The sequence below is a fragment of the Ranitomeya imitator genome, chromosome 1 (genome assembly GCF_032444005.1).
Source record: "Ranitomeya imitator isolate aRanImi1 chromosome 1, aRanImi1.pri, whole genome shotgun sequence".
Taxonomy (NCBI): Eukaryota; Metazoa; Chordata; class Amphibia; order Anura; family Dendrobatidae; genus Ranitomeya; species Ranitomeya imitator.
Genome location: NC_091282.1, coordinates 1,148,043,804 through 1,148,187,982, shown reverse-complemented (window position 1 = coordinate 1,148,187,982; position 144,179 = coordinate 1,148,043,804). Strand labels below are relative to the sequence as shown.

Below are 144,179 nucleotides of genomic sequence, written 5' to 3'. Positions count from 1 at the left end.
GGGTAGAGGACATGTGTCGCAGTGAGCTCAAAGACCTGAGACGAGAAATTACCGAGCTGCAAGCACGCGAGTCTGTCTACTCTGCTAATGAGTGGAAGCTACTTTTATTATCCTATGTGCCTGTAGTACAAAATATCCCGGCACATAGAAACCTTATGTTTCGACAAAGACTTAACGAGCTTGTAGAGGAATTTGTGGGCACCGAGGAACCCGCTCCATCGGGAAGAAGAAGACTGGACATGCCGCCCTACAACCCTCAATATAGAGGCCGGGGTGAAACGAGCGTGGAACCTCAAAGACAATGTAGCAGTCCATCATATAGTTGGGCAGACAATACTCCCGTGCAGTACCAAAGTCTTTAGTACAGTTCACTGTCCACAGCCAGGTGCAATTACCGCGTTGGAATTTTTTTTTGGGGGGGGGGGGTTTTGTTGTTAATTTCTATTTTCCTTTTTTTTTCATCCCTATGGGATATCATATGTTACACCTGTGTACCAACAGTTTGTTGGGAAAATACAAAAACATTTAGTAAACTGTTTCAAATTTCAGATTCTTGTATGACTTTAACTTTAACTTTTTACACGACATAAAGTAACTTTTTACACGACATCAGGTTAAACAACATAACTTTTTACACTACGTAACTTTTTACACGACATCAGGTTAAACAACATAACTTTTTACACTACGTAACTTTTTACACAACATCAGGTTAAACAACATAACTTTTTACACTATGTAACTTTTTACACGACATCAGGTTAAACAACATAACTTTTTACACTACGTAACTTTTTACACGACATCAGGAAGACTTTAAATTATTTTCACACGTGTCTGTCTTGCCATGGAACCTGGCCTTCATGTGTGACGTAGTGTGCAAATTGATCACGAATCCTCATTATTTGTGATACAGAACAAACTATAGTCGATTCAATGCTACTGAGGTTCGACTCACAATCATTGGGGTCTACCAACTGGGGTTCATGTCTCGCCACAAAATTGTGCAGACAGATGCATGCCTTCACAACACGGTCCACATTGTCTGGTTGCAGTTGCATGCAGGTTAGTAAAATCCGCCATTTTAATGTCAAAATCCCAAAGGCACACTCCACATAACGTCTAGCCCGGCTCAAGCGATAATTAAAAATGCGCCTGCTGGAGTCTAGACTACGGCTTGAGTAGGGCTTGAGGAGATTTTGTCCTAGTTGGAAGGCCTCATCACCAACTAAAACATAGGGCAAACTTGGGCCTTCGGTCCCCGGAAGAGGTCGTGATGAGGGTATGTTTAAACTTTGGTTGTACAAACATTGGCCCATGTTGGAGTCTCTGAATACTCTGGAATCGTTAGTCCGGCCATAAGCTCCAATATCCACAGCAACAAAACGGTACCTGGCATCCGCAATCGCCATCAATACTATAGAAAAGTATTTCTTATAGTTATAGTAGAGGGAACCACTATGTGCAGGTTTCTGAATCCGAATGTGCTTTCCGTCCACGGCACCAATACAATTGGGGAAATTAGCCACATCCTCGAACTGTTGGGAAATTGCTAGCCACATTTCTGATGTTGGTGTTGGTAGCACAAGTGGTTGCAAGTTGTTCCAAATGGCATCACAAGTTTCCCGAACCAGTTGACAAATTGTTGACTTCCCAAGTCGAAACTGGTAATGCAGTGACGCAAAAGTTTCTCCGGTAGCCAGATATCTGTTGACATTCAAAAACAAAAAAAAAAAATTAGGATTTTAATGATCATCTAAAGGCTAGTTTACAATATAATATACAATTGCAAAATGAACATTAGGCCACACGATACCGAGATCTAGTCTTTGTCAATAGAATGATAAAAAAAATGTATAATTACCTCACAGTCACTACTAAACGTTGCTCCGCACTGATGCTTTCACGAAAAGTGCTGCGATGATGATGTATCTCATCCTTCACATGTGAGAGCAGAACATCAAAGGTCTCAATGGACATCCGTAGATAGCGTTGGAATTTGAAGGGATGATCCCGAAGCTGCACATACAGGGTGTGAAAGGCACCATATGTACTCCGCAAGAAATTCACTTCGTGGATCCAATATCTCCTTTGCGAACTACGCTTTCTCTGCCGAAGTCGCAACCGCATCAAGCGAAATCTGACGAGCTCAGACACAAACATCTTGCTAGCAGAAGTTCACTCAATGCTTTCAAAATGGAGAATGAGTCTGTGCCCACACCCGACAATGACAAAAGGGAAAAAAAAAAAAAAAAGAACAACTTTATTGACAGTGACAAACGCAGACAAACGGATACTTCGTAAACGGACATCAAAATGAAAAAACGCGATCACATGCGTTAACGCTAGCGTTACCGTGACGATGAATTTCACATATTTTTGCTCCGTTTCTGTACATGCGTTTAACGCATCCGTTTAACGCCATGTACTTGACGCAATGTGAACCTAGCCTAAGAACACTGGAGTGATTGTTGTTGGAAATGAGCCTCTATGCACCTATGAAGATATTACATTACAAACCAGACATTTGCAGCTAGAATAGTCATTTACCACATTAACAATGTATAGAGTTATTTCTGAATCAGCTTCAGTGGAAAAAAACTGTGCTTTTCTTTAAAAAAATAGGGAAATTTCTAAGTGACCCTAAACTTTTGAACGGTAGTGTATATATATATATATATATATATATATATATATATACACATATACATACACACACACATATACACACACGTGAAATTAGACTATTCCACCCTGATGGTAAAAATGGACATATAGATGATTTGATACAGCACACTGATAAGGATGTTTAAATGAGGCCTTGCATTTTTGGCATGTTAGTGCCTCCGTCAGGGCTTCTATCTGAAATCCTGAGAAATTGTATTCTGGTAGAACACTTGACAGGGCCAATGACTTTAGTAAGAAAGGCGAAGTCACTTTGTGCCCCGTCTGGCCTCTCTTTGGCAATTTTTGCCTTTTTTTTGAGGCGGGAACAAAAGCACACTTGACCATGCCAAAATTAAGGCAAGATAGCATAATGTGGCTGTCTGCCTCATTAAAGTCAAAGACCACATCAGGGGTTCTGCCAGAATCTAGTATTTCAGAAATTCAGACGGAAGCCCCAATGGAGCCACTGATGTGTGGTCCAAAATGCAATGTGAACCCAGTCTTCGTAATTAACTTTCATAAAGCCTTGTGAAGTCCATACAATTAATACTTCAGAATGGGCTATAACAGAAGCTTATGTTATTGAATTTATTGACCTAAATATAACAAATTTTATCCTCTACTACGGTGTACAGTCACTTGTGGTATATCATATTCTGTCCTTGATGGTTCTACATACATTTTGAATCATAAAAACAAAAAGGACACTATATACCACTCTGAAGGATTATGACAGAATGACCACGTTAAGTGTCACCCATCTGAATCTGATAATTACTAGTGATAAGCGAAAGTGCTCAATTAACGTCTTATCCAAGCATGCTCGGGTGTTACGCAAGTATCTCGGTCGTGCTCGTATAATATTTTCGAGCCCCGAGACTGCATGTTTTGTGGCGGAAAAAAGCCGCAACACATACGGGGATTGCATGTTTGTTAGCCGCAACACGAGAGCATTGCCTGTCTACAGACGCAAAATATGCAGCTGCAGGAATGTGAAAATATCCGAGCACACCCGACATGCTTGGATAACATGCTATCCGAGCACTTTCGATCATCACTAATAATTACCCTTCAGGCCTTACTCCATTTCTTATTCTTGACAATTGGAATAATCTGGTAACATTTCACAGTCTGCAATTTACAGGTGTTAACCAGATATAAGCCATCATTTCTTTGACTTACAGACATAGCTGACATTTCTTTCCTTATTTTGACATGTCAGCAGGTGAAATGTACAGAAGTCAAATTTCTTAATTCCTTTGCTTCTTCCTTATTAGCTTAGTTGAGACAATGGGCTGGCAATGGAGGCAGTTGTATAAGGCATTAACCTTCGTCAGGCTGCATAATTTTATTTTACAACGTTAACAGGCTGCGGAGGTACAATTGTACCTTCATATATATTTTATTGAAAATTTGGCCAATATATTCTGGACCAAAACTGCAGAGATGTCAGGAAATTTCAGCCATCTACGGCTTTTTGAAAAAAAAAGTTATTGCAATTTTAAAACGGAATAGTTACAATTGTACCTACTCAGCTGGATGAAGGTTAATGAGAGGGGAGAATAATGCATACCGGTAGATTGGAAAAAAAAAAAAAGACTATTAATAGGACATTATTAATCCATTAATAACATGGCAACCTCAAGGTATTATAAGAGCTTTACTTTAGTGGAATTTCATCCATGATTTTTACCCAATTCCCCCATCTGACAGCTATCATGTTGAGGGTAAGGGAAACATTTGTAAACACATTTCTTGGGCTTCATGAAAAATTGTGGAGAAATAGCACAGCTCACTTTAAAACTTCATCGCTACACGTGTGGGCATTGTTGGTACCCTTCTGGCAAAGTGAGGAAAAGTCCAAATAGCCACTAATATAACTTGATACTGACAAAAGTAATTTTCAATTTAAATTTACAGAATATCAACTAATGAGAATCAGACATTGCTTTTCAATTGTGGTTCAACAGAAAAAAAAAAGAAAATTGCCAGGACAGAAATGATGGTCCCTTTATCTTAATATTTTGTTGTCCAACCTATTGCAAACAATTTCTGTAACTGTCAATGAAAGTTCTGCCCCCGTCGCCAGGTAGTTTGGCCCCCTCCTCATGAGCTATCTGCTTCTGCCGTCTCAGGTGTGAAGGTGCCTTCTCCAGACTGAAGGCTACAGTTACTTTAAAATAGCCTTTAGGTCAGAACTCATAGAAGCTACAGTCCCATAGACCTTAAGCCTCTGAATAATACGTGTAATTGCAGTAGCAGTAATATTAAACTGTGTGGAGATTGTCTTATAATCTTTACCTTTAATAACATGCTTGTCTATAATTTTCTTTCAAACCTCCTGACAACTTTTTCCTCAGCTTTCTGTGGTCCGTGTTCACACCATGATCCCAAACAGCAAAGTGACTACTTTTCTCCATACAAATAGTCAGACTGACTGATTACAAGACACCATGATGTTAATTACAGGGCACTGGAACATGTTCCTATGGTCAAATTGTTTTCAATCTTTCCTAGAGGTACAATCATTTTTGTCCAGGCCATTTTCATTATTTTTTTTTGTTGAACCATAATTCAAAAGCAATGTCTGATTTTCATAAGCTGATATTCAGTAAAATTAAATATTCATTAAATTTAAAAAATTACTTTTGTCAGTTTCACGCTATTTCATTGACCTTTGTGGGTTTTAGTTACTTTAATAGAAGGGTATAAACTATTTTGTCTACATGTGTATGTTTCGTGCTCACTGATCAAATGAGATGTAACTCTTATCCCCTTTCCGACGTTGGGCGTAATAGTACGTCCACATTGGAATCCTTCCCTTTAATGTGGGCTCTGGTGCTGCACCTATATCTTTCCCAACACATGTTAGCTGCGATCCACCCGTGGCTGTTAACCCGTTAAATGCCACTGTCAATCTCTGACAGCGGCATTTAACTTGCGCTTACCAGATGCGCGCCGGAAATCCTGCCCATCGGTGACCCCGTCACGTGATTGCGGGTCACCAATGGGTTGGCATGACAACCAGAGGTCTCCAGCAGTGGTGGGCACTCAAAGCAAGTGAGCATTTCTACTGCACACAGGCAATCTGATCATCACCTGTGTGTAGCACAGATAATCAGATAAGTACAGCTTTTATTCTCCCATGGAGACTATTGAAACATGCAAAAAGTAAAGAAAAAAAGTTTTTAAATATTAAAAAAAATAAAAAAACTATAATAGTTCAAAACACCCCCCTTTTGCCCCATTCAAAATAAAACAATGAAAAAAAAGTCAAATATACACATTTTGTATCACTGCATTCAGAATTGCCCAATCGATATAAAAAAAAACTAACCCAATCGCTAAACGGCATAACGAGAAAAAAGTTCAAAATGTCAGAATTACGTGTTTTTGGTCACTGTTACATTGCAATAATATGCAATAACGGGCAATCAAAAAAAACCTATCTACATCAAAATGGTAACAATAAAAATTATCAGCTCGGCGCACAAAAAATAAGCTCTCATCCAGCCCCATATCACGATAAATGGAGACGCTACAGGTCTTGGAAAACCAAGACCTTTTTTTTTTTTTACCAAAGTTTGGATTTTTTTTTCACCACTTAAATAAAAAAAAGAACCTAGACATGTTTGGTGTCTATGAATTCTAAGGCTATGTGTACACGTCCGGAATAGCTGTGGAAATTCGGCAATTCTGCAACTGTGCCGCAGGTTAAACGCATGCGGAATTGGCATGCATTTTCCCGCTAAACACTAGCGTTTTACAAGCGTAATTAGCTTGCAGAATGCTAACGTTTTACAAGCGATCTGTAGCATCGCTTGGAAAACTGATTGACAGGTTGGTCACACTTGTCAAACATAGTGCTTGACAAGTGTGACCAACTTTTTACTATTGATGCTGCCTATGCCGCATCAATAGTAAAAAAAAATATGTTAAAAATAATTTTAAAAAAAAATTGTGATATTCTCACCTTCCGGCGTCCCCCGCAGCGTTCCTGATGCTTGCGATGCTCTGCTCCCGTTCCCAATAATGCCTTGCGGCAATGACCCCAGATGACAGAGCGGTCTAACGTGATGCTACGTCATCACAGGTCATTGCTGCAAAGCATCACTGGGAACGGGAGCATTGCGATGAGCGGGAAGGCTGCAGGGGACGCCGGAAGGTGAGAATATCACGATTTTTTATTTTAATTCTTTTTTTTACAGGTATATGGTTCCCAGGGCCTGGAGGGGTGTCTCTTCTCCTCCACCCTGGGTACCAACCGCACATGATCCGCTTACTTCCCCCATGCGGGAAGTAAGCGGATCAATGCATTCCTATGTGTGCGGAATCCCTACAATTCCGCACAAAGAATGAACATGCTGCATTTTTTTCCGGAATGCGATTCTGCCGCGGAAAAAAACCACAACATGTGCACACAAATTGCGGATTACATTCTAATAATAGGATGCTTAATGTATGCGTTTTTTTGCGGTTTTATCGCTTTTTTATAGCGAAAAACCGCAAAAAATCCTGAATGTGTACACATAGCCTTAATGACCTAGAGAATCATAATGGCAGGTCAGTTTTAGTATTTAGTGAAAATGTTAAAAAAAAACAACCGTGGAATTGAATTTTTGTTTTGCAATTTCATCGCACTTGGAATTTTTTTCCCGTTTTCCAGTATACGATATGTTAAAACCAATGGTGTTGTTAAAAAGTACAACTTGTCCCGCCAAAAAACAAGCCACCATATGGCTATTATGACCTCCCCCCCCACCCCCCAAAAAAAAAAAAAAAATTAATGACTCTGGGAAGAAGGGGAGGAAAAAACGAAGACGCAAAAACGAAAATACCTCCTGTCATGAAGGGGTTAAAGCTTCTGGATCGTACAGAAAAAAAATGAAACTTTGTTCCCCACGATAAGTGCCATTTATAATACTGGTATTTCTGCCATGAAAAAAGGGCTGAGTTAAAGCAGTAACTTTATAGCATTCCTAACTGAAGTGATCACATACTGAGCCAAGTAGAATAATGAACCACTAATAATGATTGGAAGGTAAAAAAAGGCCAGAGGTGCCGGGAAATGGTCACTGTGATGCCTAATGATGGGATTTAGTGGCAGTCCAGCCACTGTGATTTAGCAATTACAATAACAGCATGAGAAATGTAATAGTGTTCCCTTCATTTCAAAGAACATGTGAGTAACTTTTCCGATAAGTTCTTACACGCAGCCTTTGTTATGATACTTATTCTAGGGTTTGCTTATTACTGCAAATAGGAAATATAATCTCTAGCCTGAATGAAGAAACGTCTGGATCACACAATACAGTGTTCTTCAACCAGCCATCAAGAATTCAGCCAACTCCGTATTTAGTATGGAATAGTACAGAGCTGAACAGAAGAAGTCACCAGTCTCATAATTGCCTAATAAGAGTACCATTAAAGATGAACGCATAACAACTCTCCATTCTTAAATGCTACAGCACTTTTCTTACTTGGGAAGTACTGGAACAAAATATCATGAACTGAACTAGTTGAAGAAAATATTCCCTTAAATTAAATTCAAAGAAACTAAGGTCATAGTTGTGTCTCACCTTTTAAGGGCCATCAAACTAGAGCACTAATGTTTTGGAAGTTTCCAACAATCTTCCAATAACCAACAAAATTGGAACACAAGGAGGAAGCAAGTAGAGTCCTACCTTAAAAATGCACATGAGAAAACGGTTTCTCAATTCTAGGAGGCTGACAGACAAGTCTGGTCAGATCCTCCTCCATTAGTGGTCATTTTGTATGCAGAAGTTGTGCAGTCTGTGAGGAAAGAAGCACTAACAAGTGTAGGAGGAGAACCTACTTACTGCATGCATAATTAAATTCACAATGCAACAATGGCCAAAGCCTTGGAGTTTGGACCAATTTGATGGTACTGCTAGAACAGAAATCATCCATCACAGTGCCATCAGCAATGTCAAGATGAGATAGGGCTCCTTTCCACTCGCGAGAAACACGTCCGTGTCTCGCATGTGAAAACCAAGCTCTGGCGCCAGCACTTGGGAGCGGAGCGTACGGCTGCATGTGATGCTATGCGGCCGCACACTCCACTCCAAAGTGCCGGCGCCAGAGCTTGGTTTTCACATGCGAGACACGGACGTGTTTCTCGCAAGTGGAAAGGAGCCCATATAGGGAGTTTTTAAGGCGAGTGTTCACACTACAGAGCAAATCGCCAGTGATTTTATTTTTCACTCAATGTGGGCCAGTTTCACGTTCACGGTCAGAGTACAGACCATAAGGTTTGGAATGCCTGCAGGTCTCTTGGATCAAACACAACAGTCTCATATACTGTACATGCCATTGAGGCTGTCGAGTTCTTGTCAAGAGGCCCATAGCCGGTCCAGACATTGCAGCCTGTGCTTGGATCACATAATGTCGGATGTTGGAAACCAGCCTTACAAAATAGCAGCTGTAAAGGGTTAATCCCAAAAATAAAAATACCTTTTGACCTAACCAAATCTGTCATTGTCTATAAAAATCCTGACTATGATATATACAAGGGAAATTCAGATCAATTGCATAGCTGAATTTTACGGTATAAATTCAGGAACCTATCAAACTTGGATAAAGACTGTCAGGATCGGATGAAGTTCTCCCAGTTCTCCCCCTATAGCAGAAGTTAGAACCAGTAAAAAGTATATAAACAATCTGGCACTCCTTTCAATGTAAAAATACTTGTTTATTGAGATAAGGCAATCCCAAAAATTCATGTTACGTTTCGGTCTTACAATCAGACCTTCATCAGACAGATTGCAGACTGTTACCAGGTGCCAAATGACAGCGCAGAGAAATAGGAGTACAGTAAATCCCCAAGGAAAGCGTCTGCAATTCATCTGATGAAGGTTTGATTGTAAGACCAAAACGTTACATTAATTTTTGGGATTGCCTTATCTGAATAAACAAGTATTTTTGCATTGAAAAGAGTGCCAGATTGTTTATATACTTTTGAGATATAGGAGTGGTATCCTTATCTTGGCACCTTCCCATACGGAGTGATGTGCATCCTACTTTTAGAATCAGTAAAGGTGGTCCTGTACATATCAGTAAGTACCATAAAATCTTGTCCTCAAAAAAGGATCTGTCACTTACCATAAATGTAATGTATAATTTGATGTAATTGCTGTTGTTCTCCTGAATCCGGCATCATATTTTTTCCTGCTCCTCTCTATTCCTGAGATACGACCCTCTCTTCCCTGTATATAAATCTAGTCTTGTTAGCCAACTGGACATAGCTCTCAAGAAAATACCTACAGAAAGGGCATAAGGACCACACCCACTGGTTAAAAATACCACCTTTATGTAGAGGGAAGAGGGGACCATGTCTCAGTAACGGAAAAGTACAGAAACAAAAGAAAAGCAATGGCGGATCCAGAAGAGCAGCACAATTTACACAAAGTTGAAAAAACAATAATAAGACCTACAGGTAATTGTGTTTCTAGGAATCCATCTTGACAGCATCTATGGAGGATGGCCTTCTTATCCTTACTGGGACAGGAAACAATTAGAGGTTAAAATGTCACACCCATCTCCACCCCTCAGTGTCTTTTCTAAGTACCACACCAGGATGGATGCAACATAATTTATTGATCATTTTTTATACAAACGTTATGTCACATAAGTATAGAATTTCTCAGAAGGGAGGAAACTAACCGTGCTGTTAGGATGGATTCCTGGAAACACAATTAATGGTAGGTCTAATTACTGCTTTCCAGGTCATCAATTCTGACAGCACCTATGGAGAATACCAAAGTATGGTGATCTAGGGTGGCACCACTGCGCAAAGAACTTTCCTACTGAAGGCCATTTGCCCTGAGACTACGTCAAGCTTGGAATGTCTCGAGAAGGTACTCAGACTGGACCATGCTGCAGCCCTACAGATCTGATCCACTGATGCTCCCCCCCTTTCTGCCCATGAGGTGGCTAAAGCTCTAGTTGAATTGGCTCTTAGTGTCTCAGGAGGTGGTTTTGCCTCATCCTCGTAAGCCAGACCAATCGTAGATCTGATCCACCTTGCTATTGTGGATTTTGCCACCTTTTTACCGCTATTTGATCCCCGATACTGCACAAATATGTCCTGTCTCCAGACCCTGGTTGCTTCCAGGTAGTGGAGAATCATCTGCCTAACGTCTAGAGAGTGAAAGGACTGTTCCTTGGAGTTTCTACGGTGCTGGCAAAAGGAGGATAGTACGACTTCCTGGTTAATATTCAGGACTAGTCAGTCCTCAAATATCCATAGATAAGGGCCTTTGATAGACAGGGCCTTTAATTCATATACCCTCTTAATTGCTACTAGGAAAGCTGTTTTAAACAAGTCTGCTAATGTCCATACTGCTAACTGGTTCATATGGATGCTTAAAAAGTGCATTGAGCACCAGGTTTAGATCCCAAGGTCGAACAGATTTCCTCACCGAAGGTCTCAGCCTTTGTACTGCTTTGGAAAATCTAACTATCCAGGTGGGCTGATAGGGCTGAAATTTGTACTCATAGGGTACTTGGTCTAAGGCCTTTTTTGAAGCCTGTCTGCAGGAAATCAGGGATCCTGGGAGGCAACGGAATTGGTATTGACAGACTGTCCCTTGGACCCCCAGAGTGAACCTTAGGTATTGTTGGAAGGAAGCATGGATGGGAACATGGTAGTACACATTTTTCAAGTCTAGTGTACACATTACCACATTTTTGTCTATTAGGCAGATTGTAGACCTGATGGACTTCATCTTCAATTTTTTGTAATTTATCCAGCAGTTTAGGGGTTTCATGTTTATTATTGTCCAGATCTCCCCCTCTTTACAGAAGAGACTGGAGTAGTGGCCCTCGCATTTTTCTTGCTCGGGCACCGGGACTATTGCTCCAATCTTTAGGAGATCCTGGACATCTGACCACATGGGGGAAACTGCCAACTGAAGGGAGTTTGTTATTAAGAACCTCGCTGGCGGCGACTGGGTAAACTATTTTGTAACCCAAAGAGATTATCCCCAACACCCACTAATTGTCCGAGATCTTCTGCCAACTTCCCAGGTACCGACCTAGCTGTCCCCCCACTCTGTGTCAATTTCTTCCTGAACCTGATGGAGTCCATACCCCTACCTCCCTTGGGATAGCTCCATCTACCTGACTTACCCTTCCCCTTATAGCCTGACCTCTGGTTAGGGTCTATGAAAGGGCTGATATCTCTTTGGTTACTCCTCGGGGAACCCTTTTTTTTGTCTGATGCCTTTTCTTGGATATCAACTAGTACAGTCCCAAACACTATTGGCAAACTATTGGATGGAACACAGCTTGTTTTTGGACTGTGTATCCCCCAACCTTTAACCAAATAGCTCTCTGGGCAGCATTAGATAAGGACCCATTCCTGGCTGCAAATCAAACTGATTCTGCCAATGCATCAGCCATGAATCTGGTCACTATTTTTAGGAGGGGAAGGGATTTCAGGATAGTGTCCCTGGGGGTTTGGACCTTAAGTGTTCCTCCAGGTCATCGACCCATAGATACCGGCAACGTCTCCCAGGTTCTCTTCAGGAGCCTATCTGCCTTCTGATCCATCGGCTCTTTGGTTCGAAGGGGATCAAGGTCCTCTTCGCCACCTTGGCTACAGGAACATCGATCTTGGGGATGTCTTCCCAGGCTATGATGTCCTACGGCTCAAAAGGAAGGCAATAAACAGCCTTTTTTCATCATCTTCCCACTCCTCCATGATCATTGAATGGATGTGGCTGTTGACCGGGAAGACTCTGGGACCTTAACCCACCAAACATCTTGTCCTGCAAGGAGAAGGGATTCTGGGTTTCCTGCACCTGCATAGTGCTGTTTACTGTTTGGAGATCATCTGTGTCTTCAAGGGAAAAAAAAGGTACCTCTTTCATCCCTCTGGAGGGTCAGCAGACATTTCCTCTTCTTCCTGGTCAGATTCACATGACCCTTTTGGGTGTTGCTGAAGTGGGTGTTCCCCCCTAGAATACACAGATTACATGCCATGTTTCTATGTGTGGGGTGAGAGCTTTAAGTGGGTATCTCACTAGTCTACTCACGTGCCCCTGGCTCTGTCATGGCTAGCCTCGGCTTTGGCAGATTCCTCCATGTCCAAGTATACAGTAGTAAATGTAAAGTATTGGTCTGCACTCAGCTAAAGACTAGGCGGGGGTGCTGGTGTAGTGGACAAAAGTCCCAACTATAGCAATTTAGAAAATACACCACACTCACTAGTGGGATATGATGCAGAAAAATTATTACAATTTATTGTGTACATATGCACAAGGATCAGAAATGAATACATAAAGTGAAAAAAGCGTTTCATAAATCATTAAAGCGTTTCATAAATCATTTTTGACGTTTCGAATCCACCGGATTCTTACTCATATAACGCTTTCACAAAGTATAGCCAGTAACGCTAAAAAGTCCCAAATGGGGGAATGCACACTGTATTCTGTTAATGTGCTAAGATAATGGCATGTGGCATCAGAGTGAACGCTGAACCTGCATGGAGTATAGGGAAGAGCGGCGCTCCCGCGCCCTGCTTGTGCTGTGTTGTCATGCAGGTTCAGCGTTCACTCTGATGCCACATGCCATTATCTTAGCACATTAACAGAATACAGTGTGCATTCCCCCATTTGGGACTTTTTAGCGTTACTGGCTATACTTTGTGAAAGCGTTATATGAGTAAGAATCCGGTGGATTCGAAACGTCAAAAATGATTTATGAAACGCTTTAATGATTTATGAAACGCTTTTTTCACTTTATGTATTCATTTCTGATCCTTGTGCATATGTACACAATAAATTGTAATAATTTTTCTGCATCATATCCCACTAGTGAGTGCGGTGTATTTTCTAAATTCCCAAGTGTACAGTAGGGCAGCCTACAGCCATCTAGGACCCTATTTATACGATACCCATAACCAAGGCACTGACCAGAACCTCGCTTCGCCGGATTTCTTCCTGTGTTCCACTGTGGAACACACGATGGCCATGACTCGGAAGTGCTCTGCCCGGCCTGCAGAGCTGATGTCGCCATAAGCGTGCCCACAGGGGATTCAGCATACTGGAGTCAGACATCGGAGCCGAGAGCCTCCGGCAGGAGGCGGCTTGCAACCTGGGAGCAGCACTCCCCAGGTAGGCTGAGGAACCCCCCCACTGGAGGGTGTTAGCCACAGACCGCTTGACAGCGGGAAGGAAGAGGCTGGACCCCCCGATCTGCACTGGGTCAGCCAGGTACAGTCAGGGATACGCCGGAGCTCTCTCTCGTCATTCCTATCCTTGGTGGGACAGGAAAAAACTGAGGGATGGAGATGGGAGGGTCCTTTAACCTCTCGCTGTTTCCTGTATCAATAAGGATAAGAAGGACATCCTCCATAGGTGCTGTCAGGATTGATGACCTGGAAATACAAGGGACAAGTCCTATTTACCACATCTGTTAGAATAAAGTGGGCAGCTCCCTTGACTTATACTACAAAATTCATCCAATATAAATTGTTCACAGCCTCAATAGCAACAACCCAACAAGGATTGTTTAATCTGCAATGCCATTTGCTTGACTGTGTTTGGTCTTAATATATAGTTGCCAGGGTCAGACTGGTCCACCAAAAAAACATTCACCCCTCTAAAGGGAGTGGGCTTTAAGTCCATTTACACTGCACGATTGTTGAGAACAGGTATTCCTAGGAATCCTCTTCTCCTGATCATCTTGCTGTCTAAACAGGCTGCCGATCACTGGGTGAACAAGCAAAACGCACTCTCGTCTGGGGAAATAATTGTCTGGTTTGTCGAAAGATCATCGTTCTCAGCAGAGTATCATTCTTTGTAAACAAGACTTGTGTTACCAAGAGCAATGGCAGCCTATGCGCACTGACTCTACTACAGATCGATCTCACATCTGGAGACCATCTAGCTGAATAAATAAGATATCAAACAACCGTAAAATGGCAAACATTTACCAATCAGTGGTCATTTAACACCCCATAATCATGTATTATAAATGCACCCAAAGCCCCAATCTAATTTGGAGCGGACTTTAAAAGCTTTGATACGAGTCACTTGCCACTAGTGCTTATTTCTCATGGGTTTAATCATGATTGTTGGGAGGGTAAAGGATTCTTAGTCTGCCATTACTTGTGAAAAGAAACTGGTTATTTGTATGAAAAGATATTAATTTATTCTATTTTCATTTCTTTGCTCTATCGGTCTCGTGGATTACTGTGATAAAGCACATGTAAGGCTTGGTGATGGGTATAAACTGCCTGAAATACTAACCACGATGGCTGATTTGCAATCCATACAAAAGCCTCTGGAACGTTTTCATTAAAGCAAACAATCACTCGTACACCTATAAAAAAAGTGCCTATATCAGGTCTTCATCCCGGATCCCTCCCAATGATTTATTGGACATCAAAGTGAAGATAAATCTCTAAGTGCTACACACCTCGCTATGTCAACAGTGATTCAATGCGAGTGATTCAAGGCTGTTAAACAATCCATAAAAAGGCCAAGATGGTGAATAGGTTTTATTAGGCATTGTACATGCTCATGCTATTATTTGGATGTGACATGAGTTTTATAAGGAGAATGAAGTAATATTCAGACCAAATTTCCACTATTTCATTTTTCAAACTCGTGGAATAAGTTTAATCCTATTATAGTACTATTTTTTCTTCACATTAGTCCAGGTTCTCACATCCAACATTCACATCCTGAGTATGGGCCACCTTGTAAGGAGCGTCTGCCAATCTCCTGACCTGAACTCAACTGGCTCAAAAAGGTATAGGTGAAGTTGGCGAGTTCAGACCCAGGGGCTCCCGACCAGTTGATCTTGGACCATAAATGTTGGATGTGGGGAGCTGGACTGAGTCTAATGTGAATATTGTACTTTTCAATCAGAGACTTATAACAGTAGGTTTGAGGCCATCTGTGTTGATAGTAACTTGGACAATGTCCCTAGTGCGTGGCCTAAAAGGATTATGTGATCTCATTGTCAATCAGCTCTTCAAATTGGTGGTAATGTTGCCAGTCAACCATAAAAATTTTTACATTTTTGGGGCCATCCTACAAAAGGGAATAATCACGGGAGTCAACCAATCTAGCCACCATTTTAAACAAAAAGGACATAGGCTCCAATTCATCAAAGCAATTTTTTTTGATTTTGATGTTTCACTTTTAACTTGTAATACAGACTTAGCATTGATGAACTGTTATCTGTTGGACTGAACAGACATTAGTCAAGAACATGGAAGTGGCACTAGGTAAGGAAAAGAGGATCATGGTACAAACCAGTAATTGTCCTGTTCTCGGGGAACACTGGCCCACCTCATAGCATTACTGAAATATTGAAAGTTGATTTTTTTTTTCAGTGATGAAAGATCCATTTTGGATGCGGCCACATGGGGCCGCCGATTACAGTCATGAATATGGGGCTCCACCTCCCATCCGGTGCATGTTTTTCTACCTCCCATAGGGGTGGAGCCGCATATTCATTACTGTAATAAGCGGCACGTGACCGCTCATACAGGAGAAGGTGCGGCGAGGACAGGACGCTGCGAGAGAGCCGGGTGAGTATTTTAGTAACAGCGGGGGGGGAAGGGGTGGCGCACAGGGGGTGGGAGGGGGTTGGCGACAGGGATCTTTATTTTAAACACGAGGACAAAAAAAAAGGATTTTTCATATCTTCTTTCCAGCGAACGCTGCTGGAGAGAAGATATGAATGGCCGCTTCAGCACCAGATGCAGGGGACAGCGCTTATCTCTAGCGCTGTCTCCTGCACGCTCTGTGTGGTACCCAGGCGGCACACGTGTGCCACACTGATGTACCACGGGAGCACACGGACACGGATAATTCCGGTACCGATTTTTCCGGTACCGGAATTATCTGGATGTGTGAGACTGGCCTTAATCTGTATTTAAATTGGGATTAATCCCTTATGAAACATCTGGGGATATGTAAATGCCTTCTACTTTTTGGAAGGCTGTGCTACACTAGCTAGAGCTATTGGTAGGCTTAGTAGAAAAATATTTTGTCTGTTGTCTAGTAGTCCTATACACTGTATGAACAATCTGAGGCTTGATGGTGGCAGAAGCAGCACCATATCTATCAGTCCAGACTGTTAGATTCCTGTTTTTTTACTCTTCCTGTCTTTAATCTGCTATATAATTGTCTATGGGTCACTTCCATCTGCCTGTCCTTCTGTCACGGTTATTCATTCGCTGATTGGTATCGGCAGCTGCCTGTCATGGTTGCCGCGACCAATCAGCGAAGGGCACAGTCCGGAAGAAAATGGCAGCTCCTTACTCCCCGCAGTCAGTGCCTGTCGCCCGCATACTCCCCTCCGGTCACCGCTAACACAGGGTTAATGCCGGCGGTAACGGACCGCGTTATGCCGCAGGTAACGCACTCCGTTACCGCCGCTATTAACCCTGTGTGTCCTCAACTTTTTACTATTGACGCTGCCTATGCGGCATCAATAGTAAAAAATGTAATGTTAAAAATAATTTAAAAAAAAAACCTGCTATACTCACCCTCCATTGCAGCTTGTGCCGGCCGCCATCTTCTGTTGCAGGTTCCGGTGGCAGAAGGACCTGCCATGACGTTACGGTCATGTGACCGCGACGTCATCACAGGTCCTGCGCTAATATCAACCCTGGGACCGGAACCTGCCGTGGACTACAAGGGCTCCCTCGGAAAAGTGAGTATATGTTTTTTTATTTTTTCACCTTTGACAAACCTGGCTGGGCAATATACTACGTGGCTCTGTGTTGTATACTACTTCGCTGCGCAATATACTACGTGGCTGGGCAATATACTACGTGGCTGGGCAATATACTACGTGGCTGCACAATATACTACGTCAGTAGGCAATATACTACGTGGCTGGGCAATATACTACGTGGCTGGGCAATATACTACGTGGCTGCGCAATATACTACGTCACTAGGCAATATACTACGTGGCTGGGCAATATACTACGTAACTGGGCAATATACTATGTGGCCTGTGCAATATACTACGTGGCTGGGCAATATACTACATAGCTCGGCAATATACTATGTGACTGGGCAATATACTACGTGGCTGTGCAATATACTACGCGACTGGGCAATATACTACGCGGCTGGGCAATATACTACGTCACTGGGCAATATACTACGTGGCTGGCCAATATATTACGTCACTGGGCAATATACTACGTGGCTGGGCAATATACTACGTGGCTGGGCAATATACTATGTGGGCTGTGCAATATACTACGTGGACGAGCATATTCTAGAATACCCGATGCGTTAGAATCGGGCCACCATATAGTACTTGTTATAATAACCAACGAAGGTTAGTATGCTTTAAAATCTCTCTACAGCACCGAGAAACACATTTAATGTGAATGAAAAATTGTGAAAAAAAAAATCAAACTATAACTGGCGGTACACATTATGCAAGTACAGTAGTGCTCAAAAGTTTACATACCCCAGCAGAAGTTTTGCTTTCTTGGCCTTTTTTCAGAGATTATGAATGATAACAAACTTTTTCTCCACTCGTGGTTGGGTAAAGCCATTTATTGTCAAACTACCGTGTTTTCTCTTTTTAAATCATGACAACCCAAAACCTCAAAATGACCCTGATCAAAAAAGTCTACATACCCCATTTCTTAATACCGTGTATTGCCCCCTCAGCTTGAAGTCTTTTGTGGTAGTTGTGGATGAGGTTTTTTAACTTTTTTAGCTGATAAAGCTGCCCTCTCTTCTTGGCAAAAAGCCACCAGTTCCTGTAAATTCCTGGGTCATCTAGCATGAACTGCGTGCTTGAGATCTCCACAGTGTGGCTCAATGATATTGAGGTCAGGAGACTGAGATGGCAACTCCAGAACATTCACTTTGTTCTGCTGTAACCAATGACAGGAAAAACACCAAAAAAGGACACATTCAAGAAAAAACACCAAAAAACAGGCAAAGATGCTTACCTGTCTAAATAGGCCTCAATACAAATGCACAAGCAGGGTGCAGCGGACCCAAACAAAATAAAGTAACCAATGACAGGTCGACTTGGCCTTGTGTTTTGATCGTTATCATGTTGGAATGTTCAAGTAAGTCCCATGCTCAGCTCCAGGCTGAGGAGTGCAAATTTGCTTCCAGAATTTGTTGATAACATGCTGCATTCAGGTTTCCTTCAACTGTGACCAAGTTTCCTGTGCCTTTGTAGCTCACATATCCCTAAAACATCATCGATCCACCTCCGTGCTTTACAGTAGGAATGGTGTTCCTTTCATCATAGGCTTTGTTGATCTCTCTACAAATGTAACATTTATGGCTGTGGCCGAAAAGTTACATTTTGTTCTCATCACTTCAAATTACTTTGTTCCAGAAGTTTTGGAGGCTTGTCTCTGTGCGGTTTTGCGTATTTTAGGCAAGATACTTTGTGGCATTTGTGCAGTAATGACTTTCTTCTGGCAACTCCACCATGCAGCCCATTTTTCTTTAAGTGCCTCCTTATTGTGCATCTTGAAACAGCCACACTGCTAGTTTTCAGAGAGTCCAGTATTTCAGCTGATGTTATTTGTGAGTTTTTCTTTGCATTCCAATTTTCTTGGTAGTTATGGATGAACTTTTTGTTGGTCTACCTGACCATGGTCTTGTTTTTACAGAGCCCCTGATTTTCCATTTGTTAATTACAGTTTGAACGCTGCTGACTGGCATTATCAATTCCATGGATATCTTTTCGTATCCCTTTCCTGTTTTATACCGTTCAACTACCTTTTCCCATAGATCCGTTGACAATTATTTTACTTTCCCCATGACTCACAATCCAGAAACGTCAGTGGCTGGATGAAAGATGCAAGAGTCTGACTGGATCCCAGAAACTCACTCAGCTTTTATGCACACACTGATTACAAGCAAACAGGTCACAGGTGAGGATGTTACCTTCAGTAGCCATTCTAACCCATTTGTGTCAACTTCTGTGTATGTTATCAGGCCAAAATCACCAGGGAATGGGAAGTTTTGATCAGGTTCATTTGGATGTTTTGGGATGTCATTATGATTTAAAAAGAGAAAACAGTTGTTTGACAATAAATGGCTTCACCCAACCACTAACCATGAGTGGAGAAAAAGTTTTAGTGTTATTCATATTCTATGAGAAAGGGCCAAGAAAGCAGAAATTCTGCCGGGGTGTGTAAACTTTTGACCACAACTGTAATGTCTACAGAAAAGCATGCAGTATTCTACTACATTATGCCGCAAAAAAAAGTGCCGCCAAATGGAACTCTATGATCACTTTTTGGAGTGTGCACCAACATGATTCTTCTTAATACTTTGCCACAATGTTGTAACAGAATAAAATACAATTTCTGAGCAAACAAGGAAGCAGCAGCTGTAATCCTGAAATAACCTACAGGCTACAAACAAAGGAGACCTGCGGTGAGAGCCTTTCAGGAGTAGGTAGAGATATTAATAACTCGCAGGTCTATAGTACACAGTACTGACGGCTCCGATCTGAGATAAGACCGTCGGGGCGCTCACAATCTTTTCGCTGCTCCTCGTGACCCTGGAAATGTTCAACCACTAAAACATCAATTGCATTATTTTTGCTGCCATTAGTGCAGGAATGTGGGAATGAGCAGTATAGGACCAATAAATCTATTAAAGGGAAAATGTCATCAGAAAATCACCTATTGTTTAAATCAGTTTTTTTTATTAAATGTATTTTTATTAAAATTAGCATTAACAATTCTTGCAATTTTCAGACTTCTCACTGGGGCTATTCTAGGCTTATGTTTCCTCCTTTAGGACATTCACCTGTTCTACCCTGTATGCACACATGGATTTTTCCTCTCTGAACCCTGTTCACACAGGTTATATACAGATGATCAGGTTTTTAAATACATCAGATAGGGATTGCATACATTAGTTAGGACTGCTCTGATAAGGGTATACCGTGAAGATTGGTAGAGCAGCTTAGTATACATTGTTTGAAAAAAACGTATCAACCAAATACCCTGTTTTTTACATCTTTTACTAGCACTTGCGGATTACTGCAACATTTTTTCAAACTGAGTGTTTTTGGTTTTACCATTCTCTTTTGCGTCTTCAGGTTTCTTGGTGGTGTGTGAACATGATCATACAGACTTGTTCACTGTGCAAGTAGCCCATGTGTTCCTGTTTCCATTCACCTGTACAGTAGCAGCAATAGACTGACTATCTGTTGTACTGAAACATCTAATGAGCATGTGTAAAGGTCATTGCTAAGGGAGGAGGAGCAGCGTCAGATGTGACATCACCTACTGTGATTGGTGGATTCTGTGTTATCGGCTGTATATAGAGATTTACCTGTCATCGTAATCCTGCCTCTGATGATAATGAAACTACTGAGAAGTCTTCTGGACAAAATAGAAAGCGAGTCTAAACTAGCCCCAGTGCCTAGTGATAAAATTGCAAGGTTTCTAATTAAGGTTTTGATTTTTCTTTTTAACCCCTTTCTGAAATCGGACGTAATATTCGGTCCAAGTGACCTGGGCCAATTTGACCATGAACAGAATATTAAATTATCGCCGGAGCTCACAGAGGTGCGCGGGCTATCACCGCCGGGTGTCAGCTGTCATAATCGGCTGACCCCTGGCGGCGATCTGTCTAGGATCAGTCACAGACCGCTCACAACACTTTAACCCCCGAAATACTGCAATCAAACACGATCAGTAGCATTCCGGAAGCCGACTGAGGGCTGACAGCCCCTCTGGCTTTGGATCAGAAACCCCGTGGCGTGAAGTGGGGTCCCGATCGGTGCCATGGTGACCCAATGTCATCATGACGACATCCGGGGCACCAGAGCTAGGAAACTTGTTGATCAATGTTGCGCAGTGCTTGATCAGCAAGTCTCTCTGTCAGTACAGTGCTGAGTTTCGCACTCCGTCCCTCCCGAGTCTCGCTGTGTGGCCAAGCAGTACTGAACAGCCACAAAAGGGGTATTTCCATGTTCTGCAGAAATTATATGAACATTTTTGGTGCCATTTTTACCCATTTACCCTTGTGAAAATGTAAAATCTGGGGCTGAAGTTAAATTTTTGTGATACAAATTTTATTTTTTATTCACTCCCCAATGGTATAATCTTCTGATATATCCGTGGTGTCCATGTGATCACTGCATCCTTAGATTAATTCAGTGAGAGGTGTAGATTGTAAAATGGGGGTCACTTATTGGGGGTTCTGCTGTTCTGGCCCTTCAAGAACTCTCCTAGTGAGTCATGGCACCCGCAAATCATAACAGTAAAATCTACACTATAATATGGCGCTCCTTTCCTTCTGAGCTTTGCACTGTGCCTTAAAAGTTGTTCCCGATTACCTGTAGGATATTGGCGCACTCAGGAGAAATTGCACAACAAACGAAGATCCAGTTTTTGCTATTACCCTATATAAAAATAAAAATCTTGGGGCTAAAAACATTTTAGTGGTAAAAATATAACCACTCATTCTTCACCGCCCAATGGTATACCTTTCTGTGAGGCACAGGTGGTGTCAATATGATCACTGCACCCCTAGATGAATTCATTGAGAGGATTAGGTTGTAAAATGATGTAATTTATGAAGGGTTGGTGCAGTTCTGGAACCTCAGGGACTCTGACCATGTGACATGGCACCCTCAAACCATTCTTGCAAAATCTTATCTCCTATATGGAACGTCTTCCCTACTGAGCTTCTCAAAAGTAGTTTTCGACCTCATAAGGGATATCGGTCTACAAAAATTGCACAACAGCTTGTATGCAAATTCTCCTGTTACCCTTATGAAAATTAAAAAAAAATTGGAGCTAAAAACATTTGTGAAAAAAAGTGATTTTTCATTTTCACAGCTCAATGTTATAAACGTATCTGAAGCACCTGGGGGGTTCAAGGTGCTCACCACATATCTAGATACATTTCTTGGGGTTCTATTTTCCACTCTTTAGGCACATCAGAGATGCTCCAAATGCAACATGGCATCGGCTAACAATTCCAGTCATTTTTGCATTAAAAAAAGTCAAACTGTGATCCTTCCCTTTTATGCCCCGCCGTGCGCACAAACAGTAGTTTTCCCCCATATGAGGTATCAGCATACTCAGGAGAAATTGCACAACATTTTTGGGGGTCTATTTTCTCCTGTTACTCTTGTGAAAATAAAAAAATTGGGTCAAACGTAAAACTTGTGAAAAAAAGTAAATTATTTTTTTTCCTTCAACAACATTCCAGTAATTCCTGTGAAGCACCTGAACGGTTAATAAACTTCTTGAATATGGCTTTGAACACTTTGAGGGGTGCAGTTTTTACAATGGTGTCACTTTTGGGTATTTTTTGTCATACAGACTCTTCAAAGTCACTTCAAATGTCATGTGGTCCCTAAAAAAATTGTTTTGTACATTTTGTTGGAAAAATGAGAAAACACTGGCCAACTTTTAACCCTTCTATCTTCCGAAAAAGAAAATTATATTAAAATAATTCTGCTGATATAAAAGTTGACAAGTGGGAATTGTTATTTATTATTATTGTTATTTATTTTGTGCAACATCTCTCTCTGGCTCAAGGGTGAAAAAAAAATTTAAAGCTTGAAAAATGCTAAATGTTCCAAATTTTTGCCAAATTTCCATTTTTTTCACAAATAAACACGTTTTATCAAACAAATTTTACCACTACCATGAAGTACACTATATCACTAAAAAAAATCTCAGAATCAGTGGGATCCACTGAAGCATATTAGTTATTAGTGACAGTGGTCAGAATTGTAAATTTTGGCACAGTCATGAATGTGAAAACAGGCTCGGGGTGTAAAGGGGTTGAAGTTCCGTTTCAATCTGGGTTGGAGGCTCCATTGGTAGGGATGGGACCCAAATGCCAAACAATCACATCATGCAAAGCTTTTTCACTGCCGGTGTGCTAGTGTGAAGAGACAGGGGTCACTCAAAGGTACCATCACATTTAGCGACGCTGCAGCGATCTAGACAACGATGCTGATCGCTGCGTCGCTGTGTGGTCGCTGGAGAGTTGTCACACAGACAGCTCTCCTGCGACCAACGATGCCGAAGTCCCCGGGTAACCAGGGTAAACATCGGGTTACTAAGCACAGGGCCGCGCTTAGTAACCCGATGTTTACCCAGGTTACCAGTGCAAATGTAAAAAAAAAAAGAAAACACTACATACTTACATTCCGGTGTCTGTCCTCTGGCGCTCAGCTTCCTGCACTGACTGTGAGCGCCGGCTGGCCGTTAAGCAGAGTGGTGATGTCACCGCTGTGCTTTACGGCCGGCCGGCGCTGACAGTGCAGGGAAGCAGAGCGCCGGGGGACAGACACCGGAATGTAAGTATGTTGTTTTTTTTTTTTTTACATTTACACTGGTAACCAGGGTAAACATCGGGTTACTAAGCGCGACCCTGTGCTTAGTAACCCGATGTTTACCCTGGTTACCAGTGAAGACATCGCTGAATCGGCGTCACACACGCCGGTTCAGCGATGTCAGCGGGAGATCCAGCGACAAAATAAAGTTCTGGCCTTTCTGCTCCGACCAACGATGTCACAGCAGGATCCAGATCGCTGCTGCGTGTCAAAAACAACGATATCGCTAGCCAGGACGCTGAAACGTCACGGATCGCTAGCGATATCATTGTTAAATTGTTCAGTGTGAAGGTACCTTTACATTTGAAGTGGTACGTATAGTCAAATTCCTACAGCTAGAGTACCCACCTTTTGGGGAATAGCAGAAATCTAAAGTATAGTATAAAGCAAGTCAAGAATGCTAGGAACCAGGACCAGCTACAGTAGCCCATTACATGCTGCTCGTAGTTGGGATACCAAATAGACAGAATTTTTGGCTGCCTCGATTATTTGTTACATAGAACCATCTACTCGTGTACAAAGAGCCTATTTGATTAGATATAGACTAACAAATATTAGATTATGCACAACACTTAACTTTTTCGTAAACACTCGTAGCCTGTTCTATCATTTGCACAACACAACATCACCGCTGTCATACTCCTCTCCCGACTGATCCACTCAAGCCAAAAACATGAAAGCTGCATAAACTTTGGGAAACGAAAATCTATATTAATAAAATTATAAGGAACATAAGAAATAGGCAATAAATTGGTGCAATTCGAAAATGTGCATTTTGCCACACAATGTGGCAAAAATAGAAAAGTACCCACACCGTGAAATGCATGTGGAGGTGCAGGAGGCGGAAGGAAAAGACAAAATGCACTAGGGGTCTGATTCATCAGGTTATTATTCATGATTTATTAAAGTCACTTTTGTTTTGTCTTGTGACATTCGATTACTTTTTTTTAACCAAATTCTTGAAAACTGTGCACTCCGGTCATGAATTTGATGCAAAATGCAAAAATGTTCTTTATTTTAAATCTATTTTTTTGTCACTTTTCAGCACCAAAAGTTGTAATCCCTTTAAAAAGTTGGTAAAAAAAATTGCCAAATGTACCTTACTCCAGGAAGGGACTGGAGTGAAATCTCTTTTTTTCATATTTGGTAAAAATGAGCATTTTATGGATCTGTCCAAAACATCTACATAAGTAAACTTAAGGAAAAAGACAAAAAAGGAAGACATCCACTGATATGCCATCGTAACCACTTTAATTAGGGATATAAGTGTGTGTATAATTTTTAGGCAATTTGTATTTTTGATGGCCATAAACTTTCCATCCATGGAGCCTGTCAATTCCTTAATCTGTCGATGATCAGGGTTTTTTTGGGCAGCACCAACCTCAGCCTCCCAAACACTGTTCAGAGGTGTACTGTTTTCTTCCATCGTAAATTTCCCATTTAATAAGGGCCCACAAGATCTCAATAAGATTTAAGTTAGGTGAGGAAGGAGTAGTGTCCTTATTCTCTCATCTTTGAGATCTTTACTGGCTGCCGAGCAGTGGAGACTTCGATGCACGAGATGGAACAAGGTTCCGAATAAAAATAATGATTTTCTTGAAAAATGCAGACATTTTCTAGTTCCACTGCTTGAAAAGTGTTTTCTAAAAACTAGCAGGTGGTTTGGGAGTTCATTTTGAGTCAATCTTCCACCCAAAAAGGTCCAACCAACTCAACTTTTTATACCAGCCCATAGCAGTATCCCACCTCCACCTTGCTGAAGTCCAACTGGGAGGTTTGTGCCCATTACTGATCCAGCCATGGGCCTATCCATCTGGTCAGTCCAAAAAAAAGTTTGAAAAATCTGTCTTCAGATATTCCTTGACCCAGTCTTGACGTTTCACCTTCTGTCTTGCACAGTGGTGGCCGGGTTTCAGCTTCTTTACCTTGGCCATGTCTCCGAGCACTGAACATCTTGTACTTCCAGTACTTGCAGTTCTGGAATATGGCAGCACTGGAGCATAATGGTCTCCTGGTCACTTCATAATTGATACTTTTTTGGCATTTAACCCCTTCAAGTCGCGGCCCTTTTCAGTTTTTGCGTTTTCATTTTTCACTTCCCTCCTTCCCAGAGCCATAACTTTTTTATTTTTCCGTCAATATGGTCATGTGAGGGCTTATTTTTTGCGGGACGAGTTGTACTTTTGAACGACACCATTGGTTTTACCATGTCTTTTACTAGAAAACGGGGAAAAAATTCCAAGTGCGGTGAAATTGCAAAAAAAGTGCAATCCCACACTTGTTTTTTGTTTGGCTTTTTTGCTAGGTTCATTAAATGCTAAAACTAACCATTGTGATTCTCTAGGTCATTACGAGTTCATAGACATCTAACATGACTAGGTTATTTTTTATCCAAGTGGTGAAAAAAAATTCAAAACTTTGCTTAAAAAAAAAAAAAAAAAAAAAGTGCCATTTTCCGATACCCAAAGCGTCTCCATTTTTCGTGATCTGGGGTCGGGTGAGGGCTTATTTTTTGGGTGCCGAGCTGACATTTTTAATTATAGCATTTCGGTGCAGATACGTTCTTTTGATCTCCTGTTATTGCATTTTAATGCAATGTCACGGCGACCAAAAAAACGTAATTCTGGCGTTTCGGATTTTTTTTCTCGCTACGCTGTTTAGCGATCAGGTTAATGCTTTTTTTTATTGATAGATCGGGCGATTCTGAACGCGGCGATACCAAATACGTGTAGGTTTTTTTTTTTTTTTTTATTGTTTTTATTAAGGATGGGGCGAAAGGGGGGTGATTTAAACTTTTATATTTTAACCCCTTCATGAACTTGGGATTTTTCGTTTTTCCGTGTTCGTTTTTCACTCCCCTCCTTCCCAGAGCCATAACTTTTTTATTTTTCCGTGAATTTGGCCATGTGAGGGCTTATTTTTTGCGGGACGAGTTGTACTTTTGAACGACATCATTGGTTTTAGCATGTCGTGTACTAGAAAATGGGAAAAAAAATTCCAAGTGCGGTGAAATTGCAAAAAAAGTGCAATCCCACACTTGTTTTTTGTTTGGCTTTTTTGATAGGTTCACTAAATGCTAAAACTGACCTGACATTATGATTCTCCAGGGCAGTACGAGTTCATAGACACCAAACATGACTAGGTTATTTTTTACCTAAGTGGTGAAAAAAAATTCCAAAAACTTTGCTTAAAAAAAAAAAAAATTGCGCCATTTTCCGATACTCGTAGCGTCTCCATTTTTCGTGATCTGGGGTCGGTTGAGGGCTTATTTTTTGCGTGCCGAGATGACGTTTTTAATGATAGCATTTTGGTGCAGATATGTTCTCTTGATCACCCGTTATTGCATTTTAATGCAATGTCGTGGCGACCTAAAAAACGTAATTCTGGCGTTTCGAATTTTTTTCTCGCTACGCCGTTTAGCGATCAGGTTAATGCTTTTTTTAATTGATAGATCGGGCGATTCTGAGCGCGGCGGTACCAAATATGTGTAGATTTGATTTTTTTTTTTTATTGATTTAAAAGGGGGGTGATTTAAACTTTTATACTTTTTTTATTTTTTTTCACATTTTTTTTAACTTTTGCCATGCTTCAAAAGCCTCCATGGGAGGCTAGAAGCAGGCACAACGCGATCGGCTCTGCTACATAGCAGCGATCTGCTGATCGCTGCTATGTAGCAGAAATGGAGGTGTGCTGTGAGCGCCGACCACAGGGTGGAGCTCACAGCCACTGGTGATCAGTAACCATAGAGGTCTCAAGGACCTCTATGGTTACAATGGAGACGCATCGCCGACCTCCGATCATGTGACGGGGTCGGCGATGACGTCATTTCCGGCCGCATGTGGTAGTTAAATGCCGCTGTTTGCGATTGACAGCGGCATTTAACTAGTTAATAGGTGCGGGCAGATCGCGATTCTGCCCGCACCTATTGCGGGCACATGTCAGCTGTTCAAAACAGCTGACATGTCCCGGCTTTGATGCGGGCTCACCGTGGAGCCCCGCATCAAAGCAGGGGATCTGACCTCGGACGTACTATCCCGTCCGAGGTCAGATAGGGGTTAATATTTTTAAAAACATTTTTTTTTTTTTTTTACTTGTGCCATGCTTTGATAGCCTCCATGGGAGGCTAGAAGCTGGCATAGCCTGATCGGCTCTGCTACATAGCAGTGATCATCAGATCGCTGCTATGTAGCAGAAATGGAGGTGTGCTGTGAGCGCCGACCACAGGGTGGCGCTCACAGCAGGCCTGCATCAGTAACCATAGAGGTCTCAAGGACCTCTATGGTTACCTTCCTGATGCATCGCCGACCCCCGATCATGTGACGGGGGTCGGCGATGACATCATTTCTGGCCGCCCGGCAGGTTAAATGCCGCTGTCTGCGTTTGACAGCGGCATTTAACAGGTTAATAGCGGCGGGTGAATCGCGATTTCACCCGCCGCTATTGTGCGCACATGTCAGCTGTACAAAACAGCTGACATGTCGCGACTGATGTGGGCTCACCGCCGGAGCCCACATCAAAGGGGGAGACACGGCATGCGCAGTAATAGTACGGCGCATGTCGTAAAAGGGTTAATGTTTATGGGGTTTTTTCTAAACATGTTTTTGCCACCGTTTTGCAACAAAACTTTTGATGGTTCTATGATCGCCCCAATATCTTAGCAATTTCAAGAGTGCTGTATCTCTCTGTAAGACTTATGACTTTTCAGCGTCAGGTAAATCTCTTTTTTGGCCCATGTTACCTGAGGAAAACAAGCTGCCTAATAATTCTGCACACCTTGATAAAGGAAGTTGTATCCTTAGGCTTCACCCTCCTCATTACACAAATACACATCACCTGATCCGCTTCATCCAATAAGCATTCAAGGATATATAGAGCGGAGGAGAATCTGCATAAAAATGCAGTGAAAATACTCACTTGCTTAATAGTGCGCCGTGTAAGTACATCACAGCATGGTGATCACAACATTGCATCCGTAAAGGTAGACATATCAAAATGGCATATACTTGTCGTATCGAGCAGTCCCAGGAGTGAAGCCTTCTCCATACATGTTTTTTAGCATTGTATCACTTCTCAAAATTGTAATAAAGATCAGATAGTAAGTAGTATGGACCTCAAAATACACCAGAAAAATGATAGATCAGCCTGAAAAAACAAGCTCCCATACAACTGCATCAACCGAAAAATTATAATTATGGTTCTCCAAATATTGTGAATTAAAATAAAAAGACACAAAAAATTAAGTCTTTACAAAAAAAAGAAAAGCGTAAAACATTTGTTACCACTATGACCATAAATTACTCTAAGAACAAACTTAGCAGGTTATTTTCACAACAAAGTGATCGTAAAAGCTAAACCAAAAAAAAAAACCTTGGGATTTTTTTACTTGGTTTTCAGTACACTATTTGGCGCAATGAGTGGTCATTCAAAGATGCAACCGGTCCATCAAAGAATAAACACAATCGGATGCCGCATCCAAGGTTTTTTTTTCTATTTTGAAGCGTTACTTTGTCATTGCTAGTACATGAAGGGTTAAAAATAAAGAACATTCTACTATCGGGATGATAAGACTTTTCAATTATTTTTCCCATAAAGATATTTTTATTACTTGTCACCAATTCTATCGTTTACGTGTTTGTCTCCCTCTGCTGGATCTCAGACGTACTACAGTCATTCCCCGCTGCGTCGCTGCAGTAGCTCCGAGGAGAGTTCTCCGTTTGGGATAGATTCTTTGAATTTTAATACTTGTAACATTCTCTTTCCTGCAGTTTACTATGAGCACAGGAAGCTGCCAATCGGGGGTGTGGGTGGGTTATACACAGCTCAGCATTCTGGGCTCTGCTACATCAACAGCAGAGAAAACTCTGCCCCTACATCATGCTGCTCTCGGACTACAGAGCAAAAACTTGCGGACAGATTCCCTTTAACTGCTTCCTCTTATCTGAAAGGGAGCGGAGAATGCCTAGTATTACCAGTTAGAGCGGTCGCCATTATGTGTCTTTATACTCCTTTTTATTCAGCCAATTCTGTTATTTTATTATTAGTGGCATGAACCCACATTGAGGGTGAAAACAGGAATAATACACTTTGAAAAGTTGCATAATTTTGCACAAAAGAAAAGTTGTACAAACAATTGTTCGACTTTTGGAGGTTTCATAACAATTTGAAGCAGCTCTGACAAAATAGGCTGAGCTGGGGGGAAACGGGGCAAATCTACAGGAGCCCATCGACTTCTTCAATAGTGCAAGTCCCTGGGGTCACATTTCTGAGGGTTGCACGCCACTAATAATACACCATGAATTCAGCGCATCTTACCTCTGCACGGCCATCACTATCGCTAGTATATGAAATGCCAGTCTGGTGTAACGCCCAGACTTCCGGAAAACCGCAACTATAAAGTTTACATTTCACAGCTGCAAGAATTTATTGCGCTCTGTCTATAATACAAGGAAGACTGCTCTGACAGCGAGCAGTATGTGTAATACAGGGGGAGGGCGTGCCAGGAAGTCTGGGTAGTAGAGCCATAGCCAACAGGTAGTGAAGGCAGAGATTTTCAATTTTAGTTAAGTGAGTTTTCCTGTACAGTCCGGGATCTTGCAGGCATTTTATTTCCTGTGGTGTTGGAAGGAAGGCTGCACATCGAAAATACACACAACAAAAATTCCATGAATTCCTCTATTATGGCAACAGCAACTAAATGGCTAACAGCAGGGTTCAGAGCTCAGCTCCGGCTGCAGCAGTTAAAACATCGATACCAGCTTTCTTCCACACTTGGCAGATGTACAGTTAAATCCATTTTACACCAAAGAGGTTGAGCTGTTTAGGGTAGATAAAACGCTTTATATTTTATGGCGAATAATTTGCCGCAGTATTCGTGTACACTCATGGCTTTTCATGAAGATGAATCGAATGCAAGAATACAGTGCTCACGTCTGGTTTTTATAAAAGATTTTGATCCCTTCATCTTCTTTTCAACTCAGAAGAGTCTATCAGATACTGGCCATTTTAGCAGAGTGTTTTGTAACACGACCTGCTGTTACAGTAAGGACTATAGATATAAGGCCTGGCAGTAAGGGACATCGGCAGCAGGAAGACGATCGTAATCAATGGCGCAGAACGAAGCAGTAGACACAACACTGACGACACCCAGGAACATGTTTTATTGTGATACTGGTCACACTGTATAAAAATATAAAGCTTTTTTTTTCTTCTTATTGTTGCATATTGATGAGTCTTTCAAGTAAAAAATATTTACTAAAAGGCGATGTATAATTGTATAAACCATTGTATAGAAATATCCCCAGTGACCACCAGTTCAGCAGGGCAACTGGTCTCGCGTTAATTTTCAGGACCGTGCACAGACACCACTGACACAGGTAGGATGAAGCGCATGTATCCGCTACAAAATCTAACATTGTTATGCCTAGAAAAAACGCAACCACAGGGAATATCCACACTGACCATAACGACAGAACTGGAGCCGCAAGAGTCTATCGGACAGTAAAGAGGAGTCTTATCAGTTTTTGATCCAAGTTATGGATCACACTCATTTATTCAAATCAAGGAGTTTGTGAAGAAAAATAACCATCAAAAAAGTGAGCAGCACGTAGATGCCATCCTACACACATCTGATGGCTGCCAGATTTTTCCTATTTAATGGGAAGGAGAGGCTTGGATTTATTTCCTTTTTGTACAGATGATAAAAACAGATATAAGGACCAAGCAGTGATAAAAAATCTAATCCAAAATCTGTTTTTTTCTCACGTGGAAAAAAAACCTGTCTGAATGAGGCCCGAGCGATGGTTCTAAATAGACAAAATCCAAGCGCAAATCTAACTACTCTTCTACAAAAAGCTACACTCCCTCAGCACACAAGCATAATGCTGCCCTACCAACAATAGTGCTATAACGTAAGGACCAAAGAAGTGACCAACACAACATGCGTTTCACCTGAAAGCTTTGTCAGGAGATGCCTGAACGGTCAGACGGAGAGTTACCTCGTCCCTTGCAAGATGCCTCAATATTATAAATGGGTCAAATTGCAAAGTGCTAATAAAAACAAGCCATTTCGCAATTTGTTCTTAAAACGTCCTCTTCGTCGTCAAGAATAAAGCAATATTTAATAGTATAGCTTACTGCTGCTTGCCTAGGTTACCAGATGGGGCAAGTCTCTTTGGCAAGGTGTGCAACACTGGTAACCTCTTTGGTATATAGCTTTTAAGCTTCATTACCCCTGTGCTCCTCCGATGTTTCAGAGGAAACACACCTCTGCTTACAGAATGGCAGAGCGCAGAGTGATCTATTTAGCGGCATGGTTGAGCCGCCGGCCCAAACTGAGAGGCAGTGGAGTGGCAAGATACTGAAGAAAGGTAGCACTCGCTCAGACATTGCGCATTTCATTTTGATGAATCCCTTTGCTTTCATGTCCGTCTGTTTCTTACAGACAGTATCAGTCCTCTCTTTACAGTCAGTGCGGAGCTCCTAGCTAGAGCTGCTGCCTGTGAACATGGAGACGGGAGTTCGACCCCCAGGGAGACCCGAACGCAGGAGAAGTGAATAATATTCCCTGTCGCAGTATTTTTTTTTATGAACAATAATAAAGATGATATATTTTAGTGGATATTTATGCATCGTCCACTGAACATCAACTTGTCAGACAGATCGCCCTGTGTAGCAATCGTTGGGAATTATGGGGAATTGAGATCTATGTATTGTGATTGGGAAATATTTCTGCTCAGATAATTGGGTGAGGGGGAAAAGAGGGAATGATGGTGCAGCGGATTCGTCAGACATTTGGTATGAGCACACATAAGAAAGGTCTGACCGCTGCACCTCACTACCTCAAAACGGTGGCTACATATTAGTTTTACTGATTGTCCGGTCAGCAGCTGAAATGACTGATAGTCTATGAACACTGTGCCGCTAAAAATAAAGAACATGAAAAAACACAAGCAAAAAAATGAACAAACATAAAAACAAATAAAAAAAGAGACAGTTGTCAAAAAGTGTGTACATTTTTTAGCAGTTCCATAATCATAAATCTAAAAAGGGGGTGAACAGGCAAGGTAGATTTTACATATTATATCCCATCACCAATCCTGCATTATAAAGAGCAACCCTAAGGCATGACGACCCTCTCACGGAGTAGCGGCTTTATTCTTGTTTCCTCCTTAGTGAAATAAAGTCTAGAACAGCAGTCATGGGGATCACACCTACTATAAAAATACGCTATTACTGCAGATCAGTAGTACGGATTCATGTATGTACAGGTAGTGTTATCCTAATATACAGATTTTATACACATATGTAAAAACTGGCGTTCCTCTAAAGAAGCTGTCTGATAAAAAGGCTGCAAAATCCGGATTTGTAAAAGTCGGAACACAGGCCGGGCACATAGACGCCTCGGCTTCAATACGCTCAATAAAATCTCCGCTTCACGGTCTTCTCAGATGGAAAAAAAAAATACAGCAACTCACGATGAAAAACTGCAAAGAAAAACAAAGGTGGGTTTAGAGAATGCGGCCGGCGGCGTGTAACGCTTCCAATACATACAATAACATGAATATTATTATTCTCATTACACGCTCCTGCGGGACCCCTGACATTATTTGCCTCCAGTGAAATAGCTGTAAGAAGCGGCACAAGAGCTGTGACATTTGGGGAATTTGCAGCTTTCGGAGAGCGCAGTGCCATCACATTAACAGGCTGTAAACCGCGATGTCTGACAGCGGGGATGTGTGAAATGACCGGACTACAGTGACATTACAGAGCACGGAGGAAGCACGTCAGCTCATTTCACAGATGGCGGGGCTCACACATTCTGCTGACACCAGATGAAGATGGAAAAGGGAAGCCGAGAACAGTAGTGTGATCGTAAGTAGGATGGCGAGCAATGCAATGACGCGCACGGCCAAACGGAAGATAGTCACAGAACTACCTACAAATCATTTTTTTTTTTTAATTTAATCCTCTCTTTTTAAAATAAAATCCAGACCTTTTGGACTCTTAAGATAAAACTTCCTGTCAACTGGTTTCTTGTATGGTTTATCTGCAGGCAGGCAGCACCTTTAAAAGGGGCATTCTCATCTCCAAGATCCTATTCCCAATGTCTACTGGGTGTAATAATAGAAATATTATTATTATCACTATGGTATTCATACAGTGAGAAAAAGTTGAAAGCCTCACCATGTCGTACATTTGTCAAAACAGTTCACAGTGTAGCATTCCAGCTCCAAGGAAACTTCTGAAACACGGTATGTGAAGAAAAAAGATCCAAATGTTGCAAACTGAATAAAATCTTCAAAATTTTATTTCAACACAAGAGATTTAAAGTTGATGATCGTGGATGAGATACCGCTTTGACACTTCAGGCACAGAATGCCCTGTATCACTGAATGAGATAACACTCAGACGTGTTTCATCCAATGATCAAGGGTATTCTGTGCCCGAAACGCTTCTGTGCATCATCCAGTGACCAAGGGCATTCTGTGCCTGAAAATCGTCTGAGCGGTATCTCATCCAGAGATTGAGGGTATTCTGTGCCTGAAACACATCTGTGTGGTATCATCCAGTGGTCAAGGGCATTCTGTGCTCGAAACGCGTCTGAACGGTATCTCATCCAGTGACCAAGGGCATTCCGTGCCCGAAAAGCGTCTGTGCATCATCCATTGATCAAGGGCATTCTGCGCCTGAAAATCGTCTGAGCGGTATCTCATCCAGTGATTGAGGGTATCCTGTGCCTGAAACGCGTCTGTGTGGTATCATCCAGTGGTCAAGGGCATTCTTTGCTCGAAACGCGTCTGAACGGTATCTCATCCAGTGATCAATGGCATTAAGTGCCTGAAAGATGTCTGAGCATTATCTCATCTAGTGATCAATGGCATTCTGTGCCTGAAAAACGTCTTGATCGGTATCATCCAGTGATCAATGGCATTCTGTGCCTGAAAAACGTCTGATCGGTATCCAGTGATCAATGGCATTCTGTGCCCGAAACGCGTCCGAGCGGTATCTCATCCAGTGATCAATGGCATTCTGTGCCTGAAATGTGTGGATAGGTATCTCATCCAGTGATCAATGGCATTCTGTGCCTGAAATGTGTGGATCGGTATCTCATACACCATCATAAACTTTTAATCTCATGTCTTTGAAGATTTTAGTCAGTTGCCGACATTTGAATCTTATTTACTTTACATTTACCTGTCACTGTATGAGTGATCGTACCCATAGATGCACAAGCTACTGCAATGCACTGCACAAGGGGCAAGCGACATTGCAAAACATAACTATACTACATTTCTAACTGGAGGCTTTTCCTAATATTAATATTACACCTACTACATACTGGGATAGGATTTTGGAATAACACTTTAAGCTCGTCTCCGCACTCATTGAGGCACGGAGAGACAGCACTGTACGCACTCCCGTCCAGTAGTCAGCGAGGACCCTGCACACATCATAATTTAATGGATATGACCAATTCACCATACTCGCTGCCTGGTGGCCCTGACAACTGTCCTATCTGGCATGGCATGCAATTTCTCCATGTCTGTTGTCAAGGCTAGGCTGTGTTCACACATTGCGTTTTTTTCTCCAGGAAAGTCTACTCTCTTGGCAGAAAGAAGCTGCTTACAAAAAGCAGGTTTCGCTCGGTTTTTGTTGCATTTTTTATGCATTTTTCAGGATCTCAAAATTCAGCTTTGCTTCAACCACACAAGCATGAACACAGGTCACTAATGCAAAAAATATGTGAAACCTTAAACCATTTTTTGGAAATGTAACAGTGGGCGGAGGTGAGCTGTTCAGGAATAGTTTCCCCAAGACATGGACAGAGCTGTTGTGAATTCTGTTGTCAAGCTCCCTCCTGTGGTCATGAATGATACTTCGGCTGGTTCTGTCCATGGGCTTCCTCTGGTAGTTGTGAGTGGGGCTGCGGCTTCTGAGGTTCCTTCCACAGGTGACGAGGTTAATTCGTTAGCTGGCTGCTCTATTTAACTCCACTTAGATCTTTGCTCCATGCCACCTGTCAATGTTCCAGTATTGGTCTAGTTCACTCCTGGATCGTTCTTGTGACCTGTCTTCCCAGCAGAAGCTAAGTTCCTGCTTGTTTTCTTTAGTTTGCTATTTTTCTGTCCAGCTTGCTATTTTGATTGTTGTCTTGCTTGCTGGAAGCTCTGGGACGCAGAGGGAGCGCCTCCGCACCGTGAGTTGGTGCGGAGGGTCTTTTTGCGCCCTCTGCGTGGTCTTTTTGTAGTTTTTTGTGCTGACCGCAAGGCTACCTTTCCTATCCTCTGTCTGTTCAGTAAGTCCGGCCTCACTTTGCTAAATCTATTTCATCTCTGTGTTTGTAATTTTCATCTTTACTCACAGTCATATGTGGGGGGCTGCCTTTTCCTTTGGGGAATTTCTCTGAGGCAAGGTAGGCTTTATTTTTCTATCTCTAGGGCTAGCTAGTTCCTTAGGCTGTGTCGAGTTGCATAGGGAGCGTTAGGAGCAATCCACGGCTATTTCTAGTGTGTGTGATAGGATTAGGGATTGCGGTCAGCAGAGTTCCCACGTCTCAGAGCTCGTCCTATATTATCAGTAACTATCAGGTCATTCCGTGTGCTCTTAACCACCAGGTCCATTATTGTCCTGACCACCAGGTCATAACACAGAGCATTGAGATTGTAGAACACTGTTTACTTTTACACTTTGGTTGGCCACAGGCATTGTCCAAATTCACAACTTGGTTGGCCACTGTTTACTTTGTACACATAACTAATTAAATTAAACTGTCCTAAGGTACCATCACATTTAGCGACGCTGCAGCGATATAGGCAACGATGCCGATCGCTGCAGCGTCGCTGTTTAGGTCGTTGTGTGGTCGCTGGAGAGCTGTCACACAGACAGCTCTGCAGCGACCAACGATGCCGAAGTCCCCGGGTGACCAGGGTAAACATCAGGTTACTAAGTGCAGGGCCGAGCTTAGTAACCCGATATTTACCCTGGTTACCATTGTAAAAGTAAAAAAAAAAAAAAAAAAAAAAAACAGTACATACTCACATTCCGATGTCTGTCACGTCCCCCGCCGTCAGCTTCCCTGCACTGACTGTGTCAGCGCTGGCTGTAAAGCAGAGCACAGCGGTGACGTCACCGTTGTGCTCTGCTTTACGGCCGGTGCTGACAGTCAGTGCAGGGAAGCTGACGGCGGGGGACGTGACAGACATCGGAATGTGAGTATGTACTGTTTTGTTTTTTGTTTTTTTTACTTTTACAATGGTAACCACCAGGGTAAACACCGGATTACGTACCGGTAATGCTCTTTTATAGAGCCACGACAGCACCCACTTGAGAGAGGGGATCCGCCCCTAGGAACAGGAAACCCTATGGAGAGAATAAAAGGGGCGGTCCCCTTTGCTCCCACAGTTGGGTTTACAGAGATTGCGAGGAACCGCCCACCAGACTTTAGTAGGTCATTCAATATCATCGTTTATAACTAGTTAACTTAAGTATGGCTAACTACAAGAACCAAACACCCTTAACCGTGCTTCTAAATAAAAAACCTATTAGGGTGGGAAGTGAAGGGGTGCTGTCGTGGCTCTATAAAAGAGCATTACCGGTACGTAATCCGGTGTTTTCTCTTCGCCACGACAGCACCCACTTGAGAGACTTTCAGAGATAGTCATTTGGGAGGGATCACCGTGTTAAGGACTGATCTACCGAAGGACAAGTCAGATGAGGAAGACAAGTCTAATCTATAGTGATTATAGAAGATAGTAGGTGAAGACCAGGATACGGCCTTACATATCTGTTCTAACGGAACCTCCGCTCGTTCAGCCCAGGATGATGCAATCGCCCGGGTGGAATGTGCTCTTACGGTCTCAGGCGGATTCTCCCCTTTGGATGAATAGGCCAGACATATTGCATCTCGAATCCACCGAGATAAAGTACCCTTCGTGATTCCAGCTCCTTTTCTATGACCCTAGAAAGAAACAAAGAGAGCCCTGCTCTTCCTCCAGGCGCTAGTCCTATCCAAATAGGCTAATATGGCTCTCCTCACATCTAATGTGTGGTATCTTTGTTCTTCCTGACTTGTAGGGTTATCATAGAAGGAGGGAAGGAAAATTTCTTGTGATCTGTGAAATTTAGTGCATACTTTGGGTAAGTATGAAGGGTCTGTCTTTAGGACAACTCTATCTGGGAATACTGACATAAAGGGAGGATCTATCGATAGTGCCTGTATGTCACTTACTCTTCTCGCTGATACTAAGGCGACAAGAAGAGCTGTCTTGAGGGAGACATGTTTTATGTGAGCTGAATGTAGTGGCTCAAAAGGGTGGTCTGTAAGAGCTTCAAGAACTAAATTAACATCCCAGGGTGGTACATGGGGAATTCGAACTGTCTCCGACCTCTGGCAAGCTGCAACAAACCTGGCTACCCACTTATTACCTGCGATATCAAGACCATATAAAGCCCCCAGCGCAGAAATGTGTACTTTTAAGGTACTGACTGCCAGGCCTAAATCGCGCCCCTTTTTGAAGAAATTCTAGAATCATGGGAATATGAATTTCGTTTGACAGGGCCGTTGGGTAGAGGTTTAGAAATTTTCTCCACACTCTTGCGTAGATGGAGGTAGTGGATTTTTTCCTACTTAATAGCAGAGTGTCAATCACCTTGTTTGAGAACCCTCTCATCTTTAGCAGCTGCCTCTCAAATTCCAGGCTGTTAACCGAAGACCCTTCACCTGAGGGTGGTTGAAGGGGCCCTGGAAAAGAAGATCCCGATCCTCCGGGAGGATCCATGGGTCTGAGATTGACATGGCTCTCAGCCAGGAAAACCATGGCCTCTTGGGCCAGAACAGAGCTATTAAGATCACGTTTGCTCTGTCCTCTCTTATCTTCCTGATTACTGTCGGAAGTAGTATCAGCGGGGGAAAGGCATATGCCTTCTTGAATACCCATGGCACTTGAAGGGCGTCGAAGATATCTGGATTGTCGGATCGGAACAATGATGCGAACTTTTTGACTTGCCTGTTTTGTCTTGTCGCAAAGAGATCTATCTCGGGAGTGCCCCATTTTTTTATTATCATGCAAAAGATACGACGACTTAGAACCCATTCTCCTTAGTGGAGAGTGTGGCGACTGAGGAAATCTGCTCTCGAATTGTCGATTCCCATCACATGTAGCGCTGATAGGGACAGAAGGTGCTCCTCTGCAATGGCTAGAATGTCGTTGGCTATAGACATGAGTGTTTCTGATCTTGTTCCTCCTTGGTGGTTTATATATGCTACCGCTGTCATGTTGTCTGAAAAGACTCTTGTATGCGTTCCGTGTAGCTGCGGAAGAAATTCGGATACGGCATGATAGATAGCCTTCAGTTCTTTCTTATCAGAAGAATCATCCGATTCTCTAGGAGACCACAGACCTTGCACTATTTGATCTTCTAAGTGTGCTCCCCAACCACTAGGACTGGCATCAGTGAAGATAGTTTTTGATGGTTTAACCACCCAGGGAACCCCACTGAAAAAATGATCCGGATTTAACCACCAAGTGAGATTGTATTACATCTGTTGGTAAGGGAATACGACTATCTAATCGGCCATGTAATCTTTCTTCCTCACGAAGAATTGTATACTGTAATTTCCTACTATGGAATTGGGCCCAAGGAACAGCTGGAATACAGGAAGTGAAGGAACCAAGAAGGGACATACCTTCTCTTAGGGAAATTAGAGGGTGGTTAATCACTGATTGTACTTTGTTTATGATTGTTATTTGTTTTGACTCGGGAAGAAAGCACATTTGATTTGTAGAATCTAGAACAATTCCTAAAAATTTTTGCTTAGTTGTGGGGGACAATCTAGATTTTTCCCAATTTACTAACCACCCTAACCCCTGTAGGGACTAAATTGAATCAGCTAAACGTTGATGACATTGAGAAAGAGAGTTCCCGACTATCAATAGGTCATCTAAATATGGTATTATGAGGATGTCTTTTAACCTCAAATATGACATTACCTCTGACATTAGTTTTGTGAAAACTCTAGGGGCTATTGATAGACCAAAGGGCATTGCTGTGTATTGATAATGCCGAATCTGACCTTTGACCATAACTGCCACTCGTAGATATTTTTGATGCTCACTGAAGATTGGAAGATGATAATATGCATCTTTAAGGTCAAGAACTGCCATGAAGCAATGGGGAAACAGAAGCTTAATAGTTGACCGAATAGATTCCATCTTAAAAGTTTGGTTCTCTAAGAAGACGTTTAGTTTCTTAAGGTTAATTATTGTTCTATATGACCCGTCTGGTTTCGAAATCAAAAATAAAGGGGAATAAAATCCCCTTCCTTTTTTATGACAAGGGACTTCCACTAATACTCCTTTGGACAGGAGTTATTATTTCCTGTTCCAAGGCCTCTTGTTGTGATGGTGACTTTAAAGGGAACCTGTCACCTGAATTTGGCGGGACCGGTTTTGGGTCATATGGGCGGAGTTTTCGGGTGTTTGATTCACCCTTTCCTTACCTGCTGGCTGCATGCTGGCTGCAATATTGGATTGAAGTTCATTCTCTGTCCTCCATAGTACACGCCTGCACAAGGCAAGATTGTCTTGTGCAGGCGTGTACTATGGAGGACAGAGAATGAACTTCAATCCAATATTGCAGCCAGCATGCAGCCAGCGGGTAAGGAAAGGGTGAATCAAACACCCGAAATCTCTGCCCATATGACCCAAAACCAGTCCCGCCAAATTCAGGTGACAGAGTCCCTTTAAGGAAGTCAGACAAAATGAGTCCGGGGGGACTTGGGAAAAACTTAATTTTAAGCCCGTAGTTATGAGGCTAGTTGCCCATGAATTAGAGGTTATTGCCAGCCACTGTGTAGAGAAGAAGGACAACCTACCACCAACGGGTAGATCTGTCCTAACGGGGTTTATCCTCAGGTTTGAAAGGGCGTTTTCCGAAGAAGGCTCCTTTTTGTTTAAAGTCTTTATTAGCCCAACGGTCCTGGTTTTTATAGTCCCGTCTTCTGTTGAACATGGGCTTTCGGAACGCTCTCCTATAGGATGGAAGATAAGTGTTATTGGGGAACCCTTTCTTCCTCTCACCCGCTTTGGTAATGATTTCATCTAACTGAGTACCAAATAGGTACTCACCCTGGCATGGTAGACCACATAACTTAGATTTCGTTTGTGGATCTCCTTTCCACCCCTTTAACCACAAGGCGCGGCGAGCCGCGTTGGTCAGGCCTGCCGATTTGGCTGCTAATCGGATGGAATCAGCTGAAGCATCGGCTAGAAAGGCAGTAGCTCCTCTAATTAACGGAAGATTATATGACTTTATTGCGGGAAAGGCCACCTTTCAAGCCTTCTTCAAGGTCATTCAACCAGACCAACATGGACCTAGCAGTGCATGTGGCCGAAATAGCCGGTTTTAAAGCTCCTGTACAGGATTCCCAAGCTCTTTTTAAAAGGGAATCTGCTTTCCGATCAAGCGGGTCTTGCAAAGATCCAGAATCTTCTACAGGTAGTAGAGATTTCCTAGAAGTGGATGCCACTACCGCATCTACTTTTGGGGCTTTTGACCATTTGGAGAAATCCTCGTCATCAAAGGGATAGCGACGTTTTGAGGAAGACGGCAACCCTTTTTGCCCCTGGCTTTCCCACTCCTTTCTGACTAAGTCCTTTATCGCTGGAATAACAGGAAAAGAAGGTCTCTTTTTCTCAGACAGGCCGGCAAACATCACGTCCTGTGGTGTCTTAAGGGTTTTAGTATCTTCCATACCCATGGTATTACGTATTGATTTGACTAGATTGTCAATACTGTCTGTAGGGAAACATGTATCCTGCTCACCCTCCGAGGATATAACCTCTTGGGAATCGTCCGAATCCTTATCCTCCACCTCAGATGACTGTTCAGATCTAGGAGAGCTATATTTTTTCCTACTCTCAGGAACTTTATCCGAGCTTCGAAAGGCTCGTAATTCCTCTCTAATCATGCTACGTATATCTTCTGACCTTACAGAAGACTCCTCACGTAAGGTGGATTCGATGCATGAATGGCACAACTTTTTTAAATAGGTGTCCGGGAGCGGCTGAGAGCATAAGGCACATTGCTTATGTTTGGATTTCCCTGTTCTTTTAACCTAGGGAATTAGATAAAAGAGGGGAGTGTAATCAGCTTAAATAGGGTAGACAAACACTCACCCATGAAGCTGTAGTCATAATACCGGCTGGAGAGGAGGAGACGGAGGCACAGATGGAGGAGCTGACCGGTCCGATCTCTTTTCTCTGGCGCTCTTGGAGGATGATCTGCGGCTGCTGCTAGTCCGGCTTCCAGGTGTAACAGCGGTGACTTCGGATGAAGGTAACGCTGTGTCCTTAGGAGATGTCATGATGGACGCCGGGTATCAGCGCCGGCGTCCTTTTGTAAATGGGGGCCGCCATCTTCTTCCTGCCGCACCCGGAAGTAACTACTACATCCGGGTTGCGGCTCTGCTGTGCGCGCCTGCGCCTCCACCCAGCAATCGTGCAGGCGCCGTCCTCCTCCTACGTCACCCCGGAAATTGTGGCAATACTTCCGGGGGAGAAAACACTGGGCCACACGCTGCCTGTGCGCCTCCCGAAGATGGCGACACAGGTTCTTACCCCAGCGGTCCGGTCCCTGCAGGTGCGCTGGATGATTCTCCGTGAGCCAGGCGACTCCCCGATCCTGGCCTCACGGTACCTGCCAGCAGAGGGGGGAAGCTGCCATAGGACCCCCGACGCTGCTTCCAGCTCTGGAGCCCTTGCCGTCCCTATACAGGTAAATTGCGCAAGCGGCATCCAGGCTGGGAATCCTCTTCTCTCCAGGTCTCCTGTAGGAACAAGAAACCAACTGTGGGAGCGAGGGGGACCGCCCCTTTTATTCTCTCCATAGGGTTTCCTGTTCCTAGGGGCGGATCCCCTCTCTCAAGTGGGTGCTGTCGTGGCGAAGAGAAAATATCGGGTTACTAAGCGCGGCCCTGCACTTAGTAACCCGATGTTTACCCTGGTTACAAGTGAACACATCGCTGGATCAGCGTCACACACGTCGATCCAGCGATGACAGCGGGGTGATCAGCGACCAAAAAAAGGTCCTGATCATTCCCCAGCGACCAACGATCTCCCAGCAGGGGCCTGATCGTTGGTCGCTGTCACACATAACGAGATCGTTAGCGGGATCGTTGCTACGTCACAAAAAGAGTGACGTTGCAACGATATCGTTAACGATATCGTTATGTGTGAAGGTACCTTAAAGCAAAACCTGATTTGTGTGGTTTTTGCTGCATTTTTGCACTTATTCATTGCTCTCTATGGGTGAAAAACGCTGAAAGAAGGGACAGGCTGCATTTTGCAAAAAACAAGGTATTGCACAAAATACTGAGGACAAAAAACCAAGCTGTGTGCATGAGATTTCTGAAATCTCAGACTTTGCTGTTATTGTAAAAAGCAGCTGAAAATGTGCATAAAAAACCTCGGAAAAAACAAAAGTGTGAACACAGCCTTGTACCCTCTTACATAGAGGCTGCTGTTTACATTTCCTCCAAGGTCATATGCTCGCATACATGACGGTGCCATGGACATTCAGAAGTAGTACGCAGACGGTCTGAGATCTACTCATCAGGGAAAGTTTGACAGATAAAAACTATAGCAGAAAGTATTACGTACGCTCACACTTCAGGTGTCCACCGAGCTTTGATTCTGCAATGAAAACAGAAACATAAAGTTTTAGGTCCCTCAATCACTGACTGCTTAATGCACAGGACCAAGAAAATGGATGAACTCCAGATCACTGAGCAGACAATACATGTATGTATGTATGTATGTATATACATACATACATACATACATACACACACACACACACATATATATATATATATATATATATATATATATATATATATATATATATATATATATATATATATATATATATATATATATATATATATATATATATATATATATATACACACACATATTATATACACACACATTAGGGATTGGCAGCTGGCAAGGTCATGGCTGCAGTATGATGAAGAGGATCGGTCACTCATCATGATTAGATTTTGCATTATTTCCTTATTGTCTGGTGTGAATGCCGCTTTTCTTTTGTTCCTGCGCCTCTCCATTTTGGTGAGTGATTTCTTTCTTCCAAGTAAACCTAGTCTTGTTAAACAAGTGGGTTTGGTCCTCAACTCTCCTCTGCTGGCGTTTTCTTGAGAATCACACCCCTTTGGCTAACAAGACTAGATATACATTTAGGAGAATGGGGGCCATATCTCCCCAACAGAGGAGGAATAGGAATAAGAAAAACAAAATGCCAGATTAAGGAGAAGAGCAGCGTTTACACATTTACGGGAAGTGCCAGATCCTCTGTAAAGCATATTCAGCTCTCATCAGGAAGCCATGCTTTACAAAAGGTTCTTGTGTGATGAAAGCTTCCAGCACGTACGAGCTCTAGGCGTTACATACTAGTGGTGGTTTGTGAAGATATTGCATTACTTAAAGGGACACTGTCACCCCCTCCAGCCATTAGAAACTAAAAAGAGCCACCTTGTGCAGCAGTAATGCTGCATTCTGACAATGTGGCTCTTTTAGTTAGTGGTGCAGTCAAAGCAAAAAATAAAGCGTTTTATAATTTCGCAAAAATACCTGTCTTTAGTCCTGGAGGCGAAGAAGCCTTGAGTGACTGCAGTGTGGCGTGTGCAGCAGGGGGGTTAAGGTCTGCCTCCAGGACTAAAGACAGGTATTTTTGCGAAATTATAAAACGCTTTATTTTTGCTTTGACTGCACCACTAACTAAAAGAGCCACCTTGTCAGAATGCAGCATTACTGCTGCACAAGCTGGCTCTTTTAGTTTCTAACGGCTGGAGGGGGTGACAGAGTCCCTTTAAAGGGGTTGTACAGCCTTAGCACAAGTGCAGACTTGTACGCTGCGACTGCAGACTTGTAATCCTCACACCGCTTGCACTGCGCACTGTGAGGATTCTCCGGTGGCGGTGATGTGACCGGAAGTATGTGAGTTGCATACTCCCTGCCACATTCTCACTAGACTTGCTCAATACACTTGCACTGAGCGAGGCTGCGCACATCTAGTCGGCACGTGACCGCATGTGTACAAATCACCTACCTGTATTCACATGCCCGACACCAGAGAGTCCTCACAGCACGCAGTGCACACGATGTGAGGATTCACAAGTCTGCAGTCACATGGATTAACTGTGGACTAGTACCCCAATATCAGACAACCCCTTTAATGCATAGAATCTATCGCTCTTTAATATCGCATCATCCCAATATCTGTGCGATATGCAGGCTGACGCATACTAATATGTAAAACTCTGTTCAATTGATATATGCCAAAAAGTATTACCCAGATAAAAAGTAGATTAAAAAAAAAAAAAAGTTTACTCTGTGAAGTATACATATCAATGTATTTAGGGGACTCTGTCAGCCCAAAATAACTGCTCAAACCAAACACAGCCGCTGTGTACCCATGGTATAGCCAGGCAGCTCAGGGCATCCTCCGCACTCACTCATCTGGCTCCTGTGAAGCTGAAGATGTCTATCAAAGAGGGCAGAGATAGCGGGAAAGCAGTATGTGGGAAGGTGCACCAGACGGCTCAGCCAAGCCAAGGGTGCAGCGAGTGTGTGCGTGGTGTGAACAGTCATCTAGTGCTGACATGTATAGCCCATCTTTGGCCTGCAGTGTAGCGCTCCACTATAGCAGGGCGCAGTGACTGCCCGGGGTTCCTCACCTCTGTCTCGGTGCCGCTTCGCTGCCTGGTGTCCACACTCACCGGTGTAGGAGGCACATCGCCATTTGCTGCTTCTGTCCCATCAGACATTAAACGTTTCCTTTCTTTAGACTTTGGCTCTACCTTTGTGACTCTGAACCTGCACAGGCAATGAATAGAAACCATAGAATTGTCAGAAAATAAAATCATCTATAGTCAGGAACAAATATGGCCGATGCACACGGCTAGCGCTCACCGCATGTAGGCTGGACAATCTGATCCACTGGCCACCAATGGCCAGATAAGACCACCAACACCGACGCACCCAGAATACTAGAGCCGGCCATCCAGATTAGACGGATGTCAGCCATAAGCCATCACGGCCGTCTCGCCCATACTCAGGAGCGCCTGCTTGGGCCAGCACGCTCGTGTCCTCTATGAAACAGTCCATAGAGAACATCGCCATTGCCAAAGCGAGACATGTGCAATTGACATCTTCCATGAGAGTTTTTCAGCCATATCTCATACACTTTAGGGGGTCGGACAAATCCATAGATATCTGCAGGTCCAGCCAGTATAAGTAATGTGCATGGGGAAGGGGGTTATAAGGATCAGGTTACTCTGATTGTATACTATGTTGTCAGAATTTAATTTGAAGACTGATGTGACAAGATCCAGTATTTCAGCTAAAACTTGAGACAGACTAGAATGCAGAAAAAAAAGTATGAAGTATTTGCATGTGTCCACTAGAGGGCAGTCACTGCTTATCGATTCTTACGGCCTAATTTCATCTGCTGGCGCCATCTAGTGGAACCCTGCATCCAGAGCAGGGAGCTTTGCTCAGGCATTAGCTAACAGATGCAGAACGCGTCATATTTCTGCATTACCTGCAGCTCAATCTGCATTATTAATATGATTTCTATGACATTAAAGTTGTAAAAGTTTTCAGAAATTCATCCTTTTATTTACAAAATATATCTTTTACTTAGTTTTAGTTTGATATTAAATCAAGTTGTTACGGAAAAGGATAAAATATAGTTTATATAGTGATTATCTGGTGATAGTCATCAGTAACGGATCGGTGGTAATCGACACCGAGCCCCCCCACGAATCAGCTGCTATTACCACTGCAATCAAAATTAGGCACATCCCTCGCTGCAAATTAGGTTTATTAGCAAAAATTACAAACCTTCTGACGTTTACAAGAAACCAAACAAAGAACAATGTGAAGAGCTCAGTATAAGCAATATAACGATTGGGTTCTTCAAATTAATCACAAAATGCTACTTTTAATGATTCCCGCGGTCTCAGAATTATTCTCCCCATTTTGATAAGAGACTTTAATCCTTCGTAAAACAAGACTGGCTGTAATAACCTGCTGGAACCATGATACAAAGCCAGACAGCGCTCCGGCAGCGCTCCTAACCAATCTTAGCCCATTCCTCAAGGGCAATGGCTTCCAGCTCACAAATACTGCTGTACTGTCAGTGGTCCAAACAGATAAGAGATCATTGCCTTGTACTGACAAGAATAAGGATGGAAAAAGGAGGAAAAGCGAAAATGTTCCTTGAGATACACCTACAAGCAGAGGTCACAAGTTCATAGTTCAAGGAACGTCGGCTCCAGGAACGCCGGCTTCACTACCTGGGCATGGCAGAATGTGGAACCTGTTAACAACTGTAAGAAAGCTCCTGAGGAGGCCAAAAACCCTCGAGTGACTGCAAAAGACCTGCAGCAAGATTTTGTGCCAGCAGGCGCTGAGGTTTCAGTTAGCACAGAAGGGCACTTAGAAAATATTGAAAGTCTCCATGACCGAACTCCAAGACATCACCTCTACTAAACACAAAAGAACAAGAAATGTCAGCTCAAAAGAATATAAAAAGAATGCAAAAATTTAGGGATTGTGTTCTGTGGAGTGATGAAACAAAACTGGAACCTTTTAGGCCCATGGTTCACAGATACCATATGTCTGGAGAAGGAACAAATAAAGCATACACTAACAGGAATGCCTGCAGTGAAGCATGGCAGCGGCTCAGGGATGCCTACAGTGAAGCATGGTGGCGGCTCAGGGATGCCTACAGTGAAGCATGGAGGCGGCTCAGGGAAGGCTACAGGGAGAATGGCGGTGGCTCATACAGTGAAGCATTGAGGCGGCTCAGGGATGCCTACAGTGAAGCATTATAATAGATGAAATGTGGATTACATCCGCATTGCTGCGACAAATAATAGATCCAGATATACTTGTAAGATAACTTTGTGTGGAAACTTCCTGAAGAAGCCATGAGCTTCGAAATGCGTTGAATAAACCACCCGAATATCTTACAAGTATATGTGGATCTATTATTTGTCGCAGCAGCGCGGATGTAATCCACATTTCATCTATTATAACGGTTCTGAGAGGTCGCAGCGCCAACCTGTGGATCTGCAGCAGCTGACAATTACACACTTTTACTGTGTACTACCAGGTGAGCAGTTCTCTCACAATTGATTAGAAACAATCCTTGGGATAAGACCCTATTCGCGCTTTATTTGTCTCCTATTTTTCTATACAGTGAAGCATTGCGGTGGCTCAGGGATGCCTACAGTGAAGCATGGCAGCAGCTCAGTGATGCCTAAATCAAGACATGTAGCGACATACAGATTAGTCTAAAAATGGATTGGGAGGAGTCAACACTCAATTTGCAAATGGTTTGAAATCTTCATTCCCAGCACTGGCACATCGGATCGCACCATCTTTATAAATGTCCAAGGACCCATGCAGCCATATTGATGCTTTCTGTAGACAATCCTCCTGTCAGATTCCATTTAAGAGCACTATAATTGGGTACTAAATGGTAAACATACGATTTATGAAAGATCTATGACGTACAAACACACATACACCGATTACGGAGATATTACCTTCCTACAGAGAGGACGGTGACGGCCCCTGGTCTGGACTTCCTCGCTTCTTTCTGCTTCAGTGGTGACCTGATCATATTCCAGCGTTTGTTGCTGCACCGACTGCAGACGTTCTTGTCAGCCACTCCCCCAATAGTATGAAGATGGTTCCCCCGACACGAGTGCTTGGATGGAGTCCCACCAGGAGAGGATGGACTGACCGGAGATGTAGGGGTCACAGGAGTGTTTGGGGTGGTTGGGCTAAAAGGAAATGAGACAATCAGTATTGAAGGACTGATGGCTGGACCCAAAACCCTAAGAATTTACCCCAGTAACCCCGGACCAGGAGGATAAGGAACCAAAGTAATTACACCCTTATAGGCCAGGAGTGGAGCGGCCGAGACCCAGCGCCGATGTCTGGGGTCATCTTTGTTGTAACTCCAGGACAGTAATGAGCCAACTATACAATGTCTAAGGCAACTTTCACACGCTGTTTATAATGTTTATTTCTGCAGCTAAAATCTGCTCTCATGGCAATACAAGTGTTAGGCAGCGTTGTTATTGGGGGGTTTGGGGGAAGGTAAGGATTTGTGCTTTGTCTATGGTACATGTTTGATAAAAGTTTCTTTTATTCATCAAATTTAAAAAAAAAAATGCCACAAATTACAATGCAAAAAATGTGTGTTGCAGCGTTTTTTTCACTTTCTCATTTTTTTCTATGGGTGAAAAAATACTGCTAAAATGCTGAACGAATTGCCATGCCACAGATGTAAAAAACGCTGCTCTGGGGGAAAAAAAGTGTGCAGGAGACAGCTCATAACTTTTGCAGATACTGATAAATGCAGCTTTTAATTGGTAAAAAAAAAAAAAAACAAGAAATTGACATAAAAACAATTTCTGCATGCAAACATAGCCTAAATGCTGAAAACCTCTTCTAGGAATTGCCTCTTAAAGGGAATGTCCAATATTACTGTTTTGTTTTTTGTGCTATCCTGGTCCCATTAATATTGTTATAGAACAGCACTAGTTTATGAAGAGTGAACTTTGCATTACTAGTAGGATGATTTTATTCAGACACAGTTACTGTAAAGGGAGGGTGTGTATGGGATGTCCTGTATTACATCCTGAACAGCACATGGATATAACAATATTTCACCAATTCAAAGCCCACATGGAAAAGTGCTGGCAAATCTAATCATTTTACCCCATACTGCTCACCCAGGCTGTAAATATCGATGAATGAATAAATCAACATCCAAACCTACAATGACACAGAACGGTCTCATCACTTCCTCATCATCACTAGGAGGCAGACCTTACCTTTTATTTTCTGACTGCATCCAAAAGTTTTTAAAAAGCACAGAATGATATAGCTGATAATTATTATTACTAGATGGTGGCCCGATTCTAACGCATCAGGTATTCTAGAATATGTATGTATATACATAGCAGCCACATAGCATATAGCAGAGGCCACGTAACAGAGACAGCCACGTAGTATATAGCATAGCCATGTAGTATATAACACAGCCCACGTAGTAAATAACAGCCCACGCAGTATATAACACAGCCCACGTAGTATATAACGCTGCCCACGTAGTATATAACCCTGCCCACGTAGTATATAACGCTGCCCACGTAGTATATAACGCAGCCCACGTAGTACATTACACTGACCACGTAGTATATAACGCAGCCCACGTAGTATATAACGCAGCCCACGTAGTATATAACGCAGCCCACGTAGTATATAACGCAGCCCACGTAGTATATAACAGCCCACGTAGTATATAACACAGCCCACGTAGTATATAACACAGCCCACGTAGTATATAACACAGCCCACGTAGTATATAACACAGCCCACGTAGTATATAACACAGCCCACGTAGTATATAACGCAGCCCACGTAGTATATAACGCAGCCCACGTAGTATAGAAACACTGCCCACGTAGTAAATAACACAGCCCACGTAGTAAATAACACAGCCCACGTAGTAAATAACACAGCCCACGTAGTAAATAACACAGCCCACGTAGTAAATAACAGCCCACGTAGTAAATAACACAGCCCACGTAGTAAATAACACAGCCCACGTAGTAAATAACACAGCCCACGTAGTATATAACACAGCCCACGTAGTATATAACACAGCCCACGTAGTATATAACACAGCCCACGTAGTATATAACGCAGCCCACGTAGTATATAACGCAGCCCACGTAGTATATAACGCAGCCCACGTAGTATAGAAACACTGCCCACGTAGTAAATAACACAGCCCACGTAGTAAATAACAGCCCACGTAGTAAATAACACAGCCCACGTAGTAAATAACACAGCCCACGTAGTAAATAACAGCCCACGTAGTAAATAACACAGCCCACGTAGTAAATAACACAGCCCACGTAGTAAATAACACAGCCCACGTAGTAAATAACACAGCCCACGTAGTATATAACAGCCCACGTAGTATATAACACAGCCCAAGTAGTATATAGCACTGTGGGCACCATAGCCCTGTTAAAAAAAAGAATGAAAATAAAAAAATAGTTATATACTCACCCTCCGGCGTCCAGCGAAGCTGTCGCTATGCGCACGATGCGGCTGCCAGCTTCTGTTCCCAGCGATGTATTGCGAAATTACCCCAAATTACGTCATTATCTCGCGAGACCGCAATGCAAGGCCCGGAGCGTCGCGATAAGCGGGAAAGGCGCCGGAAGGTGAATAATGATTTTTTATTTATTTTTTCTTATTTCTAACATTAGATCTTTTTACTATTGATGCTGCATAGGCAGCATCAATAGTAAAAAGTTTGTCACATAGGGTTAATAGCAGCGTTAATGGACTGCGTTACACCGTGGCATAACGCGGTGTAACGCAGCCATTAACCCTGTGTGAGCGCTGACTGGAGGGGGCACTGACAGAGTAGGAAGGGGCAAATTCGTGGCCGGACTATGCCGGCCGTGACCAATTAGCGACTTGGGATTTCCGTGACAGACAGACAAACAGACAGGGAGACGGAAGTGCCCCTTAAGGTACCGTCACACTAAGCGACGCTGCAGCGATACCGACAACGATCCGGATCGCTGCAGCGTCGCTGTTTGGTCGCTGGAGAGCTGTCACACAGACCGCTCTCCAGTGACCAACGATGCCGGTAACCAGGGTAAACATCGGGTAACTAAGCGCAGGGCCGCGCTTAGTAACCCGATGTTTACCCTGGTTACCATCCTAAAAGTAAAAAAAAACAAACACTACATACTTACCTACAGCCGTCTGTCCTCCAGCGCTGTGCTCTGCACTCCTCCTGTACTGTCTGTGTGAGCACAGCGGCCGGAAAGCAGAGCGGTGACGTCACCGCTCTGCTTTCCGGCTGACCGACGCTCACAGCCAGAACAGGAGGAGTGCAGAGCACAGCGCTGGAGGACAGACGGCTGTAGGTAAGTATGTAGTGTTTGTTTTTTTTTTACTTTTAGGATGGTAACCAGGGTAAACATCGGGTTACTAAGCGCGGCCCTGCGCTTAGTTACCCGATGTTTACCCTGGTTACCAGTGAAGACATCGCTGAATCGGTGTCACACACGCCGATTCAGCGATGTCTGCGGGGAGTCCAGCGACCAAATAAAGTTCTGGACTTTCTTCCCCGACCAGCGACAGCACAGCAGGGGCCTGATCGCTGCTGCCTGTCACACTGGACGATATCGCTAGCGAGGACGCTGCAACGTCACGGATCGCTAGCGATATCGTCTAGTGTGACGGTACCTTTAGACGATTATGTACATAGATTATAGCGCTATTTATTCCATGGCGCTTTGCATGTGAAAAGGGGTATAAATATTAAAAACAGGTACAATAATCTTGAACAAAGTGAGTCACCGACTGGTACAAGAGAGAGGACCCTGCCCGTGAGGGCTCACAGTGTATGGGTGAGGATACTGTAGGTGAGGGCAGAGCTGGTCATGCAGTGGTGTGGTGGAGCGAGGGTTACTGCAGGTTGTAGGCTTGTTGGAAAAGAAAGGTCTTCAGGTTCCTTTTCAAGGTCTCCATAGTAAGGGAGAGTCTGATATGTTGGGGTAGAGAGTTCCAGAGTATGGGGGAAGCACGGGAGAAGTTTTGGATGCGGTTGTGGAAGGAAGAGATGAGGGGAGTAGAGATGGAGATCATGAGAGGATCAGAGGTTGCATGTAGGTAGCTATCGGGAGACCACGTCATAGATGTATGGAGGAGATGGCTTTGTATGTCATGGTTAGGCTTTTGAACTGAAGTCTCTGGGTAATGGAGAGCCAGTCATGGGTTTTGACAAAGAGAAGACGCTGGGGAGCGGGGGGAATAGGTGGATTAGTCATAATCTGCATAGGCAGCATCAATAGTAAAAAGTTGGTCACACAAGGTTAATAGCAGCGTTAACGGACTGTGTTACACCGCGGCATAACGCGGTGTAACGCAGCCATTAACCCTGTGTGAGCGCTGACTGGAGGGGGCACTGACAGAGTAGGAAGGGGCGAATTCGCGGCCGGACTGTGCCCGCGGGATTTCCGTGACAGACAGACAGACGGAAGTGCCCCTTAGAATATTAGATTATATATATAGATGAGTGCTGGAGCCCATCAGCAGAGGTGGATTGCTGCCACAAACCTCCAGCAGGCATAGCGCTGACATTGCTGAACAGTTTCAGTCTGGGAGGTGACCACATGCAGTTTTTATTTTACATAGATCACTCTTGCATATTAGAAGTCATTGTCCAAGTAGTGAACAACTCCTTTAATTAAAAAAAAAAAAAATAGACGATTATAACATAAAATGTCGGCATATGTGTCAGAGCATGGATATATTTACGGACAGCTATAGGGGGACACTAAAGGGTGGGCCACAGAAGGAGTGTCCTGCGGTGATGCACTTCTAGGCACCTGGAATGGGCGATATATTCCTAAGTAGCACCACTTGCTATATTTGTCTACAGCATGTTACTCATGAGGTGAAAGACATGAAGTGTTACATACGGTTTACCTTTGTCGTTATGACACGGTCTCTCAGTGTCGAGTGCGCTCATGACACTTCTATGCCTGTGACATGGAGAAGGGCCTCTTCTGGTCCTGCCGCAGTGAGGCTGTTCACATATTGCATGCTACCATTATAATCAATGTCAATACACGTTATCAATAGTCTTAGGATTATGCAGGTTGTAAAATTTGTATAGCTGTCCCAAAAAATACTGAGAGATTTTTCATGCTACCGTGTCACCACCGTGACTCATTGAATTTCATCTTAAAAGCTTATATTTGTGGCATATCTCCACAATATACCATTTGGAAACGTATACACAATTTACAGCTTCAGTAGATGGCTCCATGGCTACAATATTGTCTATAGGGCGCACTAGCCTTCGTTGAGCGGAGGTGCCATTTGGGTATCCAGGGTGCCAACCACCGTGGTAAGGGAGAGCCAGGGCAGGAGCACAAGAGGGCCAGGGCAAGGGCACAAGAGGGCCAGGGCAGGCGCACAAGAGGTCCAGGGCAGGGGCACAAGAGGGCCAGGGCAGGGGCACAAGAGGGCCAGGGCAGGGGCACAAGAGGGCCAGGGCAGGGGCACAAGAGGGCCAGGGCAGGAGCACAAGAGGGCCAGGGCAAGGGCACAAGAGGGCCAGGGCAGGCGCACAAGAGGTCCAGGGCAAGGGCACAAGAGGGCCAGGGCAGGAGCACAAGAGGGCCAGGGCAGGGGCACAAGAGGGCCAGGGCAGGGGCACAAGAGGTCCAGGGCAAGGGCACAAGAGGGCCAGGGCAGGAGCACAAGAGGGCCAGGGCAAGGACACAAGAGGGCCAGGGCAAGGACACAAGAGGGCCAGGGCAGGGGCACAAGAGGGCCAGGGCAGGGGCACAAGAGGGCCAGGGCAGGGGCACAAGAGGGCCAGGGCAGGGGCACAAGAGGTCCAGGGCAAGGGCACAAGAGGGCCAGGGCAGGAGCACAAGAGGGCCAGGGCAAGGACACAAGAGGGCCAGGGCAAGGACACAAGAGGGCCAGGGCAGGGGCACAAGAGGGCCAGGGCAGGGGCACAAGAGGGCCAGGGCAGGCGCACAAGAGGTCCAGGGCAAGGGCACAAGAGGGCCAGGGCAGGAGCACAAGAGGGCCAGGGCAAGGACACAAGAGGGCCAGGGCAAGGACACAAGAGGGCCAGGGCAGGGGCACAAGAGGGCCAGGGCAGGGGCACAAGAGGGCCAGGGCAGGGGCACAAGAGGGCCAGGGCAGGGGCACAAGAGGGCCAGGGCAGGGGCACAAGAGGGCCAGGGCAGGGGCACAAGAGGGCCAGGGCAGGAGGGAATCCTATGTAACAGTCCATTTATATGACCTTTCAGATATGACATTTGGAAACCGCTGAATGCATTTTGAGTATGAACTGTTTATTATTCTAGAGGTTTGCATTTTTATTAATATCAAGACTACTGAATAAAAGTTGAGATTTTTGATTTAGTATATTGTATGGCGAGTTTGTCATAAACCTCACCATTTGAGTAATCATATACAAGTCGTACACTGTTTTGTCTGGGAAACATCCTCTCTTGGATGTCAACAGCAATGACTGAACACATGGTCATTTATTTTATTTGACACTGGCCACGGGTCCTGTGTTACCCCAACTCTGCACCAAACCATGTATGCTGCTTTTTACTAGAATATAAAGATCCAGATATTGACCTACAAATATTGTTTGTTTCTGCAAATGTTCCTGTGTGTACATAGGACTCCACTAAATGACCGATCGGTGGAATAATACTACTGCCGAATGGTAAACTTACTGATCGCCGGTTGGCAGTCGATTCTAGCAGGATGCTAGGCAGGTACACCATGTCCTTTCTATCAGGATGCTAGGCAGTTACACCATGTCCTTTCTAGTAGGATGCTAGGCAGTTACACCATGTCCTTTCTAGCAGGATGCTAGGCAGTTACAGTATGTCCTTTCTAGCAGGATGCTAGGCAGTTACACAGCTCACTATTCTCCCATACTCCGAAACCTGCATGATAGGAATCTTTGAAGGCTAATACTTTAAGATGTCTGGGAATCTTACAGATAAGTAGAGATATTCCCATCACAATTGCACAGCTAGACTTAGCATCATGTGAACTGTAATATATAATCGATTACTGAAGACCTTACCTTTCTGGATCAAACAGGCTGTTATCTCCCACCCCGGATGTGTCTGCGACCATGGCTTTCAGAACGTCAGCATTTGCTGCAGAGACAAATGAGCAGATGTTATAAGATGACACCTCAGTAAATGCACACCCCTATAGGAGCGATCTTCTTACTGACTACACATAGATACCATGCAATGTCCACAGAGGAGCAGAGAACAGTGCTACATGTGTAAGAGCCAGCACAAACACCAATGGGCAGCGGCACAGCCAGGAATATAACACGTGTGGCTTCTATGCTCCACACAAAGGCAGAAGGTCTGATAAGAGATTATGGATTGCTGGAAATATAATTCAGTGCTTTACACATGCAAGGAACGCCCCACTCGCAGCATGGCAGAAACATAAGACAATAAGAAGTCCTTCGCTCAGGTAGCCGTATGAATACATGCGACCATCACTTCTAGGTGACTGAGGAGTAAGGAACAAGTCTGAGACCTCTGCTTCTACAGCCAACAAGATGTCGACTGGGTCCCCGACTGTCAGAGAAAGCGCAACTCCTGGGAGTGTAGACAGAAGCGTCTCTGCCCCTTCCCTCTAGCACCCAATCTTACATATGGGGACACAGACAGCCCGCCGACACAGACAGCCCGCCGACACAGACAGCCCGCCGACACAGACAGCCCGCCGACACAGACAGCCCGCCGACACAGACAGCCCGCCGACACAGACAGCCCGCCGACACAGACAGCGCGCCGACACAGACGGGAAAGCAGAGGTGCAGTTACACCAATTAGGAGAGGATTCCTGCTGCCCTGCATCCAGTCTGGTCCTCCCTGGCAGCCAGTCCTCAGTTCATTCTGGTCCTCCCAGGCAGTCAGTCCTCACTTCAGCCTGGTCCTCCCAGGCAGCCAATGCTCTCTTCAGTCTGGTCTTCCCAGACAGTCAGTCCTCACTTCAGTCTGGTCCTCCCAGGCAGTCAGTCCTCACTTCAGTCTGGTCTTCCCAGGCAGTCAGTCATAGCTTCAGTCTGGTCCTCCCTGGCAGCCAGTCCTCACTTCAGTCTGGTCCTCCCAGGCAGCCAATCCTCACTTCAGCCTGGTCCTCCCAGGCAGCCAATCCTCACTTCAGCCTGGTCCTCCCAGGCAGCCAATCCTCACTTCAGTCTGGTCCTCCCAGGCAGTCAGTCCTCACTTCAGTCTGGTCCTCCCAGGCAGCCAATGCTCTCTTCAGTCTGGTCCTCCCTGGTAGCCAGTCCTCACTTCAGTCTGGTCCTCCCTGGCAGCTAGTCCTCACTTCAGTCTGGTCCTCTCAGGCAGTCAGTCCTCACTTCAGCCTGGTCCTCCCAGGCAGCCAATGCTCTCTTCAGTCTGGTCCTCCCTGGTAGCCAGTCCTCACTTCAGTCTGGTCCTCCCTGGTAGCCAGTCCTCACTTCAGTCTGGTCCTCCCTGGCAGCCAATGTTCTCTTCAGTCTGGTGTTCCCTGGCAGCCAGGCCTCACTTCAGTCTGGTGTTCCCTGGCAGCCAGGCCTCACTTCTGCACTCGGTGCCTTTGTTGCTTACTAGGCACAGCAACAAGGCCTGGAAAATGCCAGAGGTGCCCAGGATGCTGAGGGCATGACACAGGACACATTGCGCCTCTACATCACAGGACATGTACTGCCACTTGCTATCCGGCACGGATAATTTATGATAACTTATACCAGAATACACGTGACACCATGTTGGATAACTTCCAGCGCGTGTGAAATACTCGCTCACTGAGCAGCCCTCAGTTGCTCACACTCACTGATAAACCCTCTTGAGTATCACTACATCTATACAGCCTGAATGACCCAGTGCCTTAAGGTACCTTCACACATAACGATATTGTTAACGATATCGTTGCTATTTGTGACGTAGCAACGATATCGTTAATGAAATCGTTATGTGTGACAGCGACCAACGATCAGGCCCCTGCTGGGAGATCGTTGGTCGCTGAAGAAAGTCCAGAACTTTATTTCGTCGCTGGACTCCTGCTGACATCGCTGGATCGGCGTGTGTGACACCGATCCAGCGATGTCTTCACTGGTAACCAGGGTAAACATCGGGTAACTAAGCGCAGGGCCGCGCTTAGTAACCCGATGTTTACCCTGGTTACCATGCTAAAAGTAAAAAAAACAAACACTAGATACTTACCTACCGCTGTCTGTCCTCCAGCGCTGTGCTCTGCACTCCTCCTGTACTGGCTGTGAGCCGGAAAGCAGAGCGGTGACGTCACCGCTCTGCTTTCCGGCTCACAGCCAGTACAGGAGGAGAGCAGAGAAGCAGAGCGCAGCGCTGGAGGACAGACGGCTGTAGGTAAGTATCTAGTGTTTGGTTTTTTTTTACTTTTAGCATGGTAACCAGGGTAAACATCGGGTTACTAAGCGCGGCCCTGCGCTTAGTTACCCGATGTGTACCCTGGTTACCGGCATCGTTGGTCGCTGGAGAGCGGTCTGTGTGACAGCTCTCCAGCGACCAAACAGCGACGCTGCAGCGATCCGAATCGTTGTCGGTATCGCTGCAGCGTCGCTTAATGTGAAGGGGCCTTAAGTCAACATACCAAAAGTTAATGACTGACACTGTAGTGCAAACATACACCGAAAATGACCACCTTGGGAGCTTTACCCAGTAACAATAGGCACAAATGGATGAAAACAAGAGGAAATGAATCTGGGACAGGAAGCACAACCAGAGGAAAGTGTTACCCCGATACCAATAAGACCTATCGAATATTCACAGCAGAAACTAAACAAGACAATGGTGACAATGCAAACTAGTGCAAGCAGGGGGCAACTGTATGCAATGTATGCCTGTGAGGGCAGCGACTGTATACCTGTACATACGTATGTGCAATTAGATAATGGATTTAAAAAATGCTCAATAATTGAAAAAAATGTTAAAATATTACCGGTAAGTATTGTTTTAATTATTATTAGGATTATTATTTTTTAATGGCATTAAAAATGTTTGGATATTTTACACTTGTAACCAGTACAGGGAGCAGCTGCTGAAATTTGCCATAAAACCTAGTGTACTGCTAACTGTTAATCTAATAGGGCTTTCCAGTACTATGATACTGATGAGCTACACCTACGACAGGTGATCAATATCAGCTCGTGGGGGGCAGACACCCGGTCCCCCAATACTGATCAGCTGTGTCCAAATAAAGTAAGTGACTGCATGTAAACAGTAACTGGAGTGGAAGAATACGGAGCCATACAAAGTGTAGTGGCTGCTGCAGGGTACTGCAGATCACCTCCTATTGATGTGTATGGAGCTGTGCGGCCCTGTACAATGCTTGCATCCAGAGCAGGTAACAGCGGAGCAGGGGGTACTCAGGTGTAAATCCTCCACCGATCTGATATTGATAACCTATCCTGAGCTCAGGTCATCAAGATCAAAATAGCGGAAAACCTTTTTAAGAACACTGACACCTTAACCCCTTCATGACCCAGCCTATTTTGACCTTAAAGACCTTTCCGTTTTTTGCAATTCTGACCAGTGTCCCTTTATGAGGTAATAACTCAGGAACGCTTCAATGGATCCTAGCGGTTCTGAGATTGTTTTTTCGTGACATATTGGGCTTCATGTTAGTTGTAAATTTAGGTCAATAAATTCTGTGTTTATTTGTGATAAAAACGGAAATTTGGCGAAAATTTTGAAAATTTCGCAATTTTCACATTTTGAATTTTTATGCTGTTAAACCAGAGAGTTATGTGACACAAAATAGTTAATAAATAACATTTCCCACATGTCTACTTTACATCAGCACAATTTTGGAAACAAAATTTTTTTTTGCTAGGAAGTTATAAGGGTTAAAATTTGACCAGCGATTTCTCATTTTTACAACAAAATTTTTTTTAGGGACCACCTCACATTTGAAGTCAGTTTGAGGGGTCTATATGGCTGAAAATACCCAAAAGTGACACCATTCTAAAAACTGCACCCCTCAAGGTGCACAAAACCACATTCAAGAAGTTTATTAACCCTTCAGGTACTTCACAGCAGCAGAAGCAACATGGAAGGAAAAAATGAACATTTAACTTTTTAGTCACAAAAATGATTTTTCAGCAACAATTTTATTATTTTCCCAATGGTAAAAGGAGAAACTGAACCACGAAAGTTGTTGTCCAATTTGTCCTGAGTACGCTGATACCTCATATGTGGGGGTAAACCACTGTTTGGGCGCACGGCAGGGCTTGGAAGGGAAGGAGCGCCATTTGACTTTTTGAATGAAAAATTGGCTGCACTCTTTAGCGGACACCATGTCACGTTTGGAGAGCCCCCGTGTGCCTAAAAATTGGAGCTCCCCCACAAGTGACCCCATTTTGGAAACTAGACGCCCCAAGGAACTTATCTACATGCATAGTGAGCACTTTAAACCCCCAGGTGCTTCACAAATTGATCCGTAAAAATGAAAAAGTACTTTTTTTTCACAAAAAAATTCTTTTACCCTCAATTTTTTCATTTTCACATGGACAACAGGATAAAATGGATCCTAAAATTTGTTGGGCAATTTCTCCTGAGTACATTGATACCTCACATGTGGAGGTAAACCACTGTTTGGGCACATGGTAAGGCTCGGAAGGGAAGGAGCGCCATTTGACTTTTTGAATGAAAAATTATCTCCATCGTTAGCGGACACCATGTCGCATTTGGAGAGACCCTGTGTGCCTAAACATTGGAGCTCCCCCACAAGTGACCCCATTTTGGAAACTGGACCCCCCAAGGAACTTATCTAGATGCCTAGTGAGCACTTTAAACCCTCAGGTGCTTCACAAATTGATCCGTAAAAATGAAAAAGTACTTTTTTTTCACAAAAAATTTATTTTCGCCTCAATTTTTTCATTTTCACATGGGCAATAGGATAAAATGGATCCTAAAATTTGTTGAGCAATTTCTCCCGAGTACGCCGATACCTCATATGTGGGGGTAAACCACTGTTTGGGCACACGGCAGGGCTCGGAAGGGAAGGCGCGCCTTTTGACTTTTTGAATGGAAAATTAGCTCCAATTGTTAGCGGACACCATGTCGCGTTTGGAGAGCCCCTGTGTGCCTATGCATTGGAGCTCCCCCACAAGTGACCCCATTTTGGAAACTAGACCCCCCAAGGAACTTATCTAGATGCATACTGAGCACTTTAAACCCCCAGGTGCTTCACAGAAGTTTATAATGCAGAGCCATGAAAATAAAAAAATGTTCTTTTCTCAAAAATGATTTTTTAGCCTGGAATTTCCTATTTTGCCAATGGTAATAGGAGAAATTGGACCACAAATGTTGTTGTCCAGTTTGTCCTGAGTACGCAGATACCCCATATGTGGGGGTAAACCACTGTTTGGGCGCACGGCAGGGCTCAGAAGGGAAGGCACGCCATTTGGCTTTTTAAATGGAAAATTAGCTCCAATCATTAGCGGACACCATGTCGCGTTTGGAGAGCCCCTGTGTGCCTAAACATTGGAGATCCCCCACAAATGACCCCATTTTGGAAACTAGACCCCCAAAGGAACTAATCTAGATGTGTGGTGAGCACTTTGAACCCTCAAGTGCTTCACAGAAGTTTATAACGCAGAGCCATGAAAATTTAAAAAAAAAATTCTTTTCTCAAAAATGATTTTTTAGCCCGCTATTTTTTATTTTCCCAAGGGTAACAGGAGAAATTTGACCCCAAAAGTTGTTGTCCAGTTTCTCCTGAGTACGCTGATACCCCATATGTGGGGGTAAACCACTGTTTAGGCACATGCTGGGGCTCGGAAGTGAAGTAGTGACATTTTGAAATGCAGACTTTGATGGAATGCTCTGTGGGCGTCACGTTGCGTTTGCAGAGCCCCTGATGTGGCTAAACAGTAGAAACCCCCCACAAGTGACCCCATTTTGGAAACTAGACCCCGAAAGGAACTTATCTAGATGTGAGGTGAGCACTTTGAACCCCCAAGTGCTTCACAGAAGTTCATAACACAGAGCAGTGAAAATAATAAATACGTTTTCTTTCCTCAAAAATAATTATTTAGCCCAGAATTTTTTATTTTCCCAAGGGTTACAGGAGAAATTGGACCACAAAAGTTGTTGTCCAGTTTGTCCTGAGTACGCTGATACCCCATGTGTGGGGGTAAACCACTGTTTGGGCACACGTCGGGGCTCAGAAGGGAAGTAGTGACTTTTGAAATGCAGACTTTGATGGAATGGTCTGCGGGCGTCACGTTGCGTTTGCAGAGCCCCTGGTGTGCCTAAACAGTAGAAACCCCCCACAAATGACCCCATTTTGGAAACTAGACCCCCAAAGGAACTTATCTAGATATGTGGTGAGCAAATAAAAAATAATTTTTCTTTCCTCAAAAATTATGTTTTAGCAAGCATTTTTTTAGATTCACAAGGGTAACAGGAGAAATTGGACCCCAGTAATTGTTGCGCAGTTTGTCCTGAGTATGCTGGTACCCCATATGTGGGGGTAAACCACTGTTTGGGCGCACGTCGGGGCTCGGAATTGAGGGAGCACCATTTGACTTTATGAATACAAGATTGGCTGGAATCAATGGTGGCGCCATGTTGCGTTTGGAGACCCCTGATGTGCCTAAACAGTGGAAACCCCTCAATTCTAACTCCAACACTAACCCCAACACACCCCTAACCCTAATCCCAACTGTAGCCATAACCCTAATCACACCCCTAACCACAACCCTAATTCCAACCCTAACCCTAAGGCTATGTGCCCACATTGCGGATTCGTGTGAGATTTTTCAGCATCATTTTTGAAAAATCCGCGGGTAAAAGGCACTGCGTTTTACCTGCGGATTTACCGTGGATTTCCAGTGTTTTTTGTGCGGATTTCACCTGTGGATTCCTATTGAGGAACAGGTGTAAAACGCTGCGGAATCCGCACAAAGAATTGACATGCTGCGGAAAATACAACGCAGCATTTCCGAGTGGTATTTTCCGCACAATGGGCACAGCGGATTTGGTTTTCCATATGTTTACATGGAACTGCAAACCTGATGGAACACTGCTGCGAATCCGCAGCGGCCAATCCGCTGCAGATCCGCAGCAAAATCCGCACCGTGTGCACATAGCCTAATTCTAAAGGTATGTGCACACGCTGCGGAAAACGCTGCAGATCCGCAGCAGTTTCCCATGAGTTTACAGTTCAATGTAAACCTATGGGAAACAAAAATCGCTGTACACATGCTGCAGAAAAACTGCACGAAAACGCAGCGGTTTACATTCCACAGCTTGTCACTTCTTTCTGCGGATTCCGCAGCGGTTTTACAACTGCTCCAATAGAAAATCGCAGTTGTAAAACCGCAGTGAAATGCGCAGAAAAACCGCGGTAAATCCGCGATAAATCCACAGCGGTTTAGCACTGCGGATTTATCAAATCCGCAGCGGAAAAATCCGCAGAGGAACAGAATACGTGTGCACATACCGAAACCCTAACCCTAACCCTACCCCTACCCCTAACCCTATTCTAACCTTAGTGTAAAAAAAAAAAAAAAATTCTTTATTTTTTTATTGTCCCTACCGATGGGGGTGACAAAGGAAGGGGGGGTCATTTACTATTTTTTTTTATTTTGATCACTGAGATATAACCTATCTCAGTGATCAAAACTCACTTTGGAACGAATCTGCCGGCCGGCAGATTCGGCGGGCGTACTGCACATGCGCCCGCCATTTTGGAAGTTGGCGGCGCCCAGGAAAGAAGACGGACGGATCCCGGGAGGTAAGTATAAGGGGGGAGATCAGGGCACGGGGGGAGCGTCGGAGCACGGGGGGGGGGGGGGTGGTTCGGAGCATGGGGGGTGGATCGGAACACGGGGGGGTGGATTGGAGCACGGGGTGGGGGATCGCTGTGCAGGGGGGTGGATCGGAGCACGGGGGGGGGGGGAATCGGAGCACGGGGGGGATCGCTGTGCGGGGGGGTGATCGGAGTGCGGGGGGGTTTGATTGGAGCACGGGGGGTGTGATTGGAGCACGGGGGGAGCGGACAGGAGGACGGGGGAGCGGAGCACAGGACGGAGGGGAGCGGACCACAGATCGGGGGGCGGGGGGGGGGGGCGATCGGTGGGGTGGGGTGGGGGCACATCAGTGTTTCCAGCCATGGCCGATGATATTGCAGCATCGGCCATGGCTGGATTGTAATATTTCACCAGTTTTTTAGGTGAAATATTACAAATCGCTCTGATTGGCTGTTGAAAGTGAAACTGCCAATCAGAGCGATCGTAGCCACGGGGGGGTGAAGCCACCCCCCCCTGGGCTAAACTACCACTCCCCCTGTCCCTGCAGGCCGGGTGAAATGGGAGTTAACCCTTTCACCCGGCCTGCAGGGACGCGATCTTTCTGTGACACAGCATATGCGTCACAGGTCGGATTGGCACCGACTTTCATGACGCATACGCTGTGTCACAGGTCGGGAAGGGGTTAAGGACAGTAGGACGTTGATGAAGACTGGTAAGAAAACAGAGTGATGTAATACACTTGTCAGCCTTACAGACGTACCTTCATTTTTCATGATAAAGCTCACAATCTGTCCTACAGTATCATTGTTTGTTTCTCCGACGCCATCTTGCATTTCTGGGAAGAAAAAAATAAGAAATATGATACAAAAAAAAGAACAAGCAATTAAATACAAAAAATATCAAGCACTCAAAATCGTACGATATATGACAGAGGTTTGTTGTAGACATTTCCTAGTTATGAAAAAAACAATTTCTGCCCCATTATACTGCGCATCCCAGTATAACCAATATGAAATCATGTAAGATCATGGGACAATCTGCTGTGTGAGATTGATGTGCGATTTCCACGATATCCATGGCTTTCACAGATAGCACGCATTCCTATGATAGTCTGTGGGGCCATTCACTGGTTTGGGATTTTTCACTGAGCAGGCTGTGGAAAGTTGTAGTGACTGCATGACATCTGAGTGCGGTCAGATTTTCACGGACTGACAGAAAGGAGATGATGGTGACATTTTTACTCCCCAACCGAGAAAAACTGATGACACTCAGACCACACTCTAATAAAACACTGATCAGAGTCTGATCAAAATAATATTTTTCTAGTGAGAAATTTGGACGTCTGAATGAGGCCCGAGACTGATGGCAGATGCTATAGAAATGGGCCACTGATCTGCTCATTACTAATCCCAGCTATAAGGCCCCATACATACTGGACTAATGCTATCAAACCTGCCAATGTCGGCCTACAGACAAATGCGTCTGGGGGTCTCCTGGCTACCCCAAAATGATGTGAAAATAGAAGAATCCAACCTATTGGATTTCCACTGGCTGATCCTTCTAATCTCCGGGAGATAAGCCGCCACCAGAAGAGGGCAGCAGCGGACACCCCAGAAGAGCGCCTGGAGGAGGCGAGCAGTCCTGTGTACCAGATTAGTGATCATTCACACACATACAGTTAGCATCGGCCGTCCTTTACACGAGAATTAATCGACTTGTTACGTGGTCTATGGGAGCTCGTTCAGGCAGGAAATCTACCGCTGGATATCAGCCTTTAGGTGGCCTGGTGAAATCAAAAATGCATGATGGCCGTCCAACAGTGCAGAAGAAAGATCTGCAGGGTGACATACTAACGTACCTTTACCTTTTTAATATAAAATTACATTAGAGCACATGGGCCAAATCTGGCACGCAACGCCAGGCGGGTGCCCCAGGTACATTTGGTCTACGACACCGGGATGCCGATACAGTTGAAAGCAATGATGGAGGACGGATCATAAGCTGGCACTCTGTCCTATCATCTGACATCTTGGCGTGAGGACATGACGCTGTACTACGTTGTGCAGAGGATCTGAAGACACCATGAAGAGACAAGAGCAGTGGAACGGGCAGAGGTGAGTCATTTTCTTTTAATGTGGTCCCATTATACTGTATGGAGCACTATGTGGGGTCCATTATACTGTATGGAGCACTATGTGGGGTCCATTATACTGTATGGAGCACTATGTGGGGCCCATTATACTGTATGGAGCACTATGTGGGGCCCATTATACTGTATGGAGCACTATGTGGGGTCCATTATACTGTATGGAGCACTATGTGAGGCCCATTATACTGTATGGAGCACTATGTGGGGCCCATTATACTGTATGGAGCACTATGTGGGGCCCATTATACTGTATGGAGCACTATGTGGGGTCCATTATACTGTATGGAGCACTATGTGGGGTCCATTATACTGTATGGAGCACTATGTGGGGTCCATTATACTGTATGGAGCACTATGTGGGGTCCATTATACTGTATGGAGCACTATGTAGGGCCCATTATACTGTATGGAGCACTATGTGGGGTCCATTATACTGTATGGAGCACTATGTGAGGCCCATTATACTGTATGGAGCACTATGTGGGGCCCATTATACTGTATGGAGCACTATGTGGGGTCCATTATACTGTATGGAGCACTATGTGGGGCCCATTATACTGTATGGAGCACTATGTGGGGCCCATTATACTGTATGGAGCACTATGTGGGGCCCATTATACTGTATGGAGCACTATGTGGGGCCCATTATACTGTATGGAGCACTATGTGGGGCCCATTATACTGTATGGAGCACTATGTGGGGCCCATTATACTGTATGGAACACTATGTGGGGTCCATTATACTGTATGGAGCACTATGTGAGGTCCATTATACTGTATGGAGCACTATGTGAGGTCCATTATACTGTATGGAGCACTATGTGAGGTCCATTATACTGTATGGAGCACTATGTGGGGTCCATTATATTGTATGGAGCACTATGTGGGGTCCATTATACTGTATGGAGCACTATGTGGGGTCCATTATACTGTATGGAGCACTATGTGGGGTCCATTATACTGTATGGAGCACTATGTGGAGTCCATTATACTGTATGGAGCACTATGTGGGGTCCATTATACTGTATGGAGCACTATGTGGGGTCCATTATACTGTATGGAGCACTATGTGGGGTCCATTATACTGTATGGAGCACTATGTGGGGTCCATTATACTGTATGGAGCACTATGTGGGGCCCATTTATACTGTATTGAGCACTATGTGGGGCCCATTATACTGTATGGAGCACTATGTGGGGTCCATTATACTGTATGGAGCACTAGGTGAGGCCCATTATACTGTATGCAGCACTATGTGGTGCCATTATACTGTATGGAGCACTATGTGGGGCCCATTTATACTGTATTGAGCACTATGTGGGGCCCATTATACTGTATTGAGCACTATGTGGGGCCAATTATACTGTATGGAGCATTATGTGGGGTCCATTATACTGTATGGAGCACTGTGTGGGGCCCATTTATACTGTATTGAGCACTATGTGGGGCCCATTTATACTGTATGGAGCACTATGTGGGGCCCATTTATACTGTATGGAGCACTATGTGGGGCCCATTGTACTGTATGGAGCACTATGTGGGCCCATTATACTATGAAGTACTATGTGGGCCCATTATACTGTATGGAGCACTATGAGGCACATTATACCGTATGGTAGGCAATACAGGGCCCCATTATACTGTACTGTTACCGCATGGAGCACTTTTTGTGATCATTATACTGTATGGAGAATTTGGAGAATCACACTGTGATGGATTCACCACTATCGGGGGGAGTGAGGGTTGGGGCGTAGAGTTGGGTCATCATGCCATGCATGTGGATGGTAAAGTGGAGGAACTCACTGTGGGGATATAATACTGTGCTTGGGGGCAATTCTGTTTGCATCACACTTTATTATGTGTATTATTCAAAGTTTTTTATCCTTTGTTATTACATATTTAAGTTGGCCTATTGGGCCATATGCTTTTTACTGCTATTAAATAACATATTATATTATTCCAATCATTTATTCTAAGATCTATTAAAATGTGCTTTGTTTGTGGGACATATGAAAAAGTTCATAGTTATATCTGATGATTAGGAAAACCTTCCTCAATCGTGACTTTTTTTTTTTAAATAAATATTAAAGGTTGGCCCGCAACTTTGTCCAAGCTTTTAATTTTGTCCCTCTGTGTAATTGAGTCCGACATCCCCGTATTAGAGAAGGAATAGCAAAGGCAGGTAAATGGCACGTCACAGAGAAAACCACCATCGTTACACATGACAGAAACCCTACATCTCTTCCCCCATCAGACATGTGACCAAACCAGTTTACAAGCTGCACAACAAGGAAACGGCCGCCATAACCTCCCCTCCCCGAAGCCACAGAAGATACAACATATCCGCCCCCACCAGACACAAAAAAGAGGAGACGTCATAGAAAGTCCAAACCTGACAACCACGCTGCCGGTATCCTCAGCCAGCGACAACGCGCACTCAGGGAAGCCAGCAGCTTTATTACTCTTATTTTTTACTTAAGCAAAGAATACAATTTAACATAAAATATATAATAGGTCGTAAAAAAAACTAAAAATATAATAAAATGGTTTCCCGACCATAAATGGATTAACTATACAAGCCATTAAGACTATCTTCGCTCAGACATCAAACCTTTCAGTGGTTGTTGGGCTTTCTGATAAAGATTCGGTCTCAGCGCTTTGCTTTCAATAACTTTTAGCACTGAACATTAGGTGACTCATTCATCACGCAATTCAAAGATTTACTATTAAAACCACGTAAATGGGCAGAAGGTCCAAGAAAATTTAAAAAATGAAAAAAAAAAAAAATGAAAACACAAAGCAAAATGGAGATGTTACGTTTCCACGAACCTTAACCAAAGAAGCACTTTCTTTTACAACTCCACCAAAGACAAACTACGTGGACTCCAATGTCATTTTCTGATGACCCGTCAGGCCAAGCGTGCTGGATTTCTCCACTGAGTAAACAAGCGAATCTCATAAACCAGTATGTGTTGGGTTATGCTGCCCCATAAAATATTTCACAAACCAATACTTTGCAGCTCCCAAGCCATCGCTTCCTTTGCCTCCGTTAACCGGGCTCCACAGATGACCATCAACCCTTGCAAAGGTCACAATACAAGTCACCGTAGCAAGGAGGAACATAAACCCATCCTGCTCTGGTCACACAGTCACGTGATCAGTGCAGCTGGCTGCAGCGGTGAGGAGTTGGTCACCGCTGCAGCCAATCAGCGGTCTTTATATAGATACTATATATGGGTTGCGGCAGGGAATTTTTTACATATATATGTGCTATGTATAAATACATGGAAGTTCTTTCACTGGTTTGTAACATAATGACTCACGTAATATTTGCCCGCTGGGGAATCCTAGGTGTGAATTCATTAGAGGTGTGAGTTCATTCAAGCCTCCAGTTGGCAGATTACACACACGTCTTTTAAGAAGACTCCAGCGCAGTTTTTATTGCGTCAGAACAGGAGATTATCCTGTGATCATTGCTGGTACCCCGATCATTAACATCTGAGCTCTGGCTCCATACACAGGGACATGGCCCCATGCAGATCGACATTTCTAGGATTTCTGTTAAAGGAAGCCACAACCTGCACATAACACTCTGTAGTTTCAATTACAAAAAAATATGGAAAGTACGCAAAGAAAACAAGCAGCAGAGGAAACTTAAAAAAAAAATGGATGTGAAGCGAGCCACAAGTGGAGCAAGCCACAAGTTGAGCAAGCCACAAGAGGTGCAACAAGTGGAGCAAGCCGCAAGAGGTGCAACAAGTGGAGCAAGCCACAAGAGGTGCAACAAGTGGAGCAATCCACAAGAGGTGCAACAAGTGGAGTAAGCCACAAGAGCTGCAACAAGAGGAGCAAGCCACAAGAGGTGCAACAAGTGGAGCAAGCCACAAGAGGTGCAACAAGTGGAGCAAGCCACAAGAGGTGCAACAAGTGGAGCAAGCCACAAGTGGAGCAAGCCACAAGAGGTGCAACAAGTGGAGCAATCCACAAGAGGTGCAACAAGTGGAGTAAGCCACAAGAGGTGCAACAACTGGAGCAAGCCACAAGAGGTGCAACAAGTGGAGCAAGCCACAAGAGGTGCAACAAGTGGTGCAAGCCACAAGAGGTGCAAGCCACAAGAGGTGCAAGCCACAAGAGGTCCAAGCCACAAGAGGTCCAAGCCACAAGAGGTGCAAGCCAAAAGAGGTGCAAGCCACAAGAGGTGCAAGCCACAAGAGGTGCTAAGCCACAAGAGGTGCTAAGCCACAAGAGGTGCTAAGCCACAAGAGGTGCTAAGCCACAAGAGGTGCAAGCCACAAGAGGTGCAAGCCACAAGAGGTTTACATTTGTAAGAAAAAAAAAAAAGAAGAAAAAAAGCCGTTTTACCTAACAAGACTTTATCAAGTATTCGCCATATACAGTGCTATCCATGTTATTTTTTGGAATTGTTTACTACATTATTCTCCTTGGCAGCACTATTCTTGCAGTCTGGGTTCGCACACCAACCCTTATACACTGAATTTTTCATGCTAAAGGATGCACCACAGATTCAAACCCTTCCAAAAAAATAAAAACATATTTCCTACTAATTAAAACTTCCCTAATGGTGTCACTAATGGTGTAAGGATGTGAAGGGGTCAATATCACACATCTTTGTGCTCTAGAATAAAGGGAGAGATTAGTGAAAGTGAACAGGTCACCTCGAAAAATGCTATTAACCTGCAGATATAGGGTTAATCTGCAGGTCAATAGTGTTACCATGCTGCCCAGCCGCCTTAATGAAATTGCAGATACTGGGAGAAAATGATCTGCCGGCTTTCAGTCATGAGCGTGGGCGCGGAGTGGCTACAGTCACTGCTCTATATTGTTAGCGGTGGATGTACACACACCGCCCCAGGACTGTGACATCTCGCGCTGCACAAGTACACTGCAGACCTGGCGGCTCCAGGGAGAAAAGAAGTTACTTTTCTCCCGGTAGCGGCACTTTCAGTAAGGCAGTAAAGCGATGATTAACCCCACAGGTGCAGGTATATCCCATTTTCTGAAATGATTGGTTTGCTTCAACAGTCAGCTCTCAGTGTTTTTCTGCAACACGCATAATATGTAGGCAAAAAAACTGCAATGCACACACACGCGGAGACACAAACACGGAGAGACAAACACGGAGACACAAACAAAGAGAGACAAACACGGAGAGACAAACACGGAGAGACAAACACGGAGAGACAAACACGGAGACACAAACAAAGAGAGACAAACACGGAGAGACAAACACGGAGAGACAAACACGGAGACACAAACAAAGAGAGACAAACACGGAGAGACAAACACGGAGAGACAAACACGGAGAGACAAACACGGAGAGACAAACACGGAGAGACAAACACGGAGAGACAAACACGGAGAGACAAACACGCGCGCACGCATCTTCAGCAGGAGCCACTCGCACCAATAACAGAGGGTTCGGACTGTGTAATACAGGTAACATCTATCTCGTCCTGGTCTGGCGTCCGTTGTCAGTTTGGGCACGAATCTCCCCCAATAGCTCGATCAATGGGTGTTAATTGGTTGCCAAGGCAAAAGCATATCCAGTACTGCATTGACGCACACATAAAAGCCCTATCAACATATCAAATTATTTCATCTAAAGGGTAAATGCTCTAATGAAAAAAATAAATAAATCTCCATGTGCTGGAAATGCCGTTTTTTTAGTCATTATTTCTCCCACAAAAAAAATGCCAACTGTTGTATGCACCTCAAAATTGTATTAATAAAACAATCCGCTCCCTACGCACAAAAACACGCCCTCACGCGTTTTTAGCAGAAAGCTTCAATAAATAAGGATTACAAATTAATTCCTTGTGAGATGCTGCGGTGTCCATCAGGCTAGCCTTTTCCCACCGCCCGAGAGTCGGATGAGCCACCAAGCATGGCATTACGCCTTCACTGCATGGCGCTGCATACATCTTTATAACAAAACGTGCGCCATTATATTGTGGACCTTGGTTTTTAAAACCTCTATAATACGGAAAAGGAGGGGGTTACGATAAATACACTTCAGCCAAACTAGGGGACCCAAAAACTGGCCGAAAACTAATCCCGATTATCATCAGAACAAGTCACTATTTTGTCGGGTGGAATGATTTTTAAGCTTAACAAAAACCATGGCTCTCAGCAGCACGTTATCCTGTAGAACATGAAATGTGCTGCCAAAAACAAGGATATACAACGTGCACAGAACGATCGTATTAATGATCATTTTGTGAGAACGGACGTGGGTCAGCCTGTGTAAACAGGCTATGGAAAGAGGATATACTTCTATGAAGACAAATACACAGGCGGCCCATGTAAGGCCGGCTATGTACATTAGATGGCTGTCGACCGGACGATGCTTCTGCCGATCATTTAATAAACGGCCATCTCCATCCGTGGCTTCTCTTGTGGAGAAAAATGCAAGAGGTCAGAAATCGGACATGCCGGACGAACATCTCCCATGTAATCAGGGATGGCGGAAGCAGTCATTATCAGCAGGTCGACATTAGTCCAATCTGTATGTTGGGGCTTTCCATGTACCCTTTGTGTAGGACACATCCTCGAAGTGGCCATAATCACCAGTTATACGGTGTTGGGTCTGATTGTCTAGCTGTACCTACCGATTTTCTCCCCAGTGATTTTCTCCACCTCTGGCTCGGCTTCCGTAGTGCAGCGATATCCTTTCTTCTTTAGGATATGGCAGATGAGTACTCCTACTAGGCCCATGATGAAGAAAACAGGAACCAAGTAGAAGGCCACATACTCCGGGTGGCCACCAGAAGGGGAGTCCGCGGCGTTACTCGTACTTGGCCTTGCGGCACTTGGGTCAATAGATGGCTGAGATTCTAAAGCTTAAAAAAAGAGAAGAAACAATTAGAGCAGAATATATCCTCAACTTAAAAAGAATAATACCCCCCACACTACAAAAGAAAAAAAAGAAAAAGTCCTGAGATGACCAATTCCCAGGCTTCCTATATGGCTGTCCTATGGTGGCCATTCTCCGTTGCTGCAGCTCAGCTCCCATTGAGGCCAGTTAACGGGATCTGAGCCGTTCATCACCAGAGCTGATAAGAGTTGATTAGAAGTGGCGTCAATGTCTGACCCTCAGTGATCGGATATTGATGACCTGGTCACACAGATTTTTTTTTACATAGAAGAAAATAGGGTTACGATTGGTGGTGATAATCCCCGTGCCATCTCACGCCAAAACACAAATACCAATTCCCATGCTTCTCCTACACATTAGACCCTGACTGCAGCCAGGTGACAGGAGCGGCTTCCATGTGATGCCCATGTTTTCACTGACCTATCGTCTGGAAGGGGAGATTTGGATCCGCAAACTGGATCAAAATAGAACAGAAGTCCACATTTATCTTTTGTGGTCACTTGATCCACATAAACAGCAATGAACAGCACCATGGACTACAATAAGTAAATGGTATAGCCATAAAAACACAGATGCAAAACACATGCAAAGCAGGCATGTAAGAGGAGCGGCCCGCAATTTTGGAAGCCCCCTTAAAGAGAATCCATTACCATGTTTAGCTACCCCATCAGAAAGCAGAATGATGCAGGGGTAAAGACCCCGCTTCAAGTGATGGGTCACTTACTGGGCTGCTTACTGCAGCTCTGATAAAACAGTGGTTTTATCTGCTGACAATCTATAAGTTCTCTGAATGCTGAGCTCTGTATAACATCGCTAATACCACTGATTGGCAGCTTTCTGTGCACACAGTGCATAGGCAGAAAGCAGCCAATCAGTGCTGTGAGCAAGGATATACAGAGGTAATGAATATGTAGGACTACATGCAGCAGGTTTACTAGTCTTTTAGTGATACTCTCTGGCTGATAAAACTACAGACAGCAGCCCAGTAAGATTTCAGGGTCTCTTCCCCTATATTATGATGCCCTCAGATTAGGTGACAAAAACCTGGTAACAGATTCTCTGTAATGGCTGCCAAGCCCGCTATTGGAACCCCTCATTCCAAACCCCTGGTCTATAGCCATGTGAATAGAGGGGTAACGGCAGACGCGGCCCGTGAACAGGAGCAGCGTCATTTCTGGACGCAGACTTTCTGCTAATTGCATAGGACCCTAGATGGGGGAGAAACACTGATACAGTAATATACCACCTTAAGGGTGTGTGCCCCCGATCAGGAACTGCGGTGGGGAGGACGCTGTGTATTTATGTAGTGTCAAACCACAGCGTCCAGATGTTACAGCATAATGGGTGAGATTTCAAGAAATTCCATGCCCACTATGTGTAAACAGATGCCCGCAGATCACCCGCAGAGACGGACATGCGGCACGTCTCTCCAGACAGCAGCATGTCAATCAATAGAATGGATTGGACGCTGTGAATCTGCACGCTTTACTGAACACAGAGGATTTACCCGAGTCAATAGAAGGCAGCACGGCCAGTCATAACTTATCACACTGGTAACTTCCCCTTCATGTACAATACTTTCTGGAGGCAGATTCTCAGGTGCTCAGTGTTCGGCCCATAGATCTTAACAGCTCATTTGCATACAAGAAAAACATGGATTACTCTGGAACAAGACATCGGATCTCAGTTACCAAGGTGTCATTTTGTTCAGCTTCCTATGACCTACATGCCCATATAGACGGCTTGGGATGGTTGGTCCTACTGACAGACGCCCTTTAAATCCCACTGAGTGGCACATATCACAGGTCAATATTCACAATGTCTCCCTGTATATTAACCTGTCATGGATTTTCTTTTTTTTTGCATTTCTTGATTACCTTAATAAAAAAGGTTTTTTTTTTGTGACTTTGGAGCATCTCACTAACCTGGATGTTTGCTCCAGGACAAGCCGACCCTGCTCGACCCCAGAGCATTGCTGAATGCGTTCACATGTGAGCAAGAGACTTTCTTAAAAGGAACTGTTCATCTCCAAAAAATTATAAATACAATATATTTGTCCTACATTTGTTTCTAAGAGCTATTGATATTTTTATTTTTCCACTGAAATAGCCATAAGAGGGGGATTATTTTATTTTTTGTTTAGTTTTAAGGCCTCATTCAGATGTACGGTATATGATTTTTCTTGTACATAAAAACACGGACAGCGTCATCACCCTTTTGAGATCAGATTTTTATCAGTGTTTGGTCCGCGTGTCAGTTTTTACCATTGGCATTATATCAGTGATTTTTATGTATTCATAAATACAAGGCTTCTCTCCTATACCTATAATAATAATAATAATAGTAATAATAATTTTCCTTACAACCTTACAATGTTAATGGCGGCAGCACATTGTTTGCCTCTGCGATTTTCACACACCCATAGATTTGGATGGTAACTTAGACCCATGACACAAATCAAAATCACACATGACTGATTGTTTTTCTCCACAAAAACACAAAGCCATATGAACAGCTCGACAGATAAGAGCAGGCGCCTTCTGGGAAAAACAGGTAGAACACGTCCAGGAAAAATGGACGTCTAAATGGGGCCTAAGTGATGGGAAAAAAATATAATTTTAAGGCATGACTTTCTAAAACTTTGTTTTTTTTTTTTTTTTTAGAGTGGCCAGCTGACATTTTTATCGTTACCATTTTGGGGTGAATATATTTTAATCTCTTCATGACAAGGGCCAATTGCCGCTTTTGCGTTTTCATTTTCCTTCTTCCCAGACCCATCATTTTTTTTTTTATTTTCTGTCCATATGGATGTTTGAGGGCTTGTTTTTTGCAAGACGAGTTGTACTTTTGAATGACACCACTTAACTTTCATCACATAATGTACTGAAAAACGTTAAAAAATAAATTCCAAGCGGAATGAAATTGTTAAAAACAAAACAAAAAAAAAAAAACACAATTCTGACTTTTTTGGGCGTACAAAACAAATCTACAAATCTGTTACTGTTTTTTTATTACTTTAATAATAGGCAGCTATTCGGTAAGCGCTATAGCTGGTCGGATAATTCAATCTGCCCTAGTTTTGATCCCTTGTTACAGTATTTTTTCTGGCATTAAAGAAACCAAAATAAACCCCTTAATTCTGGTGTTCTTTAATTTTTCCCATTTACTGTTTCAGGTTGATTTTAGATTTTGATAGATCAGACTTTTCTGAACGCGGTGATAACATATGTATCTATTTTAGGCTTCTGAGTAGTTCCATAATGACAAGCACAGGGGTCTTCAACAGACCCAACCTGGTCTCACAGCAGCCCGCCGGCGACCCACGATTATGTCACGGGCGCGCTAATGACCCCCATGCTGATCACTTAAATGAGTGACCTGCTGAATGCATGTGCCTGTATCCATTATGAATAATATAAAAGCGCTCACTCCCTTTAATGGAAGCCCTCTGATCAAAGACCTTTAGTAAATACTACAATACGCAGACATTTAATGCACATACAGCACAGAGAGAAATATAGGGACATGCATCTTAATCATAAAGTTCATCCCCGTTGCCCCTGGTTTAGTATCCGGCCCCCTCATGACGTCTGCCTTTACCGACATGTGACATAATGGCTGGTGGTAATGATCTTACCGATACCAGCGCGGTCCTGAAACAGGACGTCGCCCGTGTAACAAGTCCGGACGTGACATTTCTTCCCCTACTCAATATTCCACCATCACCGGTGAGTGATATTATTGATAAATGGAGGAAAACACAACTCAGCCACGAAGTGCAGACCACGTAAAGTCACAGAGCGGGGTCCCCGAGTGCTGAGGAGGAGAAGGTACAAAGTCACTAACTGCTGACTCCATAACTGCAGCGGCCTGATATCCTCTGATATCACCATCAGCACAAACCCTGCGCCCCCCGCCGGGAGCTTCACGGCCGACCAGCTGCATGCAGCCGTACATCACCAAGCACAATGCCAACTGTCAGACGGAGTAGTGTAAAATCGCCACCAATGGGTGCTGGAGAGATAGAAACGTGCGCTTTACAGTGACGGATCACAGTTCTGTATCTGGCATCTTGATGGACATGTACCCACCTCGCTGCATTGTGCCAACAGTAAAGTTTGGTGGAGGAGGGAAACTGCTATGGGGATGTTTTTCAGGGTTTGGCCTTAGTCCCGTAGTTCCAGTGAAAAGAAATCTTACTTCAGCACAAGACATTTTGGACACTTGTGGGAACCAGTTTGCTACTCCCCATGACTATGCACAAAGTAAGATCCACAAAGTCATGGTTGAGCAAGTTTGGCATGGAAGAACCTGACTGGCCACACCGAGACCAACCTCAGCCCCATCCAACACCTTTGGGACAAAGAAGAGCAGAGATTGTGAGCCTGGTCCTCTCCTCAACCATCAGTGAGTGACCTCACAAATGCTCGTCTGGATCAATGGACACAAACTCACACAAACACCTCCAAAAGATTATGGGAAAACGCCCCAGAATAAGAGTGAGCTGTTATAGCAGCAAAGGACCCCATAGTAATGGCGGTGGCTTTACAACGGGAGGTCACAACTGCTCCTTGTGGGTGTCATGCGGAGGTGTCCAGCACATTCACCCATATAGTTTATAATGACATGTTTACGTAAAGGGAATATGTCACCATGTCTGCTACCTCATCTTAGAGCAGCCTAAAGAATGGAAAGAGACCCCGATTCCAGCGATGGATCACTTGGTTTACTGGATGTAGCATTTTTTTTTTTTTTTAAATGTGGCATGTAGCAGAGCTCAGAAAGCTGCCCCCGCCCACACCACAGCTCTTATATACATTGTATATGGACAGCAAGCTGCTTATCGCAGGAAGGGGCGTTTGTCAGAGCAGGGTTCATGTGAGCTGTAGCCCAGGAAGTGATAATCTCCTGCTGATAAAACCTTTGTTGTATTGCAACACCACACAGCCAAATAAGTGACACATCCATGAAATCTGTCCCTCATCCTACCTCAAATTACACAGCAAAACCCTGCTGACATTCCCTTAACTGCATGTATACATTTCTGCCGAAAATATAGGCACAAAGGGGCATGTGTTGTCCATAGGGCTCCATTTCCCAGCTCACATTGGTAGCTTTCCCCATAGAGGCAATGTATCTGTAATGCTCACATCCTGTGTATACTCAGTGTAAGAGCGGAGCCTCTGTATACAGCACAATGTGACAACTCAAAGTGAATAGCAGAGCGTGAGTCACTGGTCATGTGTGGACTAGTGACGACGCTCCGCTTTCTAGAAACAATGTGTAGCGTCTCGGGGTTATGAAGGTGGAGTGACGTCGCTCGGCTGTTTACTTCCCTCAGTCAGGAGCAGATTTCCGCCTCATAGAAACCCCACTAACTGTCCATAAATCTCCCCACAACTCCTAATCTTCACGCTATATACAATGTGTGCCAACCAATACCAAGAAGTAGAATGGCAGATATAGCTCAGCGTACCTGGTGCAATGCTAGGTCACCACATAATTATAGTCACTGGCTGCCTTATACCCTCCGAGATGCCTTCTCTGCACTCATTAATCAACACGATACAAGATGTTTGAGGCGAATCTTCAAATAGAACAAGATCGACAAATGCTTCTGTAATTTGTAGCCTCTCCAAGGGCCAGAATTTGCCATTAGTGCAGCTTTCATATCTGCACCTCCTCAGCAGGCGGCTCTTCAGGCCAAGGAGAACCTACAGAGACTCTTCGCATGGGAGACACAGAACAGTAATTCTTTCTTAGTACAAGTCCTCGTTCTATCTAAAGAGGCAATTTCCATATCCTGACTCCTGTTGACATTTTTGCATCTGTACTATTTTGGGTGATTTTTCTTGCAAATGTCCCTTTGGATTTCAAGCCTGAACTTACTGCGCAGTGCAGGAGATTGAGAATTATAGCCAAGACATGGAGAGACGAGCTGTGGCCGGCAAAGGTCCGAGTGTGTGAGGAAGTGGCAGGACTCTTGTACTAATGTCACTATTTCTGGGGAACATGCAATAATCACGTGGACAATGTATGGCACTAGGCAGGCAGTATATCACACACAGGGTATGCCACACTGTATACATAAGTACCTGAGCAATGCATAGCACCAACAATGAAAGACGCCCTCCTCCTCCCTCTCTGCGTATATTATACGGCACTGTGTACTTATAATTACTCATTTTGCTGTCTAACAAATTAATCCTTCTGTTTGCCATTAGGTCTATGACATCATGTGGTTAAACATGACTAAGTGAATCCTTCTAAGCTTTATATCTCTCTTGTCTGCATGTGTCTAAACTGATCACATATGGCATCGCCATCACCAGTGTGACTCCCCCCAGTACAGGAGGGCACTGAGCATGTGTGGAATCTCCATCATCACTGTGACTCCACCCAGTACAGGACGGCACTGAGCATGTGTGGCATCTCCATCACCAGTGTGACTCCACCCAGTACAGGACAGCACTGAGCATGTGTGGCATCTCCATCACCAGTGTGACTCCACCCAGTACAGGACAGCACTGAGCTAGTTCACAGCATCTTCATCACCAGTGTGACTCCCCCCAGTACAGGAGGGCACTGAGCATGTGTGGAATCTCCATCACCAGTGTGACTCCACCCAGTACAGGACAGCACTGAGCATGTGTGGCATCTCCATCACCAGTGTGACTCCACCCAGTACAGGAGGGCACTGAGCTAGTGCACAGCATCTTCATCACCAGTGTGACTTAACCCCATACAGGGTGGCACTGAGTTAGTGAGGCATCTTCATCACCAGTGTGTCACTCCACCCAGTACAGGAGGGCACTGAGCATGTGTGGCATCTTCATCACCAGTGTGACTCCACCCAGTACAGGAGGGCTCTGAGCTAGTGCACAGCATCTTCATCACCAGTGTGACCTCACCCAGTACAGGACGGCAATGAGCATGTGTGGCATCTTCATCACCAGTGTGTGACTCCATCCAGTACGGGACAGCACTGAGCATGTGTGGCATCTTCATCATCACTGTGACTCCACCCAGTACGGGACGGCACTGAGCACCTATGGCATTCTCATCACCAGTGTGACTCCACCCCGTACAGGACGGCACTGAGCATGTGTGCCATCTTCATCATCATTATAACTCCACCCAGTACAGGACGGCACTGAGCATGTATGGATCTTGTGCTGAGATAACAATGCAGCATGTGATGCAGTCTCTTTAGAAGTATACAAATAGCACAAGCCATGGCTTCTTTTCTCTGACAGAGTACATTATCAGCAAAAATTCTGCAAGTCTTTGAAAACCCCTTTAAGCATTTGTTATCAGTTGACACATACAGGGCAGTCCTGTAACTAATGAAGGCTGCCAGTACTAGAAACCGGATCCAGTACTGTGGCTTTTGTGGGCCTTCACAACAGAGCCTTCCCTTGATGTGACCTTATGTAAAAATGCAGGAATTTTCAGACGTAATAAAAGCTGGCAAACTGCAGCCTGAATCCAGCAACTGGTGATCCAACCAGGTCACATACTAACTGGGACAGATTATATCCAAGTGATAGCAGTATAATGAAGACCACAAACGGGGGGTACAGAAAACCATGACAGGAGGCAGAGAGAATTATAGATCTAAGGGGACCCCACTCTAGTGATCCACTTATGCCCATGGAAGTTCACTCCTGGCTATTTAAAAAAAGAAAAAGAAAACTTGGAACAAAATCTGCTATGTGTGAATGTTCTTACTAATGCCTCTTGGCACCAATACCAATCACTGGGGATTCAACTTCCTTTTAACTTGGGGCTCACTTTTGTAGTGCCAGAGGTGCCGTAAGTCAGCGCAGGGTCCACTTTGGCAACATTTTGTAAGAAAGAAGAACAACATAACCGTAAAAATGTTTCTCAATATGCAGAAAATTCACCTTGTGCCAGGTGTATTTCCCTCTTCTAATACAATATTCCTAAAATAGAAACCCAAAGGTGATACAACACTCCAGCATTCACACATCAGTTTTTCCCTATACATATACTATGCACTTATTATACCTGTCAGCACACAGCCCCTCTTAAATCGTTTAAAAAAAAAAAACAAGAACAAAAAATCTTACTAAAGAACTTTGAACTCTGGATATGAACTACTTTCAGGTTTCTATCAAAATCCCCTATTTGTAGGTCCAAGGTCATACAGCCATCATCAGAATGTCGATTCGTCCTATCATTTGGCTGACTGCCGTCTTTAAAAAAATGATGGTGTAAAAATGAGAAATTGTTGGTCAACTTTTAACCCTTATAACTCCCTAACAAAAATTTTTTTTGTGGGAAATGTTACTTATTAAGTTTTTTGTGTGACATATCTCTGTGATTTAAGGGCATAAAAATTAAAAGTTGGAAATTTGCGAAATTTTCAAAAATTTTTGCCAAATTTCCGTTTGCTTTTTTTTCAGAAATAAACGCAGGTAATATCAAATAAATTTTACCACTATCATGAAGTACAATTTGTCAAGAGAAAACAATATCACTGGGATCCGTTGGGGCTTAAGGGGTTAAGGATACATCAGGGGCTTATCTACAGCATTCCAGAATGCTGTAGATAAGCCCCTTAATGGTGTGGGCTTAGCTAATATACGCTTTTTGGGGTGACCGATTCCCTTTAACCCCTAAGGGTGCTTTGCACGTTAATGACTGGGGAATTTTTACAATTCTGACCACTGTCCCTTTATGAGGTTATAACTCTGGAACGCTTCAACGGATCCCAGTGATTCTGACATTGTTTTCTCGTGACATATTGTACTTCGTGATAGTGGTAAAATTTCTTTGATATTACCTGCGTTTATTTCTGAAAAAAAAAGCAAACGGAAATTTGGCAAAAAGTTTGAAAATTTCGCAAATTTCCAACTTTGAATTTTTATGCCCTTAAATCACAGAGATATGTCACACAAAAAACTTAATAAGTAACATTTCCCACAAAAAAAAAATTTTGTTAGGGAGTTATAAGGGTTAAAAGTTGACCAACAATTTCTCATTTTTACACCATCATTTTTTTTGAAGTCGCTTTAATGGGTCTACATGATAGAAAATAAGTGTGACACCATTCTAAAAACTGCACATCTCAAGGTGCTCAAAACCACATTCAAGAAGCTTATTAACCCTTCAGGTGTTTCACAGGAATTTTTGGAATGTTTAAAAAAAAACTGAACATTTAACTTTTTTTTCACAAAAAATTTAATTCAGCTCCAATTTGTTTTATTTTATCAAGGGTAACACCAGAAATTGGGCCCCAAAAGTTGTTGTCCAATTTGTCCTGAGTACGCTGATACCCAATATGTGGGGGGGAATCACCGTTTGGGTGCATGGCAGAGCTTGGAAAAGAAGGAGCGCCGTTTGGAATGCAGACTTAGATGGATTGGTCTGCAGGCATCACATTGCATTTGCAGTGCCCCTAATGTACCTAAACAGTAGAAACCTCCCACAAGTGACCCCATATTGGAACCTAGACCCCCCAAGGAACTTAGATGTGTTGTGAGAACTTTGAGCCCCCAAGTGTTTCATTACAGTTTATAACACAGAGCCGTGAAAATAAAAAATCTTTTTTTTTTCCCCACAAAATTATTTTTTAGCCCCTGGTTTTGTATTTTCCCAAGGGTAACAGGAGGAATTGGACCCCAAGTGTTGTCCAATTTGTCCTGAGTGCGCTGATACCCCATATGTTTGGGTAAACCCCTGTTTGGGCGCATGGAAGAGCTCAGAAGGGAAGGAGTACCGTTTTACTTTTTCAATGCAGAATTGGCTGGAATTGAGAATGGACGCCATGTCGCGTTTGGAGAGCCCCTGATGTGCCTAAACAGTGGAAACCCCCCCAATTATAACTGAAACCCTAATCCAAACACACCCCTAACCCTAATCCCAACGGTAACCCTAACCACACCTCTAACCCAGACACACCCCTAACGGGTGTCCGTGACCGCTCCTGGCACATAGCTGATTATTACAGCTGACATCCGGCACTGACACCTGGCGGCGATCGGCCGCGCTCCCCCCGTGAGAGCAGCTGATCACTATGACGTACTATCCCATCACTGGAAATTAAGTCCCAGGTCACCTCGATGGGATAGTACATCATATCGGATAAAGGGGTTAAAATGACCAAAAACTACACTTTAATACAAAAAAATGCCAGCATGTCCTGAATGGTCTACCTTCTGAAAAGGACATTGTGCACATATACATTATCAGCAGGCGGAGCTGCTGTTAACCCCTTAAATGTCGCTGTCAATTTCACACAAGAAAAATTTAAGTTTTGTTTGTTTATTTTTTAAAAAAAGGCAGTATCTCAATATGCTGTGTCTTCTCATCATGCAAGCAAAACATCCAAATAAAAGCCGATATGTCCGAAGGTGCCCATTCAGACAACAGCTTTCTCTCTCCCAACCTGCCAGCCCCATATACATAAATGCTCGCCAGAGCTTTCATGCTCCCATATTGGAGAGCCATCTGATATGTCTGGCAATGCTAGTCTCTGCCTCACCGCCACATCATCCGTCAAGAAAAAGATCTGTCAGGACTGTATATGCATTAGAGAGAGTTAAACGATCCCATCAAAAATCGCCATGTTTAAATAATCAAAACCCAAGATAAATACATAGTAAGGAAAAAAACTGCAGTAAATAAACAGCACTAGTGCATGAAAATAATATAGGGTGCTTAGTTGACATAATTTTGCTTAAAAAAAATGTAAGAGCCATCCCACCACATCACGGTGATCCTCTGCAGGTTTAAAGGGAACCTGTCACCCCGTTTTTTCAGATTGAGATATAAATACTGTTAAATAGGGCCTGCGCTGTGCGTTACTATAGTGTATGTAGTGTACCCTGATTCCCCACCTATGCTGAGAAATACATTACCAAAGTCGCCGTTTTCGCCTGTCAATCAGGCTGGTCTGGTCAGGTGGGCGTGGTGACATCGCTCTTTTCTTCCCCAGCTTTCCGTTGGTGGCGTAGTGGTGTGCGCATGTCACAGTGACGAATCCACTGCGCGCACGTGAAGAAGCAGCGTGCGATCTGCGCTATTACCCCCCGTCATCGGTGGGGGCGGCCATCTTCCTGGGGCCGCGCGTGCGCAGATGGAGTGCTCTGCTGCACGGGGCTTCGGGAAAATGGCCGCGGGATGCCGCGCGTGCGCAGAAGAGATCGCGGCGGCCATTTTCCCAAAGCCGAGTTTGCATCTCGGCTTTGGGAAAATGGCCGCCGCAGCACTTGCCCAGGCGTCCCGCCCTAGCGCCACAGCACTTGCCCAGGCGTCCCGCCCTAGCGCCACAGCACTTGCCCAGGCGTCCCGCCCTAGCGCCACAGCACTTGCCCAGGCGTCCCGCCCTAGCGCCACAGCACTTGCCCAGGCGTCCCGCCCTAGCGCCACAGCACTTGCCCAGGCGTCCCGCCCTAGCGCCACAGCACTTGCCCAGGCGTCCCGCCCTAGCGCCACAGCACTTGCCCAGGCGTCCCGCCCTAGCGCCACAGCACTTGCCCAGGCGTCCCGCCCTAGCGCCACAGCACTTGCCCAGGCGTCCCGCCCTAGCGCCACAGCACTTGCCCAGGCGTCCCGCCCTAGTGCCACAGCACTTGCCCAGGCGTCCCGCCCTAGTGCCACAGCACTGCCCACACAGAACAGCACGTCATAACATTCACACCACATCATCTCCACTATATATGGGTTCATGTAACCAGGAAAAAAAACGGTTTTGTAAAACCTGTAAGATGTTTGGGAGAGTCACATTGAATCCCCAGGGTTCTTTGTAGGAAGTTCTCGTTCTCACCACACATCTCATTTTTACATTAGAATCCGATCCAGAGTGGATCTCACAGTAAGGCCGGGGTCACACTTGCAACTGCATGTGACAAACTCGCTTCAATACCTGGTACTGCCCCCGGCACTCGGGACCGCAGAATGCGGCTACATGTATTTCTATGCAGCTGAACGCTCCGGTCCCGAGTGCCGGGTATTGAGGCGAGAGTTTCTCGCATTGCAGTTGCAAGTGTGACCCCGGCCTCAGGCTACATTCCCAAGATGGGTGTTTGATGTGGCAAATTTCCAGCACCAATTTTTGGTTACTTTTTATTGCTTTTGATGCAGCTTTTTTGTCTCTTGGTGGTGTCATGTTTTAAATAAAGCTGCTTTGTTTTTGATGCTTACTGGTATTTTGCATTTATAAAACTTTTTTGATACAATTATGTTCAGATTACATGTGTTTTTTATGTGGAGATTTGCCGCATCTAATGCAATTTTATTAGCAAAATCCACACATTAAACTCAGCTTACCCAGATGAGAAATTTACATTAACTCCTTAACCTCCGGAGCTTTTTTTCAGTTTTTCGCTCCCCTCCTTCCCAGAGCCATAACTTTTTATTTTTCCGTCAATATGGCCATGTGAGGGCTTATTTTTTGTGGGATGAGTTTTACTTTTGAACACCACCATTGGTTTTACCATGTCGTGTACTAGAAAACTGGAAAAAAAATTCCAAGTGCGGTGAAATTGCAAAAAAAGTGTAAACCCGCACTGATTTTTTTGTTTGGCTTTTGTGCTAGGTTCACTAAATGCTAAAACTGACCTGCCATTGTGATTCTCTAGGTCATTACGAGTTCATACACCAAACATGTCCAGGTTATTTTTTATCTAAGTAATGAATAAAAATTCCAAACTTTGCTAAAAAAAAAAAAAACTGCGCAATTGTCCGATACCCGTAGCGTCTCCATTTTTTGGAATCTCGGGTCGGGCGAGGGCTTCTTTTTTGCGCACCGAGCTGACGTTTTTAATGATACCATTTTGGTGCAGATAAGTTCTTTTGATCGCCCGTTATTGCATTTTAACGCAATGTTGCAGCAACCAAAAAAACGTAATTTTGGCGTTTGGAATTTTTTCCCGGCTACGCCGTTTAGCGATCAGGGTAATTTTTTTTTTTTATTATTGATCGATCGGGCGATTCTGAATGTGGCGATACCAAATATGTGGTTTGATTTTTTTTTTTTATTGTTTTATTTTGAATGGGGCGAAAGGGGGGTGATTTGAACTTTCATTTTCTTTCATTTTTTTTTAAACTTTTTTTTTTTTACTTTAGCCATGCTTCAATGGTCTCCATGGGAGGCTAGAAGCAGGCACAACTCGATCACCTCTGCTACATAGGAGCGATGATCAGATCGCTGCTATGTAGTAGAATTGCTACATTGCTATGAGCACCGACCACAGGGTGGCGCTCATAGCAATCCAGCATCAACAACCATAGAGGTCTTCAGGAGACCTCTGGTTGTTATGGCGAAGCACCGATGACCCCAATCACGTGACGGGGTCACCGATGCATGCATTTTCGTCCGGAAGCGCTTGTTAAATGCCGCTGTCAGTTAATAGTGGCAGGTGGGTCGCGATCATACAATTATTAGGTTCTGTTGAAGGACGTAGATCTGGGGATTTATTATGATGGAATATAGGCTGAACTGGATGGACAAATGTCTTTTTTCGGCCTTACTATGTTACTATGTTACTATGCTATAGCGGGCACATGTCAGCTGTACATTACAGCTGACATGTCCCGGCTTTGATGCGGGCAGCCCACATCAAAGCGGGGGATCTGCAATTGGACGTACTATTCCGTCCGAGGTCAAAAAGGGGTGAATTTGTAACTCGCCCCGCAGGTCAGCTTACACGGAGTAAAAAAAGAAGCACAGTGGGCATGAGATTTCTATTAATCCCATCCACTTTGCTGGAAATATAAGACGTTGACGCACCAAAAACTCATCATGGCACACAGCCTAAGAGTATCCGCATATGGCGTCTTTTCCACCTGGAACCTGGCCGAAACAACAGCTAAAATACAAATACCAAAAAGTATGAATATATGCACTGATATGTGGAACACAATTGCTGTGCACATGTTCTGTCTTTTTTTACAGCTTCAAAAGCGGTGAAGGAACTAAAAGTAGAGACCGGTCCAATCTTCAGGCAGCTTCCACTTGTAGGTTGCCCTTTAAGTTAGAAATAAAATACAATAATAAAGAAACCCGCTAGCGGCGAAGCCACTGCAAACCCCATCCAAAAAGACACTTTTGGTAGACAACGGAAATATTTTCCGCTACAAAAACTATACTGAGATAGATAGCAAATAAATGTGGAGCCCCCACACCCTCCACATCCACAAGCAGAAATGCCTCAAGAACACACTCTAAACACACATGACCTACAATGTATTTGTGAAACTGACTTTTCTATAAGCAATTCACCCCTAAGAAAAAATATCCACACGGACTGATTCAGTGATCAGCTGCCAATGCCGGAGGAACTAGAAAGTGAAGGCAGGGGACACGAAACATTAAAGTCAGGGCCTTCAGAGTGATCGCTTATACTGAAGCCAGAAACGCGTGGGTGCAATAAGGGACACCTAGAATACAGAAGGACAATTGCTCCAATTGGGTTTTGTTAATATTTCAGAGTTAGTAAGTACAGAAGCCTCCGATACATTAGGCTCTGATGAGGAAGCATAAGCCCGCCGGCTGATGGACTCCATGAGGCATCACTGGTGTTGGAGTATTAATTGGCTTCATAACTAGCGATTCCTGCAATGTTCGGCTGTCATACACTGCTGCTTTAGGGTATGTGAACATGTCAGAATTTCCTGCAGAAATTTTCCTGACAAAAACCGGACATTTCTGCCAGAAATCCGCATGCGTTTTTTTAACCAAGTAACCAAGGGTCAGATAATCTGTGCACGCTGGTGCAAGGGAAGGGTTGGCGCAGTGCGTGGCTGCACAGACCTCACCCATACAAAGCCTCTGGATGTGGAGTATCTACGGAAAGATCAATGTCCACGTCCTGCCCAGAATCCTGTGTGTGGGCGCCAACAGGTGACCGTCCGGATAATTCTGCCCTTCACATACAATACAGACCTGTAATCCATCAAACAATGTAATCTCCAGCAGTTAGAGATTTTGATAACTGTGGTCTGAGTAGTGGGGTGGGCTGCCCTCATTGCTAGGACCTCAATCAGGGCAGCAGAAATTCATCGCTTTTCTGTGTTGCACAGAGGAGCAAGGACTCTGCGGCTCCACTCAATGTCCACGGGGCTGTTGGATTCTAAGGCTATGTGCACATGTTGCGGATTTTGCTGCAGATCCGCAGCTGTTTTGACGCTGTGGGTTCGCAACAGTTTTTTATGAGTTTACAGAACCATGTAAACCTATGGAAAGTAAAATCCGCAGTGCACATGGTGAGGAAAAAAACGCGCGGAAACGTAGTGGTGTTTAATCCGCAGCATGCCAATTCTTTGTGCGGATTCTGCAGTAGTTTACACCTGCTCCTCAATAGGAATCTGCAGGTGTAAAACCGCAGGTGGAATCCGCAGAAAATCCGCGGGTAATCCTCAGTGCGGTTTACCTGCGGATTTTGCAAAAACAGTGCGGAAAAATCCGCACACCAATCCGCAACGTGTGCACATAGTCTAACTTCTGAACAGGTCGCTATAGCCGGGAGACTCTAAGGCCGCTATTTGGTCATGAATTGCCATGGCAAACATCAGGACAACAACACAATCATGATCTCAGGGTGATGTAGTTCAAAAGGAAGCCCCGGCACTCTGTTAACCGTTTATATGATATAGTAACTATTGACCACAGCATCTCAGGGGTTAAACAGATATGGATGGTGCCGACACTGATACAGCAAGTTGTCAGCTATAGTGGACAGCCGACAGATACAGGATTATCACCTGTATGGGGATGCTAGACTAACATTTTAGGCCAGCAAAAAAATGTATTGGCGGTCAATAAGGGGTTAAAGCACCACTCCAGTGTTTTGGTGTTTTTTCACCGATAGAGTGGTGCTTTACACATAAGTCACCTGTGCCCCTCGGTCATATACTCACGTTTTTCATGAGCGCTCCACTCCGGCGATGTGAGCGCAGATTCCGATTGGCTGCAAGGTCAGACGTTACATCACAAGCTCTCAACACAAGCAGACCAGGGCAGAACCCGGGCAGAACCCGGCTCTCATAGACTTACATGGATCAATGACCTCTGGCTCAGTCCATGAAACACTGCAGCAGCGGGCAGGCCACAGACCGCAGGGGACGGAGCGGAGGTGAAAACAGGGGAGTATCAGACAGGGGACTTGGATTTTAAGCATCACTAAGGCCACATTCACACGTTGCGGATTCTCTGCGGATCCGCAGCATTTTTTGAGGTGCAGAAACGCTGCAGATCCGCAATTGATTTACAGTACAATGTAAATCAATGAGAAAAAAGAATGCTGTGCTAATGGTGCGCTGCGGAAACGCTGCGGTTTAAAATAAGTAGCATGTCACTTTTTTGCGTATCTAAAGCGTTTTTGTACCCATTCCATTATAGAAAACCGCAGGGGTAAAAAACGCAGCAAATCCGCAAGAAAACCAACAAAAACACACAAAAAACGCTGCGGAACCGCACAAAAAAAGTGACAAATCCGCAGCTGCATTTTCTGCCAGGAGAGGCAGAATCCGCACCAGAAATTCCTAAGCCTAATCCGCAACGTGTGCACATAGCCTAACAGTAAAATATAAAACCAGCTGGAGTGGCGCCTGCTACAGTTTTCCATAATATTACAAACGGTTAAAAGAAATGGCATGGCCATTCTTCAGGAATATGCTCTATACTTTACAATACAGTCATGGAAAAGCTCAAAAAGGCGCCCGGAAAATGTCTGGGCATCTTTTCAAGCATTTTGCAAATCAGTGGATTTTTGGATATTTAATGGAGTGGGGTAAAAAATAACAAAATGCTGAAAAAGAAGCTTCAGTAAAAAAAATAAAAATATGCAGGCCTTCCCCAAAGGGTCTTCCTCTTGAAAAACTCCCCCGCATGAAACAAGACGCTGTCTGCACATAACCTTATACTTGATTGGCCAAGGTGGGTTTAAAATGGAACTAAACCTTCAACAAACTCAATATTACAGGTGATTATAAGAACCTTTTTGATATGTTTTGTCAGCGAAATTCGATTCCTTGCCCACTTACCAGCCAACATCCCTCATCCTGGTCTCCTGAAGTTATCATACTCTCCCACAGCGCTGCCATGTATTGTGCGCAGGTAAATCCTCTGTGCTCACTGAACCGCGAGGATCTACAGCGTCCAATACAATTCTACTGATGTGATTTCTGTTGAAGACTTGCGTCTCCGCAAGAGAATGTCCCGGTCTTGATAGACGCGTTACACGTCAGTCTCCGCGGGTGATCTGCAGGCGACTGCACGCATATTGGATTCCTAGAAATCCCACCCACTATGCTGTCACAGATAACCGTGGCAGGTTTGACACTGCATAAACACACAGCATCCATCCAACAGCAGTCGCCCCTCCTGGATTTATAACACTCCACTGCACTCACTGCTGTGTCACCCGTACGACTGTGGGCATCAGCATCTGTCAGGGGAAGTCACATGGCCTCTGATCGGCTGCAGCCTTCACATCAATAGGGAGCGGTTGTGCAGTTTCCTGCCGCGGCCACTATTTCGTAAATGGAGCGGTGCTGTGCAGCTCCATAACTGAGCGGTTACGACTTCGGCCAATCCCGGGAACAGCTGATTGGCGGGGGTGCCACCCATTGCTCCCCCACAGATCAGACATTGATGACCTATCCTAACAATAGCCCAAAAATATTAAAGCTATGGACAACCCCTTTAATGAATTTGGGCTGCACAAGTGTCACCTGAAAAAATAAATGTAAAAAAGTTATCAAGAAAATAGCGTCACTATGTACCACAATTTTCTCCATTACAAGAATCAGAACTAAAGTTATTGTTGTTAATAATAATAAAAGTGACACCCATACAGTTTTGGTGTCGCCGCAGTCGTACTGACCTGGAGAGGCAGACTGCCTGGTCACCTTCACTGCACCACTGATGCCATAAGGCTCTTATCACATTGCATTCTGGCACCCGCTCGGCGCTCACTGGTCCCATCGGTGCCATAGACTACAATGATGCAGACAGACTGAGCGTGCCCTCTGCAGTGCATCATGTTCGGGCACATACGCCTACTAGAGACGGACACTCAGACACAGTCTACTAGGGTGTGAAAGCACCCAAAGAGAAAACCAGTATCAGGATATAATGGCGTCAATTATAACTCTTCCTGCAATAAACAATTCCTCACACAGCTATGGAAGAATAAGAACGGGGTAGAGGGGGGGGGGGGGGGGGGGGGGGGGAAGGGGCAAAGCACAAAAATGCCCAGTGATGAGCAGCAAGGGCAGCACAGATCATCTACTATATAATTGTCTAAGGGTCACTACCGTCTGTCACGCATGTTCATTGGTCGCGGCCTCTGTCTGTGATGGAAATCCAAGTCGCTGATTGGTCTCGCCAGCTGCCTGTCATGGCTGCGGCGACCAATCAGCAACAGCCACAGTCCGATTAGTCCCTCCCTACTCCCCTGCAGTCAGTGCCCGGCGCCCACTCCATACTCCCCGCAGTCACAGCTCACACAGGGTTAATGCCAGCGGTAACGGACCGCGTTATGCCGCGGGTAACTCACTCCGTTACCGCCGCTATTAACCCTGTGTGTCCGCAACTTTTTACTATTGATGCTGCCTATGCAGCGTCAATAGTAAAAGGATCTAATGTTAAAAATAATTTAAAAAAATAAAAAAATCATTATATACTCACCCTCCGGCGCCTTTCCCGCTCCTCGCGACGCTCCGGTAACCGCTCCATGCAAGCGGCAGGTTCCGGTGGCAAGGATGGTATGCGACAAGGACCTGCCATGACGTCACGGTCATGTGACCGCGACGTCATCACGGGACCTGCGCTACCAACCCTGGGACCAGAAGCTGCCGAGTGCACCGCACACAGGCGACATGACTGCAAGGGCTCCCTCGGAAGGTGAGTATATGTTTATTTTTTTAACCTGTGACATATGTGGCTGGGCAATATACTACGTGGCTCTGTGCTGTATACTACGTGGCCGGGCAATATGCTACGTGGCCAGGCAATATGCTACGTGGCCGGGCAATATGCTACGTGGCCGGGCAATATGCTACGTGGCCGGGCAATATGCTACGTCGCCGGGCAATATGCTACGTGGCTGGGCAATATACTACGTGGACATGCATATTCTAGAATACCCGATGCGTTAGAATCGGGCCACAATCTAGTCTCTTATAAATAGCCAGTAAGACGACATCCAGCAGATGAAGTGCAACCAGACCTGGCGCCTCCACCGCTGGCACCTGACATGATGAAACCAGACCTGGCGCCTCCACCGCTGGCACCTGACATGATGAAACCAGACCTGGCGCCTCCACCGCTGGCACAGGACATGATGCAACCAGACCTGGCGCCTCCACCGCTGGCACAGGACATGATGCAACCAGACCTGGCGCCTCCACCGCTGGCACAGGACATGATGCAACCAGACCTGGCGTCTCCACCGCTGGCACAGGACATGATGTAACCAGACATGGCACCTCCACCGCTGGCACAGGACATGATGCAACCAGACCTGGCGCCCCCACCGCTGGCACAGGACATGATGCAACCAGACCTGGCGCCTCCACCGCTGGCACCGGACATGATGCAACCAGACCTGGCGCCTCCACCGCTGGCACCGGACATGATGTAACCAGACCTGGCGCCTCCACCGCTGGCACCGGACATGATGTAACCAGACCTGGCGCCTCCACCGCTGGCACCGGACATGATGTAACCAGACCTGGCGCCTCCACCGCTGGCACCGGACATGATGTAACCAGACCTGGCGCCCCCACCGCTGGCACAGGACATGATGCAACCAGACCTGGCGCCCCCACCGCTGGCACAGGACATGATGCAACCAGACCTGGCGCCTCCACCGCTGGCACAGGACATGATGCAACCAGACCTGGCGCCCCCACCGCTGGCACAGGACATGATGCAACCAGACCTGGCGCCTCCACCGCTGGCACAGGACATGATGCAACCAGACCTGGCGTCTCCACCGCTGGCACAGGACATGATGTAACCAGACCTGGCGCCTCCACCGCTGGCACAGGACATGATGCAACCAGACCTGGCGCCCCCACCGCTGGCACAGGACATGATGCAACCAGACCTGGCGCCTCCACCGCTGGCACAGGACATGATGCAACCAGACCTGGCGCCTCCACCGCTGGCACCTGACATGATGAAACCAGTTGTGGCGCCTCCACCGCTGGCACCGGACATGATGTAACCAGACCTGGCGCCTCCACCGCTGGCACCGGACATGATGTAACCAGACCTGGCGCCTCCACCGCTGGCACCGGACATGATGTAACCAGACCTGGTGCCTCCACCGCTGGCAGCGGACATGATGCAACCAGACGTGGCGCTCCACCGCTGGCACCGGACATGATGTAACCAGACCTGGTGCCTCCACCGCTGGCAGCGGACATGATGCAACCAGACGTGGCGCTCCACCGCTGGCACCGGACATGATGCAACCAGACCTGGCGCTCCACCGCTGGCACCGGACATGATGTAACCAGACCTGGTGCCTCCACCGCTGGCACCGGACATGATGCAACCAGACCTGGCGCCTCCACCGCTGGCACCGGACATGATGCAACCAGACCTGGCGCCTCCACCGCTGGCACCGGACATGATGCAACCAGACATGGCGCTCCACCGCTGGCACCGGACATGATGCAACCAGACATGGCGCTGCACCGCTGGCACCGGACATGATGTAACCAGACATGGCGCCTCCACCGCTGGCACCGGACATGATGTAACCAGACATGGCGCTGCACCGCTGGCACCGGACATGATGCAACCAGACCTGGCGCCTCCACCGCTGGCACCAAACATGGCGTAACCAGACATGGCGCCTCCACCGCTGGCACCGGATATGGCGCCTCCACTGCTGGCACTGGCATTATATACCGATCCACAATATATAACATTATGTCTGTATGTGTGAGACCACCTACAAGCACAGTGCACTATCAGCAGCATACATAGCTATTAGAGCATGCTGGGAGTTGTAGTTCCACCACGGTTGCAAGGCTGCAGGCTCTTGACCTTCTGTAAGGTACATAATTGTCGGATTAGACTCCTTTCCGCACACCACACCCTGCACCGTACGAGGAGCGGTGCACAGGATACACCGGCGCCCCACATCTCCGGCGCTGCTGCTGCAGACATGCGGAGGGGAGAAGTTTCCAAAGTTGCCTCAAAGTTCCCTGAGTGGGAGGCGGGGGTCGTCCTCTTACCGGCGCTGCGGACCACTCGCCACGGTCCCTGGAGCTTCACTACCGGAGACATCTCTGCTCTGCCGCCCGCGCTCTCTCCTGCCTGTCACTCAGCTCCTGAGCTCCGCCACCGGGCAGCTAGTGGGCGGGGCGTAGATGAGGGCGGGGCTACACACGGGAGCGCGCTCTCCATCCCGGCCGCCATCTTGGAGGCGAATGAGAGAAAAGCGGCTGCTGCTGTAAGGCTGCCTGTTATGGAGGCAGCTATGTGTAAAAGTCACACAGTTGTCTGAAACAACCACTACACTAGTCACAAAAGTGAAATATAGTCCCAATATTGTCAGTGTCACCTACCCGCTAGGTCTCTATGGTGGCAGCCGCCTCCGCTATGCTCTCATCACTCAGGGTATGTGCACACGTCAGGATTATTTCCTGACAAAATCCTGAGAATTCTGGCAGAAATCCGCGTCTTTTTTCTCGCGGATTTGCGCGGTTTTTGCGCGGAATTTGCGCAGATTTTTTGCGGAATTTTTGTGGTTTTTTTTTTTTTTCCTGAATGACCTTTTTGATAGCAAATCCGCAAAAAATCCGGAAAAAGAATGAGCATGTCCGTTTTTTTTGCGGAATGCGTTTTTTTTGCGGAAAAAAGCGCTAACATATGCACAAAAAATGCGGAATGCATTCTAAAAGATAGGATACATAATGTTAGCGTTTTTTGACCGGATTTATAGCGTTTTTATAGCGAAATTCCACAAAAAAAACGCTAAAAATCCTGACGTGTGCACATACCCTCACTGTCGGTGGGGCGGCTGGAGACAGCTGACCATCATGTATGGTGGTCTCCGACTGTCCGACAGTGTGTGGTAGCAGACCCCGCACCACTCTCACCGCGCACCATTCCGACCTCGCACCATTCTGACCCCGCACCATTCCGACCCCGAACCATTCCGACCCCGAACCATTCCGACGTCACACCACTGCGACCTCGCACCATTCCGACCCCGCACCATTCCGACCCCGCACCATTCCAACCTCGCACTATTCCGACCCCGCACCATTCCGACCTCGCACTATTCCGACCTCGCACACTGCGACCCAGCACCATTCCGACCTCACACCACTGCGACCTCGCACCATTCCGACCTCGCACCATTCCGACCCCGCACCATTCCGACCTCGCACCATTCCAACCCTGCACCACTGCGACCCCGCACCATTCCGACCCCGCACCACTGCGACCCCGCACCATTCCGACCTCGCACCACTGCGATCCCGCACCATTCCAACCTCGCACCACTGCGACCCCGCACCATTCCGACCTCGCACCACTGCGACCTCGCACCATTCCGACCTCGCACCACTGCGACCCCGCACCATTCCGACCTCGCACTATTCCGACCTCGCACACTGCGACCCAGCACCATTCCGACCTCGCACCACTGCGACCTCGCACCATTCCGACCCCGCACCATTCCGACCTCGCACTATTCTGACCTCGCACACTGCGACCAGCACCATTCCGACCTCACACCACTGCGACCTCGCACCATTCCGACCCCGCACCATTCTGACCCCGCACCATTCCGACCTCGCACTATTCCGACCTCGCACCATTCCGACCCCGCACCACTGCGACCCCGCACCACTGCGACCTCGAACCATTCCAACCTCGCACCACTGCGACCCCGCACCATTCTGACTTCGCACCACTGCGACCCTGCACCACTCCCACCTCGTACCACCGCATTACTCCCACCTCGCACCACTCCGACCTCGCACCACTGCGACCCTGCTCCACTCCCACCTCGCACCATTCCCACCTCGCACCACTGCGACCCCGCACCATTCCGACCTCGCAACATTTCGACCTCGCACCACTGCGACCCCACACCATTCTGACCTCGCACCATTCCGACCCTACACCATTCTGACCTCGCACCACTGCGACCCCACACCATTCCGACCTCGCACCACTGCGACCCCACACCATTCTGACCTCGCACCACTGCGAGCCCGCACCATTCCGACCTTGCACCACTGCGACCCCGCACCATTCCGACCTTGCACCACTCCGACCTCGCACCACTGAGACCCTGCTCCACTCCCACCTCGCACCATTCCGACCTCGCACCACTCCGACCTCGCACCACTACGACCCTGCTCCACTCCCACCTCGCACCATTCCCACCCTGCACCACTGCGACCCCGCACCATTCCGACCTCGCACCACTCCGTCCTCGCACCACTGTGACCCAGCAACACTGCGACCCCACACCCTTCCAACCTCGCACCACTGCAACCCCGCACCGCTGCAACCCCGCACCACTCCGACCTTGCACCACTGCGACTCCGCACCGTTCCGACCTCGCACCACTGCGACCCGCACCGTTCTGACCTCACACTACTGCGACCCCGCACCATTCCAACCTCGCACCACTGCGACCCATCACCATTCCAACCTCGCACCACTCCGACCTCACACCACTGTGACCCCGCACCCTTCCAATCTCGCACCAGTGCAACCCCGCACCATTCCAAACTCACACCACTGCGACCCCGCACCATTCCGACCTCGCACCACTGCGACCCATCACCATTCCGACCTCACACCACTCTGTCCTTGCACCACTGCAACCCCGCACTATTCCGACCTCGCACCACTGAGACCCCGCACCACTGAGGCCCCGCACCACTCCAACCCCGCACCACTGCAACCACGCAACAGTCCGACCTCAAACCACTGCGGCCCCACACCACTTGCCCGACTAATCCACCTGTCTCCCTGTTACTCTCCAGCCTCTCCTCTCTGCCAGGCCCTTCATTCGCTTCCTATTGCCCAGAGGCTAAAGTTCAAAACACTAACAATGACATACAAAGCCATCCACAACCTGTCTCCTCCATACATCTGTGACATGGTCTCCCGGTACTTTCCTGCACGCAACCTCCGATCCTCTCATGATCTCCATCTCTACTCAACTCATCTCTTCCTTCCACAACTACATACAAGATTTCTCCTGTGCTTCCCCCATACTCTGGAACTTTCTACCCCAACACATCAGGCTCTCGCCTACAGTACCATGGAAACCTTCAAAAGGAACCTGAAGACCCACCTCTTTCGACAAGCCTACAGCCTGCAGTGATCCCCAGTCTACTGAAACGCCACATGATTAGCTCTACCCTCTCCTAGTGTATCCTCACCCATCCCCTGTAGACTGTGAGCCCTCGCAGGCAGGGTCCTCTTTTCTCATGTAATAATACCAATAATCCTAATAATAAATATGGCACCTCTCTGACCCCACACCACTCCGACCTCACACCACTGTGATCCAGCACCACTCTGATCCTGAACCACTCCAACCGTGCATTTCTGGGTCGGGGGAACCAGCAGTCGTGCTCCCATAGTGAGTAAGTTACAGGATAGGCCTCAAAGTGGCTGATGTGGGCAATAAAGCCACATTAAAGCCCCCCCCCCCCCAAACAGTATAAACTAATGTCAGCCAAACCCACCAATATCAACAAGTTCATCCACGGTAGTCTAATGGGTATGGAGTCAATGACAGATGATGCCATTTCTCGTGGATTTATCCCGGGCGTTTCAATTTTTTGTTTTGATTTTTTTTAATTGTATTTATAGTGAGTGGCCTCAATGGACCGGTCTTGATTCATATCTTGGCTGTCGAAGCCTGAAGCTATTAAAAGCAACTGTAAAAGACTGAACTGCGCACAGCAAGCATTTTGGTATTGCTGCGCACATGTTCATTCTTTTCGACATTTTTTAAGCATTTTTTCAGGCGGCTTACAAGCAGAATCCTCTTGAAAAAGACGTGTGCACATTCCTCTTAGGGTATGTCATACCTCCCAACCGTCCCTCATTGTGCGGGACTTACCCGGATTTGACTCTTTGCCCCGCTGTCCAGCGCAGGACGCTCTCATCCCGGGAGACAGCAGGAGAACTCCGTCACACCCCCTTTCGTTAGGCCACGCCCCTTCCCCATGTTCCTGAGTCTCCCAGCGTCACTGTTCAGAGAGGGAGAGAGAGGGGACAGTTCTAGTTTGAGGTAACAGCCGAACACAGCCTGGGTGCAATGTAAGCAGCAGACCAGTGTGAGTGGACTGGAGCTGCTAATTCTAATGCCTGGCTAGTGGAATTGTGCTTGGAATGAGTGGGGCTCATCAGGGAGGGACGGACACACTCACAGCCTCCTCTGTTTGCCTCCACTGCTCAGTGCTCACTGCTGTGTTATCTGCAGATCAGTGTGAGTGAGATCCATGACTCACTGACAAGTCTGTCTCCAGTCAGTGCATTTGAGGAGGAGCAGCTGCAGCTCCCTGGGAGAGGGTGACAACACGACGCTATTGTGGCTGCTATTCCCCCCCCCCTGCATACAAAGGGCTAAACCAAAGCCCCTGTGACAGTCTGACACTGTAATGTAGCAGAGCCGTGTGTGTACAAGGTGTATGGATCGGAGCAGCGTGTGAAAGGTGTATGGAGCAGAGTCGTGTGTGTAAGACGTGTACGGAGCCGTGTGTACGAGGTGTACGGAGCGGAGCAGCATGTGTACGAGGTGTGCGGAGCAGAGCCATGTGTGTACAAGGTATACGGAGTGGAGCAGCGTGTGCAATGTGTATGGAGCAGAGCCGTGTGTGTATAAGGTGTATGGAGCTGAGCCATGTGTGTAAGACGTGTACGGAGCCGTGTGTACGAGGTGTACGGAGCGGAGCAGCGTGTGTACGAGGTGTGCGGAGCAGAGCCATGTGTGTACAAGGTATACGGAGTGGAGCAGCGTGCGCAATGTGTATGGAGCGGAGCCGAGTGTGTATAAGGTGTATGGAGCTGAGCCGTGTGTGTGCAATGTTTATGGAGTGGAGCCGTGTGTGTGCGAGGTGTACGGAGTGGAGCCGTGTGTGTGCAAGGTGTACGGAGTGGAGCCGTGTGTGTATGAGGCGTACAGAGCGGAGCCGCATGTGCAAGGTGTATGGAATGGAGTCGTGTGTGTACGAGGTGTACGGAGCAGAGCCGCATGTGTACGAGGTGTACGGAGCGGTGCCGTGTGTGTACGAGATGTATGGAGAGGAGCCGTATGTGTATGAGGTGTACGGAGTGGAGCCATGTGTGTGCAATGTGGACGGAGCGGAGCCGTGTGTGTACGAGGTGTACGGAGTGGATCTGTGTGTGTATGAAATGTATGGAGCGGAGCCGTGTGTGTACAAGGTGTATGGAGCGGAGCCGCATGTGCAAGGTGAACGGAGCGCAGTCATGTGTGTACGAGGTGTACGGAGCAGAGCCACATGTGCAAGGTGTATTGAGCGGAGCCATGTGTGTACGAGATGTATGGAGAGGAGCCGTGTGTATGAGGTGAACGGAGCGGAGCCGTGTGTGTACGAAGTGTATGGAGTGGAGCCATGTGTGTACAAGGTGTATGGGGAGGAGCCAAATGTATGAGGTGTACGGAGCGGAGCCGTGTGTGTACGGAGCGGAGCCGCATGTGCAAGGTGTATGGAGCGGAGTCGTGTGTGTACGAGGTGTATGGAGCGGAGTCGCATGTGTACGGAGCGGACGCTGGCTGTGTCAGATCGGAGCAGATATTGCTCCTCGCTCTGACACGGACTGGCACAGGAGACACGGAGGTCTTTATCAGTGGCATATCACAGCTGCAGGGACGTGAGCAGTCAGCGGCGCAGCTGGATGACACCATTCAGCGCCGTGGGTGTGGAAGCTGCCGGCTGCTGCGAGGGAGCGCGGTGAAAGGTGTCTGTGTGTAGTGATGGAGAAGGCAATGATGGGGGTGGGGTAACCATGTGTGGCCAGTATACTGTACCCAGCATTATGTGTGGCCATTATTCTATACCCAGCATCGTGTGGGGCCATTATACTGTACAAAGCATAATGTGGCGCCATAATACTGTATGGACCATCACGTGGGGCAAGTATGCTGTACGCAGCATCATGTGGGGCCGTTATACAGTATGGAGCATAATGTGGCCAATGGCCATTGTACAGTATGGAGCGTCATGTGTGGCCATTGTACACTATGGAGCGTCGTGTGTGGCCATTGTACACTATGGAGCGTCGTGTGTGGCCATTGTACACTATGGAGCGTCGTGTGTGGCCATTGTACACTATGGAGCGTCGTGTGTGGCCATTGTACACTATGGAGCGTCGTGTGTGGCCATTGTACACTATGGAGCGTCGTGTGTGGCCATTGTATACTATGGAGCATCGTGTGTGGCCATTGTCCAGTATGGAGCATCGTGTGTGGCCATTGTACACTATGGAGCGTCGTGTGGGGCCATTGTCCAGTATGGAGCGTCGTGTGTGGCCATTGTACACTATGGAGCGTCGTGTGGGGCCATTGTCCAGTATGGAGCGTCGTGTGGGGCCATTGTCCAGTATGGAGCGTCGTGTGTGGCCATTGTACACTATGGAGCGTCTTGTGTGGCCATTGTCCAGTATGGAGCATTGTGTGTGGCCATTGTACAGTATGGAGCGTCGTGTGTGGCCATTGTACAGTATGGAGCGTCGTGTGTGTGGCCATTGTACAGTATGGAGCGTCGTGTGTGGCCATTGTCCAGTATGGAGCGTCGTGTGTGGCCATTGTACAGTATGGAGCGTCGTGTGTGGCCATTGTACACTATGGAGCGTCGTGTGTGGCCATTGTACAGTATGGAGCGTCGTGTGTGGCCATTGTACAGTATGGAGCGTCGTGTGTGGCCATTGTACAGTATGGAGCGTCGTGTGTGTGGCCATTGTACAGTATGGAGCGTCGTGTGTGGCCATTGTACAGTATGGAGCATCGTGTGTGTGGCCATTGTCCAGTATGGAGCGTCGTGTGTGGCCATTGTACAGTATGGAGCGTCGTGTGTGTGGCCATTGTCCAGTATGGAGCGTCGTGTGGGGCCATTGTCCAGTATGGAGCGTCGTGTGTGGCCATTGTACAGTATGGAGCGTCGTGTGTGGCCATTGTACAGTATGGAGCGTCGTGTGTGGCCATTGTACAGTATGGAGCGTCGTGTGGGGCCATTGTACAGTATGGAGCGTCGTGTGTGGCCATTGTACAGTATGGAGCGTCGTGTGTGGCCATTGTACACTATGGAGCGTCGTGTGGGGCCATTGTACAGTATGGAGCGTCGTGTGTGGCCATTGTACAGTATGGAGCATCGTGTGTGGCCATTGTCCAGTATGGAGCGTCGTGTGTGGCCATTGTACAGTATGGAGCGTCGTGTGTGGCCATTGTACACTATGGAGTGTCGTGTGTGGCCATTGTACACTATGGAGCGTCGTGTGTGGCCATTGTACAGTATGGAGCGTCGTGTGTGCCATTGTCCAGTATGGAGCGTCGTGTGTGCCATTGTCCAGTATGGAGCGTCGTGTGTGGCCATTGTCCAGTATGGAGCGTCGTGTGTGGCCATTGTACAGTATGGAGCGTCGTGTGTGGCCATTGTACAGTATGGAGCGTCGTGTGTGGCCATTGTACAGTATGGAGCGTCGTGTGAGGCCATTGTACAGTATGGAGCGTCGTGTGTGGCCATTGTACAGTATGGAGCGTCGTGTGTGGCCATTGTACAGTATGGAGCGTCGTGTGTGGCCATTGTACAGTATGGAGCGTCGTGTGTGGCCATTGTACAGTATGGAGCATCGTGTGTGGCCATTGTACAGTATGGAGCGTCGTGTGTGGCCATTGTACAGTATGGAGCGTCGTGTGTGGCCATTGTACAGTATGGAGCATCGTGTGTGGCCATTGTATAGTATGGAGCGTCGTGTGGGGCCATTGTATAGTATGGAGCGTCGTGTGTGGCCATTGTATAGTATGGAGCATCGTGTGTGGCCATTGTACAGTATGGAGCGTCGTGTGTGGCCATTGTACAGTATGGAGCGTCGTGTGTGGCCATTGTACAGTATGGAGCGTCGTGTGGGGCCATTGTATAGTATGGAGCGTCGTGTGTGGCCATTGTATAGTATGCAGCGTCGTGTGTGGCCATATTTTTTTGTTTATAATTATTGTTTACGAAACATTGTGATCAGAAGTGCTAAATGGGTGTGGTTGGGGCGTGGCTAGTTTTGAAATGGGTGTGGTCAGAGGTGTGGCCTAAAATTTGTCCCTTTGTCTCTCTTTCCCTTCCTCAAAAGTTGGGAGGTATGGGTATGTGTCCACAGGCCGGATTACATCCGGATTAGCTGCAGATTGAACGCTGCATATGACCGCAGCGTTCAGCTAGCAGCGTCCAGATTTTACAGCATATTGGAGGGGATTTTATGAAATCTCGTCTCCAGTAGGCGTGCGAACACGACGCATCCGGTGGCCCTGCGTTTACGGACATGCGGTGCGTCTTTTAGAACGCAGCATGCCTGTTTAGCTACATCGCCGCAAGGTAAATAACACAGTCCTATGTAGAAGATGCGGCGATTCCGGATGTGTGCAATGAACACATCCGGAATCACCGCACGTACAGAAGGGGGTGGTGCTTGGGCGGAGCGGGTTGTCCAAAGCGCCGACAATCTGGATCGTGGACACGCACCCTTAGAGTAGACTGGGCTGCCACCAGGAATTTCAAGGCTCCATACTGGCAGAATTTTCAGGCCCCCTTGAGACTCAGTCCACCTCCAACACAACTCCACCTCGAACTTTCCACAGTCCCACCGCCCACTCTTGGAAAAACTCCACTTTTGCACCACATCCACACCAATGATCCAATCAAACATTAACAGTTCCCATCGAACACCATATCACATATAGCCATCAGCTTTTGTTATGGCAAAAATATTTTTAAGCCGCCACCATGACAAGGTAGACTGTTTTGACTGCGTTCTACTCTCCTCTAACCTATTAAACATTTCTTAAAATATCCAAAACTCTTTTTTGGTATATTTTTATATATTTTTCAATTTTTCAAATGACCAATAATATCACATACAAGGGACAAATACCGTCACACCATGACCTGACCACATATTACCACAACATAGTGACCAATAATACCACATACAAGAGACAAATACCATCACACCATGTTCTGATCACATATTACCACAACATAGTGACCAATAATACCACATACAAGAGACAAATGCCGACACACCATGACCAGACCACATATTACCACAACATAGTGACAAATAATACCACATACAAGGGACAAATACCATCACACCATGATCTGACCACATATTACCACAACATAGTGACCAATAATACCATATACAAGGGACAAATACCATCACACCATGATCTGACCACATATTACCACAACATAGTGACCAATAATACCACATAGAAGAGACAAATGCCGCCACACAATGACCAGACCACATATTACCACAGCATAGTGACCAATAATATCACATACAAGAGACAAATACGCCACACTATGACCTCACCACATACTACCACCACATAGTGACTGAACAATACCACATACAAGGAACAAATACAATCGTACCGTGGCTGGACCACATATTATCACCACATAGTGACTAGTAATACCACCTACAAGGGATAAAAGCCACCACACCATGACCAGAAAACATATTACCACCATATAGTGACTGAAGAGTACCACATACAAGGAACAAATACCACCACACCATGGCCATCCACATGTTACTACCACATAGTGACCAAATAATACCACATACAAGGAACAAATACAGCCACACTATGACCAGATCACATATTACAACCACATAGTGACTGAATAACACTATGTACAATGGGCAAATAGTGCCATATCATGACCAGACCACATATTACCACCATATACTGTAGAGGTCTGTTGTGAATTCCGCTCTTGGACTCCCTCCGGTGGTTGTAAGTAGCATTTTTTGTGAGTTCTGCTCTTGGGCTCCCTCCTGTGGTTTTGAGTGGTATGGCTGCTTCTTGGATTTAGCTTCAGCAGCTGTTTTCACTGATCGTCTTTCTGGCTCGGCTATATTAGTCTGGCCTTATCCCTCATTCAATGCCAGTTGTCAATTGTTCCTGCCTGGAGTCATTGCTCTTAGGACTTTCCTGACACTCTGACCAGTTCATCTAAGCTAAGTCCTTGCTTGTCCTTTTGCGGTTCACTTGTTGTGGACTTTGTTGTTCAGCACTTTCTTTGTTTTTGTTCATTTGTCCAGCTTTTCAGTATGGATCTATTCAGCTAAGCTGGAAGCTCTGGGCAGCAGAGTTTGCCCTCCACACCTTTAGTCAGGTGTGGAGATTTTTGCATTTCTCTGCGGTGGACTTTTTCTAGTTTTTATTACTGACCGCACAGCGTTCTGTCCTGTACTATTTCTATCTAGCTAGAAGTGGCCTGTGCCAAATCTTGTTTCATACTACGTATGTCATTTCCTTCTCCTCTCACAGTCATTATTTGTGGGGGGGCTAATCTATCCTTTGGGGATTTTCTCTGAGGCAAGATAGTTTTCCTGCTTCTATCTTTAGGGGTAGTTAGCTCTTAGGCTGTGACGAGATGCCTAGGCAGAGTTAGGAGCATTCCACGGCTACTTCTAGTGTTGTGTTGAGCTTAGGGACTGCGGTCAGTATAGTTGCCACCTGCTCAGAGCTAAACGCATGTCGCTCCTTAATCACCAGATCATAACAGAGATCGAATTATAACACAAACAAGGAACAAATACCACCACACCATGGCCGGACCACATATTACCACAGCATAGTGACCAATAATACCACATACAAGGAACAAATAGCGCCACACCTTGACCAGATCACATATTACCACCACATAGTGACTGAATCATACTATGTACAATACTATGTACAATGGACAAATACCGCCACACCATGACCAAACCACATATAACCACCATATAGAGATCAAATAATAACACAAACAAGATTCAAATACCACCACACCATGGCCGGACCACATATTACTACAACATAGTGACCAATAACACCACATACAAGGGACCCACATCTCTGGGCGACATTTTGGCTCACACTGAGCCTTTCTCAAGCTTGAGAAAGGCTCAGTGTGAGCCGAAACGTCGCCCAGAGATGTGGGTTTGAATAAACTACACACCTTTTTCACCCTGAAAGGATTTGGAGTGCTGCCTTCTTTTTTCTACTTGGTATACAATTTGGGTAGATGTGTGGACCATTCTATCCAGGAGGCCATGCACCCACCGGTGAGCATTGTGCCGTTCCAATTTTTTCAATCTATCTTTAATATTAGGTACGCAGGTCGTGCGGCTGTATGCGGATGCTTCCGTATGCGTTGTTTTGACGATGCGGAGAAAAAAATAAATTGCAACCAGCTGTGTCCTACGCTGGTCGCCGCATCGACAAAACGACGCATGCGGAAGCATCCGCATACAGCCGCAGAACCTGCGTACCTAATGTTAAAGATCGGTACGCAGGCAGGTATGCAGAAGTAGGCAGAGCTAGTGGCAGAGGTGTGACCGAGGGCGCGGCTTCAAGGAGGAAGTCCGCAGCCCTCCGCAGCTCCTCAAAACGCTATTGTGAAACTGGCCTTACTCCTGCTGGTAACTCAATAGCGCCGGCAACGGCTGGCGCGGTGTCTTTTTCCAGGCAGGTCCTGTGGGCAACAATGCCCCGTCTTCTGGCGGCAGCGGTCGGTCTCCGTTACCTTCCGCTGAGCCTAGTCTATATAATGCTCTGGCTGACAAGTGTACAGGCCACAGTCCTATACGAGCCCAACGTGGCTCTGCAAATATACACGGCTAAAGTGAAGGCGCAAGTGTCTCAGCAAATATTGGCTGGCAACGTCAGGGCACAAGTGTCAGTCCTGTATGCAGTCACTCCTATGTGGCACGTGTGCTGTACTTACGAACACTAAGCATACGGCTCCTTTCTCTCTGGTAGTCACCGGGCACGCTGCACCTCTCTCTGTAGTCACCGGGCACGCTGCACCTCTCTCTGTAGTCACCGGGCATGCTGCAACTCTCTCTGCAGTCACCGGGCACGCTGCAACTCTCTCTGCAGTCACCGGGCACGCTGCAACTCTCTCTGCAGTCACCGGGCACGCTACACCCCCCTCTCTCTGATCTCTGCTGCTGGCGGCGTGAGATGGTGAACGCTGGCCTGCACAATGCTGGTGCTCACCGGACAGAGCACTCCTCTGCCTGGCTGCTGCTGTACACATGGCCCCTCTCAGCACAGCAGTCCCTCTGCAGGAAGTTGGGCCTGTCGCAGAGCCAGTACTGTCTGGAGGGACGGGGCGCAGCCCTCCTCTCACTGCGCGCTGCCCCAGGTTCACGCCAAAACTCCTCTGGTGTCCGCACTCTGCCTTTTTATCCCCCCAACCCCCCTCTGTCAGGAGGAAGGTCCCACTCGCTCAAGCCTCCCCCTGACCAAAGGGGAAGGTCTGCCTCGCTAAAGCTTCCCCCAGGGAACAGGGGACGCAGCCTTTCTAGTTCCAGACCCGGCACGCATGTACCCGCTGTCTCGTCATCCCCCTTACACCATGACCTGATCACATATTACCACCACATAGCGACCAAATACTGCAATACTGATCAATAATAATAAAAAGAAATACAAATATTACCATAAGTGCCATTATACACAGGAGATCTGTACTTAGTATACAGTGTATAGAGTAAGTGAACAGGTAATTCAGTGATCACCTGTGACATTATACACTGGAGCTCTGTACATAGTGTCAGAAAACAGGTAATACAGTGATCACCAGTGACATAAACAGGAGCTCTGTACAAAGTATTCAGTGTCAGAGTCCAGGTAAGGCAGTGATCATCAGTGACTTTATACACACGAGCTCTGTACATAGTATTCAGTGTCAGTGTACAGGTAATACAATGCTCACCAGTGACTTTATACACAAAAATGAAACAGTCCTCCATTGACTTTATCAAAATACACAGCTCAAAAAATAAAGGGAACACTAAAATCCCACATCCCAGATATCACTGAATGAAATATTCCAGTTGTAAATCTTTATTCATTATATAGCGGAATGTGATAAGAACAATAAAACCTAAAAATGATCAACGTAAATCACAACTAATATCCCACGGAGGTCTGGAATTGGAATGATGCTCAAAATCAAAGTGGAAAATGAAGTTACAGGCTGATCCAACTTCAGTGGAAATGCCTCAAGACAAGGAAATGATGCTCAGTAGTGTGTGTGGCCTCCACGTGCCTGTATGATCTCCCTACAAGGCCTGTGCATGCTTCTGATGAGGCGGCAGATGGTCTCCTGAGGGATCTCCTTCCAGACCTGGACTAAAGCATCTGCCAACTCCTGGACAGTCTGTGGTGCAACGTGACATTGGTGGATGGTGCGAGACATGATGTCCCAGATGTGTTCAATCGGATTCAGGTCTGGGGAACGGGTGGGCCAGTCCATAGCTTCAATGCCTTCATCTTGCAGCAACTGCTGACACACTCCAGCCACATGAGGTCTGGCATTGTCCTGCATTAGGAGGAACCCAGGGCCAACCACACCAGCATATTGTCTCACAAGGGGTCTGAGGATCTTATCTCGGTACCTAATGGCAGTCAGGCTACCTCTGGCGAGCACATGGAGGGCTGTGCGGCCCTCCAAAGAAATGCCACCCCACACCATTACTGACCCACAGCCAAACCGGTCATGCTGAAGGATGTTGCAGGCAGCAGATCGCTCTCCATGGTGTCTCCAGACTCTGTCACGTCTGTCACATGTGCGAACCTGGTTTCATCTGTGAAGAGCACAGGGCGCCAGTGGCGAATTTACCAATCCTGGTGTTCTGTGGCAAATGCCAAGCATCCTGCACGGTGTTGGGCTCTGAACACAACCCCCATCTGTGGGCATCGGGCTCTCAGACCATCCTCATGGAGTCAGTTTCTAACCGTTTGTGCAGACACATGCACATTTGTGGCCTGCTGGAGGTCATTTTGCAGGGTTCTGGCAGTGCTCCTCCTGTTCCTCCTTGCGCAAAGGCTGAGGTAGCTGTCCTGTTGCTGGGTTGTTGCCCTCCTACGGCCCCCTCCACATCTCCTGGTGTACTGGCCCATCTCCTGGTAGCGCCTCCAGCCTCTGGACACTATGGTAACAGACACAGCAAACCTTCTTGCCACAGCTTGAATTGATGTGCTATCCTGGATGAGCTGCACTAGCTGAGCCACTTGTGTGGGTTGTAGAGTCCGTTTGCTGGAGAGGGAGGTGGGGCCACATATTCATGACTGTAATCGGCGGCCCCACGTGACCGCTCATACAGGAGAAACTGCGGTGAGGACAGGACGCTGAGAGGGAGCCGGGTGAGTATTTTATTAACAGCGGGCGGGCGCACAGGGGGTGGGAGGGGGTTTCGGGGACAGGGATCTTTATTTTAAACACGAAAAAAATAAAAAAGGATTTTTCATATCTTCTCTCCAGCAAACGCTGCTGGAGAGAAGATATGAATGGCGGCTTCAGCACCATGTGGGGGGGACAGCGCTTACTGTAGCGCTGTCTCCTGCACGGCACACGGACTGCACACGGACAGCGTCCGTGTGCGGTACGTGTTTTACACGGACCCATTGCCTTTAATGGGTCCGTGTAATCCGTGCGCTCCCACGAACACTGACATGTCTCCGTGTTTTGCACACGGACACACAGTCCGTGAAAACACGCTGACATGTGCAGAGACACATTGATTTCAATTTGTCTATGTGAGTCAGTGTCTCCGGTACGTGAGGAAACTGTCACCTCACGTACCGGAGCCACTGACGTGTGAAACCGGCCTGAGATGGTTCTACTCCTTCATTGGAGGCCAGCTGTGTTTAATTAAACTGATAGGACTTGATTTGGAAAGGCGCACACCTGTCTATATAAGACCTCACAGCCCACAGTGCATGTCAGACCAAATGAGAATCATGAGGTCAAAAGGAACTGGCCAAGGAGCTCAGAGACAGAATTGTGGCAAGGCACAGATCTGGCCAAGGTTACAAAAGAATTTCTGCAGTAGTCAAGGTTCCTAAGAGCACAGTGGCCTCCATAATCCTTAAATGGAAGAAGTTTGGGACCACCAGACTTCTTCCTAGACCTGGCCGTCCAACCAAACTGAGCAATCGTGGGGGAAGAGCCTCGGTGAGAGAGGTAAAGAAGAACCCCTAGATCACTGTGGCTGAGTTCGAGATATGCAGTATGGAGATGGGAGAAAGTTCCACAAAGTCAACTATCACTGCAGCCCTCCACCAGCCGGGCGTTTTTATGGCAGAGTGGCCCAACTGAAGCCTCTCCTCAGTGCAAGACATATGAAAGCCCGCAAAGAGTTTGCTGAAAAACACATGAAGGACTCTGAGGCTATGAGAAATAAGATTCTTTGGTCTGTGGAGATGTAGATAGACCTTTTTGGTGATAATTCTAAGCGGTATGTGTGGAGAAAACCAGGCATTGCTCATCACCTGCCCAATACAATCCCAACAGTGAAACGTGGTGACAGCATCATGCTATGGGGGTGTTTTTCAGCTGCAGTGACAGGATGACTGGTTGTCATTGAAGAAAACATGAATGCGGCCAAGTACAGAGATATCCTGGATGAAAACCTCTTCCAGAGTGCTCTGGACCTCAGACTTGGCTGAAAGTTCACCTTCCAAAAAGACAATAACCCTAAGCACACAGCTAAAATAACAAAGGAATGGCTTGAGACCAACTCTGTGACCATTCCTGACTGGCCCAGCCAGAGCCCTGACCCAAACACAATTGAGCATCTCTGGAAAGACCTGAAAATGGTTGTCCACCAACGTTCACCATTCAACCTGACGGAACTGGAGAGGATCTGCAAGGAAGAATGGCAGAGGATCCCCAGATCCAGGTGTGAAAGACTTGTTACATCATTCACAAGAAGACTCATGGCTGTACTAGGGTGCTTCTGCTCAATACTGAGCAAAGGGTCTGAATCCTTATGGACCATGTGATATTTCAGTTTTTCTTTTTATAATAAATTTGCAAAAATTTCTACATTTCTGTTTTTTTTTCAGTCAAGATGGGGTGCAGAGTGTACACTAATGAGAAAAAAATGAACTTTTTTGAATTTACCAAATGGCTGCAATGAAACAAAGAGTGAAAAATTTAAAGGGGTCTGAATACTTTCTGTATCCACTGTATAGTAGAAGCTTTGTCATTTATTTATTCATACATTAGAATCACTGATGAAACACTGATAGTAAAAAATGACACATTGACCAAACACTGATGAAAATCGGACCGTTATGCACTTACCAGAAAAACCACTGACTTCTTATTTGGGCATTTGGCTATGTGCACATGAAGTCTTTTTGCAGAATTTCAGGGCAGAACCTGAGATGAACCTTCAAGTTTTTGAGGAGGTTTGAGGGGGTTTTTTGGAAAATTTGAAAAGTTTCCACTCAGATTACACTCTGGTTTGTGCCTCAAAACTTCTTAAAAAACCTCTGTGTGTACATACTGTTTAGGATGGCAATAGCAGGGAGGATTTTCTTGGCACCACTGGACCCACAAGCACTTTCTTTACATGTAAAAAAAAAAACTGTAGAAAAAAAATGTAGAAGTACCTTTTTATATAATCTCTTTAATGCTCATTTTCCTTTTTTCTTTAGTATTGTATTAAACTGTGTCTAAACATTTGAAATAAAGAATTAAGAACAGAAAAACCTGATATCCCAAAGAAAAACATCTACAAAAATATACAATGATATACACCGCGTTCCAAATTAGTATACATATGCTAATTTTCTCTAATTTTCCTAAATGGTCGATGCAAATGAGTCAGTACAGTGTTCAAATCATCAACAGTTAAAGGATAAATCACATTTTACTGGACAAACCTCACAATGATAACATTATTTTTTCAAAACTAAAAAAAAACTCAAAATGCACTGTTCCAAAATATTATTCACAACAAAGTTTCCAAACATTTTATAGCTTGGAAATAAATGAAAATGGGGATTTGATGACTTCGGAAAATTTTAATCAAAAACATCTTAAGTTACATGTTAACATAGGACCTTTGTTTGATATCATCTTCACAATTCTTGCATCCATTGAACTTGTGAGCTCTTAGACAGTTTCTCCTTGAATTTCTTAGCAAAATGTCAGAATCGCCTCCAGAGCTGCTGTTTTGAGGTCAAATTCCTTCCACCTTCATAGATCTTTTGCTTGAGGATACGCAAAGGGTTTTAACCCCTTAATGATCGTCGATCCGCCTTCTAACAGCGGCAGTTAAGGGTACTTATGCCTCAGCGCCGCTTTATTTTTGATAAGTAAGTGTATAGCGCCCCCTAGAGTCAGAATTTCTCTGGGGTCTCTTGCTGAGACTCCAGAGAATATGACTCGGGTTGGGTCGTTATTAACGGAATAACGGCGACTGTAAAAAAAAAAAGGTCAATTTCCCATTTAATTTCTCTCCTCTGATGTGATACCCCGACATGCGAGGTATTGTCGTACTCAGGAGAAATTGCACAACAAATTTTGTGGTCCACTTTCTCTTGATACCCTTGTGAAAACAAAAAAAATTTTTCCTTCCACATTGCTTAACTTGTCGTAAAGCACCTGAAGGGTTAATAAACTTCTCAAATGTGGTTTTGCGCACCTTGAGGGGTGCAGTTTTTAGAATGGCGTCACTTTTGGGTATTTTCTGTTATATTGACCCCCAAACTCACTTCAAATGCAAGGTGGTCCCAAAAAAATGGTTTTGGAAATATTGTTGGAAAAATGAGAAATCAATGGTCAACTTTTAACCTAACAAAAAAATGATGTTTCCAAAATTGTGCTGATGTAAAGTAGACATGTGGGAAATGTTATTTATTAACTATTTTGTGTGACATAACTCTCTGATTTAAGGGTACAAAAATTAAAAGATTGAAAATTGCAAAATTTTCCAAATTTTTGTTAATTTTCCGTTTTTTTCCATAAATAAACGCAAGTCATATCGAAGAAATTTTACCACTATCATGAAGTACAATATGTCACTAAAAATTATTCTCAGAATCAGTGGGATACGTTGAAGCGTTCCAGAGTTATAACCTCATAAAGTGACAGTGGTCAGAATTGTAAAAATTGGCTTGGTCATTAAGTACCACATTGGCTCTGTCACTAAGGGGTTAAATAGGGTTATGGTCAGTGGAGAATAATGGCCACATCATTGATTTCACTCCTTTTATGCCCATAGTAGCCAAGGTATTCTTGGCAGCATGAGATGGTGCATTGTAATGATTTTGATACGGATGGCACAGTTCTTCTTTTTGTACGGTGTAAGAAAGTGGTCAGATAGAAACTCTATAAACTTTGCCGAGGTAATTTGCTCACCTACTGGGATCCTAAAGGGGCCTACCAACTCTCTCCCTATGATTCTGCCACCTCCTTACTGATGGTGCAGCTTTGATAGATCATGGTGGCCATCCACCAACCATCCACTACTCCATCCATCTGGACCATCCAGGATTGTACAGCAAGTCATCAGTAAACAAGACTGTTTTAAAAGTAGTCTACATGTATGTCTGGGCCCACTGCTACCGTTTCTGCTTGTGAGCACTAAGAGTAGGTTTATGCACAACTGCAAGGCTCTGGAGGAATCCTACATCTTGAGGTTCACAGGACTCCAGAAGTACCAGCAGCTGTAAACACCTGTTTGCTACTTTGTAATGGTATTTTAGTAGCTGCTTTCTTAGGCTACGTTCACATTAGCGTTGCGCGCCGGTGCGTCGGCGATGCAACGCACGACGCACAAAAAACGTGTGCAAAACGCGCGCAAAAACGAAAATGGGACGCACGAAAAATGCAACTTGTTGCATTTTCTTGCGTCCGACGCTAGCGTCGGAAACGACGCACGTGTCGAAAAACGCTAACAAAAAAACGCACGCGTCACCAATGTTAAACATAGGGGCGCGTCGCCGCTGCGTCACCGACGCAACAGCGACGCACATTAGCGTAACGCTAATGTGAACGTAGCCTAATGATGAATTCGTCTGGCAGAAACCTTCCTCATTATGCCTTTATCTGCATGAACCCATCTGGGCTTTGCATCAGACATAAATCTCTTCACAGTACGATGATCAGACCTAAGTTTTTATGAAATATCTAATGTTGTCATACCTTATCCAAGATATTGCACTATTTGACGCATTTCAGCAGCCGAGAGTTCCTTTTTCTTTCCCATACTGCTTGAAACCTGTGACCTGTGTAATTATATGGAACATGCTTCTTAAGCAGTTTTCCTTGAATCTGGCATCTGATAAACTAATTGTCACGGGTGTTTGAAATTGACTTCAGTGATACAAGGAGCCCTGAGACACAATACCACCCATGAGTTTATGTGAAGAACAAATAATTACATCTTTATGACACTTAAATCCAATTTGCGTAATCATGTGGAATGCGGTGTATATTAATAAATACTAATTGTGGAGAGTAATTATAGGGTTACAGTGTCCTAGAGGAATACAAAATGTATATTACAACACAATATGCCAGGATTGGATTGACTAAATGTATTCCAAAGGAAATGTCAGACAATTTAAAACTGATAACTTAGACATACTATAGGACAAAACATTCTTTCAATGCCTGAGGAAGAGACCTAAGAAGTGTGGAAAGCTTGCTTTGTAACATCATTTATTTTATTTTTGTTAGCCATTATAGTGTATCATAACTACAAGTTTATCTTGTTTTTCTCACTGGGAGTATTCATTTTTCAACTGGCTAATAGGGTACCAAACCTTTTTTTCTTGATTCTTTCCATTCCCACATAATAGAGGAATAATACAATAGTTTTGGGTGAGATCTTTACAGTGGCAGGATTCAGTCGGTTCAGTAAATGAACATGCATCCTCAAACGCAGTTCAGTTAAAATCTATTGCCATCATGCAGGAAGCCACCCAATCAGAGGCTGGCAGCTGATGTCGGCACACATGTCGCCATGCGTCCGCGCCTCAAATAGATGAGGAAGAGGATGCCACCAGAGCACGGCCAGGTAAGGAGAAACTTCTTTTTGTTTTTGTAATGAAAGCTGCAATATGGAAGCAGGATGGAGACACATGGGGCAGGATGGAGACACATGGGGCAGGATGGAGACACATGGGGCAGGATGGAGACACATGGGGCAGGATGGAGACCCATGGGGCAGAATGGAGACACATATGGCGCCAGGATGGGAGAACATGTGGGGCCAGGATGGGAGGACATATGGGGGTAGGATGGAGACACATGGGAGCAGGATGGTAGGACATATGGGGCCAGTATGGGAGGACATATGGGGCTAGGATGGGATTCCATATGGGGCCAGTATGGGAGATGTTATTACAGGAAGAGGACAGGATGTGGGACATTATTACTGTAGGGGCTAATTAAGGGATATTATTACTGCTGTAATTATTTTTTTTTGGGATACTGTTTTCAGTGGGGGGAGTTCCTGTTACTGTGCAGGGCAACACTATGTCACTTTTTTTCTTCCTCCAATGCAGTGTAGAAGTTTGAGAAAATTTGGGGAATGCTTTCTAAATAACTGAGTTATTTTCTACAGAGACGAGTCCTGGCTGAAGGAAGTGATGGCGGTTTGCAGTGGATGAAGAAAAGAGAATGTGAATATTTTCAACTAGAGACGTCACCTGTACTCTTACGTTATACACTGATACTATATACAAAGCTACTGTGCAAATGTCACTGGTGGTCCCTCTACTACCTGTATACTATTTACAGAAATCCTGTTTATAATGTCACTGGTGATCACTGTATTACCTGTATACTCTATACAGAGCTTCTGTGTATAAAGTCACTGGTGAGTCATTGTATTACCTACACACTCACACTATATATTACCTGTACACTGAGACTATATATTGAGCTCCTGTGTATAATGTCACCAGTGATCCCTGTATTACCTGTACACTATATACAGAGCGACTATGTATAGTATATGCATAGCTCCCGTATATAATGTCACTGGTGATCACTGTATTACCTGTACACTGACACTATATACAGAGCCTCCATGTATAATGTCACTGGTTATCACTGTATTGCCTGTACACTTACATTATACACTGTATATTATGTGCATAGCTCCTGTGTATAATGTCACTGGTGCTAACTGTATTACCTGGATATTATATACAGAGCTCCTGTGCATAATGTCACCAGTAGTCCCTGTATTACCTGTACACTATATACAGAGCCCCTATGTATAATGTTACTGGTGATCACGGTATTACCTTTACACTATACACTGTATACTAGGTACAGAGTTCCTGTGTATAATGTCAATGGTGATCTCTGTATTACCTGTAGACTGACACTATATATAGAGTTCCTGTGTATAATGTCACTGGTTATCACTGCATTGCCTCTACAATGACACTATATACAGAGTTCCTGTGTATAATGTCACTGGTTATCACTGCATTACCTGTTATGACCTGATGGTGAGGACAATAATGGACCTGGTGGTTAAGAGCACATGGATTGACCTGATAGTTACAAATAATACAGGACAAGCTCTGAGACGTGGGAACTCTGCTGACCGCAATCCCTAATCCTATCACACACACTAGAAATAGCCGTGGATTGCTCCTAACGCTCCCTATGCAACTCGTCACAGCCTAAGGAACTAGCTAGCCCTAGAGATAGAAAAATAAAGCCTACCTTGCCTCAGAGAAATTCCCCAAAGGAACAGGCAGCCCCCCACATATAATGACTGTGAGTAAAGATGATAATTACAAACACAGAGATGAAATAGATTTAGCAAAGTGAGGCCCGACTTACTGAACAGACAGAGGATAGGAAAGGTAACTTTGCGGTCAGCACAAAAAAACTACAAAAAGACCATGCAGAGGGCGCAAAAAGACCCTCCGCACCGACTCACGGTGCGGAGGCGCTCCCTCTGCGTCCCAGAGCTTCCAGCAAGCAAGACAAAAATCAAAATAGCAAGCTGGACAGAAAAAATAGCAAACAGAGAAAAACAAGCAGTAACTTAGCTTCTGCTGGGAAGACAGGTCACAAGAACGATCCAGGAGCGAACTAAACCAATACTGGAACATTGACAGGTGGCCTGGAGCAAAGATCTAGGTGGAGTTAAATAGAGCAGCCAGCTAACGAATTAACCTCGTCACCTGTGGAAGGAACCTCAGAAGCCGCAGCCCCACTCACAACCACCAGAGGAAGTCCATGGACAGAACCAGCCGAAGTACCATTCATGACCACAGGAGGGAGCTTAACAACAGAATTCACAACAGTACCCCCCTTGAGGAGGGGTCACCAAACCCTCACCAGAGCCCCCAGGCCGACCAGGATGAGCCAAATGAAAGGCACGAACCAGATCGGCAGCATGAACATCAGAGGCAAAGACCCAGGAATTATCTTCCTGACCATAACCCTTCCACTTGACCAGGTACTGGAGTTTCCGTCTCGAAATACGAGAATCCAAAATCTTCTCCACCACATACTCCAACTCCCCCTCAACCAACACCGGGGCAGGAGGATCAACGGATGGAACAACAGGCACTACGTATCTCCGCAATAACGACCTATGGAATACATTATGGATGGCAAACAAAGCTGGAAGGGTCAAACGAAATGACACAGGATTGAGAACCTCAGAAATCTTATATGGACCAATGAAACGAGGCTTAAACTTAGGAGAGGAAACCTTCATAGGAACATAACGAGACAACAACCAAACCTAATCCCCAACACGAAGTCGGGGACCCACACAGCGCCGGCGGTTAGCGAAACGTTGAGCCTTCTCCTGGGACAATGTCAAATTGTCCACCACATGAGTCCAAATCTGCTTCAACCTATCCACCACAGTATCTACACCAGGACAGTCCGAAGACTCAACCTGCCCTGAAGAGAAACGAGGATGGAAACCAGAATTGCAGAAAAACGGCGAAACCAAAGTAGCCGAGCTGGCCCGATTATTAAGGGCGAACTCAGCCAAAGGAAAAAAGGACACCCAATCATCCTGATCAGCAGAAACAAAGCATCTCAGATATGTCTCCAAAGTCTGATTAGTACGTTCGGTTTGGCCATTTGTCTGAGGATGGAAAGCCGAGGAAAAAGACAAATCAATGTCCATCCTAGCACAAAAGGATCGCCAAAACCTCGAAACAAACTGGGAACCTCTGTCCGAAACGATGTTCTCCGGAATGCCATGTAAACGAACCACATGCTGGAAAAACAACGGCACCAAATCAGAGGAGGAAGGCAATTTAGACAAGGGTACCAAATGGACCATCTTAGAGAAGCGATCACAAACCACCCAAATGACCGACATCTTTTGAGAGACAGGGAGATCCGAAATAAAATCCATAGAAATATGCGTCCAGGGCCTCTTCGGGACCGGCAAGGGCAAAAGTAACCCACTGGCACGAGAACAGCAGGGCTTAGCCCGAGCACAAGTACCACAGGACTGCACAAAAGAATGCACATCCCGCGACAAAGACAGCCACCAAAAGGATCTAGCCACCAAATCTCTGGTACCAAAGATTCCAGGATGACCAGCCAACACCGAACAATGAACCTCAGAGATAACTCTACTAGTCCATCTATCAGGGACAAACAGTTTCTCCGCTGAGCAACGGTCAGGTCTATCAGCCTGAAATTTTTGCAGCACCCGCCGCAAATCAGGGGAGATGGCAGACAAAATTACCCCCTCTTTGAGAATACCCGCCGGCTCAGGAACACCCGGAGAGTCGGGCACAAAACTCCTTGACAGGGCATCAGCCTTCACATTCTTAGAGCCCGGAAGGTACGAAACCACAAAATCAAAACGGGAGAAAACAGCGACCAACGAGCCTGTCTAGGATTCAACCGTTTGGCAGACTCGAGATAAGTCAAATTCTTGTGATCCGTCAAGACCACCACGCGATGCTTGGCTCCTTCAAGCCAATGACGCCACTCCTCGAATGCCCACTTCATGGCCAACAACTCTCGATTGCCAACATCATAATTGCGCTCAGCAGGCGAAAACTTTCTAGAAAAGAAGGCACATGGTTTCATCACCGAGCCATCAGAACTTCTTTGCGACAAAACAGCTCCTGCTCCGATCTCAGAAGCATCAACCTCGACCTGAAACGGGAGCGAAACATCTGGCTGGCACAACACAGGGGCAGAAGAAAAACGACGCTTCAACTCCTGAAAAGCTTCCACAGCCGCAGAAGACCAATTGACCACATCAGCACCCTTCTTGGTCAAATCAGTCAACGGTTTAGCAACACTAGAAAAATTACTGATGAAGCGACGATAAAAATTAGCAAAGCCCAGGAACTTTTGCAGACTCTTCAGAGATGTCGGCTGAGTCCAATCATAAATGGCCTGGACTTTAACAGGATCCATCTCGATAGTAGAAGGGGAAAAAATGAAACCCAAAAATGAAACCTTCTGAACCCCAAAGAGACACTTAGACCCCTTCACAAAGAAAGAATTAGCACGAAAGACCTGGAACACCATTCTGACCTGCTTCACGTGAGACTCCCAATCATCCGAGAAGACCAAAATATCATCCAAATATACAATCAGGAATTTATCCAGGTACTCTCGGAAGATGTCATGCATAAAGGACTGAAATACTGATGGAGCATTGGAAAGCCCGAATGGCATAACCAGGTACTCAAAATGGCCCTCGGGCGTATTAAATGCTGTTTTCCATTCATCGCCCTGTTTAATACGCACAAGATTATACGCACCACGAAGATCTATCTTGGTGAACCAACTAGCCCCCTTAATCCGAGCAAATAAATCAGACAGCAGCAGCAAAGGGTACTGAAATTTGACTGTGATCTTATTGTAATCAATACAAGGTCTCAAAGAACCATCCTTCTTGGCCACAAAAAAGAACCCTGCTCCCAATGGTGATGACGACGGGCGAATAAGACCCTTCTCCAAGGATTCCTTTATATAACTCCGCATAGCGGCGTGTTCTGGCACAGATAAATTGAACAGTCGGCCCTTAGGAAACTTACTACCAGGAATCAAATTGATAGCACAATCGCAATCCCTATGAGGAGGTAGGGCACTGGATTTGGGCTCATCAAATACATCCCGGTAATCCGACAAAAACTCCGGGACTTCAGAAGGGGTGGATGACGAAATAGACAAAAATGGAACATCACCATGTACCCCCTGACAACCCCAGCTGGACACAGACATAGATTTCCAATCCAATACTGGATTATGGACCTGTAGCCATGGCAACCCCAAAACGACCACATCATGCAGATTATGCAACACCAAAAAGCGAATATCCTCCTGATGTGCAGGAGCCATGCACATGGTCAATTGGGTCCAGTACTGGGGCTTATTCTTGGCCAAAGGCGTAGCATCAATTCCTCTCAATGGAATAGGATACTGCAAGGGCTCCAAGAAAAAACCACAGCGCCTGGCAAACTCCAAGTCCATCAAATTCAGGGCAGCGCCTGAATCCACAAATGCCATAACAGAATAGGATGACAAAGAGCAAATCAGAGTAACGGACAAAAGAAATTTCGACTGTACCGTACCAATGGTGGCAGACCCAGCGAAACGCTTAGTGCGCTTAGGACAATCGGAGATAGCATGAGTGGAATCACCACAGTAAAAACACAGCCCATTCCGACGTCTGTGTTCTTGCCGTTCAGCTCTGGTCAAAGTCCTATCACATTGCATAGGCTCAGGTCTATGCTCAGATAATACCGCCAAATGGTGCACAACTTTACGCTCACGCAAGCGTCGATCAATCTGAATGGCCAAAGACATAGACTCATTCAGACCAGCAGGCATGGGAAATCCCACCATGTCATCCTTAAGGTCTTCAGAGAGACCCTTTCTGAAAATTGCTGCCAGCGCACATTCATTCCACTGAGTGAGTACAGACCACTTCCTAAACTTCTGACAATATATCTCTACCTCATCCTGACCCTGACACAGAGCCAGCAAGATTTTCTCTTGTTGAACAGGGTCACCTGAGGAGCAAGGTTTCAAAGCAAGAAACAATTTACAATTATTTTTTAAATTCAGAAACTTAGATCTATCCCCAAAAAACAAATCAGGAATTGGAATCCTAGGCTCTAACATCGGATTCTGAACCACAAAATCTTGAATGTTTTGTACCCTTGCAGAGAGATGATCCACACAAGAGGACATACCTTGAATGTCCATATCTACACCTGTATCCTGAACCACCCAGAGGTAAAGGGGAAAAGAGAGACAAAACACACTGCAAACAATTACCTGTACACTATATACTATATACAGATTTCCTGTGTATAATGTCACTGGTGAGTCACTATATTACCTGTACACTTACACTTTACACTGTATACAATGTACAGAGCTCCTGCATAGAATGGCACTTATGGTAATATTAATATTGTGTTTTTTTTTATTAATGATCAGTATTGTAGTATTCGGTCACTATCTGGTGTATAATGTCACTGGTGAGTCACTATATTACCTGTACACTTACACTTTACACTGTATACAATGTACAGAGCTCCTGCATAGAATGGCACTTATGGTAATATTAATATTGTGTTTTTTTTTATTAATGATCAGTATTGTAGTATTCGGTCACTATCTGGTGTATAATGTCACTGGTGAGTCACTATATTACCTGTACACTTACACTTTACACTGTATACAATGTACAGAGCTCCTGCATAGAATGGCACTTATGGTAATATTAATATTGTGTTTTTTTTATTAATGATCAGTTTTGTAGTATTCGGTCACTATCTGTTGGTATTATGAGGTCTTATCATGATTTGACTGTATTTGTTACTTGTATGTGGTATTACTCGTTCACTATGAGGTGGTAATATGTGGTCTGGTCATGGTGTAGGGTATTTGTCCCTTGTATGTCATAATATGCAGTCACTATGTGGTCTGGTGGAATTTGTCCCTTATAGGTGGTATTATTTGTTCACTATGTGGTGGCAATATGTGATCTGGTCATGGTGTGGTGGTATTTGTCTCCTGTAAGTGGTATTATTCAGTTACTATGTGGTGGTAATATGTGATCTGGTCATAGTTTAGTGGTATTTGTCCCTGGTATGTGGAATTATTCGGTCACTATGTGGTGGTAATGTGATTTGATCATGGTGTTGTGGTATTTGTCCATTTTATGTGGTATTATTCAGTCACTATGCAGTGGTAATATCTGGTCCGGCCATGGTTTGATGGTATTTGTCTCTTGAATGTGGTATTATTGGTCGTTTTAAAAAATGTATGTGACAGATGGGAACTGTTAATGTGTGATTGGTGAGGACGTGGCGCAGAAGTGGAGTTTTTCCAAGAGTAGGTGGTGGGACTGTGGAAGCTTTGAGGGATGGAGGTCAGGGCTGGGGTTGGAGTCTCAAGGGGGGCTGAAGATTTTGGCAGTATGAGACCCTGAAATTCCTGGTGGTAGCCCTGTATATTACTAACGGTTGGTAGATCATAATAAATGCTGACATTGCTGCCTGTGTCCTAAGAAGTAATAACTGAGAGCTAACAATAACTTTGTTGTGCACATAGCTGCTGTTCAGAACAGCAGAAATAATACCAGCCTTTTTCATGTGCAAATACATTACATTTTTGTCACTTCAAGACTAAGCCCGACGTCCTTTATTTCCTGAATTCTTCAGCTTTTATGTACACAACCAAACTAGGAACAAAAAAATCAAAAATGTGCTTTGGAATATCTATATTAGACAAGTTACCAATGTGATGTAAGCACCGGGAAAGCCAGTGCCGACACCACAGGAACAGAGCGGGCACCAGTTGTCAATTTATTCATGTTTCTAGAAGGAAAGACAGAGGGATGGCACAATGCATCATTCACATTACAAATGATCTATATAGATATATCCCCACAACCACTCAGTGAGAGAACATGGTACCCCTCTACATGACAGGCTCGGAGAGGACAGCAGTGGGGGACTCAGCTAACGAGGCAGAGGAGTGGCCGGGGATCAATAGGGGATCAATGGGGGGTTATGTCATATTTATTTTTTCACATTGCACTATCGCCACACTTCATTGTGAAAAAAAGGGATTTCTGGGATGGCTATATAATTTATACATTTTTTTTCAGTTCGGTTCTAGCACCGCCATGCACCCGTCTTCCCCCTCTGATTAGTTAATTAGTACATAATGAGCATTCTTATGTAATAGTGTAACCACCTAATCTCGCGCCTGCTACTACACCAGCCTCACAGTGCTAATTAGAGGAGACATCCTGACTCACGAGCCACTGCTTTAGTCTACGTTCACATTAGCGTTGCGTCGCCGTTGCGTCGGCGACGCAGCGGCGACGCACGGAAAAACGCGCGCAAACGCGCGCAAAAACCCGCGCGTTTTGCGACGCGTGCGTCGTTTTTTGCCGAAATCGGACGCAAGAAAAATGCAACTTGTAGCGTTTTCTTGCGTCCGACGCTAGCGTCTAAAACGACGCACGTGTCGGAAAACGTGTGCAAAAAGACGCACGCGTCCCCTATGTTAAACATAGGGGCGCGTCGCCGCTGCGTCGCCGCTGCGTCGCCGACGCAACAGCGACGCACATTAGCGTAACGCTAATGTGAACGTAGCCTTACTTGCAGATTTATAGTTATCCAAAAGACTGCACCTGCAGACACACCTAAGACGAAAGAATGCACAGTGAACCTATTCAACTTTTTACCTGTTATCTGCATTTACTTTACTAACATAGTGGATATAAAAAGTCTACACACCCCTGTGGGCTTATGCACACGTTGTAGATTTGTTGCGTTTTTTTTTCTGCACAGATTTGTCAGAAAACCTGATGAGTTTCCTTGAAGCAGCAAAGTGAATGAGAATCCTGAAGTCTCACGCAAACGTTGCTTATTTTTGACTTGCAGATTTGAATCTGCAGCATGTCAATTCTTTAAGGTCACATTCACACGTTCAGTATTCTGTCAGTATTTTACATCAGTATTTGTAAGACAAAACCAAGAGTGGAACAATCAGAGGAAAAGTATAATAGAAACACGTCACCCACTCCTGGTTTTGCCTTACAAATACTGATGTAAAATAGCATTTTTGCACTAATGAATAGGGAAAAATCTGCAGCAAAAACACAACAAAAATGAATTAAAAAAACGCAGCAAAAACACCTATTTTATGAGGCATTTTTCCTGCCAGGAGATGCAGAAATATCTACACCAAAATACTTAACGTGTGCACATGCCCTTATGATGCCAGGTTTTTGGTAAAAAAAAACCTCATGAAACAAAACTACAATAAACGAAAAACTCTCAGGCCGGCGTCACACACAGCGTAAAACAATACGGTCCGTATATTACGGCCGTAATACGCTGAAAAGTCCCCAAAAAAATGGTCCGTTGCTCCTCCGTAGGCAGGCTGTGTCAGCGTTTTTTGCGCATGGCATCCTCCGTATGTAATCCGTATGGCATCCGTACTGCGTGGTTTTCTCGCAGGCTTGCAAAACCAACATACCGCTATAGAAGTGATCCATGTGTCCCAAAAAGAAAAGAATATATATATATATATATATATATATATATATATATATATGTCAGTAGACACATATATGTATATATATTAATACTTATTCCAGCGCTATACAGCTTGAAAGCCGGTAATTCAATTACCGGCTTTTTCTTTCTCCTTCATAAAACCCGACATGATTTGAGACATGGTTTACATACAGTAAACCATGTCTTCTCTCCATTTTTTTTGCAGATTCCACACTACTAATGTCAGTAGTGTGTATCTGCAAAATTTGGCCGTTCTAGCTCTTAAAATAAAGGGTTAACTGGCGGAAAAAATTGGCGTGGGCTCCCGCGCAATTTTCTCCGCCAGAGTAGTAAAGCCAGTGACTGAGGGCAGATATTAATAGCCTGGAGAGGGTCCACGGTTATTGGCCCCCCCCTGGCTAAAAATATCTGCCCCCAGCCACCCCAGAACAGGCACATCTGGAAGATGCGCCTATTCTGGCACTTGGCCACTCTCTTCCCATTCCCGTGTAGCGGTGGGATATGGGGTAATGAAGGGTTAATGCCACCTTGCTATTGTAAGGTGACATTAAGCCTAATTAATAATGGAGAGGCGTCAATTATGACACCTATCCATTATTAATCCAATTGTAGTGAAGGGTTAAATAAAACACAAACACATTCTTTAAAATTATTTTAATGAAATAAAAACAATGGTTGTTGTAGTATTTTATTCAACGCCCAATCCAGTCACTGAAGACCCTCGTTCTGTGAGTAAAGAAACATAATAAACCAACAATATACTTACCCTCCGCAGATCTGTAACGTCCAACGATGTAAATCCTTCTGAAGGGGTTAAAACATTTTGCAGCAAGGAGCTGTGCTAATGCAGGCTGCTCCTCGCTGCAAAACCCCAGGGAATGAGGCTAAAAATAGATCAATGATCTATATTTAGCATCATTTGCGGTGAGGCGCCCTCTGCTGGATGTTCATAGATCGTGGGAAATTACCTAGAAAGCTCCCTGGCTCCCTGGCTTTCTAGGTAATTTCCCACGATCTATGAACAGCCAGCAGAGGGCGCCTCACCGCAAATGATGCTAAATATAGATCATTGATCTATTTTTAGCCTCATTCCCTGGGGTTTTGCAGCGAGGAGCAGCCTGCATTAGCACAGCTCCTTGCTGCAAAATGTTTTAACCCCTTCAGAAGGATTTACATCGTTGGACGTTACAGATCTGCGGAGGGTAAGTATATTGTTGGTTTATTATGTTTCTTTACTCACAGAACGAGGGTCTTCAGTGACTGGATTGGGCGTTGAATAAAATACTACAACAACCATTGTTTTTATTTCATTAAAATAATTTTAAAGAATGTGTTTGTGTTTTATTTAACCCTTCACTACAATTGGATTAATAATGGATAGGTGTCATAATTGACGCCTCTCCATTATTAATTAGGCTTAATGTCACCTTACAATAGCAAGGTGGCATTAACCCTTCATTACCCCATATCCCACCGCTACACGGGAATGGGAAGAGAGTGGCCAAGTGCCAGAATAGGCGCATCTTCCAGATGTGCCTGTTCTGGGGTGGCTGGGGGCAGATATTTTTAGCCAGGGGGGGGCCAATAACCGTGGACCCTCTCCAGGCTATTAATATCTGCCCTCAGTCACTGGCTTTACTACTCTGGCGGAGAAAATTGCGCGGGAGCCCACGCCAATTTTTTCCGCCAGTTAACCCTTTATTTTAAGAGCTAGAACGGCCAAATTTTGCAGATACACACTACTGACATTAGTAGTGTGGAATCTGCAAAAAAAATGGAGAGAAGACATGGTTTACTGTATGTAAACCATGTCTCAAATCATGTCGGGTTTTATGAAGGAGAAAGAAAAAGCCGGTAATTGAATTACCGGCTTTCAAGCTGTATAGCGCTGGAATAAATATTAATATATATACATATATGTGTCTCACTGACATATATATATATATATATACCTATTCTATGTGTACACATTTATTATATCTATTGGACTGGAAGCTGTCAGTGTGATTTTACTGTACACCGCACTGAATTACCGGCTTTTCTCTCTAACAGCGCTGCGTATTTCTCGCAAGTCACACTGCTTGTCCATGTGTAATCCGTATTTTTCACGCTTCCATAGACTTTCATTGGCGTATTTCTTGCGCAGTACGGTGACAAACGCAGCATGCTGCGATTTTGTACGGCCGTAGAAAGCCGTATAATACTGATCAGTAAAATACGGCAAATAGGAGCAGGGGCATAGAGAATAATTGTGCCGTATTTTTTGCGAGTTTTACGGACGTAGATTCTGCGCTCTTACGTCCGTAAAACTCGCATGTGTGACGGCGGCCTCACAGTGATCTTCTGTGAAGACAATGAGCTTGAGCTGTGGTGACCTCATCACTTCATTTTTTAAAAGGTGCTGAGGTCACCGCAGTTCAGCCCTGCTGGGAACGCGCCCTCACTGACCGGTGGTAACCACAATATCACTGCTGGTCAATGATGCAGCACTCGTGGCATTTCAGTCACCAGTGGTTCTTGGCACCGTGCAGGTTGAAAACTATTAATCCCCTAGACATGGATTATGGCGTGGGACAGAACAACGGACAGGTGAGGGATATTGTTGTTTTTTATTTCTGTTTTATTACAGGAGACGAGGGATTCAGTAGATTTAGGCGCTAGGTGAGTATAACTGTGTGTGTTATTTTTAAATAAAAATGGAAAACTGTGTTTTGTTTTATTTCTAATAAAATACTTTATTCTGGCTGTGTCTTTATTTACCATGTAACTATAGGATTGGTATCAATAAGCCGTGGGCTTGATGACAAATGACAATACAAAGGTGACATGAACCCCAGAAATATGAACCCCACTTGAAACCGCTACAGGGCAAGTGAGAAGAGTCAGGCAAAGCACCAGAATTGGCACATCTAATAGATGTGCCTTTTCTGGGCAGCTGGGGGCTGCTATTTTTAGGCTGGGGGGTCCATTGCCCCTTACCAGCCTAAGAATACCAGCTCCAAGCTGTCTGCTTTAGCAAGGCTGGTTGTCAAAACTGCGCTTAAGGAACAATCAGCATTTCATAGTAGAACATACTGTACCTGGCTGAAACCACTCTGGCACCTTTACCTATATGTTTAGCTGAGAAGACACATGATGAAGCGAAGATACCAAGCTGACCAAATCACTCAATGCATGGCAGTGCATAAGTCATGTCGTGCCAACGAAAGTAAGTCTGTGTACCTTGTGTGATCGGTGCTCTGGATTCCTCCATGGCTCCAAGTTAAATCTTGTATAGTTTTCAAAAAATTTGTCAATCCATAAAATCAACTTCTTTATTTAAAAAAAATTAAAACAGGTATATGTAAAGAGAATATTTCACATAGAGAAGTTGATTTTATGGAGTGTCGGATTTTCTGAAAACTTTCCTGCATACTTGTAATTACCGTATGATATCACATTTACGGGACATGTTGGAATAGTTTTGGTTGTTAGAAGTCAGGACAATGCACCGTGTCACAATGCAGGGCTCTACTGTAGCTATAATTTTCACAATTTCCTTTTAGACTTTTATATCTGCTAATGGGCTGGAAGCCGAGATTTCTTAATCTATACACTGGTAAGCAGATGAGATGTCAGCTCCTCCAAGTTCTCACATTTGAAATGGATTTTGGTACTGATTCCACACGAAATTCCACGATAAATTCAATGACAGGCCCATGTCACTGGGGTATGTGTAGCCTCATTCACATGCAGCATAAAAAAAAAAACTTTCTGCATTAATAATTGACATTATTTATCTCCATTGTACTCCACTTGAAATGCAGAGAATCCTTCCCACTGAATAACTCAGCCTCGGGTATAAATAATGTAACTGCTAATACAGCTAAAAAGAAAAAAATATTCTGTTTTCTGTTCTGCCTCGTTCTCTAGATATTTTTTAGCGTTGAGCTTTACACATTTTCTTAGAGAGAGCACAATATAAAATTGGCACCTGGCTTAAATCATGAATATTATCATGGAATAACGATGACGTCCAACAACATGGTTCCCAAGGGCACACCCTATAACATGGCGCATGCTTACCTCGCTCCACTTGCGGCAGGTTATCATCCTTTCCTTGCTCTTTCCTACATATAAGACCTGACCGTGATGCACAGTCTGGCCACGGATCTCCAGACCAGACTGGAATGTGATGCACAGGCTCACCACGGGTCTCCAGATCAGACAGGACCACGATGCACAGACTGGCCAAAGATCTCCAGATCAGACTGGACCACGATGCACAGACTGGCCAAGGGTCTCCAGACCAGACTGGAATGCGAGGCACAGGCTCGCCACGGGTCTCCAGACCAGACTGGACTGCGATGTACAGACTGGCCACAGGTCTCCAGATCAGACAGGACCACGATGCACAGACTGGCCAAGGGTCTCCAGACCAGACTGGATCACGATGCACAGATTGGCCAAGGGTCTCCAGACCAGACTGGATCACGATGCACAGATTGGCCACGGGTCTCCAGACCAGACTGGTCCATGAGGCACAGACTGGCCATGGGTCTCCAGACCAGAGTGGATCACGATGCACAGATTGGCCACGGGTCTCCAGACCAGACTGGTCCATGAGGCACAGACTGGCCATGGGTCTCCAGACCAGAGTGGACTGCGACAAGCAGACTGGCTACGGGTCTCCAGACCAGACTGAACCGCGACGCACAGACTGGCCACGGGTCTGCAGACCAGACTGGATCACAATACACAGCCTGGCTACGAGTCTCCAGACCAGACTTGACTGTGATGCACAGACCAGCCATAGGTCTCCAGACCAGACTGAAGGGCAATGCACAGACTGGCTATGGGTCTCCAGACCAGACTAGCCATGATGCACAGACTGGCCGCGGGTCTCAAGATCAGACAAGACCGTGATGCACAGACTAGCCACGGGTCTACAGACCAGACTGGACAGTGATGCACAGGCTGGCCACAGGCTACAGATCAGAATGGACCACGGTGCACAGACTGGCAACTGGTCTCCGGACCAGACTGGCCAAGATGCACAGACTAGCTATGAGTCGCCAGACTGGACTACAATACACAGACTAGCCACAGGTCAACATACCAGACTGGACCACAATGCACAGCCTGACCACAGGTCTACAGACCAGACTGGACCACGAGGCACATAATGGCTTGGGTCTGCAGACCTCACTGGACCATGATGCACAGACTAGCCATGGGTCTACAGAGCAGACTGGACCGCGAGGCACGGACTGGCCAGACTGGCTTGGGTCTCCAGACCTGACTAGATCACGATGCACAGACTGGCCACGGGTGACCAGACTGAACTGCAATTCACAGACTGGCCACGGGTTTACAGATCAGACTGGACCGCAATGCACAGACTGGCCACTGGACTACAGACCAGACTGGACCATGATTGACAAATTGGCCATGGGTCTCCAGACCTGAACTCAGCAGCCTCATTTATGCCAGGTGTGTAAAACCTGCCTATTCTGTTACAAAGCTATTTAGAGGAAAGAAAAAAACACGCTGGTGTATGTTTAGTTCATACACATTGCCTGTAATGGCCCTTCAACATGAACTTCTTTTCTTTTTAGACTTAGTGTATATTTGCTGTCTGGGAATACTACATGGATTTCTGTTTTTGAGTATATTACAAACTATGTCGTTCACTGGAGGAAAAACCGGTCAGCACCATTTTAGGAACTTCTAAAATAAAGCTCACGAGATGCATGGGAGGGTCTGATGTCCACATTTAGAAGACTTAATACATGACTCATATCATACAGGTCAGGAGGACAATACAAGGCCATAAACTGAGTCATGGATAACCTGTGACACTGGTTTATGCAGAATGCTAAAGTTCACTAATGTAACAGTGACTTTATGGTACGTACTCCCTTTATAAGGTCTGCTCTCACTGATCTCTGTATAAGGTCTGCTCTCACTGATCCCTGTATAAGGTCTGCTCTCACTGATCCCTGTATAAGGTCTGCTCTCACTGATCCCTGTATAAGGTCTACTCTCACTGATCCCTGTATAAGGTCTGCTCTCACTGATCTCTGTATAAGGTCTGCTCTCACTGATCTCTGTATAAGGTCTGCTCTCACTGATCCCTTTATAAGGTCTGCTCTCACTGATCTCTGTATAAGGTCTGCTCTCACTGATCCCTGTATAAGGTCTGCTCTCACTGATCCCTTTATAAGGTCTGCTCTCACTGATCTCTGTATAAGGTCTGCTCTCACTGATCCCTGTATAAGGTCTGCTCTCACTGATCCCTTTATAAGGTCTGCTCTCACTGATCTCTGTATAAGGTCTGCTCTCACTGATCCCTGTATAAGGTCTGCTCTCACTGATCCCTTTATAAGGTCTGCTCTCACTGATCTCTGTATAAGGTCTGCTCTCACTGATCCCTGTATAAGGTCTGCTCTCACTGATCCCTTTATAAGGTCTGCTCTCACTGATCTCTGTATAAGGTCTGCTCTCACTGATCCCTGTATAAGGTCTGATCTCACTGATCTCTGTATAAGGTCTGCTCTCACTGATCCCTGTATAAGGTCTGATCTCACTGATCCCTGTATAAGGTCTGCTCTCACTGATCTCTGTATAAGGTCTGCTCTCACTGATCTCTGTATAAGGTCTACTCTCACTGATCCCTGTATAAGGTCTACTCTCACTGATCTCTGTATAAGGTCTGCTCTCACTGATCTCTGTATAAGGTCTGCTCTCACTGATCCCTGTATAAGGTCTGCTCTCACTGATCCCTTTATAAGGTCTGCTCTCACTGATCTCTGTATAAGGTCTGCTCTCACTGATCCCTGTATAAGGTCTGCTCTCACTGATCCCTTTATAAGGTCTGCTCTCACTGATCTCTGTATAAGGTCTGCTCTCACTGATCCCTGTATAAGGTCTACTCTCACTGATCCCTGTATAAGGTCTGCTCTCACTGATCCCTGTATAAGGTCTGCTCTCACTGATCCCTGTATAAGGTCTGCTCTCACTGATCCCTGTATAAGGTCTGCTCTCACTGATCCCTTTATAAGGTCTGCTCTCACTGATCTCTGTATAAGGTCTGCTCTCACTGATCCCTGTATAAGGTCTGCTCTCACTGATCCCTTTATAAGGTCTGCTCTCACTGATCTCTGTATAAGGTCTGCTCTCACTGATCCCTGTATAAGGTCTACTCTCACTGATCCCTGTATAAGGTCTGCTCTCACTGATCTCTGTATAAGGTCTGATCTCACTGATCCCTGTATAAGGTCTACTCTCACTGATCCCTGTATAAGGTCTGCTCTCACTGATCCCTTTATAAGGTCTGCTCTCACTGATCTCTGTATAAGGTCTACTCTCACTGATCCCTGTATAAGGTCTGCTCTCACTGATCTCTGTATAAGGTCTGATCTCACTGATCTCTGTATAAGGTCTACTCTCACTGATCCCTGTATAAGGTCTGCTCTCACTGATCCCTGTATAAGGTCTGATCTCACTGATCTCTGTATAAGGTCTACTCTCACTGATCCCTGTATAAGGTCTGCTCTCACTGATCCCTGTATAAGGTCTGAGCTCACTGATCTATATATATAATTGTCTAAGGGTCACTTCCGTCTGTCTGTCTGTCCTTCTGTCACGGTTATTCGTTCGCTGATTGGTCTCGGCAGCTGCCTGTCATGGCTGCCGCGACCAATCAGCGACGGGCACAGTCCGATTAGTCCCTCCCCTGCTCCCCTGCACTCACTGCCCGGCGCCCTCTCCGTAATCCCATCCACTCACCGCTCACACAGGGTTAATGGCAGCGGTAACGGCCCGCGGTGTAACGCACTCCGTTACCGCTGCTATTAACCCTGTGTGTCCCCAACTATTTACTATTGATGCTGCCTATGCAGCATCAATAGTAAAAATAGGTCATGTTAAAAATAATAAAAAAAACAAAAAACCTGCTATACTCACCCTCCGCCGCCTTTGCCGCTCCTCGCCACGCTCCCCGGACCGCTCTATTGCAAGCGTCAGCTTCCGGTTCCAGGGCTGGTGTGCGACAAGGACCTGCCGTGATGTCACGGTCATGACACCGCGACGTCATCATAGGTCCTGCTCACACCAGCCCTGGGATCGGAAGCTGCCGCTTGCAATGGAGCGGTCCCGGGAGCGTGGCGAGGAGCGGCAAAGGCGGCGGACGGTGAGTATAGCAGGACTTCCAACGGGCCTTCGGAAGGTGAGTATATGTTTTTTTTTTTACGTCTCTACACTACGTGGCTATGTGCTGGGCAATATACTACATGGCTCTGCTATATACTATGTGGTTGGGCAATATACTACGTGACTGCGCAATATACCGTACTACGTGGCTCTGCTATATACTACGTGACTGGGCAATAAACTACGTGACTGGGCAATATACTACGTGGCTCTGCTATATACTACGTGGCTGGGCAATATACTACGTCACTGGGCAATATACTGTGTGACTGGGCAATATACTACGTGACTGGGCAATATACTATGTGACTGCGCAATATACCGTACTACGTGGCTCTGCTACATACTACGTGGCTGGGCAATATACTACGTCACTGGGCAATATACTGTGTGACTGGGCAATATACTACGTGGCTGGGCAATATACTACGTCACTGGGCAATATACTGTGTGACTGGGCAATATACTATGTGACTGGGCAATATACTATGTGACTGCGCAATATACCGTACTACGTGGCTCTGCTATATACTACGTGGCTGGGCAATATACTACGTCACTGGACAATATACTGTGTGACTGGGCAATATACTATGTGGCTGGGCAATATACTACGTGGCTCTGCTATATACTACGTGGCTGGGCAATATACTACGTCACTGGGCAATATACTGTGTGACTGGGCAATATACTACGTGGCTGGGCAATATACTACGTCACTGGGCAATATACTGTGTGACTGGGCAATATACTATGTGGCTGGGCAATATACTGTGTGACTGGGCAATATACTATGTGGCTGGGCAATATACTGTGTGACTGGGCAATATACTATGTGACTGGGCAATATACTATGTGGCTGGGCAATATACTACGTGGCTGGGCAATATACTACGTGGCTGGGCAATATACTACGTCGCTGGGCAATATACTACGTGGACATACATATTCTAGAATACCCGATGCGTTAGAATCGGGCCACCATCTAGTCCCTGTATAAGGTCTGATCTCATTGATCCCTGTATAAGTCCTTGTCAGACCTGTCAATGGAGAGTGGCTACATATGTAAACAAAATTAATAAAGATCCCTCCCATTAATGCTTTATAGAATCAGGGTGCACCAGGCAGCAGGTTAATTTACTCCCTAAAGAAGCGGTGGAGAACCATTTATCTTCCGGGGGCCATTTGGATATTTATACCATCATTCACGAGCAGTAAAAAATTATCAATTTGAAATTTATTCTGCAATAGTTGGTCAAACAATTATTATTTAATGACTTTCAGCTCAATCTCGAATGATGACGACTTGATGGATGAATGTTCTGTAGGAAGATCAATCTTGTGCAAACCTAGATAGGTCCACCAGGGTCTTCTCTGCCATTATCTTGATTGTATCAAGCCATTGGGTTGTTGGTCTTCCTCTTCACCTTGTTCCTTCTATTCTTCCGGCCATGATGTTCTTCTCCAGTGTTTGCTTTCTTTGTATGATGTGTCCAAAGTCAGCAAGTCGAAGCTTGGTGATCATTGCTTGCAGTAACATGTCTGGCATGATTTCTTCCAAATTTGATTTGTTTGTTCTTCATGTTATCCATGGTGTTGATAGCATTCTTCTCCAGCACCACAATTCAAAGGTGTTGATTCTTCTTATATCTTGTTTCTTTATCATCCAGGTTCAACATCCATATGTAAAGGTACCGTCACACTAGACGATATCACTAGCGATCCGTGACGTTGCAGCGTCCTCGCTAGCGATATCGTCCAGTGTGACAGGCAGCAGCGATCAGGCCCCTGCTGTGATATCGCTGGTCGGGGAAGAAAGTCCAGAACTTTGTTTCGTCGCTGGATCTCCCGCTGACATCGCTGAATCGGCGTGTGTGACGCCGATTCAGCGATGTCTTCGCTGGTAACCAGGGTACTGACTGATCACAGCGGCCGGAAAGCAGAGCGGTGACGTCACCGCTCTGCTTTCTGGCTGCCCGGCGCTCAGAGCCAGAGCAGAGAAGCACAGCGCCGGGGACAGACAGCGGTAGGTAAGTATGTAGTGGTTGTTTTTTTTTACTTTAACGATGGTAACCAGGGTAAACATCGGGTTACTAAGCGCGGCCCTGCGCTTAGTAACCCGATGTTTACCCTGGTTACCGGCATTGTTGGTCGCTGGAAAGCTGTCTGTGTGACAGCTCTCCAGCGACCAAACAGCGACGCTGCAGCGATCCGGATCGTTGTCGGTATCGCTGCAGCGTCGCTTAGTGTGACGGTACCTTTACTACAGAAAAGACCAGACTATGTACGAGGTGTGTCTTCAGCTACAGTGAAATGTTTCTTGATTTGAAGACCTTGTCCAGTGACTTCATTGTGGATTTGCCCATAGCTATTCTCCTATTGACTTCTGGTGTCATATACAAGGGATAAATCGTATCACCCCATGGCCAGACCACATATTACCTTCATATAGAGTCTCAATAATACCACATAGAAGGAACAAATACTGTCACATCATGACCAGACCACATATTACCACCACATAGTGACCAAATAATACCACATACAGGGACAAATACCAACACACCATGACCAGACTCCATATTACCACGGCATAGTGACATAATAATACCGCATACAAGAAACAAATACCATCACACTGTGACCAGACCACATATTACCATCACATAGTGACCAAATAATACCACATACAGGGACAAATACCACCACACCAAGACCAGGCTACATACTGTATTACTATGGCATAGTGACATAATAATACCACTGTAAGGATTTGGACTGTACATCTGTTCCTGTCTGCTGTTGCCCTCAGTTCAGTTACTTTTGCCCTTACCTAAGATGGAGTCACTGGCCTCACGGGGGCCATCTTGCTTCCTGTCAGACTTTCCCTGTTCCTGTCTGTGTTGTATATAAGGGAGCTCTGTATATTACTCATTGCTTGAGTATCTTGTTCCTGGACTTGTGATCAAGCTGGAAGAACTGCTATCTTGCTGGTTTCTTCGTTACCTTGGGATACCCCATCTGTCTCCGGATCTACATCTCTTCATAGTAAGACTTGTTTCCCTGGATCTGCTCTGCACTTGTCTCTGCTGCTGGACTGTTCCCTGCTAGGAGGCCTGGCCTGGTCTCCAGGTCTCTGAACCTGACATACTTGGACTTCCACGGTCTGTACACATGCTTACTGCTTATCCAGCTCTGTCTGCTACTAACCTGCTGTGTCATAGCTGTTTACCTGCATACCTTCATAAATATTCTTGAACTCTTAACCTGTTGTCTCTCGGCCTCTTTTCTGACCCATGATACTGATCTCCACTGCACTTAGCACTAAGTTTATAACAGAATACTCAAGCCTTAAGGTACCTTCACACATAACGATATTGTTAACGATATCGTTGCTATTTGTGACGTAGCAACGATATCGTTAATGAAATCGTTATGTGTGACAGCGACCAACGATCAGGCCCCTGCTGGGAGATTGTTGGTCGCTGAATAAAGTCCAGAACTTTATTTCGTCGCTGGATCTCCCGTGGACATCGCTGGATCGGCGTGTGTGACACCGATCCAGCGATGTCTTCACTGGTAACCAGGGTAAACATCGGGTAACTAAGCGCAGGGCCGCGCTTAGTAACCCGATGTTTACCCTGGTTACCATGCTAAAAGTAAAAAAAAACAAACACTAGATACTTACCTACAGCCGTCTGTCCTCCAGCGCTGTGCTCTGCTCTCCTCCTGTACTGTCTGTGCGCCGGAAAGCAGAGCGGTGACGTCACCGCTCTGCTTTCCGGCTCACAGACAGTACAGGAGGAGAGCAGAGAAGCAGAGCGCAGCGCTGGAGGACAGACAGCGGTAGGTAAGTATCTAGTGTTTGTTTTTTTTTACTTTTAGCATGGTAACCAGGGTAAACATCGGGTTACTAAGCGCGGCCCTGCGCTTAGTTACCCGATGTTTACCCTGGTTACCGGCATCGTTGGTCGCTGGAGAGCGGTCTGTGTGACAGCTCTCCAGCGACCAAACAGCGACGCTGCAGCGATCCGGATCGTTGTCGGTATCGCTGCAGCGTCGCTTAATGTGAAGGGGCCTTAAAAAAAATGGAGATCTCTGGGTCAGATTCTATGGAGGTGTGAATGAAAAAACTTTGCTCTTTTGTCTCTGGACTTCATGGGGAGCTGCAGGCTATAAAAACAAAACTGGGGACATTAGAATCGCAAACTAATCATAATGCGAATGTGGCCGATACGTCTATTCAGGCCTTAGCATCTCGACTTTCAAATGTGGAGACTACAGCTGCAACCATGGTATCTGCTCCAATCCCAGCTCCTGGTCCGGCTTTTCCTAAACTCCCACCATTCAGGTTTGGTGGTGAAAGAGAGAAATTTCGGGGTTTTTTGAATCAATGTCCGCTGTATTTCTCTGCACGTGCGGCCCAGTTTGCAACTGATCGGGATAAAGTGTTGACTATAATTATGTTGCTAATCCTCTGATTGAGACTAATGATGTGTGCTTGAATTCCCTGAAAGACTTTACTGCAGCAATGTGTCAAATGTTTGATGACCCTAATCGGAGTATCACAGCTGAAACCGCACTACTGACACTACGTCAAGGGAAGCGTCCTGTTGTGGAATACGCAATGGAGTTTCGGGAATGCGTGCTGGATACTACATGGTGCGATTCAGCGAAATATGCAGTGTTCAGGAGAGGTTTATCTGCTTCCATCAAAGATGAACTAGCTCGAGGTGAATCACCTACTAACTTGGCTGACTTTATACATCATTGTATTCGGATTGATATTCGTCTCACCGAACATCATCAAGAAAAATGGGCCGATGCTAATCGTAACAACTTTATGCCTTTTCCATCCCCCACCAAGGAGGCGCTGACTAAGACTTTTTCTCAGATAGAGCTGGAAGCTATGCAGGTTGACGCAGTACGGAGGAAACCCATTGATGCACGTAAGGAATATCGTTTCAAGGAGAATCTATGTTTTTACTGCGGTAAATCGGGTCACTATATTTCAGAGTGCCCTAGGAAAAATCGCAAGTCCGCAGCTGCGGTAACTGGACTTGATTTTTCGGATGTATCTTCAGTGTGTTCTCTTCCGCACAGACAAGAAATATCCGCTGAAAACTGATTTTCCTGATGATTCATCGTTAACATCATCACCTGTGGACATAGCCTTACTTTCCGTAAGTTCTACCACGGCGAGGAGGGATTCGCTCTGCTGCGTTTCCATCAAAATTTGGGTGTGTTCCTGCTGGATCACCTGCTCCGCCATGATAGACTCTGGAGCTTGCAGCGATCTCATGGACATCTCCTTTGCTGAAAAACATGGCATACGCTCACGAAAAAGAGACTCTCCGGTGTTTATGGAGACCGTGGACGGGTCTCCACTAATATCTGGGCCTGTGAAACTCGAAACAGTCCCATTAAAGATCCGTATGGGCGCGGTTCATTCTGAAAATATGTCCTTTTTGTTGATTTCTTCTCCTAATTTTCCTATTATTTTAGGTTTGCCCTGGTTGCGGCTGCGAAATCCGATTATCAATTGGACAACGAAGGAATTACAGTTTCCAAATGAATCAGCGTTGTCCGGAGAGCTGGCTCCAGTGAAGATAGCAGTCACGGTCGACTCGACATTGCCGGTAGAGTATCGGGACTTTAGTGATCTACAGTCCAAATCCTTACAACCACATACAAGGAACAAATACTGTCACGTCATGTCCAGACCACACATTACCATCACATAGTGACCGAAAAATACCACATTCAAGAGACAAATTCCGCCAAGATGCGACTGTCCAGGCTGGGAACCACTGAGGAATGAGCTGTTGGGAGCGAAGCCTCAGTGACTAGCGGTGATGCTATCGAGGTTACCGCAGGTCACTGAGGCAGCGTTTCCAGCTCAGCCCCTGAACAGTGGTGACCTCGGTGAGATCACCACTAGCACAGTGAGAAAGTCTCATGGTCCAGCCGAGATTTCTCAAGGTGAACTGCGGTGAACTTTTTCATTGCTAGTCACTGAAGCTTCGCTTGCAACAGCTCACTCCTCAGTGTTTGCATCTTGGCACCATCCAGATTTAAAATTGTTTATCGCTAGACAAGGATTAGGGCATGAGACAGAACGATGGACAGATGAGGATTATGGTTGTTTTTTATTTTTGCTTTTTACAGGAGACGGTGGCTTCAGTGGAATTGGGCGTTGGGTGAGTATAACTGGGTTTGTTATTTTTAAATAAAAAAGTAAAAGTGTGTTTTTTATTTTCAAATAAAGGACTTTATTCTTGCTGTGTTTTTATTTACAATACAAATATAGGATTAGTAATGGGAGTTGTTTTATAGATGCCTCTCCTTTTCTAACCCGTGGGCTTGATGTCACTGGACAATACAAAGGTCACATCAACCCCACAAATATGAAACCCCACTTGTCACCGCCATGGAGCAAGTGGGAAGAGCCAGGCAAAGCGCCAGAATTGGCGCAGTAATTTTTAAGGCGGAGGGGGGTGCGCAATATCCATGGCCCCTCACCAGCCCCCAGCTGTCTGCTTTAGCTTGGCTGATTGTCAAAAATGGGGAGGATCTCACGTTTTTTTAATTATTTATTTAAATAGTTTACAAAAATGGCGAGGATATCTCTCTATTCTTGATAACCAACCTTGCTAAAGCTGACAGATAAAGATTGCAATAAAGGCACAGATGATTGGCCTCGGGGAGACCAAAAAATCCAACACTGCGGAGACACCATCACGTGTTTCTCAACGCAGTGATTCCAGAACACTGCCCCCATCCCTTATGGGAAATATGCAGATGCATGTAAAGAAGCTGCGGAGACACCATCACGTATTTCTCGACGCAAGCAGTGAATAGCCAGGCCTTTCCCCGGGAAGGAACAACCACGGGAAGGGCAGCATCCTATGAAGGAAAGCCACCTATGCCAAGCATGGTATCCATCCACAGACAGCTGTTTCGGGGTGTTTGCCCCTCATCAGTGTGGAGTAGGAATCTGGCTATTAGGAGCAGTGCCTAGTAAAAAGGCTATAAAGGCACAGATGATTGGCCTCGGGGAGACCAAATCATCCAACACTGCGGAGACACCATCACGTGTTTCTCAACGCAGTGATTCCAGAACACTGCCCCCATCCCTTATGGGAAATATGCAGATGCATGTAAAGAAGCTGCGGAGACACCATCACGTGTTTCTCGACGCAAGCAGTGAATAGCCAGGCCTTTCCCCGGGAAGGAACAACCACGGGAAGGGCAGCATCCTATGAAGGAAAGCCACCTATGCCAAGCATGGTATCCATCCACAGACAGCTGTTTCGGGGTGTTTGCCCCTCATCAGTGTGGAGTAGGAATCTGGCTATTAGGAGCAGTGCCTAGTAAAAAGGCTATAAAGGCACAGATGATTGGCCTCGGGGAGACCAAAACATCCAACACTGCGGAGACACCATCACGTGTTTCTCAACGCAGTGATTCCAGAACACTGCCCCCATCCCTTATGGGAAATATGCAGATGCATGTAAAGAAGCTGCGGAGACACCATCACGTGTTTCTCGACGCAAGCAGTGAATAGCCAGGCCTTTCCCCGGGAAGGAACAACCACGGGAAGGGCAGCATCCTATGAAGGAAAGCCACCTATGCCAAGCATGGTATCCATCCACAGACAGCTGTTTCGGGGTGTTTGCCCCTCATCAGTGTGGAGTAGGAATCTGGCTATTAGGAGCAGACACAGCTGTCAGTTTCCCTGGCTGGTTATCAAACATACAGGAGAACCAACACCATTTTTTTTACTACTTATTTAAAGATGATGCCGGCTGCTGAATACTCCCATCAGCCACCACCTGCTATCACTGTTTTTAATGGCAGCAGGCGTAGGCTGATGGGAGTAATAATTCCATCAGCTGATGACAGTGACCAGAGTTAAACTTTTTACCTCCGGTCACAGCTGTTGGCTCACGATGACATTTGACATCGCGAGAACCGCAGCTCTCTGACCGACAATAATGATTTTACCGTCAATCAGAGGCAGTGACTGCTGCGTTGTCATGAACATAACAGTGTGCCTAACACTGGTTGTTCGGGCCCCCCAATCAATTGAAAGCGATCCGGGTGTGAGTTCGGGTACTGTTCTGGTATCGCAGCCGAACTTTTTTTAACTGTTTGGCCAAACCTGCCAGACTCGAACATCCCAGCGTTCGCCCATCTCTAGTGAATGGTTATCAACTGTTTGATTGAGAGCCTTGCTGCTCAATTTGGTTAAGGTTAGGTTCACATTGCGTTTAGTACAATCCATTTAACGGATACGTTAAACGCATGTACAGAAATGTGCCAAATTTGGTGAAAATTTGGCTTCACGTTAACGCTTGCGTTAACGCACGTGAGTCGTGACTGCGTTTATGTCATTTTGATGTCCGTTCGTGTAGCATCCGTTTGTCTGCCTTCAGGCACTGTGAAATAAAGTTTTTTTTGGTTTTTTTTGCTCGCTTGTCAGCATTGGGTGTGTATGGATAACATTCTCCATTTTGAAAGCATTGAGTGAACTTCTGCTAGCAAGATGTTTGTGTCTGAGCTTGTTCGATTTCGCTTGATGCAGTTGCGACTTCGGCAGAGAAGGCGTATTTCCCAAAGGAGATATTGAATCCATGAAGTGAATTTTTTACGGAATACATATGGTGCCTTTCACACCCTGTATGTTCAGCTTCGGGATCATCCCTTTAAATTTCAACGTTATCTTTGGATGTCCATTGAGACCTTTGATGTTCTGTCACATGACACAAGGACCACCCTCAATAACGCAATCCAACGTATGGTTTCATTTGGACATTTTGCTTGATTTGCGTCTGGCTGCGTTAACAATAGACTTGAATGGCAGAATTAGCGCTTCCGTTAATCTTGCGTTAGCTTGACCAGACCCGAAAACGCTGCAGGCCGCGTTCGAAGGTACGTCATAAAAAAACGGAATGTTGCAAACGCATGCCAATTTTGACATGCGTTACGATACGTCATACAAATGCAAGTCTATGGGTGCGTTACAATGTCCGTTACATTGCGTTTTGCCTACTTAAAAACGTGTCCGTTAGACGGACTGCCCTAGTGCAATGTGACCCCAGCCTTAGTCTGCAGGCGTTTCCTCAGGTGTCTAACATCCCTAATCATTTTCAAGGTATCCAGCTGGCTAGCTGCTAGTGTCTGTGTCAGTTGTAGATTTGCTTTAGGTAGGAATGTTTGCTTGCTCTGTGTCTGACTCTGATCTTGCTGATGACCCTGGATTTTGTTGCAACTACTCTTTTGGATTCCCCTTGATTTCCCCTTCTGCTTTTGAAGTACCCTTGTGGCATTTGACCCCAGACTGTTACCTGACCATGCTTTTGTATCATCACTCTGTATTATGAGACCTCTTGGTATTCAACCTCTGGCAAATTTAAGGCTACGTTCACATTTGCGGCGCGCGCAACCGCGGCGATGCATGCGCCATGCGCCCCTATATTTAACATGGGGGCGCATGGACATGCGTTAAGTTGCGTTTTGTGACGCATGCGTTTTTTGGGCGCAAGCGTCAGGGCGCAGAGGACGCTGCTTGTGGCATTTTTTTTGCGCTATAAAAATGAATGCATGTGTCTCAAAACGCAACGTTTTGCTGCATTTTTGTGTGCGTTGTGTCGCCGACGCAGCACACAACAACGCAAATGTGAACGTAGCCTAACTCAGACGAAGCAGGATCTGGCTAAAGTATGCCAGAGTCTGGGATGATCATTCATCACAGTTCCAATTGCAGGGACAGATAATTAGTCTTATGAAAACCTCCTCTAGCTCTTCACTGCTAGTGGAGACTGCGATGTCTGTTCCCTATAATGTTCAGTTTGTATCCCCCGAACTGGTAGTGGCCCTTCCTGATACTTTTTCTGGGGAGAAAAAAAACAGTTTAGAGCGTTCAGTGAAAGTTGCAGGCTATTCTTTATCTTATGATCCCAGTCTTCAGGAAATGAGTTCCAACAGGTGGGAATAGTTATGCCTCTATTACGAGGGGGCCCCAGACGTTGACATTTTCCTTGTCCCCACATGCCCCAGAACGGTCTTCAGTTGACCTCTTTTTTTGATGCCTTTGACATACCGAATCTAGTTGTGACCGCCATACCATGCAATCCTAAATATAGTTGATTCATATTTAATTAATTGCTATAGGGGTTGACGGGGACATATTGGCTACATGAACAGGACAGCTTGACATTTGATTATACTTGCTATTTATTATTTGTTATTATCTATCCTCATGAGTGATTGATATATGCTATTTTGTGATCCTGCAATAGCTTACTATTAACTGTTATTTGTCTACTGTTGGTTCAACACACGGTTATAAAATCTGATAGTCACCCTTTAACTTTGAGGGGCACGGGTGGACTGCCATGATGTTTACATGTTTTTAATTGTTTTTATTGTTTGTGGATTTGTGTGTCCTAGTGCTCAAATAAAGCTACGGTATATATTTTTTCATTGTTTTCTTGGTCTGAGTATTGCAACAGGTGTGCACACCCCTCATGTGCCTGGCTTTTCTTGCTTTTTGTTCAAACCGAATCTAGGTGGCTGAGGCTAGGATCGTGAACCTGACACAGAGGAGCCGCACCGCTGAGGACTACCGTACTGAATTCCAACAGTGGTCCACTGAGGTTCAGTGGAATGAGGTCTCCTAGACTACTAGGTACCCTTTTCTCCTCAGATAAAATATTATGAACTCTGAACTGGTATGGAAATTAGGATTAGGGACAGTTAGTCTGACCAAACCCGTTCAAATTTTTGCGATTGTAAAAACACTGTTACTTCAGAACTGTGTCAAGTTTGTAACGTTGAATTCACAAAATAGGAGCACTTCACTCAGAATCTACTTCTTGTTTTGTCTTGGATAAGTTACCTGCTGGGGTGGAACTGGGGCTTCCATGGTTGCTCATTCCCAATCCTGTTGTTGATTGGTGTCAGAAGGAAATTGTTAGGTGGGGCTCAAAATGTCATAAAAAATGTCTAAGCTTTGTGCAAGTATGCTCCGTAAGTATGGAAAGTCTACCGGGCAACCTGAAAGACTTTGGAGATGTGTTCTCGGAAAAAGAGGCAGAGATATTAACTCCCCATCGTCCTTATAACTGTGCTATTCCTCTTGTATTTGGTGCTAACATACAGTTGTGCTCAAAAGTTTACATACCCCGGCAGAATTTTTGCTTTCTTGGCCTTTTTTCGGAGAATATGAATGATAACACCAAAACTTTTTCTCCACTCTTGGATAGTGGTTGGGTGAAGACATTTATTGTCAAACTACTGTGTTTTCTCTTTTTAAATCATAATGACAACCCAAAACATCCAAATGACCCTGATCAAAAGTTCACATACAATGGTGATTTTGCCCTGATAACATGCACAGACGTTGACACACATGGGTTCGAATGGTTACTGAAGGTAACATCCTTACCTGTGACCTGTTTGCTTGTAATCAGTGTGTGTGCATAAAAGCTGAGTGAGTTTCTGGGATCCAAACAGACTCCTGCATCTTTCATCCAGCCACTGACGTTTCTGGATTGTGATTCATGAGGAAAGCAAAAGAATAGTCAACGGATCTACGGAAAAAGGTAGTTGAACACTTATAAAACAGGAAAGGGATACAAAAAGATATCCAAGGAATTGATAATGCCAGCCAGCAGTGTTCAAATTGTTTGTTATGAACTGGTGATTTAGAACCACAATGGACCTGGTGGTTAAGAGCACTGAAAATGACCTGATAGTTACTAATAACATAGGACGAGCTCTGAGACGTGGGAACTCTGCTGACCGCAATCCCTAATCCTATCACACCACACTAGAGGTAGCCGTGGAGCGCTCCTGACCAGACCAAGGCGCCTCGGGCACAGCCTGAGAAACTAGCTAGCCCTGAAGATAGAAAAATAAGCCTACCTTGCCTCAGAGAAATTCCCCAAAGGAAAAGGCAGCCCCCCACATATAATGACTGTGAGTAAAGATGAAAATACAAACACAGAGATGAAATAGATTTTAGCAAAGTGAGGCCCGACTTACTGAATAGACCGAGGATAGGAAAGATAGCTTTGCGGTCAGCACAAAAACCTACAAACAACCACGCAGAGGGCGCAAAAAGACCCTCCGCACCGACTAACGGTACGGAGGTGCTCCCTCTGCGTCCCAGAGCTTCCAGCAAGCAAGACAAACCAATATAGCAAGCTGGACAGAAAAAATAGCAAAACAAAAGTAACACAAGCAGAACTTAGCTTATGCAGAGAAGACAGGTCACAGGAACGATCCAGGAGAGAGCAAGACCAATACTGGAACATTGACTGGAGGCTAGGAACAAAGAACTAGGTGGAGTTAAATAGAGCAGCACCTAACGACTTAACCTCGTCACCTGAGGAAGGAAACTCAGAAGCCGCAGCCCCACTCACATCCACCAGAGGAAGCTCATGGACAGAACCAGCCGAAGTACCACTCATGACCACAGGAGGGAGCTTGACCACAGAATTCACAACAATTGTTACACCTTTTACTGACCTCACACGTAAAGGGGCAGACCTCAAGGTTTGGTCACGGGAAGCTATTAGGGCTTTTGAAAAACTGAAGAAGTATTTTATGTTGGCTTCTGTTCTAATCCAACCCAATCTTCATGAACCATTCATTGTAGAGGTGAATGATTCAGAGGTCGGAGTAGGGGCCGTTATATCTCAGGGGTCCAAAACGCTGACCAATTTGCTGCCATGTGCATTTGTCTCAAATAAATTTTTATCTGCTGATAGAAATTATGATGTAGGGAACAGCGAGCTGCGAGCTGCTAAATTAGCTTTTGAGGAAT

The 144,179-nt window shown here is 45.3% G+C and overlaps 1 protein-coding gene across 2 annotated transcripts; it reads right to left on the bottom strand.

Moving 5' to 3' along the window:
* Nucleotides 1-31,157: 31,157 nt before the first annotated feature.
* RELL1 (RELT like 1) lies at nucleotides 31,158-93,904 on the bottom strand. 2 transcript variants are annotated; one of them, XM_069744619.1, is made up of 8 exons: nucleotides 93,786-93,904; nucleotides 72,295-72,525; nucleotides 64,276-64,350; nucleotides 55,788-55,863; nucleotides 48,658-48,897; nucleotides 45,820-45,916; nucleotides 43,682-43,714; nucleotides 31,158-33,505 (listed from the first exon to the last, which is right to left on the bottom strand). In XM_069744619.1, exons 1-7 carry the CDS (start codon nucleotides 93,835-93,837, stop codon nucleotides 43,691-43,693), a joined length of 795 nt encoding a protein of 264 aa, XP_069600720.1. In that variant the 5' UTR covers nucleotides 93,838-93,904; the 3' UTR covers nucleotides 31,158-33,505; nucleotides 43,682-43,690. The 2 variants fall into 2 exon arrangements, with proteins under 2 accessions (XP_069600720.1, XP_069600719.1); XM_069744618.1 differs by having other exon boundaries at nucleotides 45,778-45,916; nucleotides 93,786-93,897.
* Between the last annotated feature and the right edge of the window lie 50,275 nt (nucleotides 93,905-144,179).

What these genes read in the sequence shown, in the direction of transcription:
- RELL1 (XM_069744618.1), bottom strand. Translation starts at nt 93,837, where the DNA reads ATGTCTCCGGTAGTGAAGCTCCAGGGACCGTGGCGAGTGGTCCGCAGC. An exon ending in CTTTATCATGAAAAATGAAG is followed by an intron (nt 55,864 to 64,275) that starts GTACGTCTGTAA and finishes TTGTCTCTGCAG; the next exon opens with CAAATGCTGACGTTCTGAAA. An exon ending in AGCCTGTTTGATCCAGAAAG is followed by an intron (nt 48,898 to 55,787) that starts GTAAGGTCTTCA and finishes ATTTCCTTTTAG; the next exon opens with CCCAACCACCCCAAACACTC.